Here is a 137,790-nt window from a genome sequence, read left to right on the forward strand (position 1 = left end):
CAATTCTCTGTCGTCTTTTCGGTTTCATCGTCCCAACACTCAGTGGACAGAGTCTCAGTGGATTTTGGAGCATGGGTCGTCCGTTCATTGTCCCAACACTCAGTGGATATAGTCTTAGTGGATTTTGGAGCATGAGTCGTCCGTTCATCGTCCCAACACTCAGTGGATTTTGTCTTTGGATCCTCTGAAGATATTTTGGGGCTCTCATTAGATTCTTTGGAAGGTTCGTCCCAACAGGCTGCTGGATCGTAATGGGGAATATTTTCAGGTATGTCTCCCCAACCCTCCGTCTTCCTCGAGTTATTGGAGGAAGTTGACGACAAAGAAGAAGAAGTAGAAGAGCCCAAAAGTTTAAAGGCGTATGCTCATCCGTATGTTCCATCACTTGGAAACAGGACAGATTATCCCATTTCTGGATGAGGTTATCGTACGCTTTTGGGGACGGATCCTTCTCTAACTGATCGTAGGCCTTATCAAAAGCTTGCAGAGGATTGTCTGCTTCCTCCTGAATCCTCTCCTCTTTCTCCGTTCCGTCTGGATAGACGTGATTGATATGAAAATCTCCTTCCATAATATGCCATCGATAGTTGCGCACTTTGTTTTCGGCACAATGGAAATATTTCATCCTTTGATGATGTCGGGCACATTTTTCCCGATACTTCCAAATGATTCCATCTGGCACATAAATTTCCGTCACGGGTTTTTGATAATCCAAGGCTTTAGCAAAGAATTCAGCTTTCTGGCATCCCACCACATAAATCGTGGAGAAGCTGTGAGTGAGCGATTGGAGAATGCGTCCTAAATGGTTGTAGGGAATATGACCCTCGTTCCAACGAAGTCCGTGCCGGTTTCTTGTCAGCCAGGCATTTGTCTTTTGGTGTTTTTCACTCAGTTGGTGGAAGGGGTGAGGAGGAGTAAACGTCAACGATCCCACGGTCAAAATATCTTTTGTCGCATAGCCCAATTCTTTTAAAACGTAGGTAAATTCACCCTTCTTGTGGTTGTAGGACTGGAAACCCTCTAGATCGAGCACGATAAAGTTTTCTGAACACGCCATGGCGATGAATACGGTGATGTCTTCCACAAACAGGAGCAAAAAAGAGAATCGAAAAGGTATATATGTATAACAGGGAAGATCTAGAAAGGGGGGGGAAACAATAAAACGTTTTAGAATCGTCGTCTTGAAAGAGACATTTTTCTTTTCAAAGGGTTAAAAAGTTTCAAAGGTCTTTTTAAATGAAGTTATGATTATTATCATTATTAAAAAAAACTAAGAATTAAATCGAGTTTATAGATAACCATATTCATAGGACCAAAGGGACTTACCAGCTCAGTTCACGTCTTCTTTTGTTCTCTGAAGAAATCTCGCGGAGGACACACACATTTATACTCGCGCGACATCTGTCGGGATCGCGACCCCATCTAAATGTCAGGGTCATTCCAACCTCTTAAAAGGATCGGAATGAAAGAAACACTTTGATAAAAATTTATTTATGAAAACATATCTGAACATTTTCTCTCCCCACCCCCCGCCTATTTCAAAAAAAAAGTCTTTCTTGGATTGCGTCAAGATTACAAAACAACTCACAGGACTTGTTTATCTCGATCATGTCAGGGTCACCGTTTCACATAAGAAGATGGATGGACCCTGAACTTTAGACATGATAAAAATTAACTCTACCCGCCTTTTGTCTGGGAATAGGGTCTCACCGTTTCTAAACATAGACCAGATCCCATTCTTCGAATTCTATTCTTTAAGAAAGGAGGAGTGATGGTCTATTTTTAGAAAGTGTGAGACAACATTCCCAGACAAAAGGGGGGGTAGAATTAATTTTTATCATGTCTAAGACATGATAAAAATTAATTTTTATCATGTCAAAATTAATCATCAAAAATTAATTTTATCATGTCTAAGACATGATAAAAATTAACAAAAAGTTTTTTTTTTTTTTTTTTTTTTTAAAGGCAGAAAAATTTTTGAGAGAGCTGAGAAAGATTTTTCCTCCCAATCTTTTTCGACGATGAAAAGGGAAAAACTACTGATCCGATCTCCCTACGCTTTAGGGAAAAAAATACTTATGAAATATTCATGTGTTGAAATTGGCTATTCAAATAAGTGACATTTTGTTTCTCATTGGAACTGTTCAACGGCGAGTCCACTCGTCTCATTCTTTGGGGTAGGGGATGAAAGTACAGCGGTTTGTTGAAATCGATGATAGTTTCCTCTTTAGTCGGCGGAACTGTAAATCTATCCCGTCTTAACTCTTCTAATCTCTTTGAAAGTCTTTCCACTTGCTCTGCTAAGGTTTCCTCGGTACTCATGGTCTCTCTTAGTTTAGGGAAGTCTTGACGTATTGGCTAGAGAACAGAGGTTTTTTTTCTCTCTATACATATATCATGTGGGAGCGTGTGATTTATAAATCCTTGTGAAATCTTTCTACGTCTTGTGTAACTTGGAAGATTCGTCTTCTGTAACTTGGAAAATTCGTCTTCTTCTCGTCGATTGGGGTGGAGTTATAGAAAAGAAATGGGATTGGAAAGAAATCAACATATTACAAAAAAAAGGAACTTTTTTTTTCTATTTTTTTTTCTCTAGGGATTTACATACCATTTCATTCATGAACATTCAAGGGTTCTCTCCAAGACCAAATTTTAGAAGAGGACCACAAAGAGTACACTTGAGGATCCTCTTTCAGGTCTAGGTGAGATAAGGGTTGAGACCAATATTCTTGGGTCTCTAAAGCATCCCAACTTAGACATTTATTATTATTATTAGAAAGTTCATCCTCCTCCTCATCGTCGCACGAGTTCTCCTGCGGAGATTCTTCCGCCTCCTCTTCGTCTTCGACAGCTTTGCTCTCGAAGGGGTAACAATGTAATTTCCGGGAAACGTAACTACCCTCCATCAAATGGTATCGAAAATTTCTCACCTTGTTCTCGGCACAATGAATCATCTTTTGGAAATATTGGTGTCGCGTGCATTTCGACTTGTTCCGCCACTCGGTTTTCCCTGGGATGTAAAACTCATAAACGAATCGCTGGCAGAGCTTGCTTAAAAATTCGGCTTTATCGTATCCATTGACGTAGATCACCTCCACATTTTCGGTCAGTATTTTCAGGATTGTAGGAAGATGCTCGTAGGAAAGACGACCCTTGGTCCATTGCAGGCCGTGTCGGTTATTTGTAGTCTGGTTGACCACAGCTTGATTGCGGGACGATAAGTCATCGTAATGGACAGGAGGGAGAAAAATCATGGATCCGCATAAGGTTAAATCGCAAGTGATGTAGCCCAGTTCTTTCAAGATGAAACATATATCTCCCGTCTTTGGATCATAACAGTGAAAGTATTCCATGTCCAGAACAATGTAGGAATCTTTGAGAGGTTTGGCACTCAAAATGTCCATCTTCTTCAATTGAGGAAAAAAGAAAACAAAATTCTATCTCTCTCTCGCTGTGTGTCCTAAAGGAAAAAATGGATATCGTTCTCTCGCCGTCTCCTCTTTTATAGAAAGAGAGAGAGAAGGTTGCACGTGACAGGTCGTATGAATTCTGGGAAAGGTCACATTCGTATATATATTTGTTTTTTGAATAATATCGTGCGTATCTCAATACACATCCATCATAATAATAATAAAGGTCACCTTGGAAAGAAAAAGAAATAAAAAACATGGAACTCGTGCTCGACTTTGAAGGTTTCTACGATTCTCAAGGAGCCTTTATTGTGAAAGAATTGGCTTACGTCACATTGGACGGTACTTCTCGAGGGCTATTTGTTTTTAAACCCCCGTTTCCATGGCAAATGCTCACCGAAAAAGAAAAACGAACCGCTGTGTGGGCGAGTGATTATTATCACGGCTTGTCGTGGTACGAAGGAGAAATTCCGTACTGTTATTTTCCATGGGTGTTAACGATGTTGACGGAACCTTTTTCCATGATTTGGGTGCGAGGAGAAATGAAACGGCAGTTTTTAGAGAAATGGTTGCAAAGATCCATTTATTGCATTTCGGGATCGACGCAAGAGATTCTCAAATACAATGGGATCGAACACATGAATTGTCCTAACCATACAAAAGGTTTTTTCCATTGCGCTCTACAAAAAGCAGTTCGGTATCATTATTATTTAAAGACACAGAGAAGAAATTCGCAAGGTCGATCCTGCACAATTCAATCTTGACAGAACTCATTAAAAAAAATACATATATCATGTTACTTCTTCAACAGCACAGATGGTTCTGAAGCGAAACTTGGAATTTTGAAATAATAGATCAGGGAGAAATCATTCTTAATAAAATGGTAAAGTATCGAATCGGCTGGGAGAAAAAAAATTTCTCAGAGCTGAGATAAAAATTCTCTAATGAAAAAAAAAAATCTTTTGGTTAATTTTTATCATGTCTTTAGACATGATAAAAATTAATGACCCTCCCTTTTTGTCTGGGAAGGATGTCTCACCCTTTCTAAAAATAGACCATGACTCATCCTTTCTCTAATGGCAATCATTCCATGAATGAATCACGATTTGTTTTTCAAAAGAGTGAGACAACATTCCCAGACGAAAAGGGAAGGGGGGTCGTTAATTTTTATCATGTCTAAGACATGATAAAAATTAACAAAAAGTTTTTTTTTTTTTTTGAGTTGTAGAATTTTTCTCAGCTCTGAAAATTTTTTTCCAGCCGACTCGAGACTTTAAACCATTTATATTTACGAATAGTCTTTGGATTATTTATTTATTTTCTTTTAAAAAGAAAAATTCTGAGCTAGACCTATCTATTGGCTTAACATTCTGGTCATAGAAACAGGCCAGAATCTCATTTTATTTTTCGAGGCTAATGCACGGGTTCTCCAATCAAAAGGGTTACTATAAAGGGATTGGTTTGAATGCATTTATCTGCAAATGTTGTAGGATTCTGTTGTTGAGAAGGGGGTATATTATTATTATTATTATTATTATTACTATTACTATTATTATTATTATTATTATTATGATGATGATTTTTTGTCTTCTCAAGACGATCCATAATCCTATTCATTTGCGAGACGGTTAGAAAGTGGGACGTGTAAAAATATTTGGCTCGTTTCATTAACAAAATTTGTGCATCCAAATGTGGAATGTCACGAGCCATCAACACGTTTTCGTCGGATAAAAATTCGTCCCGCATCTTTTGATAACTCCCCACGGTATAATAACCCGCACATTTTGAAAAATCGGAGGCTTTCAGGTAAACGACTCCTTGGATGATATAAAAGGAAAGATCAACATATTTATATTTGAAAGGAATACACGTAGTGAGCTGGGGATGCCTCCTCATGATCCACTTGGACAAAAATACGACTTTGGGGCTCTCCCCTTTTATTTATAGAGAGAAAGAGAGTGTGACCTTCCCTTCCCTCCTCCTCCTCTCTCTCTGCTTCCTCTATCTCTGGACGTCCTTGGATTGGAAAAGGTGACTTTGAAAAAAAAAAGAAGGTCATGGTTGGATAATTTTTTGTTTATTAAATTATCACTTTCACTTCCTCATTCCCACACACATTCATCTTTTTAAGAAAAGAAAAAGAGGTCATGGAGATAAGATTTCTTGGAAAGAAGAGAGAGAGAGAAACAAAAAAAAACAAATAAAACGGACGTCATAGAGCCTCTATGTGTGTCTGTGTGTGTCTATATAGATATATAAAAAGACGAGAGTACTGGGCGAGATCATTTCTTTTCCATTGGGAGCCATGTCGCTATTAGACGTTTTTCCAACTCAACGGATTTCGAACGGGGAGGATTTGAAGACGCTAAAGCAAATCTCCAACTTGAAAATTTTTTTGGCGTGTCATTGTGCGACATTTATTCCGCATTTACCACCTCATCAAGCGATCGTTTCTTTCAACCAAGATGTCGAATCCTCCAACCTGCTCGTTCAGAATATACACAGAAACTTATTCGAATCGCAACAAACGAAAGAGGAATCTCCCTTCTCTTGGAATCGGATGGATCGAGCTTTGAGACGGCCCATTCAAACAGACCGGCGATATACAGATCCACGCACGAGTTTTCGGTGGAAGAATATTTTTCTCACGAAACGATATTTTACGTTTGGAGTGAGAAAGACGGCTGAGGACGAAGTTCATATTGTTCAAACCACAGCCGCTCCTCTCGCCTATTACGAATCATCGTCCCCCAATCTGAAGGAAAGAAGTTTTAAAGTCAGCGACAGGATGAAATATAAGAAATATATTCTAAGACGTTTTCAAAACTATGTCGTTCCCCCGAAAACGCAATATCTCATCGTCACAACCCAGAAGAGTCTCTTTCTCGTCGATCGGTGCTCGTACTCGCTTTGGAAACAATTGAAAGAGGAGATTTCTTTCCAATCGCCGATGATGTTTCAAGAAAAAGAAGAAGAAAACCCTCCGCCACCTTTACCCATCCCTTCCTTAGATGATAAGAGGAGCTGGACCAAACCGTTATTTCCCGAAACAAAATCGACCCGGCAACGGAATGAAATTGAAGTCATCACAATTGAAGATGAGGAGGAAGAAAAAAAATTACCTCTTAAAAAACGGTCGACTTACCGGAACCTACCTGGCGTGCAAGATCCGCTTCAGAATCCAGAAGCTTCTTCTTCTTCTTCTTCCCCGACTTGTTCAAACAGGCAACCTCTTTCGGACTCCTCACAGACAGAACTTCTTCTAGTATCCTCTTCTTCTTCTTCTCCTCCTCCTCCAACCTGTCCCGACATCGTAGAGGTAGAATGTCAGCCGGGTCCACAAGTTCCAACAGGTCCAGAAATCATGGAGGCAGAATCACAGCCGGGTTCACAAGTTCCAACGGGTCCAGAAATCATGGAGGTAGAATTTCAGCCGGGTAAACAAGTTCCAACGGGTCCAGAAATCATGGAGGTAGAATCGCAGCCGGGTCCAGACATCCTAGATCCCTCCACTCATCCCAAAGAGACTCCAAGTGTTTCAAGACAGCCTTGTGAGGATCGAGCCCTTCCCGTATGGAATTATTATATGGACTTACAAAATTTGGTGCAACAGGAAGGAGAAGAAAATAATCATACGGATGGGTGGGTCAAAGACTGTTTAGATCATTTAACCTCGAATGAAATTGAACTGTTATGGAATTGCATTTCTGAAATCACATCGGAAATGGGATAAAAACCAAAACAAAAAAAATTTTTTTAATAACAAATGGGAGGAGGGTCATGATGTCAATTAAAAAAAATATTATATAGAGTCCAATCTTGGTGGTTCACTTCAGTTTTCCAGCATGAGGTGATCCACGTTTCCCGAAATATGGATCCCATTCCAAGAGAGATTGTCTAGAGCCTTCACTTCAGTTCTGTTTTTTTTTTCCTACCAAGAGGAGAGGGTCCCCAAAGGGCTACCCATGTCCAAAGAGAAAAAGTGTAGAGCGTTCATTTCAGTTTTTTTTTTTCAAGTTTAGGGGAGGGAGGTCTCAAAATGACACCCCCCATTTTCAAAGAGAGATAGTGTAGAGCGTTCATTTCTGTTTTTTTCCAAAGTTAGGGAGTTTTCAAATGGCTACCCACTTCAGAGAAAGAGAGAGAGAGAAGGTGTAGAGCGTTCATTTCAGTTTTCCAACATTAGAAGGTCCCAAAATACCTTCTGAATTCAAAGAGAGATCGTGTAGAGCGTTCATTTCCAGTTCTCCAAGATCAGAAGAAGAGGGTCCGCTTTTCCCAAAAGGGCTTTCCGCATTCAGAGACAGCGAAATGCAGACTTCAGTTTTCTCCCTCCCCAAGAATAGAGGGTCCCAAAATGGCTTCCCATTTCAAAGAGAGAGGGAGAGGCGTTCATTTCCATTCTCCAAGATAGGGTCGTCTGCTTTTTCCCAAAATGGCTTCCCAATTCAAAGAGAGAGAGAGAGTAAAAGGGTGTGTAGAGCGGTCATGTTCATTCTCCAAGATAGGGTCGTCAGCTTTTTCTCAAAATGGCATCCCTCCATTCAAAAAGAGATCGTAACCAATTTTTCCAGTTTTTTCCAAGATGGGGGGGAGAAGAAAACCTAGGATGGAATAACACGACACACAGAGAGAAAGAGAAAAAAAAACGCCATCTTGTCATTTTCTGATAGGGTACCGGTGTTCGAATACTTTTGTGACCGACTGTACTGTAATTTTGGAGACGTGTGTTGGTATCTGATGTAGTGTTTGGTAATGGCAAATTATTATTTCCTGCCTGGGAAGTTGACTGAGTGGGTTGAACTGTGAGAACACTTAAGCTGTTTTGGATGGTTGTAAGGTTGACTGGAGGTTTAGTGAATTTTGGTAGTTTAGCTGTTTTCGTTGGTTTTTTGAATCCATCCACATCCATTTCCGTGTCCGAGTTAGCTTCATGTTGTTTGCGTTTGGTGTGTGTTTGTGTGTGTGTGTTGCTTGCATGCGAGAGATAAAAATCTAACTTACCCCTCAGCTGCTTTATCTTCTTCTTCCTATCTTCTATTTGTTTCAGTAGTAAGTCCGTGTGATAATCTCTGTCCGTAACAGGGCGTTGTGCTCTGAGCATCTTGTATGTATCCACTAAAGTGGTCGTTCTTATTTCTAAATGCTGTATCTCCGTTCGAAGGGTGGCTGCTTCCGCGTCAGTGATCATGTTTTGGTGGTCAGTGTCCATATCCGGGGTGTTAAGCTTAGTCGTATCGGGGTCCGAGGCTGAGCTCTTGTCCGGTGGGATGTCATAGTCGAGAATGCCCATGTGTTCCGCTGGCTGTCCTTCCTCAGGAGAGAGAGTCTGCTTAGTACGAGCCATATCGACAAATCACCATTTCGTTAAAACGAGAAAATGTCGTGAGGTATGTGCCGCAGCTTTAATTGTTCGGCCGAAGCAACTTGCGTTAGGGTTGCCGTAATTATTTTTGGCAGCATTGGGATCGACAATAGTTTGGCGAATTTTTACGGTCCTCAAAACGGAATTGTACCGCCAATTCTAACTTATCAAAACATATTGAACTAGCTAGGCATTTGCACATTTTTAATAACTAATTTTCACAGTTCGAGTATATAAACCTCCACCAATATATCCTCTTAACCAAACCGGTCTTTATCGATGCAATCGCCTTTCAATAAGTTGAACCAGTTGGCGAAAAACTCTGTACACTCTCTCTAGCTTTTTTATTTTCCTCAGTAGATTGAATCCAATGCTGAAACTTGTCCTTTGGAGCCAAACCAGAATTGATACTAGTCTGTTGTCGGGACCGGATTCAGAAATGTAAGTATGTATTCACGTGTATATGTATGTATGTGCGTATATGTGTGTTTCTAATACTAATTTTTCACTTCTGTCACGATTATTGTAATATTTGTCACTCCTTTTTATGCTAAGGACATCTGTCGCCGGATGTAGCATTCAGGGGTCAAACTGATGTTTCCAATTGCATTTTGGAAAGCAGGAGGGCGCGAAATCTTCAATTGCGCCCTTGCGCTGGAAACCCTACCAACGTCTCTGCCTATTAGAAAACTGATATGTATTAGAATGACTCCAGAGAACATCCTTGGTGGCGACTATTGGCTTCTTTAAGAATGTATGCGGTATTTTATTATGGAACTACATTTCATATAGCTAGGGAGAATGGAAAAATATGGAGGGAAAAGGATTTAAAGAAAGTATTTTCTTATATTGAACTTCTGATTACTCTTTTAGATATGTTATCTAACAAAACTAGTAAATAGGTAGTAGTAGAATTTCTGTCTCAAAACCTCAGAGATTATATGAGACAAAGACGTCTGGTATTTATACACAGCCTAGATAAAAGCACACTTATCAGATAAACATAAGTTTAAAACAACAGCATAAAATCATAAGAAGTGAAAAAGGGATTAATGCTGAGAAAACAGCTACTTAAAACTCAGGCAATGGGATACACACAAAATAATAATAAAATCAGAAAAGGAGATACATTAAAATATGCATTACTAAAATAAAGATACAACATGAAAACAAGATCAGAATAAATAATAAAAACTCGTCTTTTCAGGGTAACAAGTTGTAATTCGCCTGCTTCCTGATTACAGCCAAGAGACAAGTCACAATTGCATATATACTCTTAAAATAATGATATTCAACTAAAAAGTGACGCACATACAAAACATAATCATAATTTGAACAAACAAGTTCTCTCTCAGGCTTCACAAGGTAACTGTAAGGGACTGGAAAGTGATAAATTCTTAGGCGTATTAACAAGATTTCCTCCTTCTGAGTTTTAGCGCTCTGCGAGTACTCTACTTTAGACTTCACGCTTCTCAGTTAATTCAGAAGCTGATCAGCCCAGTGTTGTAAAACATTTTTATAGCCTCAAAAGTTTCACAACAAATTAATAAAAGTAGAGAGCGGATTGATTCCTCTTACCTTGTACCAGCGCAGCATCAAGCGAGCTAGACCAAACTTCTAGATGGTAATCTTGAAGCCCAGATTTCGAATCCGGGATAGATCATTTCTTATATTTCATGTTTATTGCTCTTAAATAAACCTTATACTATGCATTGCCATCCTAAGGTTTTCTATACTGATGTCACTCATCCACGGATGTTCTCCATGCATTTTAGCAAACAGGAGGGGGCGCGCGAAATCTTCAGTTTTTTTTCGGGTACTGAAATCTCTAGTAATGCGTCTGCTCTTTAAAAAGGTGATATGGATTAGAATGATAGCATTTCTGAGTTTTTCTTATAGCATTAAACAAATGTCCCATTCATAAAAATTTGGAAAAGCGTGAATAAAATTTACCAGATTGTATGAATTTTCTAATTTTTTTGGCAATATAAGAATAGTTAACTTAAAAAAAAAAAAAAAAAAAAAAAACGCTGGTTAGCGTTTTAAAAGTTAAATACAGTTTCACTTTTAACTTGTTGCTAATATATACTCTTCTTCATATAAAGGAAAAAACTGGAGAGAAATATAACATCTGTTGTCAGATTGACATCCAGAATTAAACATAATGGAAGGATGGCTTATTAATTTTTTATATTCTGAAGTTTTATTTTCAAAATATTCTCGAATACAAATTTTTTAAGAACCAAAAATAAAATATACTTACCTTAAATTATAAATGCTTCAACGCTGCCATAATCATCAAATCTTTAAATTGAAAATGATTATCATAATTCCGAGAATATGAATCGATAATATTTTATATGAAGAAACCACGGAAGAAGGCTAATGCGCATGCCTTAAAACAACGCCATCTTGGAAGCTGACTGCGGCAGGGAGGAGTAAATTAATGTAGCGGATGGAAGTTAATGTAAACATTGTTATTTGATGTTTACTATTGACAAAGTATCCACAACACATAGCATTTTAAAATTGTATTCTTCATTTATATATTTGTGGAATTATAAATAAATGTCAGTGAACATTAATATTAGTTCATTGGCATGGTTATAGTCATTGACGTTTTGTAATGTGACTTTTTGCACTGCATTTTTTTGGATCTTTATATATATATAACTGGAGATTTTCTACCAGGTCTACTCACGAAACGGTGGACTAATACATTTATTAAAGGTAAGGAGCCTTACCGTATAGTAACATTATGACACGACATTAGCACTTAATGACCTGTAGTAGTGTCATTGCTAATAATGATGGTTAACATACGTACGATGTTCATTTTTTCTCATGATTAACTGTATATAGTGCCGTAGTCTCTTTCGTAAAATTATATCCTTGTTATTATGCGTTACTTTTGAGTTTTCTTTATTTGAAAGAGAAGGTTAAATGCATTGTTTGCAAATACAGAAATTCTTCAGTCTGTATGATAATTGAAAGGAATTATGTAATTTAGCAGTTTCAAAAACATTTGCTGTCTCACTGTTCTGTTTAATTTTTCTCTTAAGGTATTGAAAAACACCATTAATTTGAAACTGAAATACATTGTTTTTATCTCCTTCTCAGACATACTTTAATTGGATAAATTTATGTTTTTATAAAAAGAGTTTGATTTTTATGCAGGCAATCCTTGTGCTAATTCTACTCTTTTACAACAGAATTTAAATTATTTGCGTGATTATGTGGACTAGTAACGTGAACTTTTGAAGAAGTGTTACATAACATTTAAGTATTAAATGCTGCAATTTGCCATCTTTTACAATCCTTAAGCACAGTTTAAATATTTATATAATACATTAATATTAAATAATATGAAAGCTAATAAAAATGCATTACTGTGTGCTTGAAAAAGTCTCAAAATCATATTTAATACTGATAGCCTTGGTTCAGATGTTATTCATCTGGAATGAAACAATTCTCTGTATGTGTACAACATGAGTCCACTGCACTTAAGTGTACACTGTTCCAAAGTGTGTTCTACAAACATTCACCAAGTGTTCCACAAAAAATACGAAACTGATGTTAGAGAGCAGCAAAATATTTTTTGTGTTTATATATTTAACACAATTTAAAATAATTTTAAAAGAAATTTAGAGAAAACATAAAACAAAGTGAGTGAGTGAAATTGTGCGTATAATAAATTTAAAAGTATAGCATGATATTAGATAGCTTCAGTTGGCAGTGAAATACATGCAGAATGCAATTTTGTTATGTTTTTGTTCTCTGCTTAGAAGAAAAAAAGTGTTTCATTTATGCTTAACTCGCGAGCACGCGCGCCGGATATCTCGTACTCAAGGGCATACTCTTTGTCCCTTATCTCCAAACCCCTTTCTTGGAAATGGGTAAAACCTTTTGTAGCGGAATTCAATGTGACATTCTTGAAGCTGGAAAATCCGTGGAGTGATTCTTTGAATACTTTTCTAGAAATTGTACCGTTTGGGTATGTGACACCCGCGCACCTTCTCGCGTCTCTCAGATTTTCATGCTCACTTTCTTAGTTAGTCAGCATGGCGCGACATCTAAGTTATGATAAAGAAATGGAAAGGTTGAAAAATATGCTAGAAACCATTTCAACAGATGATGAATCGTTTAGCGAAGTGGAGGAAGAATTAATAGATGAAGATCATAATTCATCGACACCGAATTAGTGAATTAGAAAATCAATCAAATTATGAAAGTGTTGTCCTACTATCAATTATGCACAATGATAATAAAATTGATGAAACCACTGGAGTACTAAAAAAGCCGGAGATTATTTCATTTTATAATCTAACCAAAGGAGCAGTAGATGTTGTAGATGAAATGAGAACAGCATATTTATTCTACAGCGAGAGTATCAAAACCAGGACCTATGGTAATTTTCTTGATTTTAAATGTTGTAGCAATTAATGCATGAATAATCTTACTTTCTACAAAAGAACCACCAGCTCAGTTTAGAAACGCGTTCTTTTCTCAAATCATTAGGACTGAAGTTAGTAGAAGATTACTCAGATGAATGGCAGCAATAAATCATGCTCCCTTTGAAACTAAAAGAAAAAATAATTTCACGAGATTGCAGCATAAAAACACCATCTAAAAAGATGAAAAATATTAAAAGAAGATGCGCTGAGTGCCCTAAAAATAAGGACAGAAAGACACGGTTTCTGTGTGAGAAATGTAATATCAGTATTTGTATGGAGCATATGTGTTAAAGCTGTCAGAAATGTGAAAAATTATTGTAAGTTAAGTACTTCATTTATTATATTCTTTAAAAATATCCTAAAGTTCATTGTCTTTTATGTTAATCCACATTTATACTCTTATTTATATCATTAAAGCAATTTAAAACGTGTTATTTGCTTTCGGGTATGACATACCCAGTGCGCCTTCTCGTGTTCGTATTTTTGGCGCATGTGCTTGCGGGTTGATCATGTTAACAGTCTTAGTTTTCATTGGATGTATTACTTCTCTGTTTTATCTTCTTTTTGAACTTGATAAATAAATAAAAATTTAAGGTCCAAGGTTTGAATCCCGCGAACAGGCTGGCTGCAAGGGCATTTTTGTAGTTTCCCCATGTGTAATGTGTATACAAGTCGGTTTCTATTAGAAAGCCCTCCTCGAAGGTATCCCTCAGGCAGATAGTGCTAATGTGCTTTGCTGTAATTTCAGTAAACAAAAAAAAAAAAAAAAAAAAGAAAGAAAGAAACCCAAAACACTTTAGGCAGATAGTGCTAGCGTACTTACTGTAATTTCAGTAAGCCAAACCCCCCTAAAACTCCTTACAATTATGAAATTAAAATAGAGCATAATACTTAAATATTACATGTTTTATGCTCATTTTTTTTGTGCAGTTAATGAAATTTTTTAACATAGTAATAATATGTTAATGAATTAATAATGTTAGTACAATAATAAAATGTTGATAAAATAATGTTAGCTAAATAAGATATATTAATATAATAATAAGTGTAAAATTATTTTAGTTAGCACTCCGCATAAATTAGAGGTATTATATCATTCAAAGTGAAAGCTACAGTGGTTTAGTTGTCATTTTTGAGAATGTCTTAGTTGGTGCTCTTTAAATATTGCCATCCTAAGCAACTGCTTATGTGTGAAGGTTGCCCTGTCTTTATCACTGCTGAAATGTAACGAAATTCTTTCTTAAAACTATAAGTGCATTGTTAAAATTTATACTATAGTTTTCAACATTAAAAAGCATTGAAATATATTTTATGGTTTGTTTTCAAAATCCCTTCAAGATCAGAGTGTGTAATTAATTGGTGCTTTCTGATTATTCACATTTCCATGAAAAGTTACTGATGAGTACTGGTGACTTTGTGCATTTTTGAAAAGCATTTAATTATCTTTATACCTCATAGGTACTTCCCAATAAAAACAATCATTTTAAGAAAAAATATTTTATGAGAAACAAATCTCTATGTAGCTGATTTTTTTAAATTTATCTACAACTGGTGGACACTGTTTAGTGCAATGATGATTAAATATAAAACATGTCAATCCACATATCCTCAAACTCGTGTATGGTACATGCAATGTGTGAATTGGTTGTTGATGCTAGTATATTTGCAAATGTGTTAAAAAGCAGATCTACCAAATGGTGAAACTGAGGGTGAGGATAATCACAAGAATTTATTAGTTAATGATATTATCCATAGCATAAAACACAATAGTTTTAGTTACAAAGTTTAACAGCAGTGCCCAAGCATTAATTGATGTTGTAAAACATATTTCAGGTCTTAAAAATTTTTATATTTTTTGGTGGGTGTATACTTTGCTGTGGAAATGCATCTTCATTGTCTTTTATGAGAATGCAACACATTATCAATTTTTATCCTGCAAAATGTCTTTCATTATGTTACTGTATTTATTATTTACTCATTGTGTGAGTTCAGTTTGTGTTCAATATCATGCTGGCTGCTTCATGTTTTTATTGTTGTCCCCATATGTAATGTCAATATCAGATTGTTGACCTCAGAAGGTTCTTATATTGATATCTTTCTTAAGGCAGATTGCCCTTGCATGGTTTTCTAGTCAGTTAACCAGTCAACTGTTATATCTGTTCATTTCACATTTTCTGTATTTTGTGCTTCATTCATGTAATGAAGCTGAAAATGTTCTATTATGTAACACCGAATTTTTAATGTGCATTGTTTGAATGTGCATCACCAAAGCTTATATCAGATTTTATCTATGAAGCCAATTTTCGAATGAAGGAATAAATCATTACTAAGCGTTGGAAACTAGTAATGGCAAAAAATACAGTAAAATACCTATCGATGTGACACTTGAAAAGTTAAAACATATGAAAATCAAACCATGGAACAAGTTAAAACATAAAACAAACAAAATAGGATAAAAATAGATAAAAATATAAAGTGGAAAATGGTAAATTAGCTGAATTCGAAGTATAATCTGGCTTTTCAAGGGAAATTTCTAATTGAACATCGAATCAAGCTAACTCCATTATGCGTTTCGCCGAAACAGACAATTGAAACTTTTTCGCTACAAAATTTTTAATTAGACAAAGTGTCTTAGAAAATTTATTAGTCTCAATTCTCTGTTTCAATTTCTTGATGCGTCCGCACTAAATAAAACATTAAGGTGTTAAAATATGTAAAAACTATTCCGATTACATCAAAAATCAAGATAAAAATATATAAAAAAAAAAAAAAAAATAGCGGTCTGCTATTAGTCCTAAATATACAATAATTTACGGGCTGGACCTGCAAGCTTGAAGATTTATAACTTTATAAAATTTAGAAATCTGTAATTAAATTTAAATGAAAACAAACACAGTGGGTCTTGCTAAGACCAAGAAAAAGTTGTAGTAAAAGAAACATAAAAAACTGACCTGTGGCGATGCAGAGCTCTCCCTCTTAAAACTAAGTTGAAAAGGGGTTGTAATTCCCTTCTGTGTCCTTCAGCGTCATCCCACTCGTCGTGTGACGTAAGTAGGGGGGAGCAGAGTCTTTGGGCATCAGCCAATACGATTAGACTGTCCATTAGCTGTAACTCGTCTCTAATTTTCGAAGGGGGTCGGAAAACTCGGAAAAACTTGGAAAGATTTCAAAATAGCGTCAGTCAAGTTGTTTGAAGAAAAAATTGTTACTGAAAGTGAAAATGGCTAATTCAGCTAAAACTACTTAACATGGCCACTAAAGTAAAAGGAAAAAACAGTCATTTTGTTAATAAAAAGTCGTAATTCTTCAAGCTAGAGGGCGATCAAGCTACTATGAAAAACGAAAAGGCCCGATTTGTTAATAAAAGTAGTAAAAATGGCCATCAAAGTAATTTAAAACTATTTAAACAATAGTATTAAAAGTATTGTGCCAAAATTTTTTGGAGGAAAGAAAATGTAGTAAGAATTATCTGTACATTTTTACATTAGATTTTCTGAATCAGCCATCCACTTTATACCGTCCCATTGGGCTTTAAGCATAAAATATCACTATCTAAGTCAAAAAATCTAAAAATTGGTAAGGCTAATGCCAGCTTTTTTTAAAGTATTTTTAATTATTTTATGAGGAATTAGGTTACTTTTCAAGATAGTTACGAAGTATAGTATTTCTTCTTGTAGGTGTTTTGCAGTATTGCAGATTCTTTTTATTCTGAGTAGCTGTGAATAAATTGTGTTAAGGATGATTCTTTTCGAAATATTTGAATTCCAGTTGGTTAATTTTAGTGTGGAAAAATTAAATTCTCTTCTTTTGTCATAAACTTTTATAAAATTGTAATCAATAATATGTAAATCAAGGTAGACTACATTATGCAGCTCTGTATTTTGCAGTATATTGTGCAAAAAATTATCTAGGCCAAATTGGTCATATTGTACTAACTAGATTGCTTGTTAATATATATATATGTATACAGTCAAAAGTTGTTAATCTGGACTTGTCGGGACTTCGGCGATTCCGGATTATAGATCAGTAGTATAAATCTGGTAAGATGGCATGCAGAAATTATAAAATTAAAAATATGAAACCGTAATTTATGAAATAAAGAACAATTATGATCTAAAAGATATCAAAATTTGAAAAAAAAAAAAAAAAGCTTAATATTTATTTGTTTACTTTATTAAACATTTCTTTCAATGTAAGTTGTTTCAGTTTCTTCATTTTTTATGTGATAATACATTCTCTTTAATTTTATAAACAGACATAATTTCATGTTCAGTTACAAAGTTCCGCTGTTCAAGTCCTATAATTGCTGTGTCGAGAATACCGATTAATTTGTCAATCGAAATTTTTTCATTTTCAATAACCTCTGTCACTTTTTTCGCTATCGGAAGCGAATTATAATGCTGAGGTATTTGATTTAAATCATATCAAAGACAGAGTACATCGAGATGAAATACTACATTTCATAAGGAATTATAAGCCAAATAAAATAAAAAAATTTGCCCTGAAGATAAGGATAGTGCTGACAGATCAATTTCTAATTCATTGCGCCTGGCGTTAAAGATAAACAAAGTTTAGATAAACAAACGTTAAAGTTTAGATAAACAAAGGATATGCTTTTATCCATTTTTTGCAGCAATTCCACTTTTTGTTTAATGGACTTCGAAACATACTTTCACTTTGTAGATCCTTTACATATTAGTAAATATATATCAGAAATTCTATTTGACATAATCGAAAGTTCAAGCTTACTTTTATAAAATTGCTCTAACAGTCTGCAAAAAATAATAAGCCGAATCCAATTCGAAGATTAAGGAACAACGCAATCTGCAACATTATAGATAATTTTAGCTTAGCTTATACCGTCTGTTATACATTTAATGTGCATTCGTAAATGTATTTTGCACACGCGTATTCGCAGCCGTAAAGGTCTTACACGCATGCGTCGGGACGCATGCGCAGAAAGTTTGTAGCTTTGAGGTCCGGATTATAGATCATTCCAGATTATGGGTGTCCGAATTAACGACTTTTGACTGTATATATATATATATATATATTTAACTAAGCTGTATATTTCTGTCTCAATTAATTCCAATTAAATGTAGTGTTTTTAAATTCCTTTTGTCATCTATGTTCTAAATATATTATCTATAGCGGCATTTCTTTATATATAGGGAAATTTTATGTGTAGGAGATTGCATGCATTAATATAACCTTTTACTTGCTGACTATAAGGTGTAATTTATTTTGCCCCTAGGTACAAGAAATATTTAATTGGTAACTGCGTGATTTATGTCATATGTACACAGCATAGTCTGTAGTAAAATTTTGTTTTAATAACAGCAATAAATATAAAGGTGCATACAAATAAAAAAAATTTTAAGTTTTGCTTGTAAATAGTTGTGCATTGGTTATTTATTTTCATCAGATTTGAAGTTAAATTTGTGGATTTGAATAAAATTTGATGATGATACCTATTTTAGTGTACTATAAATGATTGAATGAGAAGAATATGGAAAAAGTAATATATAGTTAAATGTGCGGTAAAAGTATATTTACGGGTACCCCTTTGCAGAAATTGGCGATTTTTGGCAGAACATTTCTTTGACTTGTTATCTTAGCTTGTATACAAAAATCGCCGCTACGCAAAGCCAAAATAACAAGACAAAGAATTGCACAAACTCGGTATCCATGTACACATCGACCTAATATCACTTATAAAAGCATCAGAGAATTGCACAAACCAGGCATTGCACACTCCATTGACTTTTTCCGTGTCAAAAAGTCAAAGGAGCAGACTACAAAAAAGTATATAACCTCAATAAACTATATTTAAAATCAAACAATGAAATAACATAAAAAAGGAAATTCATCTTTGCACTACACAAAGGAAATAACCACTTACCTTATTTACAAATTAATACGTCCTCAGTCAAACAAAATTCCTTAATAGCATCTAAAAACTTTGTAAAATTATCTGAACTAGAATCTGTGTACTTGCATCAAAATAAGAGTAGAAAATATCCTCCGTAGCGCTGCTCCAACGTTCAACCATACACATTTCTTCTCTACAAACAGGACACAATAATGGCTACTTCATAGCCATTTTATGTCTAAACCACAAAACAAGCAATATGCTTCCTAACCAACACACAGACAAGCCCTTACGAATTCACCGCAATTGTGCAACCGATTGCGTCATAATAGGGTTTCCATAGCATTCAACTACTCAGGCTACCATAAATGAAACAACAACGCGATAATACAAGGGGTACCCTTCTCTCTACTCTAACCAAATGTGCTTTTTATTAACTTTTATTTTGTGTCAGTTTGCTATTCGACAGATTTCAAGAATCTTCAGGTGTTCTAGCATTAAAATGTTTCTTTTACCTATTGATGTTGTTTGTGTATGAGAACTTCATCTTATAGTTAAGAAATTAATTAACTTGACAAAAGATTAGATGAGTTGTTTAGAACAGAAAAGAGAGGGAAAGGACTAACTTTCTTTTAAGTCAGTATTCTTCATTTCTGAGACATCCTTAAAAAATAAATAAATAAAAATAAAAAAATAAAAAAAGCAATATTTACTCAGTCTGTGTTTTTTTTATTAATGAAAGGTTTGGAGAAAAGCATGTTAAAAAAACCTATAAAAACCTGCATTTGATTTTGTGCTATTTGCATTATTTAAATAAAATTTAATAAACTAAAATCTGTTAACTCTTGTTGTTAGTACTTTAAATTTATCTAATTTAACTTTCATGCAGCAAACAAGATAACCACAGTGAAAATGTGTATACATATTTTTACTGTGATTTTCACAAATCGCATTTTCACATTACATACACACCATTCAAGCACATTTATCATGCTGAAATCAGGATACAATAAAACTCTAATCATTGGTTTTATGTTCCTTTTAAAATGTGTAAAAACTTCTCCTTTCCTTGACTTATTTGTGATGTACACATAATTCAGAAATTTGTTTTTATACTTTTTGAAAATATTTGAGTAATGTTTTGTTCATGAAATTTAATGTTTGTAAAGTTTAAAAAAATGCAGCAAACCTTTATATTGTAATGATTATGTTAATTGTGGATAATCTTTATAAATATATGCCTTCTTCAGAATCTGTCTTATCTAAATTGCCTTATTTATCTTATCAAATATATATATGTAAAAATTGGAAAGTATGTTTTATTTCTTTTTTTATTTATTCTTTTCCCTTCATCTGGGAGATGCTCTATCTTTTACAGAAGGGTTTCATTGATAACATAAACTTTAGTACATAAAGTTCAAAGCATTCTTTCACAAAATCCTTTTTAATTTATACACGGCTTTAGTGTAGAATTGGCTGACCCTTTGATTTTGTCCTTCAGCTGCGAGTTGCTGTATCTTTTACAGAAGTGCTTCATTGATAATATACATGCTTATTCTTTAGTACATAAAGTTCAAAAGTATTCCACAAAATCCTTTTTAATTTAGACACGGCTCTAGTGTAAAATTGGGTGCCCCTTCGATTCTTGACAAAAATTCGTTCAGTTTTGGTGATGAAACCTTATTTCTGGTTACTATGATAGTTTTAATTTGTTTTAGCTTCCTGATTTTTTTAAGTGAAAATAGATTGATATGTACATGGACAAAGTAAAGGCAGTGCACAATGCCTAGGTTTGGACAATTCTTTGACTTCTTATTTTGGTTTTGTTTAGCGGCCATCCTGAAATTGTACCTTCCTGGTGCCGATCTTGGCGTCAAAAAAGAATCTAAAAAAAAAAAAAGAGTGGGCACCCAGTTGTAAACTTTAACATTATATACTTATGTATAAAATTATATTAATGAACTCAGATTTAGTTTAATCATTCAGCTTCTAATATGTATCTTCAACTTCTTAATGTTACGTTGCATCTTTTTCAGTTCATGTGACTGGCAATAAATGATATGCTTGTATTATTAGCAAATATAGATCAGATGAAAGAAATGCATTGCTTGTTTCATTATTACAGCAAAAAAAAAAAAAAAAAAAAAAAAAAAAACCTGTTTTTTAAACTAACCTAGGAGTTACCTGGTTTCTGGTGAGTTATATAAATTTTAATACAATGTCTCATTTCACACAGGAATGTAATGAGGAAATGTTGCCCTGTGCATGCTTTCACTGTAAAGTACATTCAGGCAGCAACTGGAAGGTCCATGGTTTAAATTCTGACGAGGGCATTATTGATTATTTTAAGTTTCTTGCTTCAAAAATCTTGCACAGTGCCACCTTGTATAAAATGTAGGCAGTAACTTATGGTCACCTGGATATAATTTGATGGGTCTTGTACCTCTTCTCAGTCGCCCATCATTGGGAAGGAGAATGTTAAGTAATCATTACATTTGCTTGTGTGTATGTTCTTTCATATTATGTGGCTAGCATATCCTTTCAGCATTTATAAGGTCTGTTACTCAAATCGCACTGAAGAGCATAGTTGATTTTTCATGTTTACTTCTTCAAAAATTATAATCGGCTCTTGAAAGATTTTCCTGCTTAAGGAGTCCTTTCCACTAATCTTTGTGGAAGCTTTTCCTTTACTTGTAAAATAAATGTTTTTTCTTCATTTTTTTAAAGAAATTATTTTTGAGTTTACTTATCTCTACACTTTGAACTGCAAATGGAAGTCACCAGTCTTATTACTGGAGTAGTATTACTTCCTTTGCTTTTATTAGTGTTCCTCGACAGACCATATATCAAAATAATTCATTGTTATCATCAAAATAAATAGCTAGGAAAACTAAGTATTGGTTTCATCTTCTCTTGGCTTTCGTTTATAATTTGTAGCATGGAAAAATGAGTTGTTTAGAACAGAAAGGAGAGGGAAAGGACTAACTTTCTTTTAAGTCAGTATTCTTCATTTCTGAGACATCCTTAAAAAATAAATAAATAAAAATTAAAAAATTAAAAAAAAGCAATATTTACTCAGTCTGTGTTTTTTTATTAATGAAAGGTTTGGAGAAAAGCATGTTAAAAAATCTATAAAAACCTGCATTTGATTTTGTGCTATTTGCATTATTTAAATAAAATTTAATAAACTAAAATCTGTTAACTCTTGTTGTTAGTACTTTAAATTTATCTAATTTAACTTTCATGCAGCAAACAAGATAACCACAGTGAAAATGTGTATACATATTTTTACTGTGATTTTCACAAATCGCATTTTCACATTACATACACACCATTCAAGCACATTTATCATGCTGAAATCAGGATACAATAAAACTCTAATCATAGGTTTTATGTTCCTTTTAAAATGTGTAAAAACTTCTCCTTTCCTTGACTTATTTGTGATGTACACATAATTCAGAAATTTGTTTTTATACTTTTTGAAAATATTTGAGTAATGTGGGAAACTAATGTGAAATTAAATGTTTAAAATTAAATTCACACACTTAATGAATAAATAATCCATGAAGGTTTGGTAAAAGAGTATGCTATGCTAATATAGTTTTAAACATCTGAATTTAATCTTTAGTGTTTAATTTGCATTTATATTTTGGATTATTTAAAAAGAGGGGAAAAAACCCCTTACCATAACTAATTACTCTTTCATTAATTTTGTTGGCATACCATAATAAATAGATCATGGAAAACCTAAAAAATATGGCTCCTAGAGATTCTGTAGTGAAAATATAGGCTAAAAATATCAGTACTGTTATTTAATTTTTAAGCTAACAAGAAAATAAGTATAAGAACGTAATTTTTTCTGAGTTAACAAGAATGTAGGCTGTGTATAATGTTTTTGTATTTGAGTTGAAAATTAGGAATTACATAGCATAGAATTTCTTGCATGATAGGTATTAAATGATCTTCCTGGGATCTATATTCTAGGACGTTTATTAAAAACTGTAAATGATTAGTATAATAATGATTTTCTTATTACTATGTTTGTGCTTATGTAGTCTGTAAATACTGCATTCATAGTAGAATTGTAATAAAATTGTGCTAAAGCATTTGTTAAAAAAAATTCTGTAGTTGAAGTTTATGTCTGAGGTAATAAAATCACTGGCTACTATTGTTTTTTGTGACATTGAATGTCAAATCATTATGCTGTGAAGTAATTTTCAGCATGCAAATTGCTTTAAAGGAATGCAGAAAAAGAATGCAATGAATGATTAATTATCTGATAGTGGATTCTTAATTCTGTTTACTATTTTTAATAGCTTCTTCTTTCTTTTTCAGAAATGTAGCACACAAGGTAGCATTCATAATAAAGTTTTTGTGAAAGCTTCTCATCAAAGCCCTTTGCACAAGCTTCCTAGAATATCATTTGTCTATCATGCCATCTTTACCTAGGTAAGATGTTTTCAGTTCAAATGCTAAAACTGATAAAATGTTTATTTTCTTTATCATTCACAAAATATGTTACAATCAGCATCAAACTTTTCCGAATTGATGGTAGAACTAGTTGGCTTTTAAGCCACACCAGTGTATATGAATTTGATTCTTGCATGTTGCTTGATAATATTATGTTGCATTTGCCCTTTGTTGCTAGTTGCATGCTGATATATCACATTATACATCTTGGAAAATAATTCTTGGTGGTTAGATAGAGAAGTGTCTGATTATGTTCATCTGTACCAAATTAGCAAGTATCTGGTGTTCTAAGAGAGACTTTGAAACTAATATTTGCATATTGCTCTGAAGGAATACAGGATAATAATGCAGTTAACTAGAGTAATTGTATATGACATAGTGTGGAAATAATTAAAGGGAAAATAGAATTTCTCTCCCTATATTTCTAGGGGTAAATTAAAGATAAACATAATATATGAAAAGTTAGAAATAAGTTTGGTCTAAACCAGAGTTTCTTAAACTGTGGGTCATCACCCCCATGTGGGTCACGGGACCTGCAGCAGGAGTAACCAAAAATTTTAGCAGTTTTAATATTACTTTAATTTATTATAATATAATTGTATAATTACCTAATATTTTTCACAGTGTATCTGAAAATAAATAAAGATAAAACAGTACAAACAAAGAAAAAACAAAAACATTTAGACTAATTCGTTTTATAATATAAACATTCATTTTGCTTGCTTTGCACATAATGCTGTCATTTCATCTGTTACATACTTAAAATTTTCACATTGTTCTGTGTCTTAAAATTAGAAATTAAAGTTAATGACCTAAGACTGCATTAGTTATGGAGTCCCACAAAATTTTCATAAATATTATGGGGGTCCTGAGGTTGCGAAAAAATCTCGGTGATAAAAAGGGGCCACGGACTGAAAAAAGCTTGAGAAATCCTGGTCTTAACCTATAAAACTTGCACTGAGCTGACATCACCATCTTTTCAAACAATAGACTAGAAAATATTCTGCTTTGCTTTTCTAGTTAGAAACTTTCTTAAAGCCCATATATGCATGTACCTCACAAAAATTAGGTATGTGCACATTAGCTTTTATTTCCTGTTTTACTTATTCAGTGCACAGATATTGAAGCAAAACAGCATACACATAATATTATAAATATACATGAATATAAAATAGAGAGCTTTACATATATTGTTTGTGTTATAAAAATCGTATAACACTCCCGTCTATATTTTTTCATTCAAAAGTAGATATATCATTACTAAATCTGGCTAGTACACAGACAAATAGTCTAATGTATCCATAATATACAAATGTAATAAATACTATTCTTCATGGAATATCTTTGGCAGCAATATCAGGCTGTAAATTAATTACTAATATGCATTTTATTATAAAAACATTACCAGGATGTATACTATTTGCATAAAAAACATAGTATGAAAATAATTTATTGCACATTATCAGAGTTCCATTTTCAATGAAAATTGCATTACATGTAAATGTTGGAATGAACGACTAGTTTCAAGATTTCACTTGATACTGAACTGCATAGAATTAAATTGCATTTCTATGTATCAGGTTTATAAAGTACAACTGATAATTTAAAGTGGAGAAAATGCACACATAAATCCAGTACATGTGAAGGAGGAAGAAATTCATAAATTACAAAATTTAATGTTTGAATAAAGTAAAATTATATATATGTATATTGTCTTTTCCGGATGTAGCACCGGTTACATACTGAGATTTTTTTATTTTCTTCCTGTAGTGATACATTTAGATTTGTTGTGTATAAATCTGTTTCATTGTAGCAGAACAAATGTGAAACAGAGCATTGGAAATTGAAGCTTACAATTATATAATTTACTAATGCTCAAAAATTGAAAATAGATTGATTAATCAGAATATATCTATGCAAAATGTATAAATAAATACATACATTTCTAAAATGACCACTTTTGAAAATAACGAGTATTCTTGAGAACATAAATAAACATCTGTAAAATCTAAGATGGCCTAAGACTAAAACTATCTGGAACCTTGAATTGTCGTCTCAGAGAGGATTGCCTCTGTATATGGAACAGAATGAGATGCCTTGATGCATTTAGCACCCTGCCTTTTTCCTCGTCCTTCATTAAAGACCAAAATAACAAAATTGTGATAACATTTCTAAAAAGATGCTTTGCTGTATTCTCATAAAATCTTGATCATTCGGCACTACTATGATGTAGTGTTTAATGATTTCATATTCAAAACTAGGCAAAATTTTATAACGTTACTTTTAAAGTTTTCTGTACTGTGATGAGATAATTCTTTTAGAATTCATAAACACTAAATTAAAAATATGTTTTATAATATGTTTAATAATAAAGACATGTATTTTAATAATAAGTTTTTTTTTTTTTTTTTAAATTTTCCATCTGTACATATATCACATTTGTTGGAATAACATTTGACTTCACAGTTATGATACGAAATTTCATTGCTCTAGATTGGATGGTTATAAATGTAATTATTATCTTGCTGGTAACCAGGGCCATTAGTAGGCCCTTTTGCTACTCACTACAATATCTGTGGCTCCTACTTCTGCCACGCTCCACCAGTGGCCGAGTGAATAAGACTACAGAAAATTAAGTATTGGAAGTTTGCACTGCTTTGGCTTTGATCCCGGGCAAACGAGCTGGCTGCATAGTTAGTTTCCCCCATGTGTAACATGAATATAAGCCACTTTCCTTCAGAAACTAGGCCCACTATCAGCTGAATGGTTAAATCGCTGAACACTGGTAGTTCCGACGTGGGTTCATATCCTTGCGAACAGGCTGGAAGCATGGGTGTTTTTGTGGTTTTCCCCATATATATGAGCCAGTTTTCCTTGAGCCAGTTTTCCTTAGAAGGTCCTCCACAAAGGCATCCCTTCCCTTAGGCAAATATTTCTAGTGTGCTTTGCCATAATAAACTAAATTAAACCTTCAGAAACTTCCTCCATGAAAGCAGGTAGCACTTATGGCTTTGCCATTTTCAGATAATCTAACCTAAATCTTACACTCAGTTCCTCCCTAAATTCTAGCAGCCGAGCGATGAAGTCGCTGAACACTGAAAGTTCGACTTGGGTTCCAAGCCCCAGTAAACGAGTTGGCTTCATGAGCGATTTCCTTGGTTTTCCAAATTCACCTGCTTTGGTGTAATCAAACATACCAAACTTTCCTAAATTCTAAAAAAATTGGCATTGGGTGAGGCTGCAATGGCTCTAGCACCGTATTCCAGATGATAAATGATAGTTACTAATCAACAAATAAATGTGTGGTGGATACATTTGAATAATCTAAGTAAAAAAAGCTTTTCAAATTTCTTCTACAACCAAACAAACATGTGCGCAGATAATGCAAATAAAGAAAATATTATGGAACAAACAGAGTGCCAATCCCCATCAAGTTTATAATCCATAACATTTTTAATTAGTGGTCGCCATCATTGGGAGTTATAAATATGCTATATTGACAGGAAGGAGAAAATTTCACTTCCTGAGTTAGCCAATTCAGACCTAGTTTTATTTTATTTGTCTTCTGGAATTTAGGATACCAAGTTATGTGACTAACAAAAACCTAGTATCTGTATGAAATTTGAGAAAATCAAAGTTTTGAAGATGGTATATATGCTTATGTGACATATATATTCAGAGATAAAATATACATAAATTGATTGCTGTTATGATCAGTAAATATAATTAAGAGCAATTTACTTATGCGTTTCTCATCTTTACATTCAGATGTATCTTTCATCACAACTAGAGAAAATTTATTACTTTTGATTTTAACTATTTTTCATGTTTTATATGTAGGAGGATATATATTTGTAGAAAGAGATACGTAAATATCAAGTTTGAAAAAATTCAAAATGAATTGTGAGGTAAAGACCACAGAGAGACTGCTTCTGATTGCTTTTCAAATTTTTACCACATTTTACTAATTATATAATCAGATAACATTTCAAGTTAATGGCTTACTGATTGGTAATGAATACTGTATCATGAATTAGGTACAGTGTTAAACTTTGCTGCCATAGGCAATAAATTCTGTTGCCTTCATCCTAAATTCTAAAAAATTTATTCCTTGATGCTTCACTAAATTCTAAAATTTTGCTGTACCCATATTCTGTTGTACCAGCACTGATTTCAAATTTCTCCGATATTTGCTATGTTATCTGAAAATCTGCAATTTCTTGTTGACAGACAGGCAAAAGTAGCTACAGAACAGGTTCCACTGCTCTTGGACGAAGCCTTCTGCTTCACTTCCTGCTGCACGTGCATTTGAAACTTAGCTTTTGAAAGTGAAAAGCAGGGTGACTGATTTTCCCACGACTATGATATGGATTAGGTGGCATTTTTTGGTGTGCTGCAAAAGGTTTTGAAGTACATCTTTTCTGGTTACCCACAAAATGTTTGGGTAACATTCATCTTGAGAATTCATCACCCGCTCATCACCCTTTAGTAATTGGCAGAGATGCTTTTAGGAAGAAGTGAATGATTTAGGAAACACAATGGTTGATATCAATCAACTGTGGATCCGTTAGTTTCAATTGTTCAGTTCAAATGAACCCTTCAAATGCTAAAAAATATCCTTTTGCATAATTGAAAGGATTTCATCTGAGAATACATTTTTTCTGCGTAAAAATGAGTTTTGTAGTATTTTTTTAATATTAAATTTTTTAATATTTTATTTTTGAAAATTTTAATAAATGTTTTAATATTAAATAGTTCCAATTTTAATGACTTGTAGGAAAAAACACGGGCTTTCCGGGAATTTTTTAGTTAACACATTCGCTGCCGATAATGCACTGACGTGCGATTGGCATTATTGCTGAAGAGCCAGTTATGCTTTGGCACGTAGTGTGCTGGTCTGTTTCAGGTGTCAGTCACATACTGGCATGGGAAAAGCTGCATCTAATTATTTATTTTCAATCATTTCATTATTTATTTCAAGTTCAGTCAGCATTACATTTTGAGTTTATATATGCTGGTATTGACGTGAAGTTTGAAGCTAGTTGTAAATCTATGTGGTTCGGAATGAAAACAAAGTTTCATTTCATGCAACGATCATCATACATGAATAACATTCTGAAATATATATTTTGCAGTAATATCATTGCAACTATCATATAATAAATTCATTTGTAATAATGTATATATTTGTTTTTGATGTAGTTTTGTACAAAAATAATACATATTGTTTTATTTATTTTGATTCATTTTTAAGTACCACATGCCAACACGCAATGTGGTACTGCAGAAATAATTTTACTTCTAGTGCAAATCACGTGCTAGTGCATAGTTATAAAAATCTATGCTGGCTTAGCAATCAATGTACTACACATAATAATTTTTTATTACCTCTTTTAAATCATATTTCTTGTAATAAAGAAAGTTTCCTGCATATGTATAAATAAATACATAAATTTTGGTTAAAAATATATTTATGAGTGCCCTATGGCAAAAATTGACGATTTTTGGCAGTACATTGACAACGAGTTTGTGCAGTTCTTTGACTTGCTATTTTGGCTTTGTGCAGTGGCGATTTTGAACCAAAAATCGCTGATACACAAAATCAAAGTAAGAAGTTAAAGAATTGCACAAATCGGTATCCATGTACACATCAGCCTTTTTTCACTTAAAAAAAATATCAGAGAATTGCACAAACTTGGCATTGTATATACCCTTGACTTTGTCCGTGTACTTATAGATAGATCTATTTTCACTTAACCTTTTAACTGTCAAGTTATTTTGATGATTTGGGTGCTCAAATTGTCAATTTTTTTTAATTCCAAAAATGAAATGTTTGCCTTGCAATCAGAAAATCAAAAAAATGCCGCACACTTTGAACTTTAACCTCTATGCTTTGAAACCTTCAGTAAAATACTGCCATCTGTTGAATTGAAGCCGAGACTTCTCACGATATATATTCAGGTATAACAATACGATGCACTCAGAAAAAAACTAGCCTGAGTAATATTCGGGCGTGACATTTTGGAATACCAATGCTGTTCCCAAGATTATTTCGGGCATGACAGTTAAAAGGTTAAAAAGTCAAAGGAACAGTCAGTTCTACACTAGGAACCAAACAAAAAACATATGATCTCAAGCAACTACATTTTAAATCAAACAATGAAATAACATAAAAAAGGAAATTCATCTTAGCACTTTCACAAAGGAAAAATTCACTTACCTTATTTAGAAATTTCCGTGTCTTCAGTCAAACAAAATTCCTTAACAGCATCCAAAAACTTCTCAAAATTATCTGAACTAGAATCTGTATACTGGCGTAGCCACATAAATTTACAAAAATAGGAGTAAAAAATATCCTCCGTAGTGCCGGTATCTTCCGACATTCGATAATATGAATTTTCTTCTTACAGACAGGACACTTATACTTGCTACTAAGTAAACCTTCATTTATACACCAGTCAATTAATGCTTTTTTCCCTTTCATTCCAAATCATACAGAAATTCAAATTAATCTTACCACATTCAGGCAATTTACCATGTAAACCACAAAATGGCCAACATCCAATACACAAACCCACTTACAAATCTTTTTCCATCATTCAAATTCACTGCAATCACGCAACCAGTTACATCATAATAGGGTTTCCATTACATTCAACTAATCAGGTTACTATAAATGAAACAACAACTTGGTGATAAATGAAACAACTTAGTGATAATCCAAGGGGGCAGCCTTAAATATACTCTAACAAAATTTTGTAACATTTCATCCCTAGTTTTTCATTATTTAAAAAAAATCAGAAATTTCTGAAACATGCCAAGAAAGTTACACTGTAGATTTGTCACAAATCTATGGTCAAGTTCCTCTTCCTTAGTAACATTTTACCCAGAGAAGTGTCAATGAGGGCCAAACCATGCGCAAAATTTACACCTGAAAAAAAGTATCATAGTTTTTGCAATAAAGTAAATCACATCTAAAAAAAGGGGGGGCAAGAAGCACAATCACAAATTTTTAACAGAAAATGCGTTTTCAAACAGCTAAAATTGTTTCACAAATTTTCCTGTGGGTATAATACAAATAACAAATGTAACAACAAAATATATTATACCAACAGAGCCTGACTGACTAGAAAGGATGGTGAGAATAATGGAGGAATTGTCTGGGATCAGCTCAGAAAGTACTTTATCGTATAATCTACATCCGGAGGATCATACATTGCACTGTAAAAAGTGTTTCCATATTTTGACAAGATCATTGAAATATTAACTATCTCGTATCCAAGGAGGAAAGTAGGCTAGATTAAAGTGGTCACTTAACATAAATGGCCACTCTACCTCCTTTATGTCTGATTCTATTGCATCTTTAGTTTTTATAGTTCATTATTTTAATACTGTTGCATGAGATTTGCAAAAGTCTGTGTTATTAATGTGATGTCAGTATCATAATCAAGCATAAGTTGATGAAATTCATCCACTTTGACAGGCAGTAAGCATTCCATACCATCATTCTGATTTTATGTACTTTTTTGAGAAGCTTACTCATGATTGGCTTTTGGTGATATTTCTGTTTTAGGTACATTAACTCCTTGCATCTTCATGATATGGGTTGCAAGTTCAGAAATTCCTGAGTTTTTTTATAAATGAAACTACTGTTTGCAAGTCTTGTAGGATTTCCTTTGCTTCCGTAAGTTCATTGATTGGTGATTGTAGTTTACTCAACGATGCAAGGGCTGCAGCATAAAATATGTCCACTGCAAAATGTTCTTGATAAGGCTTCACATGGTCTTTAATTTTTTTTTCTCCTTCGATAGGGACTTCTCACACCCATGGAAGTTCGATGTGCGAGCAGCTGATGCAAGTACGATCCACTTCTTTAGACTTTAGACTACTATATCATTCTGATATGAGAAATGTCCTGCTTCCCATTTTAGACAGTGCACTTGAGAGTGATTAAAGGCCTTGACATATAAACAGCGATTAGGGCCCTTGTGTCTGTAATATTCCTCCATGGAGATTTTAAGGTTTTGCGAGAACCGTTGTTTCATTAGATGGTCTTGGTTCTCCTTCTTGTCCAGCATCATGAGAAAGAGGGAAGGGGAATTTTCTCACTGTTGCCCCTTCTAATCAGCTGCATTATAGTGTTTATGGGATATTCAGTATCAAAGAGATCTTGCATTATTTGTTCTGTGTCCTTTGTGGTGGAAATGCTTCTTATAATCACCTTGACCTTTCTTCTGAGAGCGGGAAGCAGTTGAATTTGCACTTATTTTTTAACGTGGTTATAAGAGTTTTGTAAACGCATGAATCATCCACTTTCAGGATATAATGTTTCTCAGTAATTATCTTTTCACACCTCTCATTTTTGAATATTTTCTTCTTGAAGATCATTGTATGGATGTTCTTCCAGCTGAATCTGGTGTCTTTAATTGTAACAAGAGGAATACAAGCCACTTGTTTGGGGTTGTGGAATCCATCTTGATTTTCTTGGGTAGCATTCTTATCGCTGTTTAGCTTTTCTTGCAGCATCACAAACTTTCATTGTCAGGTTAACAGACTCTTTCCTTAGTCTTTTTGGTTAGTGACCAATACTTTTATCTTCTCTCTTCTCACTGTTGGAATCTGAACTTTCATCGAGTGCCTTATAGCAGCTGTTCATCGTTTGAATTATCTGGGCTGTGGGAGTCATCAGATTTTAGCAGTTTCGTCATCCACAGGTTGCTGTTCAGTGTTACCTGGTTGCTTTGAAGAGCTTGCAGAGTGCAAGCTCATCTGTGGATGCTCATTCTTGCTTCTGCAGGAAATCGTAACGAGCAAGCATTTTAAAGTATTTAAAGAAATCAAAGTCACGTTCTTCAGCAGCCACAAGAGAATCATTGCTTTTGTATATAACTTTCAATTTCATGACCTTTGGAGCAATAAAGTAAAATTGCTCTATAATGCAGACATCAGTAGAAAATTTAATAAAACAGTAAGGGCCGCTAGGCCTTTTTATGGTGCTCCGAACCGAATTTCAAGCACCAACCTCCTATAAGCGCCTTACAATAACGCGAAAAGAAAATTAATCATTGATCAGGAAAAACACAGAGTGAGGGGAACAGCTTTTAAGGTGGAGTGCTTTTAAGGAGGTAGACGTTAGTGCCATGCCCATTAGTCGCATTATGCATTGCATACACTTGACATACAAGTTCAATCTCTGGATGCTACATGAGCTGACTCAAGCAGATAAGCATTTAAGTCTGCACTAATCTGCTCGAATATCAACACAAGGACAAAAGTCTGGACTGGATCATTGCTTGTAATGAAAAGTGTATTTACTTCAACAACATTTGGTGTATTTACTTCAACAACATCTTGTATCTGGGGGGATTTTCATGGTAATATCCACAAAGAGTGTCTGGAAAAAAGTAAAACCCTCGACAGCAGTCCATGTTGACGCTTCCGTCAAGGAATAACATCGAACTGAGTTTGAAAAACTACCAAAACATTGGCAGAAAACCATAGATTTGGGTGGTGATTACCAGCCACACTAAAGATACTACTTTCATGTTTTTTTTCTAACTTTATTGAGAATGTTTTTTTGGAAGAAAACCTTTGTTACGACCAGATATTGACCCCAAAAGATAGCTTGTTTTTCCACCTATTACTTAAGAGTCAATAACTGAAATGGTCAGAGCTGAGGGGAAAAGAACCATAATTAATTTACTGTTGTTAAGTAGTTGTAGGAGTTTCAGTATCGTGCATCAGCCAATGTCTGGTTTAGAACTCCAACTTACCTCAAGAAAGCCTAATTTGTCTTAGTAATATTAACTATAACTTCTGGCGTGGAAAAGGTCAAATATTTCATTTCCAAAACTAAGAATGGAAGAAATAAACTGCAATAAAATAATTTTAAAATTTTATGAATAAATAATTAACAAATTTAAGACATTATGCTATATGTGGCTACAAACCCTCAGAAAGTGCAACAGATATTGCTGCATAACGTTCTGCCTATACCATCGAAGAAATTGGAATTAGAACGTATTTTTCAAAGATGGGTACTTACGTATTATCGCAACCAGTTGGCGCGATTTGTAAGTTTGAGTAAAAAAGTATGAATAGAAAGAAAATGTACATTTATTTAATACAGTTTTTTATATTATTTTGTTTTAAAATATAAAATAGCAATTAAACCCTTTCGGTTTCGAATTTGAATAAGTTGCAGAATTATTTTTTTGGGCGGAAATCTTTTGGCTGTTGCTTTTAGCACTGATTGAAAACCGTCTTCGCCATTAATAGCTTGAGCTTGGCGCCATATAAATTCGATAAGGTATGAGTCAAGATGATGAGGGGCTTTTCCTCTCTGTTTTTTGTTGCGCCATTTGGCTGAGCCCCACATGCGCTCTACATGTTGTGTGTGAACACCCGTGTTGGACAAAGTGTACAAAGTTATATTTGTGATTAACAGTTCCATGCAGAAATCCAGCATTTTCGAACTCACTTGTATTGTATCCTTTCCAGCAATCCGAATAAATGATGCTTCCTTCCTTGATATTTTCGCAAATTTTTTCCATGAGGGTAATGGCGTTTCTGTTAGGTACAGTAACCAAAAAAGTCTCTTTCTTTTCTCGGCAAATTCCGCCGAAAACCCATTGCTGTGGTAGTACACGCTTAGTGTTATTTTTTCTTTTTACAAAACTACGTATAACACGTAGGGTTGTCATAAGTAGGGTCACCAAATTTGGCGATTTATGTGAATTTTGGCCTGGTTGCGTTAATACGTAAGTACCCAAAGATGTATAGAGACTTTACAAGCACCTAGTATATTTATTAATGCATAATATGATTGCATTTATAAATGTGTTGAGTCATCAGGAATTAATTAATTTTTTGTAAGTCAGGAAATTGAAGAAATTCACAATGTCCTCACTGGAATTTGAACTACAGATCTCCCAAATATGCATTGAGCACATGCCCAGTTACATCACAAAGGCATTCAGAAAGGAGGAAGAAAATACCTTATTTACTTCCCCTTTTAAAGGGTGACTGGGGATTAGGGGAACCATTTGTCAAATCCTGGTTGTGATAAATGATTGTTCATCACCTTTTAATTTGGGCATCAATTTCTAGTTTTTGTAGAGTCATTAGGATATTTTTTAAGTAAAGAAACGGCGGAAACCTGTAGTGCCTTCGCCGGAATTTGAACTCTTGAAATGTCGGATATGCTATCGAGCATGCTTTCAGTTACAACACGAAGGCATGTAGAAAGGAGGAGAAAATACCTTTTAGGTATAAATAAGGAAGGCCTTGTATTGATTTTGCTGTAAGATATTATGTCTGTTGTTAACTTTCTTAGCCATTTTCATCTCATGGTTCCAGTTGCTATTGACTAATTAAGCTGTTTTTTCGAAGAGCATTGTATTACAGTTTAAGTCAACCTGTCTGAAGTGACAAATCCTGACCCCTTAATTATGATAAGTCCCCTTCCCTTATCTTACTTGACAAATTATTTTGACACTGAATAAATTTTTTTCAATTTAAACTCTTCGGTAGCTTAATATACACGTTTTAAGACTTCAAAAAAATTTTTTTTTTAAATTTTATATAAATTACTTTATGTCAGTTATTTTCAATAAATATAAACAGTTTTTACTTTTTATTAATCATAGAAGCTTAGCTGAAATATTTAGTATAAATTGTAATGTACTTATTTTGTGCTTATATTTTGTATTAGACCTGGTAGTCTGAAGGATCCTGAAATAGCTGAACTTTTTGATAAAGAAGACCCTGAAAAAATATTCATAGACCTTCGTGAAATTGGCCATGGAAGTTTTGGTGCTGTATATTATGTATGTTATTTTATAGTTCTCTTTTAACTTTTTTATGATCAACATTTTTGTGAGTACAAAGAATTACATACAGTAGACTCTCTATTAGCTGGATAATAAACTAAGTGGTGAAACAGCCCTAGAGGGCCATGCCCTGCAGTGCCCCGATATCTGCTGTCTTCACTGTGGGCCCCAGGATGCATGAGCATATCCTGTTCATTTGGTCATTTTATTGACCCACTTAAAAGAAGGACTGAGTCAACCTTGCCCAGCCCAGGGGTGGGAGGTCGAAACCCCGGACCTGTGATGTTGCTGAGCAACAGGCTAGCCACTGCACCACTGGGCGTTTTAACTCGGTAATTCTGAAGCAATATCCACGGTCAACTCGACCATAGTTGAAAGAATAGGGAAAGGGGAATAATCTAAATAGTATTAATTAACAGAAAAATAACTATTAATAGTTTAAATGCATTTTAAACAGTTTAATTTAGGAACGAAGTTCATTTGATTATATGAATTAATTGTTAATTTAGCGTTGAAATCAAGTTTAGTGTACTTAAATGTAGAATTATTTTTTTGTATCGCTCTTCAGTTTTGATTGGAGCAATAGATTAATGGCTTTCTATTAAGTTTATTTTTGTGATATAGGAAATTATTTTATGCGGCTTATTTAAAAATATTTATGTGTTCGAGCTTATGTACAATTCAATTACATACTGTTGTGGATAAAACAATTTTTAAATATTGTGATGTCATCTATCTGATGCATATCCTTCCCCATTTTGCATTTCCCGTAGAAATTTGTATTCTGATCATGTGTAATATTAACTTTTTATAATTCGACAATAAATGAACTTAACATTTTCTTACACAAAGCCCAGCCAATCTGCAATCCATTTAATATGCTTCTACAGTCATATTCAAGTAGTAGGAAATTGCCATCATTGTGATAAAACATATATATTCATACTCCCAGGTAACTGTATTTTAAATACTATTTTTCTCTAAATATGTGAAGAAACATGCTGCTATTAAAAAAAAAAAAAAAAAAAAAAAAAAAAAAAAAAAAAAAAAAAAAAATTGCTGTTTGGCCTCTAAGGATTATTAATTTTTTGTGTAATTGAATGGATCTAAAGATATAAAATTATGTGTAATTATTCCCTTTTTTATCTCCTTGTATGAAGTAAAGGAAGTATTGTAATCGCGAAAAATTTCAGGTATCGTATTTCAATGAAAATATCCATTTTGACTACTCTCAAATCCATTTGAACAATGTTTTTATGTGAGATCTATACATACAAGTGGAATAAAGGACTCGTTTTTGTTTTTTCCCCGAAATGGGCTCAGAAGAGATTTTTTCATGACATCTGTACATACATATGTATCTCGCATAACTCAAAAAGGAGTAGTCATCAAATATTGAAATTTTGAATATGGAACTGTTATAACATGTAGTTGTGCACCTCCCTTGTTTGTTGCAATCTGCCTCACTAAAATTATGTTGTTTACATTTGAGATTCGTAGTAGAATAGGGAATTAAGTTAATTGGTGCACCAACTTCAGTGTCTTTTTCTCTAGTGTGGCCAAAAGTTTTGTGCATCAAAAATTTTGATTTCTTGCCCTCTAGCTGAACTGTTTGTTTTTGTATACAAACTCTAATTTTAGTTAATTTTTTTTAAATGTATTTGGTGTTTTAGATTTTTCTACATTTTACAATTTTTAATGAATATTGAGTGTTTATGTAGTTTTGCCTTGCCGAAAAGTGAGAACTGAATTGTTTGAATAGAATCTAATGAAATTCAAGGAAATATGTTTAAAATGAAGTGCAGCAAAAAAATGTGTATAATTTAGTAGGCCACGTATGGAAGTCGTGCTGTCCACATCAGATATTTTTTCATGTTAAAGTTTTTTTTTTTCCCTTTATTTCAATTTGCTTGTGCAGTTAGTTTAAAAATTTGAATAATAATACAGTCAAAAGTCTTTAATCCGGACTCATCGGGACTTCGATGATTCCGGATTATCGGTTTTTCCGGATTATAGATCATCACCTTAAATCTGGTAAGATGGCATGCAGAAATTATAAAATTAAAAATATGAAATCGTAATTTATGAAATAAAGAGCAATTATGATCTAAAGGGTATCAAAATTTACAAAAAAAAAAAAAAAAAGCTTAATATTTATTTGTTTACTTTATTAAACATTTCTTTCAATGCACGCATGCGTAAAGCATACATTAGGCATAATCGAAATTAGAAAATTGCAACCAGAAAACTATTTGATGTGTATTCATGATATTTATAATGACGAGGAATTTGATTTAAATCATATCAAACAGGGTACATCGAGATGAAACACTACATTTAGTAAGGAATTATGAGCCGAATAAAATAAAAACATCTGCCCTGAAGATAAGGATAGTGCTGACAGATCAACTTCCAGTTCATTGCGTGCCGCGACGTTTCCCCCCCCCACCCCCGCAGAGCAGCGTGAAATTGATAAACAGATTTCGGAATGGTTAGAAAAACAAAGGATATGCCTTTATCCATTTTTTGCAGCAATTCCACTTTTTGTTTGATGGACATCGCAGATCCTTTTAGATCCTTTGAAGATCCTTTGGCAGCTTAAGAATCAGAAATTCTCTTTGACATAATCAAAAGTTCAAGCTTACTTTTATAAAATTGCTCTAACAGTCTGCAAAAAATAATAAGCCGGATCCAATTTGAAGATTAAGGAACAATGTAATCTGCAACATTAACTGAAATTATAGAATAATTAGATAATTTTAGCTTAGCTTATACCGTCTGTTATACATTAAAAGCGCATGTGTAAACACATGTGTGTTACACTTACGCAAACATGCATGTGTAAACACATTAATGCGTTTACACATGCGCAGAAAGTTTGTAGCTTTGAGGTCCGGATTATTGATCGTTCCAGATTAACAACTTTTGACTGTACATGTAAAAACAATTTTCTGTGAAACATTTTAAGCATTTAACATTATCGTAAATATAGTATGTAACAGATAAATGTTTTTTCTTCCCCCTTTTTGAAATAAACATTTCATGTATAGGCTAATTGAAAGGTTTTGAAACTGATTCTTTTATTTGAAATTGGATGATCCTGCTGGCCCTGCATTTTCTTCTTTAAATTTATATCCCTCATATTGAATTACATTTGATGCAGCATTTTATAAATAGTCCAGAAACTTAAACTGTTTTGTGATATCTTCTATATTACTGTAGGTATGGTATTTTTCACTTCTTCATCTGAAGAAATCTTCTACTCACTGAGTTGCCCTTTCAGTGCTGAAAACATCCAAAAACCATGTCATCAAATCTGAGTTATATGTAAAGTATTTTAGCATTTATAGATTGATTTCAGTGTTGCCAATGCTGTAGCAGCAACATGCAGCCGCACATTATCTTGGCCTAAACCATCTTTTTTTTTTTATCTGATTTGGTCTTTTCTTCCTGATAATTCCATGCAAATGGTTTTTAAAGTCTTTTCTAAAAATCACTGTTTACTCACTGCCAATCGGTATAAAATATTGATATCCATAATATCAATAAATAACCTGCCATAATGTGATTTGATGGTCACTTGCATATTACCACTTTGAAATGCTGGATTGTAGGTAAATATTTCATCACGTAATGCCTACATTCCAAGTATTTTCATGACCACCCTCTTCCTAAGTTTACAATTAAATTCAATCACATCTCTACTGTATAGTCAAAGACATGTCACACACATGTATTATGACAAGCATACTGGGTGCTTAATGGGATTAAATACTGAATGCCTGTCCAACTTCAGATTCAATTCAAATAAGCCAATGTCTAAACCAACTACAGAGTTGTTATGTTTAAAAACAAAAAAAAAAAAAAAAAAAAGAAGATAGAGAGAAATAGAGGCAGTTTCAAAATCTATCAGTTAGCTTTTGTACAATGTCATTTAATGATTATTACTTATATTCTTCTATATACCTTCTTAGGCTAGGAATAATGTTACAAAAGAAGTTGTTGCCATCAAAAAAATGTCCTTTACTGGAAAACAATCTGCAGAGGTAAGAATTAATGACTGATGTTATTTAATCTTAATAAATATTTGATGTTAAAATAAATCAGATCTGATTAAATGTATCTTTATACTTGAGTGTGTCTTGTCTTAATCCCTTTATAACCTGTTTGAGGACTTTTTTAAATATAGATTTCTTTCTCTATCATTTGCTATTCCACTGTTTCTACCTTTAAATGCAATGAATTTTTTTTTTTTCATTCATATGTATCATTTCAGCAGAAATATAATTGTATATGTTGTATGTATAATTTGTGTAGTTTAAACTTTTAATTTTTTTATTTAAAATAACAACATTGAGTTCAATTTCTTTCTTTCCCTTTTAGAACAAATTTTCTTATGTAGGATTTTTTCTGCCTGTTTCTTTGCAGAAATGGCAAGACATAATAAAAGAAGTAAAGTTTCTTCGCCAGTTGAAGCATAGGAATACAATAGATTATAAAGGATGTTATCTAAAAGAGCATACTGCATGGGTTAGTTCTAAAATTGTTTTATGAAACTTTCTGAGTTTTTCCTCTATTTTTCCCTTAAATTTGTTCTGATATTTTGTCATTATTTTTAATTTTAGCTAATAATGGAGTATTGTCTAGGATCTGCTTCAGATATAATTGAAGGTAATTCTCATTAATATTTGATTTTAGACTTAGCAATAATATAATACAAATATTACTGTTCTGAATTATTTATTGTAAACATTTTTGATGAAAATTTCAAGAAAGCCATTTTGTAATGGGTGCATCAGGATTTCTGATCCAAGATTTCCAACTTGCGGGTTTGATAGGTATTGAAAATTTGTAACACCATTTGATATTTATTTTTATAAAGCTAAATATTTGGCTGAAGAAATTGTTAATTAAAGTAATATATTATTTTAAAAAGATTGGATTTAATTATTTCTGGAAAATTTATAATTCAATTGCTGTTTGAAATTTAATTGGCACTTTAAAGTCATTAAAATAATGCCCTTTAGGAAGCTAAATGTGAACCTTTCTTGGTACAGAACATTAAATTATTTAATGTTTTCTTCAGTTCCACCCCTTAGATTCAATTTTAATTTTTTGTGGACCACCTTTTAAAATTTAACAAGCTTTTGTATATATGTAAATGTGCTACAGTTGCCCGTTGGCAACAAGCAAGTTCACAAATTCCATTTTAAAGTAAGTTTCAAGCAGTAGCACTATTATAATTTAATATTCTATCTATGCAGTTTATTATATTGAAGTATTTAACAAACTGAATGTTATGTGAGCAGTACTGTTTTAATGGATGCCATGCAATATTTATAAATTTACCATAATATGTTAAGGGAAAAAGTTTATTTCAGTTAGAATTATAGAAACTCATGTGCAGCTGGTATTGCTTTTCTTAAAAAGATTAGGTGATTTCTTATGCAAGACTTTTTTCAGAAGGTAGCAAATGGTAGAAATTGAATCCCCCCTAAATAACACTGGTATTTTCTTATTATCTGTGGTCACATTTTCTTAGCAACTTTTTTGTTAACAAGAAACATAATTGTCATTATTCATGTTTATTTTTTACTTCCTTGTACGAAGTAAAAACGAAGTATTGTAATCGCAAAAAATTTCAGGCCTTGTATTTCAATGAAAATATCTGTTTTGATCGCTATCAAATGCAATTTAACGATGCTTTTGTGTGACATCTGTACATAAGGACAGAATAAGGGACACTTCTTTCCCCCCAAAATTATAAAACTAATTTAAAATGAATTCTGAAGAGAACTTTTTGTGGCGTCTGTGTGTACGTACGTATTACGTATCTCGCATAACTCAAAAATGAGTAGTCTCAACCTTCTATTTTGGTTGCAAACGGCCGCACCAAAAGTATATTAACATATATATATATATATATATATATCCACTCTGTTACTCAGATCAGTGTACTTAGTTTCTTTATTCTTATGTGTTTGTAAATTGTGCATTTTTTGTTTTAAAAGTGATTAAATTATGTTGTTCTTATCTTCTGGTTAAAGTTTTTAATGACCTTTTGCAATGGCGGACGTGTTTGTTTACATTTGAAACCGCAGAATAGTGGATTTGTTTCCAATCTAGAGAAACTAAGCTTCGCAACAACAAAGGAAATGCCTTCATATATTACTGCAAATTAAATCATGCTTAATCTATTCTGGAACTTACTCGAGGAAATAAGTGCTTAAGATTTACTTTGTAATTTATTTTTAATATAGATATTTTGAGTTTTTATGTGTTTTTGCCTTGTTGCGAAGTGAGAACTGTATTGATTGAATGAAAAATACTGAATCATCTGTGAAAAATTGTTTCTTTTTTTTTTTATTTGTTTAATTTCTTTTTACATCATTTTAGATTTATTGCAGTATTTGAATAGAACATGTGGCAACGATTAGATAATTCTTAAGATGATATAAATTTTGTGCATTCTGAGTTATAAAATGAATGAAATATAAAATATAAGGCTGTGAAGTGAACATAGCACCAGAGTGTCGCTATGGTAAACAAATATAGTGAATTTTAAAGAGTGCATTTATTCTGTTGTGGTTTATGAGCTATCGACGATGTAGATTGAATTCAATCCAATAAGCTTAAATGAAATGCAAGAAAAAAGTGTCTAATTTAATATTACATACAAAATAAATAGTCATGTGGTGTACACATCAGATTTTTTTATTTCCATTACCAAGTAAGCTTTGATGGGCCTTTAAAATTTTATTTTACTGCTTCATTTATTATTATTTTTAATTATTCAGTGGAATGAAACAATTTCTCGTGGATAAATAACACCAGTCAACTGGTGACATACTCAGGGTGGCTGCATTACCTGGAAAAAGTCAGGAAATTTGAAAATTGACTAAAAATTTCAGGGAAAGGTCAGGGAATTTAAATATTTTAGTCAAAATCTGGAAAAGTTAGGAATTTCATACGGCGATTCCCCCCCAAAAAGCGAGTTTTACGCCGCCGTTGAAAGCGATCACTTTCTTGGCGAATTATGTATCGTGTGAGCATCATTCAGTCAGCTGGCATAGAGCCAATTTTCACCACTCCAATCAGAATGTCCAATCAGAAAGGCAAAGCAAGTTTCCAGCAACTTTGGTTTTCAGTAACCTCGAGTATTGAGAGACTCGCCTGCGCACATGCAGTGCATGTTGAACTAAGGAAAATATGTGCGTATACTAGGATTATACCGCAAAATCTTTTTAGCTTCTTTTTGTTAATAAATGCCTTATTTGTCATTTTGCAGTAAAATAATAATAATAAAAAAATAGTAATCAATCACCTAGGCTAACCATATAATATAACTATATTTGTCAAAATATTGTTGACTATTCTAATTAATTTTTAAATAATTATCTTTATTTTAATGTTATTTGTGTCATTTAAAGTTATTAGTAAATAATACTTTCAAATTTCAGGAAATTTTCTGTGGCATAATCCTAAAACTAATTCTAGCAGTATGATGATATACCATCACGAAATGTAATGCACATACTTTTTGCTTATGTATGCTGCTAAATAAATATAAAATACCTGGATTTATTTTAAAATATCATTAAATATATTTCTTTCTTTCATTTAGCCTCAAAATGTCTGCAAAAAAAAAGTAATTCTTTGGGGATAAATATATTACATGTAATTTATAAGTCAATATTATATTTATAAGTTTTTTTTCCCCCTTGCTTAAATATTAAGTTTTACATTTCCAATTTTAAATTGCAGGCACATCAGAAAAAGAAACAAAACCATTGAGACTTTTTTTAGATAATTTAGTTTAATTATTCTATTAATAAATCCTCTTTCAGTCTCAATTGTTTTTGTTTGATGAAACGTGCTAAAGGTTATTAGCTGCATTTGAGATTTAAGACGCTTTTCCTTTGATAAGTCCAGATTAAACCTTGAGTTGAGCTAATTTACCATTTATTGCAATTCTTTCTACATATTTTCTGCGTATTTGAAATGTTTTTTAATTATTTGCTTGCATCATTTTAATATTTAAATTTTTATTTTAAATTTATTAGTTTTCTCTCACACCTTTTCGATTTTGAAGTTATCTCGTTTTGTAATTTTTACATTAAGTTTTTACGCAATAACTTTTACTTCTTTAGTATTGCATTGTTGTTTTTACGTGGTGTAAACTCAGGAACTACAGTATCAAATGTACTTTTAAGCAATCGCTTTTGAACTTTCCTCTTCTTTGAAATTATTTAAAAATTTTGCAGCTCAGTGTGCAAAATTCTTGACCACATAGTATTGAATTCAGTATTTTGTTCGTGTTTTCTTTCTACTTTCATACTTATAAGTCATATTTAATACATATATAAGTCATATGTAATTGGCAAATTTTTGTGTTTCCAATTGGTACCATAATTAATTTACCTCTTAACACAGCAAATGTGCATTATGCAGATATACTGGAATTTTCTTAAAACACTACTGGAAAAGTCATTTCCTGTTTGAGTGACAACTCTGCATATTGAATTTGGTTCTACCGTCGTTTAATAGATGTCATTCCGAAACAGCAGTTCTAAATAAATCATAGTGTGACAAAGAGTACTATTTATTCTACTCTCAAATCATTTCTTTACATGACGACTGGATTTCTGTTGGCAGCCTTTTCTGCTACATTTGCCACACATTTCTGCTGCATTGCCACATTTTCTCACCTAAGCTTAAGGTCATCATGTGTCTATTTAGGCAAATATCTGCCTTCAGAATTATACCGAATTATACCATATTCTGGAGAAATGATTTTAACATCTGACAGATTCTTTAAATTTTACTTAATTCTGTTTGCCATAATTAAATGCTTAGCTGAAAAATTGTAGAAAATCTGGAAAAATAATGTGAAATAAAAAAAAAAAAAAAAAAAAAAAAAACCGAAGCCGTGAGTAGTTTGGGAAACTGAAATAAATGCAGTAGTGCTTAAGGCATTTCTTTTGTAGCCAAGGAAACATGACTGGAGGTATTTGAGAAATATCAAGTCTTCATTGAAGAAGAATGCTCTAAAGGAAATAATCTTATGTTACATATAGAGAAGAAACACCTGAAAACAATATTAAACATCTGAAAAGAGAGGTGGTAGTTGATTTCAAAATTAATGGAAGTGACTAAAAAAAATCGAGTAATATTTTTTTTTTTTTCTTTTGTATTAAGCACTAGTAAGTTTCCTTTTGTATTAAGTATTTCATTTTCCAACAGAAATATGAAGTTAACTAAATTAATTTAAAAGTTAAATTATATACATTCATTGGAAGTTTTATGCTAGCATAAAATTTTTATTATTATGTACTTCTCAAAAATTTTTAAATAGTCAAAATATTTTTTTTTTTTTTTTTTTTTTTTTTTTGTGCTGTCAATATTGTTCTTGAGTTTTAGAAGTTTGTATATTCAAGATATGGTATGTGCAAAATACTATAGGGTGTAATTCAGTATTTACAAAACTTTCAAACAAGTTTGTAAAAATGTATAGGTTCATGGTTTTTTGTGTTATAATTTAAAAATTTTTAACATTAAGCTTTTTCTTAAAAAAAGAAACAGATTTTTCAGATCCAGATGTTTTCTAATCTGATATAATAAATAATGATTCTTTTAATAAATATTTCTAGTGCATAAAAAGCCTCTTAAAGAAGAAGAAATATCTGCAATATGTCAAGATGCTCTTCAAGGTTTAGATTATTTGCATTCCCTTGGCAGAATTCACAGAGATGTGAAAGCTGGTAATATTCTTCTTACTGAAAATGGAACTGTTAAATTAGGTAATATACATTTCTCATTGTTCATTACTGAGAATCCTATAAACTAGTAGATTAAGAATAATACAGTCAAAAGTCTTTAATCCGGACTCGTCGGGACTTCAGCGATTCCAGATTATCGGTTTTTCCGGATTATAGATCATCGGTTTAAATCTGGTAAGATGGCATGCAGAAATTATAAAATTAAAAATATGAAACAGTAATTTATGAAATAAAGAGCAATTATGATCTAAAAGGTATCAAAAGTTACAAGAAAAAGCTTAATATTTATTTGTTTACTTTATTAAACATTTCATTTCTTTCGATGCGCGCATGCGTAAAGCATACATTACGCATAGTTGAAATTAGAAAATTGCAACCAGAAAACTATTTGATGTGTATTCGTGATATTTATAATGACGATGAATTTGATTTAAATCATATCAGAGACGGAGTACATCGAGATGAAATACTACATTTCGTAAGGAATTATATGCCAAATAAAATAAAAACATCTGCCCCGAAGACAAGGATAGTGCTGACAGGTCAATTTCCAGTTCATTGCGTGCCGCGACGTTTCCCTCCCCCCACAGAGCAGCGTGAAATTGATACAGTTAATCCGGACTCGTCGGGACTTCGCCGATTCCGGATTATCGATTTTTCCGGATTATAGATCATCAGTTTAAATCTCAGTTTTTTCATGAGACTTCCTAATTCGTCTCAGTACCTAAATTATGACACATTATCATGTTTTGAAAAAATTGTATGATTTTTTTTAGAGCACTCAAAATTTTATCGCCATTGTTAAATGAATATGATTTATATTTAACAATGGTATTGCCTTTTTATTTAAATCAATTCCTTTTAACATAATCTGTAATTTTGGTTTCATTCAAACAAGTTCAGACGCTTAATCAGAGTTTAAGTTCAGGCAATGCTGTACAGTCAAAAGTTGTTAATCCGGACTCGTCGGGACTTCGGCGATTCCGGATTATCGGTTTTTCCGGATTATAGATCATCACCTTAAATCTGGTAAGATGGCATGCAGAAATTATAAAATTAAAAATATGAAACCGTAATTTATGAAATAAAGAACAATTATGATCTAAAGGGTATCAAAATTTACAAAAAAAAAAAAAAAAAAAAAAAAAAAAAAAAAAAAAAAAGAAGCTTAATATTTATTTGTTTACTTTATTAAACATTTCTCTCAATGTAAGTTGTTTAAGTTGCTTCATTTTATGTGATAATACTTTCTCTTTAATTCTATAAAAAGACAATTTCTTGTTCAGTTACAAAGTTCCGCTGTTCAAGTCCCGTTAATTGCTGTGCCGAGAATACCGACTAACTTGTCAATCGAAATTTTTTTGTTTTCACTAACTTCTCTGTCCCATTCTTCATGTCTTTATCCATTTTTTGCAGCAATTCCACTTTTTGTTTGTTGGATATCGAAACATACTTTCGTTTTGTAGATCCTTTGGAAGTTCCAACATCGGAAATTCTATTTGACATAATCGAAAGTTCAAGTTTACTTTTATAAAATTGCTCTTACAGTCTGCAAAAAATAATAAGCGGGATCCAATTCGAAGATTAAGGAACAACGCAATCATTAACATTAACTGAAATAGAAATTAGATAATTTTAGCTTACACCGTCCGTTATACATTAAACGCGCAGGCGAAAACATATTCTGCACTTGCGCACACGCATATGCGCAGTAGTCAAGGTCTTACGCGCACGCGTAAAACGCCTGTGCGCATGTGCCAACGCGCCGCATGCGCAGAAAGTTTTTAGCTTTGAGGTCCGGATTATAGATCATTCCGGATTATGGGTGTCCGAATTAACGACTTTTGACTGTAAAAAGATTTCGGAACGGTTAGAGAAACAAAGGATATGCCTTTATCCATTTTTTGCAGCAATTCCACTTTTTGTTTGATGGACATCGCAGATCCTTTTAGATCCTTTGTAGATCCTTTGGCAGCTCCAGAATCGAAAACTCTTTTTGACATAATTGAAAGTTCAAGCGTACTTTAATAAAATTGCTCTAAGACTCTTCGAAAAATAATAAGCTGGATCCAATTAGAAGGTTAAGAAACAACGCAATCTGCTACATTAACTCAAATAGATAATTAGATAATTTTAGCTTAGCTTATACCAGCCGTTATACATTAAACGTGCATGCGTAAACATATGCGCACGAGTAAATGTATATGCGCATGCTTACGTATTATGTGTTTACGCATGCACAGAAAGTTTGTAGCTTTGAGGTCCGAGTTATAGATCATTCCGGATTATGGACGTCCGAATTAAAGACTTTTGACTGTATATGTGCTTATCCACTGTTTGTTTTAAGAGCCTTAAAGGCAGATCTTTTCCATGTGTTTTCTTCAGAAATTTTATTTTGCACTTAACTTTAAAACATTTGCTGTTATCTTTAAACTGTCTGATGCATTGTAATATTATGTGAATGAATACAAGTTATATGTAAATATTAACTGAAATAGTCTCACTAATTAGCCAGGTAGCTTTTTATTATCAGTCTGTGAAATTTTTCAACTTTTAAAAAAGCCTACTGATTTGCTGAAAATTAGTTTCTAGTTTATTCATTTTTATTTTTTTAATGAAAGCCCTTTCATTAATTAGCCCCTCCCATCTTGCTTGAATGAATTTTAAATGAGGTTTATCTTAATAGCATATCTAAGAATTTTATTAAATATAAATAAGCATGATTGTCCATACATTTATTCAAGTAAATAGTTACTGATAAATAGGATATTACTTTGGCTGGGATTTCTGTAGTTGAAAAATATGAATTCTTAATAGATGAGCGAATCTACTGAAGCTGACTCATATTAGTACTACTATTTGTAGAAAATGTTATGTTATATCCATGGGAACTATACCATTAGTTAGCCATTTATAAGTAGAGATATGAATTTTTCTTTCTTTTGTTTATTTTTACACTTTTTAAGATTTGTTTGGTAGAACTAAGTTAAAAGCTTTATTAGAAAGAGATGTATTATTAAGAATTTTGAGGTTGTTTACCCTGATGCCCCCTTCCTAAAAGTAGCTTCTTTTTCCTTTCCTCCTTCAGTTTTTATTTTAGTGCAGTGATGTAACTACTTTTTCATTGCAGTTTATTTTTGAAAAGTTTGTTGAACTGGATCATGAATTAGTTAAAAATTGCAGATATTTACATACTAACGCAACCACCTTGGCTCAATTTGGTGATCTTTTTACTGATGAAAATGTAAAAGTAACTTTTCATGTACAAGTTGATGGATTTTGTGAGTTTTTTTTTATACGATCCTGAAACTAAATATTTATCATAAGTTAACAAATACTATCAGCATATGAAAAGCCAACCAATTAGTAACCAATAGTCAACAATTTACAATACAAATTTTAATTTTTGCATAAGAAATATATGACACACTAAAAAACACATTCGCTTCCAAATTTTTTTTGTAATTTTGTTTGTTGTATTTTTTTCTCAAGTACACAACAATCTCGGCTCCATGGAGTATCTACTAAATGCATCCTCTCATTGTTTCCTTTAGAGATTTTATGGCAAAATTGTATATTCCGGCAGAAATTTTACCAAAACTTCTTCCCTTGAAGACAAATTCCACAAACTCATATTTTAAAACTAAGTTTAAGGCAAAAAAATACCACAATTTTGTTTATAAAAATGGTTGGAATTTGAAATGCGGCTTAGTGAATGCATACGGAAATGTGATGTTGCCTGACTGAAGGATTGTTATAAACATGGTGCCTGAAGAATGATTATGCTCATGGTTGGCAGAGTTTGGCACATTCTGAAAATTTGGATTGGCAACTTCTACTAAGGTGGTTGTAATAACATGTAAGTACCAAATTGCAAATATTGAGTTTCTTTAGGCAGAAAGATAAGGTATTGTGTACTGAAATAAATATATGTGATATTCTTTCTTCCATTAAAAATATGAAAAACTTTATTGATAGACATTTTTATATTATTTTTCTTTCCCTTTATTGTTTTACACATTTTCTTTATTTTTAAATGCATTTGTGTATGAAGCAGTATGCAATAAATACATATATGTTTGCAGCTGATTTTGGATCAGCTTCCATGGCATCACCAGCAAATTCTTTTGTTGGTACACCATACTGGATGGCTCCAGAAGTTATTTTAGCTATGGATGAAGGACAGTATGATGGCAAAGTAGACATCTGGTCACTTGGAATTACTTGTATTGAACTGGGTGAGTTCAAATTTTCTGCACATTGAATTTTCTATTTATTTCCTATGTATGCATGATTGCAAACATGCCAAGCTCAAACATCAGGAGATTCTGTTAACAAATCAGAATTTTGCAGTAAGAAAAATTATTTTTTAAATAAAGAAAATTATACAGAATGAAAATTCTTTTAAATAGCAGACTACAAATACTCAAAGTGCAATCTTTAAGTTGTATATGCAATTAGTTAAAAAATACTTATGTCTTCAAAAAATGTTTTTTTATTTGAAATGTTTTATGGAAAGATAATAGTTTTTTAACCTATTTTCATGCAGTTGTTAATAATAGCATTTTTTTTTTTTTTTTCTTTAAGGGAGAAGCAACATACTTTTGCTTATAACATTTCATGCATAGACCTGTTTTTGTTAATAAAATTTTAAAACAAGCTTAAGATAACTAGTGTATGAAGTTGTGTTTCAGAATTTTTCTTATTTAAGTTTCACACAGCTGTTGAATTTGTTTGAGCTTCCTTTTCACTTTTAGAACTCTTTTCAAGAAAGTAGTAAATATTAACAACAAATTCATCTATATGTATCACTTAAAAATACTACAATGTTTTCAGCTGCTAAGTTTAAAAGATGGCAAGTACACTCCATAATTTGCAAATCTAAGTTTTCTTTTTTCAAGACGCCTGCAACATCAATCTTCATGTCTAGTGTAACTGATGCATTATGCACACTAAGAACAAAACAGTTGTTCATAGGTATTCAATTTTTCTTCAAAGTTTTACTGGTTAGCTGTGCTATATAGAAGTTTGTACAGTCAGTCTTTGAAAGTGCTAATACACAAAGCTAAACTCAGTTCGTGAAGCCACAGGTTTAAAAAGGTATAATAATCATTGAGTACAGTTTTGTATTAATATTATTGCTTTCATCTCTAAAACGGCAGAAAGTAGCTGTTTTAACGCAAGCAGCAACCGAAGATTTATTTTTCTTACGCATTTCTTTAATTACTGCAGTTTTTTTAGTTTTGTTTTTTTGTTGTTCTTGCACACGGATATTATCGAGTGATTTTGCTCTCAGGAAATAATTTTCTAATTAAAAATGCAGTGTGATCAGAAGAATTCAGTAGCAGATTATGGTCAAGTAAAAGGCAGAACATAGACATTTTGGATTAATAACCTTTTTTTTTTTTTTTTTTTTTTTTTTAATACTGTGTCTTTTTGTTTTTAAGTATGTACATGATTTAGAACATTGGTCCTTTCACCTTGCAGAATAGAAAACTAGAGTGACACAAGATACACATTGAACATCTGCTAAATTTTGAAATAATACAAAAAAGATCAGCTATGTATGTCTTTCGAAAAGTAGATTAGTATTTTACTTTTTCAATGGACATAACTAAGCTAAAGGATCACAAATTCTTAAGCAACTTCTACAAGCATGTGAATCCCACACCATTTACAGACTCCAGAAAGACAGATGACTGTTTTGATCTTGTTTTGTCCTCATTAAATAATGTGTGTGAAATGCCCATTGAAGAACTGAATCATGATGTTTTGAGGCAGGTCTACTGCCATTTGCCTAGTGTGAGTGGTTGATGAAAAAAGGGGCGGAGATATTAAAAAGGGTAATCAAAAGAAGCAAATGATTTCTAATGAAAAATCAGGGATCTCCTGCCTAATTCAGGTTAACTGGCAAGTCAATTATAATATTATACATCACTGTTATTAATTCAAATTCATTTGGAAAGTTTCTTATTAAATTTTAAAATTTGTATTATGTTAAAAATTCTTTTTTAAAATGATAATTAATTAGTAAAATTAATAAGTTTTCTTTTTTGGATTCTTTTTTGATTTTTATTGTAACTTCTGTTTCTTTTAATGAGCTTTTCTTTAAAAAAAAAAAAAAAAATACTAATCGCCTTGTAAAACTTCCAATAAAATAATTAAAAAAAAAAAAATACCCTTGTAAAACTTCATTACTAGATTATATTATATCTTAATTACAAAATTTCTAATTCTCTTCTTTTTGTATCTCATTGCCAGTCAGATACCGAAAATCCGCGCAATCTCTCAATATTATATCAAATCATTCAGTTTATAGGTTCAGGAAACTGCAATATGGAAAACGAAATACCGAAGAAATGAGAAATACCAAATAATGACATCATAACAGAAGTACTTATCAAATCATTGACATCATGGTAAAAGTAACAATGTGGGGTTGCCATTAAATTACAAGATTTTACTATTGTTCGACAACAACAGCTCTGTACATCCAGAGGCAACCATTTTAACATGTGATATTGCAATGGGCCTTTTTTTTTTTTTACCACTATTACTACATCACTAATCCAACCAATGGGCCATGGAATAATACACAATATTAAATTACACTACAAATCAGAGTTTCTGGGGGGGATTCTTAAGAGACCATTCTATTTCATTTTATGATTATAAAAAATTTCTTCTTCAAAGACTGCATCTATATTTTAACAGAATCATAGAATTCTGTTTGGCAGCATAGCAAATGAGTGGCCATCTTCTCTGTTTATTGAAACTGAAAATGATGGCAGTCAGTTTTTTGGTTTTAGGGTCAGTGCAGCAAAGTTTAAAGCAAGAGAATTGCTTCTGCATTCAAAAGAACAGATGAGGAGGCTTTGCAAGAAGATATCATTGAATGGATGATGTGTCCAGATGAGCCAACCCTGGCATATGACCGATGATGAAATTATTGGCTTTGTTTTGAACTCAACATAGCAAGACAGCAATTCTAACACTGACACAGATAGTGAATTTGATAGGAGTGAAAAATATTTTTTAATAAAGCTTTGGAACATGTGAAAAATACCTAAAATTAATAATAATAATAATAATAATAATAATAAAAATTTATTTTTATCAATGTTCCTTATTTTCATCTTAATGTTTGCATATGTCCTTACTTATTTTGCACTTTTAGTCTAAATATAATGATTTATCTCTTCTGTTCTGAAATCTGCAAACCTCTGATTTTAAGCATTGCAAATTTCTGGTCTTCTACTGTTCCAGTCTTTTGTATATATTTAATACATATTTATTTGTGCATTAAATATAATATACTAAATAAATAGATATGTGTACTTATTTGTTTTAAATTTTAATCAAGCGTTAATAGCCTTTTCAATAATGAGTGGTTTTCTATTTATACTATTTTGCATTAAAAAAGTGATGTAGAAGCAAATAATTTACCATTGGTAGAGCTTTTGAAATTCAGAAATTTTATTTTTTATTTTTAATAGTATAAACTCTAGTTTTATTAGTTGGCAACAATATGTATTTCTTACTGAATGGCAAAATTGCCTTCGAAATAGACTATAAATCTTTAGTTGCAAAGTTTTAATTTTTAGTTAGAAACTTCTGTTCTTTTATTTTATATATATGTATTTGGGAATGTAGCAAATCATGTAACAGTGTTATTATTAAGTTCATGCAGATGGCACTGTTATTATGGTTGCAGTTTATTGTAATTGATCGTAAAACAAAAGATTCAGTCAGCAGTCAGTTCAAATAAATTAGAAAGCTGTTACCTGGTTCTTGATCTGATGAGCTTCTCAGACAGTAATTCAGATATTTTAGGCATTAATCCTTTATTAGCACAATGATGATACATAACACATCTTAGCTGCTCAAAAAACATTGACTAACATTAAAATATCTATAAACTTATCAGCACCAGCTATCGGCTAGAGCAGTCAGGTCCAATCTTTAGTTACCCGAGGGCCAATCAAACATTAGTATAGGAGACTGAGGGCCAGAGACAATAAAGAAAGAAAATGAATTACATATAACTCACTAGTTTAATGTATCACTTTATTTTACAGTCTAGAAATTAGTGTGATGATTAGCACTGCTTTTTTGATACAAGGTTTTCAATGCCCTTTGTAATTTCAGTAAGGCAAAGTTTCAGGCTCGATTCCAATGAAGCACTTTCAGTGCAATTTCTTGTTTTTGATTTAATTTGTTTGAAAGCAGAAAAAGCACTTTCACACACATATGTACTGCCAAACAGTGATAACATTTTCAAAGAGAATTTATGCAATTTGGGAAAAAATTCTGTAGACATCAGCTTACAGAAATATTTAGTGACATCACACTTTTTAATCTGGTAGAATGGATCTGCCTGAAAATCACAAATTTCCATTTGAAGGTCGCAAGGCACCTCATTACTTCAATCTCCATGGGGTTGTTTAACAATTAAATTTTTGTTTTTATGGAGTCAAAATCCTGAAATCTGTCATGGAACTCTTTCTTGATATCAGTAATAGTTTCAGGAAACATACTAAAATTTGTGTCATTTTCTTCTTTCAGCTGCTGACAAAATGGGAAGTGTGTCGTATTATTTGCCTTCAGTGCAATTTGCATTACGTTAAGTTTTCTGCGAAAGCCTTCAGTATGTCCATAAAGCTGGGATATATTTTGTTTTCTGCCTTGTAGTTTCAAGTTAAAGCATTTTGATGGGTTTTTTTTATCTGTCAGAAAAGCAAGATTATTTAAAAAGTGGATTTCTTCCAATTTTTCTTGATACTCATGCCCAGCATTTCCTTTTTTGAGGAAAGCAAGAATTTTATTCCTCAACCCAAAAAACTGTTACAGACAATTTCCAGCACTTAGCCAGGGCACTTGACAGTACAATGAAATGTCATCATACTCAGCATCCAAATTGTCCACAAATGCAATAAATGCTCACTGTCCCTGGGTTTTGCCTCATTAAATTTACAGTATTTGCAACAGTTTTCATTGTCTGAACCTCATAATTTTTTATCATTTAATTAGTATATTTAATATAATTATTTATATTTGTTGTTTATTATTTAAAGCAGTAAGAAGGGTTTTTTTGTTTTTTGTTTTTCCAAATGTTTAACTAACATTTTACTTCCAGTAAAGAAGGGCAAGTGCCAAAAAATTAATAAGAGGGCCGCATGCAGGCCGCGGGTTGGATTACGCTGGGCTAGAGTATGCAGCAGATCATATGACTATTTGCTCTTAGTTGATCATAGTATATGCTTTGTTTTTCGCTGTGATTCATAATTCGATCCCCCTTGCTTGAGAATTAAAACACAAATTTGTACACTTCATTGCTTATTATTGTTATTTTGCTTCACATCACAAAACTGGTTATTAATCATGTTAAAATAATGTGTTAAAAGGAAAATCTTGATACTCATTAGTAGATTTCATAAATGCCTATTTGATATCTTATAATGTATATCAAATATAACTTCAATAATTTTTTTGCAGCTGAAAGAAAACCTCCTTATTTCAATATGAATGCTATGAGTGCCTTGTATCACATAGCCCAGAACGATTCACCATCTTTAGGACCTGGTGAATGGTAAGTTCACAATATATTGTTTTATGTGTTTTTAATTCATATTTCCTTAAAAATAAAAGAAAAATAATAAATAAAAAAACTTCCTCTTCAAAATAAATGCTTTAGAATCTTTTGTTTATAGTAAAAGAGAAGCCAAACTGTTAACACTTGACATTTTACACTGTCACTTAATTGCTCAAGCCACTTAATTAGTTATACCTCCCTAGTAGTGTGTACCTCCCCCTTTTGCTGTGATGATGACTGGCAACATGGTATGATAATAAGGTGAAAGCATTGGGAAGCCTAGTAATCTATATCTGCCATACACCTTCTCATAGCGCATGGAGATTACCCGAAGTGAAGTCTAATGCACTTATAATTTTCTAGCTAGTATTCTAAACATGCTTAACAGACTTGAGATTAGGTAATCTCAAAGGACAGGCGAATACCATCCTGTCTATGAAGTGTTCCATGAACTATTCGACAACATTTCAGGGATGAGAAAATGCATGCATGTGATCTGACAGCATGTCTCTGTATGGTTTTACTGATAAGGGGTGATAACAGTTAGAGCAGGGAACATATGTTCATCCGTGGAAGCAGTTTGTATAGTAGAATACTGCTTTCACTCATTTAATGTCTACCTGCTGGCAAGAAGAATTCTTTTCCTGTGGGTTTTAATGCACTTATATATCTTGTTGATAAGAGGAAACTATTGCTTTATGAGCTTTTATAAATGGATTCATAACCTGTCATTGTCATGTATCAACTACAGTACAAAGCCCATAATCCAGACTCGTCAGAACTTCAGCGATTCTGGATTAAGGGTTTTTCCCAAATTATAGATCATCAATTTAAATCTGGTAAGATGACATGCAGAAATTATACAATTAAAAGTATGAAACCATAATTTATGAAATAAAGAGCAATTATGATCTAAAGGGTATCAAAATTTACAAAAAAAAAAAAAAAAAAAAAAAAAAAGCTTAATATTTATTTGTTTACTTTATTAAACATTTCTTTCAATGTAAGTTGTTTAAGTTGCTTCATTTTTTGTGCTAAACACGCATGCGTAAACATTAAACGTGCAAGCGTAGCATTAAATGCGCATGCGTAAATGCATTACTCGCATGCATAAAGCATACCAAAAGTTTGTATCTTTGAGGTCCAGATTATAGATCATTCTAGATAATGGGCGTCCGGATTACAGACTTTTTACTGTAGTACCTTGATCATGGTTACACAAAAGCTGGCATACAGGCCGAATGCATACCTTTTGATTGCTTAATCTGGCCCATTATGAAATTGTGTGCAATAACATTTTCATCTCTTTCCATCGCAGTATGTAACAAAAATAAAAATGTGTGCAAAGCTATAAATTTATAAAATTGTTTGATTAATTTTTGATGCCGTTTTCTTCATTTTCATTAATTGACTCGTATGCTGGGCTGTTATGATCTCATGTTCACCATCTGAGGTTTATTTAAAGAAATTTCTACCTGTAAGGGGTTACTCCCATAGCTTCCTGGCAAACAATAGGAGGATGCGAAAGATTGTCACACAAGCAACATTGTATTTTGCAATGTCCCTGCCTGCATGGTGCACTAAAAAGTCCTTTTAGGCCCATTGTTAGTATTTGCTCTCTCCTGACCTAGAATCATCAATCCAAGTAATTTTTTTTTTTTTTTTTTCATGCTTCAAGGTTTCAGTGGCATTGTTTCTTTGTCGCTCTTGATCTTTGTGCCTTGTAATGTGCAGTGAGCTGAGGTATTCTGTAGATATGTTCCATTTGCTCACAAACTAATTCAAGAATTAATTCACTTTACTGAGCAAGTGAAAAGTGAGTCATCAAAAAAGAGCAGTAGCAATTTTAGAGTTCACTGACCAAGAACTCTTGCTTCGAGTGTGCGAGGAAAGTTAAAAAGAAGGTTTAAGGGAATCTCAAAACTGCAATTGAAAGTAATCAGTTCAGAGAGTGAGCAGTTTCCTTGTGTCTGTTCTCCCGATCCCACTGCTGATTCGTTTCTTTTTGCTTATCACTCAGCCCATTTCTTGATTCACACCTTGTTCCTGATCTCATTCATCAAAATTATTGTTAGAGAACAGTGAGTCATACAAAAGAACCTTTTTAGTTCAGTGAGTGAATGGTTCTGATTTGATTCTGTAAAAGAGTGTGACTTTGTCCTCTTTTCCTCTAGTGAGAATGATGGTTTGCTTGCTCCATAGTGAGAAGATGGTTTTGAGTAGTATGACTGTTTACACTGTAGTGAACTGGCAAATAATGTGCTGCAATGTAACCCATCTATTTGCTGTTACCATCTGAGCTAGCAAACAGGGAGCCCGTTCCTCTGCACACTGCAAGCCGTGATACTTAACTGTGGCAGCAGTGGTTTTTATCAGAATCCATGTACTTGTGTTAGACTCTTCACACAGTAACGTAGGAAAAGTCTAGCACCTGAAAGACACTAGAGTTGGAAGTATATATACAGATGGAGGACAAAATAATGCAAACACCTGTGAAAACGTATTACTTATTTCACACCTGCAGTGCAGCCGTGCCAACTGCAACATAAGTCTGCCACCTAGTGAGCGTGAAGAGAAAGGTATCAGTCTCTCAACAGCCGTAACCTGCGTTGCATGCTTTGATTGAACTGTCTGTGAGAAGTTGAATGTCCGACCTGTCAAAGAAGAATAATAGTTGGAGCGCGTTTAAGTGGCGCATCGGTTACGGAAATATCAAACCTTGTGGGGTGTGCAAAGAGTACGGTATCAGCCGCTATGACAGCGTACACGAAAGAGGGTAAGACGACATCTTCAAAGCACAACAGTGACCAAAAGTCAAAGCTGGCTGAAAGAGATAGATGGGTCTTAAAGCGCATAGTAGCCCAAAAGCACAAGCAATCGTTATCCGAGATAACATCCGAAATGAACACTCATCTCCAGGACCCTGTTTCAACAAAAACTGTCGAAAGGAAACTTCATGCTGCGAACATTTATAGCAGAGTGGCAATTGGTCAAATGAATTGTCATTCACTCTGTTTCGGACAATCAGACGCGCTTATGTCTGGAGAATCCCCAAAGAAGCGTTTCATCCTGACTGCCTTTTGCCGACTGTGAAGCATGGGGGTGGCGACATTATGATATGGAGTGGTAAAAAACGTGTGCGAATTTCTTTTTGTAATAAGAATAAATAAATATTTAATTTTTCTTATATTAAAAATGCGTAAAAATAAAATAAATAAATAAATATTTGAATCAGATTTTTATGGAAATGATAATATTTTAGCCAGAGAACATCCTTTAAAAAAGGGGAATAACAGAGTGTTATAAATCTAGCACCTTGGCGCAGTCTTGGGCCACTTGTTATTCTGCATGGGAAAATCACATCCAGTCACTATCTAAGTATTCTAGGGAATCATGTCCAGACTGTATTCCCTGAGGAGCGACCGCCTTTTTCAAGACGACAACGCTCCTATCCACACTGCCAGGTGTATTCAAGAATGGTTCGAAGAGCATGATGATGCAATTGAACATCACACTTGGCCCCCTCAGTCTCTGGACTTGAACATTATTGAACATTTATGGGCATATTTGGAGTCCAAACTTCATTCCCAATTTCCACTTCCATCCGGACTTTTGGAATTAGAGACTGCTCTGCAGGAGGAATGGCTTAATATTCCTTTAAATATTGTCCATAACCTTTATGCTTCTATCTCACATCGCATTCAATCTGTACTTCTGTCAAAGGGTGGTCCAACCTCTATTAATAAAGATTTTCCATTATTTCACAGGTGTTCGTATTATTTTGTCCTCCATCTGTATATCTACTTCATACATTTTTTGCCCCACCATTTTGTCACTATCAAATGTGCTGATATCTTGAATATTTTTCATCAGAATTTGAATGTTACTTTGACATATAGTGCGATGTTTGATGAGCTGACAACTGCATGTCTTAACTGTAGTCTTTTTATCAGAAGTATGTGAATAAATATTGCTGGCAGATCAATTTTATCTCTAATTTAGTTGTTCATCAGTATGTTCTTTTGTTTAGCTCTATATCTTCTCAAAGTGTACAAACAGGCTTTTGAATACAAATGTTTATTGACTAATAGCCTGCAGATTCACTTTTTAAGTCTAGTGCTTATTGTCCAATAGCTTATTTATCAGCATTTGAGCCTTTGAGATTTAACCACTAGAGGGCTTTTTCAGTTTTCAGTTTCTGGTAAAGCATCATTTATATTTTATATTATAAACCTCAATCATGTAATTAAATAAAGTATTAAAGTGTAATAAGTAAAATATTTAAATTAGAGTTTTGGATTGAATTGTTAATACTATATGTTAGAAATTATGATACGTGCCATAAACAGAAAGGTGTATAAGGAAAAAATATTAACACGTGTAAATTCTATAAAAGCATTTTTCATTTTCTATTTCTGTGTTCAGTTGTATGAAAAATGTATTTGGGGCATCAGTGTGTATGGACATTAATGATAACATTAATGATGATGTTCATAAGACATCGAGAAGATAAAGTGCTGAACAAAAGAATACACTGATGAACAGTTGATTTAGGGATAAGATGGCCTACTGACAATTTTTATTCATGTAGCTCTGGTGATAAAATGAGTTTTAAGTAATTTTGTTTAAAAATTACTGTTGCTCAATATACATGCTTCTTTCCCATTTTGCAGAAATAGGCATAGGAATTTTGAATTTGTTATAAGAAGTATTTAATTACTGATGCATTCACTTTTTTCATGTTTTATTCTTTAAGAGTGTTGATTGAATATTGACTTTCTGAGGAAGAACAAGAGCAAATTATTGAAATTAGGAACTGAATGGCATTTATAATACCCATATCTGAAAATCTGCAGTTAAGTTTGTAACTATTACACAAATATATGTGATTTATTACTAAGAAGAGAAGTACTAATGGGTTTTACATCTAAAAAAATGTGTGCAAAATTCTTTTTGTAATAAGAATAAATAAACATTTAATTTTTCTTATCTTAAAAATGCATAAAAATAAAATAAATAAATAAATATGTGAATCAGATTTTTATGGAAATGATAATATTTTAGCCAGAGAAAATCCTGTAAAAAAGGGGAATAACAGAGTGTTATAAATCTAGCATCTTTAGAGCCGATTAAAGTTCCTCTCTCCAATAGGAAACATTGTTTGAATATTGTGCAGTCTAATACAGCATACCGTATATGCTTGTGTTATGTTTGTACCCGAACTTTACAGATAAAATTTATGTAAAAAAAGTGCCCCGCACAATGTCCGCACTCTAAAAACTAAAGAATTTCTTGCTTAAAAATCTATTTTTTAATATCACCCTTTTCCCTTCAATCAATAAGCGTCTTTAAAGAAAGAATATGCATTTGTTTTGTCTTTGGTTGGGACTCTTTCCTTGTATTCTAGTGCAGCAGTTATTCATTCATAACATTGGTGCCAGAAATCCACTCGGCAGAGGTGATAATAAGTGAAGGCAGTCCAAACAGGTTTTTACCACACTGGCTTTCAGGAAATACTGTTTTGTAATGAAATTACTTTTCCCCCCCTTCCTCCGTGGAGCATTCGCATATTTCAAGCTTTCTCTTTTCATTCATAGTATCATTTGGAATTCGTGGTAGTTAACGAGTAGTGTGCTTGAAATGGGAAAATACAGCATCTATACAGCGACTTTTAATGTCATAGAATTTGTGCAGGAAAATGGAAAAAGAGCAGCAGCAAGAGTATATAAGGTGGATGAAAAGTGTGTGCGCAATAGGAGCAAAACTTAAAAAGGGAAAGGGGGAAGGGAAGGAGGAAACGTAGAACTATATGCAAATGTGTAGAATGTCAGACATCTCTTCATAAAAGACTGTTCTTTGATATACAAAAATCCAAGTCTGTCTTTATTATATGGAAAAAAAGGCTCTTATTAGAGCCAGTATAAGTTGTAGAAGAGAATGTTTTATGCTATCAAATGCCTGCCAGTGGCTAAGACCAATGAATATTTTGTTACATACTTTGTTCTTACGATTAAGCTGACTTTATTATGTGTTCAGGATTATCTGTGTAACCATAAAACCACATGCATCTGAAGAAAAAAAAAAAAAAGAAAGCAAGCAGTTGTTTGTTTGAAGTTCAAAGGAGATTAAATTAGAAGTGCTAAATAGCATTAATAGGGTCCTTTAGCACTTCTTATTTTCTCTGCTAGTCTGAACGTGTACATGGTATTTTCTATCACTAAGGATGCTGATCCTTACATTTTATTCCTGTGTTTAACCTTTTGAATGACAACCTTTTTTTAGACAATACACACAGGTGATGTAATAACACAACATTTAATAAATTTGAATTGTACAGTAGCTTATTAAATCATTTCTCCTTGTATTTATTTTTATGGGAAGTTTTAAGTTGGAAATGTTTTTGTTTTAGGTCTGATTCCTTTCATCATTTTGTAGAAACATGTTTACAAAAACATCCAACAGATAGACCAACTGCTGCTAGATTATTGCAGGTAAAAATTAAAATCATTTAAAAATATGTATATATATTAAAAAATCTTTAAACCCATTTGGGAATCTGTCAAAATCTGATTCTTTTCAGATTTTGCTCCTTTAAAAAACAATATTTAAAATAAAAGAGGAAAAGTATTATATGTTCATTAGTGTCTAATCATTTCTGGAAATTATGCCACTTTCTTGTATATATGAAAATTTGATATTTTCCCACTGATAATTTAAATTAATTTTGTTAGTTTTGAGTAGGATATGCATGATTTTTCTTTTTATATATTGTTAGTTTGGTACTAAAGTGGAAGGATTTAAATTTTGTTTACAAAGTGTTTCATGTAATAACATCATTGCTTTGTGACTTGTAATGTTTTTTATTAATAATGTTTAATAATCTAACTATTATATGTAATATATTTATATAATTTAATGTTAAGATTCTAAATGTCTTTATAATTTATTCCTCCCCCTACAGCATCCTTTTATAATTAGCCCTAGACCATCCAGAGTAATTATGGACCTTATACAACGTACAAAAGCTGCTGTGCGAGAGCTGGACAATTTAAACTATCGTAAAATGAAAAAAATTTTAATGGTAGATTCTCAAGAAAATGAAGTCAGTACTGGTGAACCGGAAGAAGATAGCACTGTATGTATAAAAATTCTACTTCTAAAATAATGTAGTAAATATGTGCTTTGTCCAAAGAGAAAAAAACGATACTTCTTTGATAGTGTCTCCCAAGATTGAATCGGCAATCAACCGAGACGTGTTGCTAAAATCTGGTTGTGTGTTCGTATATTTTGCCATGTAATTGTATATTAGCACCATTTAGCATTTTCGCTTTCGTAGCATGTTCTTATGTTATTCATTTTTGATGAGGTTTTTAAATTGCCATTTATTTAAAAATATATTCATTGATCTCTTTTTTTGGGGGGGGAGGGGGGTGAATGCGATGTTAACAATCTTTAATTTAGCAAGTAGTGAGGTGGATGCTGTATCTTGTTTTCAAGAAAGAGATGTTTCACCTGACAAACAAATATAGGCAAATGGCCACAACATGAAACTTTATATTAATGGCAAAGCCATTTGGAGGTGCAGTATCAAAAATTGCCTCCATGTTGGAAATTGGTTCAGCGGTTCTAGAATATTGTTCATCACTGCTGTTAGATTTATGTATATTTGGGCAGATGACGTCCATGAAATGGTGTAACAAACAATTTAATACGAGGGGTGATCGAAAAAAAAGTTTACAAGGCAAATGAAAAAGTATTTATTAACAATAGAAGCAAGATACAAATGGGAATCAAGAGACACATCTGGCCTTCACTTTTCCACATAGTCGCCAAACCTGTTTAGGCATTTGTCAGAACGTTCGACCAACTTGTTTATCCCGTCTTGGTAGTAATCAGGGCCCTGCTCATTGAGCCATTTCTCGGCAGCTGTTTTCACTGCATCGCGTGAGGTGAACCGTGTTCTGGATAAGTCTTCAACGCCGGAGAAATTAAATAGTCACTTGGAGCCAAATCGGGGCTGTATGGGGGGTGATTCCAGACCTCTCACTTGAACCTTTGCAGCAATTCCTGAGTCTGGCAAGCTGTATGGGGCCTAGCATTGTCATGTAGAAGAATGATGCCTTTGCTCAGTAATCCAGGCCGTTTGCGTCGGATGGCTTTACGCAATTTCGTTAAGGTGGCACAATAACGATCAGCCTTAATGGTATGGCCACGCTCCAAATTCTCGATTAGGATAACACCAGTCGTATCCCAGAAAACAGTTGCCATCACTTTACTGGCAGAGGGTGTGACCTTAAACTTCTTCGTCATTGGTGATCCAGCGTGTTTCCACTCCATCGTGGCTCTTTTGGATGTGGGGGTGAAGTGATAAAGCCATGTTTCATCACCGGTAATGATGTGATCAATGAAGTGTTGGCCGTCTGAATGGTATCTCTGAAGAAATGTGAGGCTGCACATCATTCGAGTGGCCTTATGCTCCGCGGACAACGCAGCGGGCACAAACTTTGGAATATCGTAACTCATCGGTTACGATACGCTGAGCGTTAGTTACCATGACTCAGGTCCAACTCTGAGGCAATCTCACGCACAGTTACTCATCGATCCCTTTGGATGATTTCTTCAACACATGCCATGTTGATATCCGTCCTTGAAGAACTTAGACAGCTGCTCGCTTCCATATTGCAGTTTTCCACATGCTCCTTGCCCGCTTGATAAGAACAACACCATTTCGCTACTTGTTGTCTACTCATTGCTTTGTGCCCGTATACCTCAACGATTTGTCTGTGAATTTCGGATGCGACCACATTCTTGGCCCATAAGAATCAAATTACAGCTCGCACCTCTATGCAAGACCACTTTTCTAGGCGTCGTGCCATTACTGTCGCTCTTAAGTTTCTGCGTACTGACGCTACTTACTCGTAGAACCGCTGTAGGACAACTAGCGCCATCTGTCAACCACCCTGAGTGGAAATATTTGCTCCACAATTATTACGTTTCAAATGCTTCTGCTTGTAAACTTTTTTTGGATCAACCTACGTATGTGTGAAAGTGTTGCAGTTGACTGAAACAATTACGTCCAATAAAATAATAATAGTTCTTAAAAAATATTCTTAGGAAACAGCATGTAATAAACTGCAAAATTATAGCTGAGATCTTGGCGCAAATGTAAAACTGCCAAATATGTTTGGGGCGTTTCATATTATCATTCTGTTATTTCTGCCACTTCTTTAAAAAGTATTAAAATATTTATAAAAGTGCAATTTGTTAGGCCATTATATTTTTGTTGAAATGCTTTCTTTTAATAGCATAAAAAGCTGTATGCAGAAAATATATTTACTTTTTTTACTTTATGTACCATGTTGTGACATTTTAGTCTTTATATAATCCTTATTTCTACTGCTATCTAAATGCTTTTCATGTTTGCAAATATTTTAAAATCATTGTTGGGGAAACACATAGAAGAATGTCATATTTCATATGATTCAGTATGCATCCATATAAAATGCTGATAATTATAAAGAAAAAGGAATTAGGAAAAGTGCAGTGCATTTGTCAATATGCTCCTTATCCATAGACTATCCAAAGTTACAGAGAGTTCAGACAGAAGAGTCCTTAAGTTGAATTTTAAAAAGATGGGCATTTAGATAATCATGCCCAGTCAAAAGACTAACACCATAGCTACAAGACGAGGAAAATCTGGAGTAACTGGCTTTGAACTAGGGAGACACTCTTAGTCCTTTCCCTTAGCTTTGTTTGATAGTTAGAAGGCAAACCTCCTCTTAAATTCTATTTGAACTAGGAGTTTTGCAGAATTAAAAGTCATATATTTTCTTTTATCTGCTTGCAAATCTGCAATGATATCTCATTATGTTTTGGCAGCCATTTTTACTCTTGAAATTGTCTTTTTGAGTCTCACAATGTTTGATCTTGCCATGCAGTCCTTTTTTTTTACTATCCAATGAAAAAGGCTTGATCGAGTATTTCCAACAATGTGGAGTTTTCCCAAGAAGCAGATGTGAGTAATTATTTTGATTTCATAATAAAAGCAATAGGCAAACAGTTTACACATGAAATAAACACTAATTGACATGAACAATGCCCTTCTACTCTTTTTATAATTAAATTTATTATTCTCATTGTCGTATTTGTTTTTATGAGCAGGTAAAGGGAAAGTGCCAAAAAGCTTTTTTGTTTTAGAAATTTTTTTGTTGCAGGCACAAGAAACAAAATCAGAACACCTACAATTTTATGTACTTCTACATGTTTTTATTTACTTAAGTAAGACTTTTTTAAGGATCTGAAGAATTTCCAGAAAAGGAATATCATGAAATAAATTAATTACAATTTCAACAATTTTCAAATCTCTAGGAAGTAAAATGTATAGTAAACTCATTTGTTATTTGAGTTAGTATTGAGAGTTGCATGCACATTCAAAATATTGTGCATTTAGGCTATGGTAAATATCTTAAAGTTTGAGAAATCAAGAGCTTTAAAACAGATGTGATTACTTTTGGTTTCTTTTCACATCATAGTTTGCTGTAACCAAATACTTTGTTTGCCTCATTTCCAGGTTTTCTGTGTTTGTTTTTTAGTATTTACATGGACCTACAATACTAGGTTTAGTTTTAGACTAGATAGAAAATGGTATATGCCTTAATATTATGCTAATTTTAGTATAGTTTTATTTGCTTAGTATTGTGTTTATATTTGCATATAATTTCATAATAGATTATTCATTAATTTTTGTTTTTTCCCAGGTAATCAATCATTCTTTTCATTTACTAATTTCCAATCGACAGAATTTTTGAAAATTTCATACTTCATATTTTAGCACCTGTCACTCAAATTTCAAATTTTTTTTTTTTTTTTTTTTAATTTCATAGGAAGATGATCAGATGGGAGGGGACAGTAGTAAAAGTAATAGTATCACCAGTACTCATAGCCAACAAAGTGAAAATGTTAGTGCTGGAAGTCAAAGCAGTAGTACAAGTAGTCTTCCACCTGCCTCGGAAACAGATTCCACATATAATTATCCTGCTTCATTCCGTGAACGTGTTGGAGCACGTGTTAGTCCATCGGTATGTAACATTTCACAGATGTCTATTATTAGACTGTATCTTGCTTTTTTTTCTGGAGGGGTATGTTCCCAGAAAACCACCTATATTATCCTCTTTTATGTGTTAAATTTCTTACATCAATGCACATCCTTTAAGTCTCCTGTCATATGGTATTGCCCTTATAACTTAGATTTTGTGTTATTACTGTAGTTATATGAAAATATGAAATTATATGTAGCATTGAATGTTATAAATAGGGAGGTAGATATTCACATAAACTGTATACACATGGTAAAATTTTATTGTTAACTTAGGTATAGTAAGATATTGCTAGTGTTAAATTAATTGGTAAGCAATCTCAAAGCCTCATGTAAATAGGCTTGAGCTAATATTTGCATCCTGGCTGGAAAATGGAAAGTGGCAGTAAGGTATGCTGTAGGTTATAAGGTTATATTTTACATTTACAATGTCTTGTATATATGAATATGATTCTTTGTAATGTTTCGTCATAGTCCTTAAGTTCCTTTCCAAACAAAGTACTGCATAGGCAATAAAACTTCAGGCTTAGTTCCTTATTTATATCTATGCTGATGGTCGAAACTACCATAAATAGCAATTTGAGCAGATCAGAAAATTATTTTTGTTGGTTACAGCTGAATATTAATTCTCTTGCATAAAAGCATCTTATTATTTCATAATTAGGATTTTCAAAAATAGGGATATACTGAAAACAGTCTATGTTTGTGGTGGTTATTACACGATGCATCTTAATTTTAACCTGTTATGAGTAATTTGTCTCCTCAGGTGAAAAATATGCAGAAGTATGTGAAAAATTGTTGTTAAAAACTGTGTTCATCTATGAATTTGAAATGTTTGGAATTTCAGATAGAGTAGCAAACTGTTTGGCAGTATTTATTACAGTGATGCGAAAACGCTTAAGATGAAGTATCGGTTAACATGAAATAATACAATGGTCCTGACAAACTGCTATATATTTTCATGCATATTTTTTTTCTCTTAACATGAAACGAAAATCACTTAACATGAAAAGATTTCCCTTTTGGGAATGAACAAAATACAGAGAACACACCAACCGCGCAGGCAAGATTTAAGAGGGGTGTGAAATGAATGATAGGGGGTTTCACATGTTTTGTAGAAAGGAGGCTAACTTGGCTTTGAAATACCTTCGGAATAACCTTTGACACGAACCAATTTTGTTTATGTAAGGAATCCTACAAACTTCATGCAAACATATCTCATCTCTCATCAGTTGGCGTTGGAATTTGGTGATGAGTTTGGTGACATCGCAGTGCGAGTGAAAATCCGTGAGTTTGGTTTGTGGTTCCCCCCCCCCTATTTTAGAAGAATTATTTTAAGAACACAATGTCAAAAAGCTCAGGGGGAAAGCAAATTGCTATTTCACTTAAAAGGGAGAGGGAGCTTCTTAAGGCTGTTGATGAAAAGCAGAAGCGAAAACAGAAGTTTGTAAATGTTTTGATATTGCTAACTCTACATTATCAAGAATAATTGAAAAAAGAGCAAATTATAGCAATTTGAATGGAGTAAATTTGAGCCAGACCGAAAACGAATGAGAACATCCAAGCATGAGGATTTAGAGATGGCTTTACTTGTTTGGTTCAAACAAGCAACATGTCAGAATACTCCCATATCAGGGCCTTTAATGCTAGAAAGAAGCAATGACCTTGTTAAACAAATGGGTATTACATTTTCTGCAAATCCAGGATGGTTGGAAAAGAAATGGCATAGTACTAAAAATTTTAATTTTAACCTGTTATGAGTAATTTGTCTCCTCAGGTGAAAAATATGCAGAAGTATGTGAAAAATTGTTGTTAAAAACTGTGTTCATCTATGAATTTGAAATGTTTGGAATTTCAGATAGAGTAGCAAACTGTTTGGCAGTATTTATTACAGTGATGCGAAAACGCTTAAGATGAAGTATCGGTTAACATGAAATAATACAATGGTCCTGACAAACTGCTATATATTTTCATGCATATTTTTTTTCTCTTAACATGAAACGAAAATCACTTAACATGAAAAGATTTCCCTTTTGGGAATGAACAAAATACAGAGAACACACCAACCGCGCAGGCAAGATTTAAGAGGGGTGTGAAATGAATGATAGGGGGTTTCACATGTTTTGTAGAAAGGAGGCTAACTTGGCTTTGAAATACCTTCGGAATAACCTTTGACACGAACCAATTTTGTTTATGTAAGGAATCCTACAAACTTCATGCAAACATATCTCATCTCTCATCAGTTGGCATTGGAATTTGGTGATGAGTTTGGTGACATCGCAGTGCGAGTGAAAATCCGTGAGTTTGGTTTGTGGTTCCCCCCCCCCTATTTTAGAAGAATTATTTTAAGAACACAATGTCAAAAAGCTCAGGGGGAAAGCAAATTGCTATTTCACTTAAAAGGGAGAGGGAGCTTCTTAAGGCTGTTGATGAAAAGCAGAAGCGAAAACAGAAGTTTGTAAATGTTTTGATATTGCTAACTCTACATTATCAAGAATAATTGAAAAAAGAGCAAATTATAGCAATTTGAATGGAGTAAATTTGAGCCAGACCGAAAACGAATGAGAACATCCAAGCATGAGGATTTAGAGATGGCTTTACTTGTTTGGTTCAAACAAGCAACATGTCAGAATACTCCCATATCAGGGCCTTTAATGCTAGAAAGAAGCAATGACCTTGTTAAACAAATGGGTATTACATTTTCTGCAAATCCAGGATGGTTGGAAAAGAAATGGCATAGTACTAAAAAATGTTTGCAGCGAAGCTAATCAAATTTTACTTACCATGACAGCAAATTGGTTTTGGTCTACGTTGCCTTCAGTATTTGAAAAATATGAAGTGAAAGATGTTTTCAACGCGGACAAAACTGGGTTATTTTACCACTGCTTACCCAATAAAACTTTATTGTTTAAGGTAAAACTGTCTAAAGAATGGATTACGGGATTGGTAAAATGCAATTATATGGTTCTGAAAAACTACCCTTATTTGTTAATGGTAAAAATTTGAAACCGCTGTGTTTTAAGAACATAAGAACATTACTGGTTGAATATGCAGCAAATAAAAAAGGCATAGATGGTAGCTGCGATATTCACCGATTGGATCATAAAGTTAGACGAGCGATTCTTATGAGAAAAGTAAGGTTGCAAAGATAATTGATAATTGTTCAGCTCACCCCAACACTGTATTGAAAGCTATAAAGCTTATCCTTATGTTTTCACCTCTGAATACAACATGTGTCTTGCAGTCTTTTCATCAAGGGATTGTACAAAACATGAAATCTTTCTACCGGAAGCAATTGCTTTAAAAATCTTTACTTGCAGTTCATGCAAATGAAGATTTCTCAATCAATTTATTAAATGTTTTTCATATGTTGCACTCTGCATGGATTTCAGTGACTCCAAGGACGACTGAAAATTGTTTTTGTCATGCAGGATTCTCAAAAGTATCAGATTCTTTGGTGCCAAAAGAAATGGAGAAGGTGAAACTGAGCTGACTTTTAATGAAATGTTTGAGAACGTTTCTGTATTATTGGACTGTCCTATTGTTTTATTGGAAGAATTTGTTGCGGTAGGTGATGCTAATTTGTGTACAGCCACAATTATGGCAAATACATTCTGGAGTTTGTCCAAAGCTAAAAAAAAATCATTAATGCAGATTCCAATTATTATGAAATTAATAATACAGCTCCTGTTCCCACGTCTTCCAAAATGAGGAACATCATAAAAAGTATGCACAGTTAATTTAGGCGCACATTCCAGTGGTGAAATGAATAACAAAATGGATGACATCGAACAGTTTGTTGAAAATTTGATGCTCAAAAAACAATACAAAGAAAAATATCAGATTATTTTCCAAAAACTCAATAAATGTTTTTTTTTTTAAAAACTTGAAAATTTTTATTAAATTTCATTAAATTCTTGTGGATGCTTTTATTTCGTTGATTTTTATTAAATACATGCGTATATACATATCTGTGTAAATAAAATGTACTCTAATGAACTTCATTTTGTTAAATATATTTTTATTTCAATATCCTTTAACACGCAAAAATATTTCACTGCCCTCAGTTTTGTATTAAATGGTTTTTATTGTTTATATATTGGATCATATTTTCTTGGAGACATTTTTTTTTCTACCAAGAAACACAGTATAAAAAGCAAGCATTAGGAGGAAAAAAAAAGAACAGAGTAGTTCAGAAAATTCTAATTTACATCAGGATGTGTAAAATAAAAAAAAGAACACAAAATTTATGTATTTGCTGTTATATATGTAACCTTATACGAAAAAATGAAACATTAGAATAGTTTTGTGCAAATAATTTTCAGTGACAGATTAATCATGTTGCCATTGTAATTGTTTTGAAATGATTTTCTTCTCTCAAATGTTTATGTCATAGGAACTGTGATAAATATGCATTTAAATACATCCTTGCAGAACCTTGTTGTTTCTTGTTTGCCATTTGGCAAAGCCATATAGTGTGTTGGTGTTCTGAGTATGTGCTTGTGAACTTGTCGTATAGGTTAATGAGTGTATTCAGTACTTTCAACTGTTTGCATTGAATAAATAGTCTGTTTAACAATTCATAAATATTGCTGAGTTTTTGGCCATAGGTTGTGCAAGTTTTTGCTGCTTATTTTCAACCATTTTTGAAAACCACTTGTGTTTTTCATGAAATTCAACCTTCTAGCATTTTTTTTTCCTTCAGTTCGAAAAATCTATCCTCAGCCTCTACAATTTTGTTTTTATCTCCTATCTTAGGATCTCTTTTATTAACAATGGGACAAAGTTTTGGGTTCTATTCAATTTTTTTAACACATTTGAAATTTTGATTTTTAGTTATACATGAATAGAAGCAATGGCAGAAAGCATTCTGCTGCCTTGGAACCAAGTATGAATTGAACCATGCTTCTGTCAACAGCACCTTATGCTGCCCGGCTGTGTATTTTCTTTGATTTTATGGTATAGCTGTATGTTCATAATTTTATTTTAAGGAAGATAGCAAACTTTTTAAAAGCAAGAATGCAAAAACCATAGCAAATTCTGTAAGCTGTCTTGTTTATCATTATTAATCAAATTTTGAATTGTAAATGAAAGGTAGTTAGCAAAACTAATGTGCTTAGTGAGAAAAAATTGCAAATGATTGTTATTGAGATATCCTTTTTAGAGATGGAAAAGCGTTAGAAGTAAGGTTTCTGAAATGTCACTGAAAATGTTTATGAGCAATAATATTTGACCTCTGATAGGTGCTCATTTGGCCTTATAATTCATGGAAATTTAATGAATTTTAGTGAGAAAAATGAAGTATGATCCAATCTAAGGTGTTATTCTTATGAGAAATAAAATAGAATTGAGGCATCATACAGCTACCTAAAGTGGCAGAGCTTTCTGTAGCACAGGAATAGTGAAAGAGGATCTCCTTTCATTCTGTGGACTAATTAGTTTTTTACTTGGAATATTTATTTACTTACGTTATTTTATTTTTCAGTGTATGAACACACCTTATTTTTTAATAATTAATAATTGACAATCAATTTTAAAGCAACTTTCCCTCCATTTTTTCAAATAGTTTACATAAATTGTATGGGGTATGTTATTTTTCAGTGCTTAATTTCATTCTTCTTCCATTTTTAACTTTAAAATTTGATGACTTAGGATGAGTGATAATTAGTGATCATTACAATTTTTAACTTTTACTGCTTCTTTCATTATTATTAAAAAAAAAGGAGAACTTATTGATAACATAATGTAATCAGTTTGTTTCATCAGTATAATGTAATCACTAAACAGATTACAACATGGATGCTTAAAATCTCTTATGGGAACTATTTTTATAGGTCCAAAGATTAGTTTTTAAACATTTGATACCTCCCTCAGTAGTAATAATAATATTTTCAATGAAAACATCTAGTACTGCATGTTACCATTCACAAAGTCAAGGTATTATACATTTTAATGTGATTACATAGAGCAGTTTTCTCATTGAAGTTATTTCTTGCTGTTATAAATAGAACTACTGAAAAGCACTCGCAGGCAATTCTGTAAATAATTACAAAGGTACTTCAATAGCTAAAAAGTAGACTTTTAGAAATTTTAGTAGTTTAGTAGAAATGTTTAGGAAGTCTCTCTCATCTACATGTATGTTAAGCAAAATAAAATTTTGAAGTGCATTGAAAATTATACTTATATCTTTTTTTCAGAAGATATAGAATATGTCATATTATATAGTTTTAGTTGTTTTTCTCTTCCCCCCCCCAAAAAAAATAAATTCATAGACTTTTTTTTAAAGTTTAAACATTTAAAAAAGTTAATAAGTAGAAAGTTTGCATGATTATTATATCACTTTCCAAGACAGTATTACCGAAATAGTATTTTAAATTTCTTTTAAAAGTTAAAAAAGTGAAGATAAAAACTAGTTGAATTTTAAAGGAATCTTTTCACCGTTGTTTCACAATGCTGAAACTTTTGACCTTTTTTCAACTTACTCAGAAATAAGATCTGCTTGTTTATATTTAATTTTATATAGTTAATCATTATTTCAAAAGTGTGTGTTAAATGATAAAAATGTTTGTCGTCTTTTTAATTCCATGTATAAATTTTAATATTGCTCTGAAATATTTGTAAAACTTTATTTTAGAATTCCTCATCTACGAGTCTTAATAGTGCAGATGTTGGAGCTAATAATTTTGCTACTATAAGAACTACGTCCATTGTAACTAGACAGATCAAAGAACATGAGCAAGAAAATCATATGCATGAGCAAATGTCTGGTTACAAGCGAATGAGGCGACAGCATCAGAAAGCTCTCATTCAGGTAAGCTCATTCATTTTATACCCCTTCACCAAATTTTAACATTTGTATTTCAAGATTTAAAAATTAACTTGCATTATATTAGTTTGCCCGTAATAAAACTTTCTTTCTAGTTTACAACATGCATTTTTTATTATTTAAATGATGTATTACTGTAAAAAGACAAAAAAATTTCAATACCTGGTGTCAACTATGAAGAGATGGTAAAGTGCCTCATTTTCTGACTTTTGCCAAATCCTGTTAATAAAGGCCAGCATTTGTCAATACCAGTTGATAAAAGTCAATTTTAGTTGATTTTAATGTTTTTTTAAGAGTATGTGTTGTAATTTTTAATTGTTCTTTAAATTTATAAGATTTAAAATTTTTCAACACTTATTTATTTTTTAATTTTATGCAATTACTCTTTTATATGATATCTGTACTGTTGGGTTTATACTTTTAATAATTTTTTTATTTTAAAACCATGCAAAGGAAATAGGAAATTAATGCATCAATCTATTATAAAGTGAAATTCTGGATTTTTCACCATTAAACTAGTACTTAACAATGATATATGTTTTGGGCATTGATGTTGCTAAATGCATTTATAAAATAAAATACTTTGCCTGAAATCACAGCTTAGTGAAAAAAAAAAAATATATTATTATTATTATTATTATTATTATTTTTTTTTTTTTTTTTTACTTTTAGAGTTTTAGTGGGGTAAATGCTGTGATTTAATTGCAAAACATTGTATATATTGTTCGAGCTTTTGGCAGTAGTAATGAGTATATGTATACTTTCTGCATTTTTATGTTTTATGTCATTTATGTTTTGAGTTATAAATATGATGCAAATTCAAATGAATGGTTCTAAAAAATAAAATTCATTGCGAATTTATGTAAAAAAGTGTTATTATTGTACTATTGTTTAACTTTCATTAGTGGTGTATAGATTTAATGTCTACAGTGCAATATTTGAATTTATGAAGTAATATGCAGTTTGCAAGTTTTTGATCATTTTCTTTTCCATCCCTCCCAAATTAATAGCTTGAAGCAAAATGTAGACAGGAGATGGAAGAACACAAGCAAAAATTAGATAAAGAATATGAAAATTTACTCCAACAATTTAGCAAAGAATTAGAAAAAATTCAGATACGGCATCAACAAGAATTAGAGAGAAAGGTAATGAATGTATAAGGAGGCCATAAGAACTGTAGTTACTCAGAAGTCTGAAAGTTAACTTTTTCTGGCTATTTTAATATAAAATTTTCCTCTCTTTTCAGCTTAAACAGAATTTAGCAAGTGAAAAACGGTTAAGCAAGAACATTACTCAACAGCATGAAGAAGAAGTGAAACGTTACCAAGCACAACAGAAAACAGAGTACAAGTATTTGAAGGATCGCTTAAAGCGAGTAAGTTTGTTAATGCTTTTCTATCTATTATTCTTCAATAACTAAATAGCAAACTTTCTTGTTACAACCAATTGCCAAACTTGACTACCTTTGAAAGAAGCCAGTATTTTTGATAACGTAAACAAATATTGATACTTAGCACTCCCACTCTGAGTTTACTGTTCTCCTAGATATAAAAATCATCTATATCTGTGAGTGGTCATCTTAGGGTTCTTTTTATTTACTATATGATCATATTATTATGCAAAAAATAAGGAAGGGAAAGCCTCGTGTTTTTTAGATAATCCAGAGGCAGAGACCAAAATCTGTCTAAACAGAGGACCTTACCACAACAAAGTGGTTGATCAACACAGTCTTTGTGTTTGTAAATTAAGTCTTTGACTTAATTTGAGCGAATTGTTGGTACTAGGACTTTTTGTAGAAGTCTTTAATCTTTCATGTTCGAAATCAGAACTACAACAATGGCGCCATTTTGATGAGCCTCCCGTGGGACCTGCCTTCATCTCACAGGAAACAAAGACGTAAAAATGCCATACAGGTAGAATAATCAGAGTAGGAAACTAGATTTACAAATACAAATTTAATTAAAGGAGGCCAGTTAGTCTTGCTGTGATCATCTTTTCTACCCATCTAAAAATGCAATAAATTTTTCACTTTATTTAAAAAAAAAAAAAAAAAAAGAATCATAATTTTCTTTGTTACAGTTAATGCTTAGGTGTAATCTTTATACACCCTCTAATATTTCTAAACATTTTGCTGTTGGTAACTACATATAGCAAAGCTATTCAAAGGAAAATGTGTGTTCGTAAAAAGTCTTGTTATTATTGCTAATTGGCTGAGTATGTTATATTTTGCTGTATAAATTTTTAAATTCATTGCTTAATATAATTGGAAAATACTTTTATATTGAAAATAGTTACAGCTAGTTTCTAGATAGATAGGTACTTCATGTGCAGATGTGGCATATCATTATTTAATTACAATTTCAGGAAATGAGCAGTCGGGAGGAAGCTTCACCTCGTCAGAGAGATGATGCAATGCGTAATCATAAAGAGGAAGTTCTCCAGCGACAGACAGCATCCTTACAACGTTTACAGAGGGAACAGGGAGATTCTCATCGACTAGAAATTAGGAAATTTAGGAGACGAAAATTGCTGCAGTTTCATCAGATGGAACAAAATTTACTACGGGATGTATGTAGTCTTAAATAGTAGAATATATGTTTATATCATTTATTTTATCTGTCTTACTAATCTTCTTTTCTTTCTTTCTGCCTTGTATTTTTATTATTCAATTAAGTTTTAAAGCGTTATCATATTCTTCTACTATCAGTTCTTATTATGTTTGTTATTTTTTCATTATTTAGCAATATGTATTTGTTTTTCAAACAGTGATTGAGAAATGAATCCTAATACGAGGGCTATCCAGAAAGTAGATTACGTTTTGGAATAAAAAAATAAACAAAGTATAGGAAACAAATTTTATTATATACAGATGAAAGCCACACTCAAATACTACTTTTCTACATAGTCACCATACAAATTAAGGCATTTATCGTAGCGATGTACGAGCTTGGAAATTCCTTCGTCGAAAAATTCGGCCGCCTGCGCCTTCAACCACTTCGTTACCTCTTCTTGCAGCTGTGCGTCGTCATCAAAACGCTGCATAGCCAGCCACTTCTTCATTGCTGGGAATAGGTGGAAGTCCGCTCGGTGCCAGGTCGGGACTGTGCGGCGGATGAGGAAACAACTCCCACTTAAAAGATTCAAGAACTTTACAAGTGACATTTGCCGTGTGGGGCCGGGCGTTGTTGTGAATCAACAAGATCTTAGAGCTCAACATTCCTCTGCGCTTGTTTTGAATTGCTCTTATGAGTTTTTGGAGAGTTTGGCAATACCTTTGAGAGTTTATTGTAGTGCCTCTTTCCAGGAAGTCCACCAAAATTACACCTTTTCTGTCCCAAAAAACAGTCGCCATCATCTTCCTTGCCGACATTGTTTGCATGCATTTCTTGGGTTTTTGGGGAGAACTTGTGTGCCCCCACTGCATTGATTGCAATTTCGTTTCACAGTTCACATGTTTCACCCATGTTTTGTCACCAGTAACGATGCGATCGAGTAAAGAGTCACCATCCTTATGGTAAGCGTCCAAAAAGTTCAACGCTGCAGCCATTCGCTGATTTTTGTGGTCCTCTGTCAAGATTTTTGGAATCCATCTTGCACAAAACTTGTGGTAACCAAGCTTTTCGCTGATGATTTCGTGCAACAAACTTCGCGAAATTTGTGGAAAACTCAAAGAAAGTTCCGTTATTGTGAAATTTCGATTTTCACGGACTTTAGCATCGACTTTTTCGAGAAGTTCGGCGGTCACTATGCTGGGTCTCCCACTTCGATCTTCGTCGTGAACATTGGTTCGGCCATTTTGAAATCTTATGACCCACTGACGCACTCCACCTTCAGTGATAATGTTGTCCCCATACACTTCACGAAGCTGCCGATAGATTTCTATCGGTTTACAGTTTTTTGCAGTCAGAAACCTTATTACTGAGCGCACCTCGCAGCTCGCGGGATTTTCAATTAACGCAGACATTTCAAACCGTCACAGTATCTGAACGGAGCACAGCACGAACCTCTCACTAGCACGGCTAGATGCAGACTGAGCTGCGCAACGCTCTGACCCCAAGATGGCCGCGCTAGTCCCGCCCCTAGCGGACACAGACGGAAACGTAATCTACTTCCTGGATGGCCCTCGTAATTTGTTATTTTATAATATATAATGATTTTTATAATATCTGATACACCAGAGACTATCATGTAAAAGTCAAATTCTTTGTAATTTCTTTCTCTCCAAATATAAACACAGTTGGAAAAAACATTATTAAAATATGAAATATATATGTACTTAAGATGTTTATCAGGTTATAGCTGTTCGGAATGTGTCATATCCACTTTAATTTTAATAAGGAAGTGAATAAAATTGAAGAATTATAGATATTAGTCATATAATGGCATTATGGTTAGTCAAATTGATTGAAATGTGGGATTTTAAATGAATATTAGCTTTTTTGTATAAATAGAATTTTCATTTATGCAAAATATTTTTCTTCGTCTCTCAGTATTGGCTTATCAAAGCTTGACTGTACTTAGAAAATAAAAGTTTTGGGGTTTAAATAGAATTTTTTACCAATGTTAAATGTTGAGTATATATATTAAAGCATATTTTCTGTAATACTTAATAAAATTACATGACACTCCCCCCCCCAAAAAAAAATCTTTGAATGTTATTTTAGACAAATTATATAGTTTAATGCAGTATATACTGTCTACAGTAACATTTTAAGATTTTCGTTTTAAAATCAGCTATCTGTACAGTACAATATATTAAAATTCATAATTGTTTCAAAATAGAAATATAATTGTAGAAATTTTATTAATTTTCAGAAAGCTGTGTTGATTCAAAAGTGATATTAATGTGAATAATAATAAATAACTAAGATGTTTTAGAAATGCCAGGAAGGAAAATGAGTCAAAGAGATTTCTCAGTTTAACTACAGTGTATCTTATTTTTTGTCTTTCTTACAAATGCTCATTGAAGATTAATTAAGTAAATTTTAATTATTAGAAAATAATGTTCTGATTTATGGGATTTTAAAGTTAAAAACTATGCTCTTACTAGATGCCTTTATTATCATAGGAATTAAATAAAAGACAGGCTCAGCTTGAGCAAGCACATTCAATGTTGCTTCATCATCATGAAATGACGCAAGAATTAGAGTATCGCCAACAGAGGGCTGTTCATCAATTAAGAGAAGAACATGTACGAAAACAACATCAAACAGAACTTGCCAATCAACAAGAATATAATTCTAGGCGAGAACGTGAACTTCGAAAAAAGCATGCCTTAGAAGTAAAACAACAGCCTAAAAGTTTAAAGGTACAATTAAAATGAGTTATTCAGTTGTTTATATATAGCAAATGTCTAGGAATTTATTTTTTTCTTAAATAAAAAAGTTCTGTATTTTATCCCTTTTAGTTTTGTAATCCCAGTGGTGAAGGAATTTTGTTATAAGATGTGTTCTTTCTTGCTTATTGTATTAAAATGTAAATCATGAAATTATCACTCTTTGCTCAAGTTAAACTATGAATACTTGCTATGGAACAGTTTATAACAACCAGAAATATAAGAAATGTTTATGTTCTGTACTAATGAGGTTATAAGTATACTCTGCCCTTCCTTTGTTGTTTCAAAGCAATTCCATTGGACAGAAGACAATACTTAGTTCAAAGTATATTTATCTGGTTTATTGACTTATGGTTAAGGATGATGTCTTAGGGTTAATGTCTGTTCCTTATAATTGTCAAACCTTAAATCACCAAAAAACTTTTTGTTTAAGAGTCTTGAAAATAAAAATGCAAAACCTTTTGATAATCCATGTTAAAAAATCTGATGTGTACACCACATGACTTCCTTGTATGGAATATTAAATTATACGCATTTTTTCTTGCATTTCATTTAAACTTATTGGATTGAATTAAATTTATTTTGTCATTAGTGCATAAACCACAATAGAATAAATGCACTTTTTAAAATTCACTATATTTGTTTCCTATAGCGACACTCTGGCCCTAGGTTCGCTTAACAGTGTTAAATTTTATTCATTTTTTAACTTAGAATACACAAAATTTATATCATCATAAGAATTATCTAATCGTTGCCACATATTCTATTCAAATACTGTAATAAATCTAAAACGATGTATAAAAGAAATTAAGCAAACAACAACAACAAAAAAGAAACATTTTTCACAGATGATTCAGTATTTCTCATTCAGTTAATTCAGTTTTCACTTCACGACAAGGCAAAAATACCTAAAAACTCGAAATATCTGTATTGAAAATTATGAAGTAAGTCTTAAACACTTATTTCCTCGAATAATTTTCAGAATGGATTAAGCATGATTTAATTCACAATAATAAAAGAAGGCATTATCTTTGTTTTTGCAAAGCTTACTTTCATTAGTTTGACAACAAATCTACTATTCTGCTGTTTCAAATGTAAACAAACATTGCCGCCATGGCAAAAGGCTTAGCGGCACTTAAACAACTTTTAAATTGTTAATAATTCTAAAAATATTGCATGCAGATTTACTAAAGGCATAAAAAACCTTAACCAGAAGATAAGAACAACATAATTCAATCATTTTTAAAGAAAAAAGTGCCCAATTTACAAAAAATATATATAAGAATAAAGAAACAAAGTGCCCAATTTACAAAAAATATATATAAGAATAAAGAAACAAAGTGCCCAATTTACAAAAAATATATATAAGAATAAAGAAACTGAGATTACTGAGCCGAGTAATAGAGTGGATATAATATATACATATATTTATACACTTTTGGTGCGACTGATTGCAACCAAAATACGAGGTGCACATCTACATGTTATAGCAATCCTATATACAAAATTTCAATGTTCTGAGGCTACTCAATTTTGAGTTATGTGAGATACGTACATACGCACAGATGCCATGAAAATTTCTCTTCAGAATTCATTTTAAATCAGTTTTATAATTTTTTGGGGGGGAGGAAAAGAGTCTTTTTTTTCTGTCCTTACGTATGAATGTCACCCAAAAATATCGTTAAATTGCATTTGATAGCGGTCAAAATAGATATTTTCATTGAAATCTGATGCTTTTTTTACTTTGTACAAGAAAGTAAAAAAATAAAGAAATGTTTTCTGACATGGGAAACCACGTTGATTAACCAGTTATATTATACCTATTATGTATAATAGACCACACTCTGAATAGGTCTTTTTTTGTTATGGAAAACAAATTTCTGGAAGACTTAGGTAAGTGTGTCAATGATAGCAGGCTCCTGAGTGTAAGCCCCATCCTGAGTGAAATAATATACAGATTGAGCATATAATGTCTTTGTGGCTATCTTTGTGATGTTGCATTAGGGAGAAAAGCCTGAGAGCTAATCTTGTGGCATTCATGAGATGTCTTCTGGAGGCTAAATAAGTCTTGTGAAAAGTCCAAGTGGATGTAACGGTGGTCGAAAAACACCTGTTTCAGGTTGGAGCAAAAAGAATCCTTCACTAATCGGCAATAAGAATAGAAGTATTTTGAAGAGGTCACAGTTTGTCTAAGCAAGAAGGTTCTATATCATTGAATGCTAATCTGCTGAACAGTGTTTAGATGTGGTGGGCAAGGAGAGGTTGAAGGCATGGCCACTGATCATGTGAAAAGCAATGAATTAATCAGAAGGTGGAAAACAGGAGTACAGTTTACAGATTTGAGCAAGTTAGGCACTGGATGATGGGCAGGATTCTTTTAGAATCATACATAATTTTAAGAGTTGGCTGAAAAATAAGGGGATAGGACAATTTTAAAAGATAAAATTAAGAATTAAAAGGATGAGATTACATTTTTCTGGGGTGTGGTGTAAAAGTACTGTGAGTCATATGTGATAAACTACTGATCTCTCATATTTATTAATTTCACTAACAACTTCTAGAAAGATGTACACTTTATCTACTGAAAATGTTAGTGCTTTTAATTTGGGTATGTAGATTGAAAACTTTATTCATTGCTGCAGTTTGATTTTTTTCTAAAGATTTCATTAAGTTCTGTGATATACTTAAAAAATCTTAGAAATTTTGATTCCATTTGGATCAGTTGTATTTTTTAAAGGATTTCTTTTTTTGAGCATCAGTATTTTCGTTATTAGAAACGGTGTTACTTTGGTAGATGGTTGCACGGATTTTGGCCTTTTTTTTTTTTTTTTTTTTCAAGCGATGCGATTTATGGTAAACCCCTTGCTGGACAAGTTATTTATGGTAACCAATACTTTGTTGTCATTTTATTTAAAAAATAATGCTTTTTATTATGCATAAATTCCTTGTTTTAAATATTATTTAAGGCTTCTAAATATTAAAAATCAATTTAATTTTGCATTTTTATTTGAAATAAAAATTTTATTGTTTATGATATTTTGTATGATTTATGTTGTGGATAATGTAATCAATGACATCACCTTCTTTTAAAAGTAATTGGTTTTAATAACTATAAATTCAATCTAATGTTTTAAACATTATTTATGTCTGTTACATATTAAAATACAATTTAATTTTGCATTTTTTAAAATGATTTTATTATGTATGATTATTTAAATCATTTTAATTCTAGGCGTGATGTAAGGATTGGTTACAGAATATTTGTGCATTAAGGAGCTGTAGTCAGGTCCCTGATTTTTTACTGAATATTAGTGCATTAACGAGCTGTAATCAGCTCCCTGATTGGTTACTGAATATTTGTGCATTACTGCACCATTTTAAAATTTTATTATTCATCTCTTCGAATTCCTTAGATTTCATAGGAAATGGATATGTCCCTTTCAAAGATTAATGTTATTATTGGTATGTACCAAGAATTTTGGTATCAGAATAAAAAAATTGTCCTTCGAGACCTTATTATGGCTAACCTGGCTTTCCTCAACAAAGATTTATTTATAAATTGCTACAAGGGTCAGAGGAAATTTATCTTAAATTTTTGGAGGAAACCTCACTAATTGCTTCTTCAATGAAGTGCGAGGAATGTGGATCACAGATGAAGATTGTTAGAAGAGCTGATTCTGTAGCCGTATATGGTATTGTGGTTAGGGTGGAAGAAATAATCGCTTGTAACGGTAAAAATGTATTAGACATTCGTCCTTTTTTACCAGCAATAAACTAATTGATGTGATTTTAGCTCTAGTGTACGAAGCGTTCTTATTTACTTATATTAAAGTATTTGAATTTAAGTAATATTTTAACTCTTTTAAACGTTGGCGCAATGTTTTATTCTATTTCTTTGCTGTATGAAAGTAATAATTTAACCTTACATTAGTATTTTATGCTCATAGTAAATGTATTTATTTACATTTGCCTGCCATCTTAAAAAACAGCATTTTCAACAAAAAATTAATCCATTATTTTTAACGATATTTATTTTTTAAAAGTTTCGAATACTTTACTATGCACAAAATATGTAAAAACAGCGTTTTTCAAGTTTATTTTATTTTAGATCTGTTACTTGATATTTTGCTTGGAAAAATGCTGGATATCCTTTTGCTGAATGATGTTATGTGAATTGTAATGTTTAATTTTATAACTATTTTAAATTGTTAATCATAATAGAGTAAGGAATTAAATTCTTACTGAAAAAAATTTGAAGAGAAACAGACTATTAAAAAATTGATGTACTGTTCTGTATTCTTTTTTATCAAAATTATGTGAATATTAGTCCATTGTGCTGTGTGATTATAAATATTTCTCTGAATAACAATAAATATTTATGAAGTTCTTTTACATAATCTTTACAGCAAAAAGAATTAATGATTCGAAAACAATTTCGTGAGACTTGTAAGATCCAGACCAGGCAATATAAAGCATGGAAGAATCAAATTCTAGCATCCACTCCAAAGGAAGAACAGAAATTAGTAATTAAAAAATTAAAGGAAGAACAGATGAGAAAATTAGCAATTTTAGGTGAACAGTATGAACAAAGTATAGCAGATATGCTTCAAAAACAATCTGTAAGTACTAATTCTCTATTTCTTCTGAAATTTTTGTAATTAATTATACACTGTAGATTGCAGTTGTGTAGGATAAATGTAGTATAGGTAATATATATTGTAATGGAGAAGAACGTGTACTGTAATATACTAGTGCTGTGTAGTAATTTGTTTCTGAATTGCCAGTAGAAGTCGAGACAAATTGGTCCACGTACTTTGAGTCCAGAGGACTGTACCAGTTAATTTTGGTCAGAATTTTAAGGAAGTAGAAACCATATTCACTACTTTCAATGAAAACACTAATATGTTCAGAATTAAAGTTTGTAACAATTATGTGTGGTTCTGTGATTCTGAAAACAATTATATGTGATATTCAGAAATGTGTAATTTAACATCACAATTAAGAAATTAAATCAATGCATTGTAAAAGAAGATGGTCTTTAAGACTGTATTTTAAGTCTTGTTCTGATATAGGGGCTACCACATACATCATTTAACTCATAGAAATATCTCAATGTAGGCTTTTTGCTAACTCCTTTTGTAATTATTTTGAACTCCTTTTCCTTTATTTCCTGGTTGTTTCTTTAAGAATTTAAAATTTCCATATTATTTAATTTCAGCTTAGAGCTAATTTGGGTTTTTAAAATTCACAAATCTTCATTTCTGGGGTCGTCTTTCAATTACTATTCTTCAAACAAAGTTTTTATTATTTTCCTTTTATTGTTAAATCATTTAATTTATATATTATACTATTTTGATGTGTGTAAATGTGTGACATTTTCAGATACGTTTAGATGAATCGCAAGAATTAGAATATCGTCAGTTGAAGGATCAGTTACAGCAAGAGCTAGAACTTTTGACTGCCTTCCAGAGTAAGATCAAAATGCAAGGAGAAGCTCAGCGTAATCGAGAACGTCGAGAACTAGAAGATAGAGTATCTACACGACGTGCACTATTGGAACAGAAAGTATGTTCAGTTTGTATAAATTTTTAATTAGAAAGTAATCTCCTATTTCATATTATTCAAGATTTGATAAATCTGCTTAAAACTAATCTTATTATGTAAAAAAAATAAGCACTTTTGAACTTTCAAATCTAAATTCTATTGTGAAATACCAATAAAGTTTATTCTTTATTTAAGCTTTTAATAATGACAAATTATATGTAGGTTTGACAAAACTGTTTATTATTCAGCTGACTTTCTTTCTCTTAAAAAAATTGTTTATTTTTTAATATTTTATATACATTGCATCCAAAAGTAATGAATGTTAAAAGGAGATTTTTTTTAATTGGAAGTAATAAAATTATAATTTATCTTCAAACTAGGCATTGGGCAGTCAGGTACAACAAATCCAATATTGATTCATACAGTAAAAAAAAGTCTTCATTTGAGATGTTATTCAATTCCCTCATAGCAGTTGCATTGTTATTTTCAGTTGTTCCCATTTTATGTCTTCTTAGCTGAGTTTTGAACTTTTAGGATGAAGGAAATCACAGAGAGACAAGTTAGGACTTTATGGTAGATAGGAAAATGGGGTGATATTTATTTAATTAAAACTTCCCTCACACAAAAATATGCAACTTGACACATAGTCATTGTTTGCTATCACATATTAGCTGTTTCACAACAGCTACACATTGCTTCAAATATTCAATAATCTCTCTAACCTGTTCCTGTATAAATAATATTGATGTAAATTCTTAGCAGATTATATGCACACTGTTGGTTTTCAATGCTCTTTCTTCCTATTATGAATACCATATGTCATGTGATGATTTGAGCTGAAGACAAATAGCATACCCATAACTATTGTTCAAGTTTCCTTCTATGTATTTATGCCTAAGACAGGAAATAAAAGTCACATTTTGCTGACATACAGATTGCTATCTCTTAAAAAAATTCTTATCTCTGTATCTTATTACTTATTACTGTATCTTATTACTGTGTATCTTATTACTGTAGATATAGATTCAACTGAAGAATGGCAAACTGTTTATAGAGTTTTCTGCCCTACTTGCATTAAACCTCATCTCCTTTTTTCTGACTCTTCTTCATGAGAAAAAACTTCTAATTACTTTTGGGGCAGTTTTTTTTTACGTTGTTATGTGCAACCTTTTTTAGCCTTGTCATAAGTTTTATTTTAATAATTTAGATGGAGTTAGAGAAGCAACAATTTCAAGAAGAGCGAGCTGCAAGACAGAAAGAACTTCTTGATCGCCAGGCTGGTGAAATTGAGAAGTTTGATGAAGAGAGTGCTCGTCTGGGCTTTGATGCAATGGCTATAGCAGAAGCTTCTCAGGAACCACTTCCTGCGGACGACATCAGCATCAGTGGTAGCATGTTGAGTCTGGCACATAGTAATAGTGCCAGTTCATTTACTCATACTGCACTCTAGTACATATTAATTTCTTCTGGAAATGCATTTTGAAACATCCACAAATACTTAGGTTATGAAGCAACTCCTCCAAATAATCTGTGGACGAGCATTATAAAAGAAAATTAATTAATAGTGCAACACATGGTGAGAAAGTTTCCCAGCTGTTTATTAATGGATTATCTGGTACGATCTTGTAACTGCTTCCATCTAAAGTCCTCTGTTGTGATATGCTCATAGGAGATTTTACAGCAAAAATGTTGCTTGTATAATTTGAATTAAGAAAGTATTTCATAGTTCTGCAAAAGAAATGGTTTAGAATGTGCATGTGAATTGTATGCTTCTGTGTCTTAAATATTAACTTTTATTTTTGTAAAAATGTTTGCATCTTGTAGTTATCATAAGAATCTCACTTAACAACTTTTTTTTTAAGCGGCAGTCCTCTTTTTGTATTTAAAATATTTCAGTTTAGAGCAAATTAAGCTTTTTTAACTTTGATTGCCTTTATTTAATTATTTTTCAAAATAATTTTTACCATCTAGTCTAAAAGCTTTTCTGTAGAGACCATAGTAATGTGTTAAGTGTTCTGTGTTATTCTGAAGAGTTAGTTCTTTGTATGAAGAGTATTTTGATCATCCAGTTCTACCATGTGTTGTGGACTTAGTGTCATCCTGGCTTCCAGCTTGCTGATGACAAGGCTCAGAATGGTCAGAATTTGTTTGACCATATAATCTAGAGTGTATGTGTGCACAAATAAAGTGCAGTTGGTGTAGTTTTGATCGTTAATATGTGGAAGGTGTGCATACAGTTTGGACCAGATTGTCAGCAATTTAACATACTTTTTCAGTCAGAAGTATGAAGGTATTTGTTTTACACACAATGAGAGGTCTGCTGTAAAATTTTCTCTCCATAAGAGTTTTTATTATAAATTATTAAAAATATACTAGTTTAAAAGAAAATCCAAAGAGAAGTTCAGCTTCAGTTACCCCTTCTTGAAGAAAATGCTTGGGTCTTAGTACACATTCTCATTAGAAATCACATTTTATAGCATTTTCCATGCTTCACTTTCGTGTGCAGTCTGAATGATAGGAATGAAGTCATCAGAGCTGTTGTAAATTTATTTGATGTGCTCACCTTACAAAAGTAATTTACTTCCATCTGTATATAGCACTGTATAAAATTGTCACTGTGAATTGTTTAAATAAAACTGTAGATTATATGTTTTTCTCATTAATAAAGATTGTACAAAATATGATATTTTTACCTTTAGGTTTTATTTGGTATTATTTAAATTAGAAACAAGTTGTTAATTGGTTCTCCTTTAAGTTTTATTTTCATTGTGTAATTTTAGGAGCAATATTAAGAAAACGGGTTTGGTACACCCTGTGCTTTGTTTGCATATAGGTTGTAGATTGTAAAATCTGCAACTGGTCAGTAGTTTGAATGGAATAATTTTAGGAACAGTTTGATGGTCAAAATAGATAAATGATATTTATTGAAGTTTTGTAAAAGAAGTGTACTGCAATAACAATATAAAAATTTAACAAAGATTGCAGTCTCAGTTATTTAAGCATCTTAATAGATAAATTCATAGCACAAATCAATCTGTTTGCTGCATGAAGTCATGTAATCTTAAATCCATTTTTATTTCATAAAATTACAGTATAGAATCTATAACTGACATAATTTTTCTCCTCTAAAATGCATACTGTTATCTACACAGAATTGCAGAGTCCAAAAATTATTTTTTGGCTAATAACAGTTCAGCAAGTTTCATGAAATTTGATATGTATATATGTATAATCATAAGATTAATAAATATATAATAGAAATTTGGAAAAATGTAGTTGTTTTGTCAATTTGATATCATAAGAACTTTTAATACCTAATGTTGGTGTTTACTTAGTAAGGTTGCTATCAGAACATTACCTTTTTGGCCCATTGTGGATTACTATAAAATTTCTGATATGTTAGGAAAACAGCAAATTCCATTACTTAATTCATATGCTATTGAAAATATATTACTTTGTAAAATATAGTAGAATATTAAGTTATAGTCACATATTGTGATGCTAAAAGAGTGTTTATAAAATAAAACATTATTAAAAAAAGCAGAAGGTTATGATTTCATAATCTTTAAAAAAATAAGTATACTGTAGCAATACAAGAAGGGAGAAATAGTTCTTCCTTATATCGGGTTTAAACTCTCTGATTGCATGTCCAGTCTAAATATTTGTAATTTAACATTTTCTGAAGCAGAAAAATTTTAATAATATGTCTCATTTAAAAGTAACAAGAAGTGTTTTTTTCTTTCTTTTTTTTTTTTTTAAATTTTAATCATTTGACACAGTTTCAGTTAATGTGGAATTATCATTTTTATGACAAATGAATTTTATCCAATATTCAAAATAAAATTTCTTGTGCTACAATTAGGAATTGATTGATAATAATTTCAATTTTAGTGATGCCTAAAAGTTTTAGCTTCCAAAAAATTGAAAGATAACAATTGTGTAGGTATCATTTTTTATTCTACATGTCATATTGTTAACTGCAATTATTGCAGATGCTTCCCACCTCATCAATGAGTTTATATATCATGAATTTGTTCCTAAAATGTTACTAGGTTCACTATGCATACCTCTTAATGATGTTTATGAGATAATTATGAATACTATTAAATAAAGAAATGAAATAATACATTTTGAATACAGTATATCACAAATAAACATTTATAACTAAGTAAATAATTACTTTACTATATAATGCATACCTTGGATTGTCATCTTTGAGGCAAGTGTGAATGGGTTGAGGATGAGACTAATAGATCTTTACATGGGTGAAGGTGAATCAACATCTAAGTTGTTGTCTGAAGACTTAATCAGTAAGTAGAGGTTGCAACATTTTTAGTGCAATGTTGAAGCTGCACAAGAGGGTGAGGTGGAAGGAGTTGGCATATTAGATGGGCCAGCAACACTGATTTCTGGTGTGTTATTATTAAAAAAGTAAATGCCTAAACTTGTCTGAATGGGTTTCCTTTTTCTTTTGTCATAAATAAGGCAGCAGCATTGTGTGCCATCATGCATATCAGATTTCATTCTTTGAGAACTGCTGTGGAAGTTCATAAGATGGCAACCGTCTATTCCATTTTATTAGCTGAATATTCCAAAGTTGCCATTATTACATTTTATGAAATTCTCAGTGCATTTTCTGCTGTTGCATCCACAAGATTATAATAAACAATCAATTTAGATAAGTTGAATGTGATTATTTAACTCATCTAAATTTATTGATTAGATGTTGCATGTAAAGCAGCTATTGATGATTGCTGTTTTTCTCATACTTTATTATATATTGTCTACAGAATTCTTTCCATTTGGGAAGTGAGAAAAAGATATTGTACAATATAATTTCTGTTGTTGCTTACAAATTCTTGCCATCGTGATGATAATTTTTAAATACCATTTTTGAAAAATTTCTAGTTCTTAAAGGCAAAGAACTGAAGTAGTGCTTCATTTTTGAATACTTTCTTTCATTGGGGGGAAGAACTTAGGAGGAGAAAAACAAATGATAATCGGAGAGTGCTATGTCTGGAGGAATATGGTGGATGCAGCAGAATTTTCCAGTCAACCTCTGTGATTTTCTAATGAGTCATCAATGCAGCATATGGTTTAGCATTATCATAATGTAGTATGATGTGCTTACTATTGAATACTGCCGACCCTCCCCGAGGGGGAGCAGTTTGTCTTGTCAGAGCTCACAGTATTTCCTAATGATGTTTTCGTAGGTAATCTACTTTTCATCACCAATTATCATCCATTCCAAGAAGGGTTCTTTCAAGTTCTAAGAAAGTAGAGATGAGCATACAATGACTTGATCATGTAAATTGTTCTCACTTAACTCATGAGGCACCCATCTGGAATATTTGTAGACCAATCCTAATTTCTGAATATGGTTCAAAATAGTTTGATGAGCTGAATTAAGCTTTCCCAAAATCTCATATGTTCTCCAAGATAGGATCTTACATTATCATGCTTTTGATAATAACATAATCAATAAAAATGTCACCCTGAACGTGGCTTAACAACAAGGGTGAAATCACTTGCTTCAGATTTTTTGAACCTTCTCCTGTACATTCTATCCAAAATTTCATGTCCACCTGAAACTTTTATGAAATTTGAAAATGCTTCTGTAGCATTTCTACCTTATTCGAACTCGTACAAAATACAGTGTCATAAATTAATTTTATAAGTAGCCATGTTTACATGATCACATCTCACTTAATAATGAAATGAGATACTTTTGTTTCAAATAATTTAGAAGAGCACATATGTATAAATGCAATGATAGAAAGAGACAGCTACACAAATCTCAGATGAACATGTGCATGCATATTGAAACTTGAAATAACAATATTGGACAGAACTTTCCGGTAGACCTTATATTTTGCTGTTTTGGATTTGACTCAGATAAGTACACACATTTAAAATAATAATAATAATAATAATAAACAGTTAGTAATAACTTGTCAAAATTACTAGTTTAATTTGTAGAATGTATCCGTAGCATTGCAGAAAAGGTATTTTCTCTGACTTGCTGAATGGTAGCGATGAAATTTGTATGCATGAATATGTGCATACACTTAAAGAGAAATTGTAAAGATGAAGTGACTATGGTTTGGAAGAATGGGTGGAGAGTTCCACTACATTATTGCCTATCTTGTTTTATGTTTTGATATCATTCTCATGTATCTATTGATTTAACTGCCTTGCTTTTTGTGTGTGTGTGTGTGTGTGTGTGTGAGAGAGAGAGAGAGACAACTGTTCTGCGTCTTATGTCTGATTAGATTTCTGTCAACTAAATCTTTTTTTTATTTATTTATTTATTTATTTTTTATTTTTAATGTTTAGTTTTTTTGCAAGTTTTATTCATAAATGTTGATAGTGAATTGACTTTTTTAATTGCTCTGATTAAAGAGGAGGAAAGTTTTTCCATATGGTTGTAAGTGTATCTTTTAAAAGTGATTTCAGAAATGTAATTTCCGCAAACTGAAGAACTTGCATTGCTAGTTCATCTTTATCATAAAATTCGGTCAATGATTGGAAATATAACTACCATAAACTAAAAGATAACATTGGAGGAATGTTTTAAAAATGGTATATTATTGATAATGCTTTTAGTGTTTTAATTCCGTGACCTTCCATCCAATCAACTTTGTTAATGGACCAATTTTAAGAACAGAACACTTTTAGCAGAGACAGTATCTAAATAAAGTGGTTGTATCACAACCATTTATTAAGAATTCTTATTATTTACTAAGACATCTCAGGCATCCCACATTTTAAAATTAAATATCTTAGTTACTTTTAGCATTTAGAAATGTCAAAACAGGAATATGCATCATTTAAAATATTTTTATTACTTGAAGTTTATGTCTACGACCAATAATAAAAAAAGTAAAGACTGGTAAAAACCCTAATGGGCACTATGTGTATTGCTGTCAAGCCAAAGGAAAACTTCACATTTTGACATATTAATAAATAATGAAATGTGATAATAAGTTGATCAGCATAGTTTATGTCAGGTTAGGAATCAACAATTTTGACACAGAACTTTAATTTCTTAACTTTGGTTTGAAACATGTTCATAATTCTTCACTAATAATTTCAACTAACTCTTCACGTATTATTAAAAAATATTGTGTATTTCTTTATCCTTTTAAGCCTTTTTTTGATGAGATAATAAATAAAAATTCGTAAAATTCAGCTAAGAAACTCAAATAATGTATTCTAGTGTTTTATAGATCCAGTTCATAATACCATTCATTACTGTTGTTCCATCCATCCTATCTTGTAACATTCATCTCACTAGAGGGTGCTGTGACTCCCCTTCCCAAACCAGCAGACTCTGTAAATTACGAGCAGGGCGAGTATCCTGTTTGGCTCCTGCGCCATATTTTGTAATAGCCATCAGTGCTAACAAGAGCATGCAGCTCTGATCCTTATGGCCCTTGTGCCTTTTCATTGATGAATAAACTTTTATAATTGTCTGTAGTCTACTATCTTTTTGATGAATCTCAACTCTCTAACAAACTGTCACAAAATGCAAGTTAATATTACATAAAAATTGTATAGTCTCATTAAATTTTTGAAACATAGTTTGTAGAGAGGTCAGTCAAAAAGTAACATACAATTAACTGTAAGCCTTAGAGAAATTAAATTTCAGAAACAGAAACACCAGTTTCCTTTGGTCCTTATGGAAATGTTCCTCAGTTTATGATCCATTTGCTTTTGCACTGTTGCTGTCTTTGTTTCCATGATATAAATGTATGCTCATTCCATTGACTGTCTTTTGCTCTCGAAATTGAAATGAATGAGCTAGGTTTCATAACATGATAGCTCCCAAAATCATTCTAGGTTGTTTCAAATATTCTAAGATCTATAAATCGACATCAATCACTTTAAAATGTAACTTTTAATGTGTACACTATTTACAGATCATTAATCAAAGCATGGTGGTTCAGTTGACAAATAAATCTATATGCTTTCATTAACGAAAATCAAAATCAAATAGGAACCAAAGTGTTCCTAATCAAATAGTGTGCGAACCATCAGACATCCATCTATCGAACTGCAGGTGGAGAGTCTATGGAAATTCAGAAGGCACGTTGCGTCGCGTTAACAAGCAACGCTAGCGCCATCTATCAATTAATCAAAATAATTTCCACACACTCCCCACCTGAACTCTGTCAAGAGTTCACATTAATCTAACAACAATCAAATTTATACTAATAAGTATTTTAACATATAATTATAAAACAATTGATAAGTATATTAATGATTAGAAAATATATTCAAATTATAATCACTGTACTAAATTCCAAAAAAAAAAAAAGGTATGTTAATCATCAAATATAACTTGACACTCAGTAAATTTAAACTATTCTTTATCTAATCATATGAAATTAAACTAGTAAAATAAACAATTGCATAAAACATATTCAATCATATTCATATTATTAAACAATAAAAAATGTTTTTAAAGTTCTAAAGGATATAATAATTGAACTGGTCGTTTTATTATTGTTCCATCAGCAGTTTTTAGTTCACAAGAACGAACTTTGTTGTCACGACCACGAAAAACATTTATCACTCTACCACAAAAGTTTACACTTGTTGTTGCCTTCGATTAATACAAGATCATCAACTTTTAGATCATCATAAACGTTAGGATTTTTTAATTGATGAGCTGTCCGAAGATCCATCAAATATTGTTTTTTCCATTTAGTCCACAATTGCCTAACCAATAAATCTTGATAAATCTTTCTTTTGGTCAGAGAGGACTTGGTAGAGAAATCTTTAACAATGGAATTAAAGTTGATAGGTAATGTAGAATCTTTGTTTCCAAAAATAAAAAAATTGACTGGCTTCAGAGGCAACGGTTCCTTGTGGTCATTGTACACATATGTCAAAGGACGAGAATTCAAAACAGCTTCCACTTGTGCTAAAACCGTTGACAAATCTTCAAATGTTAGTAAAGCTTTACTGAGAATTTTTCGTAAGCACTCTTTTACTGATTTTATTAATCTCTCGTAGAAGCCTCCCCACCAAGCCCCTCGTTCTATTATAAACTTCCAACTGATTCTTTCATTCGACAGAAAATCTTGGAATTTCTTATTCGACAATTGCCTCTTCTAGATGTGAATCTTTTGAATGCCATCAAGAATCTGTAGAAAGATTCGGTACAAGTTTCAGATGTATGGCTCTAGTGATAGCGCATGCAAATAATGTTACATAGGCTTTTTGACTTCCTTCGATGTTTTTTACATAAATCGGTCCAGCAAAATCGATGCCAGACACGTAGAATGGTGGTGTCTCATTGATTCTGTCTTCTGGAAGTTGAGAAGTGGTCTGGTCAGCAGACTTCAATGAATATCTTTTACAAATAAGACACTTGTTTATTATTTTCTTGATAAATTGACGTCCTTTTGGAATCCAAAAGCGACTTCGAATTTCAGCTAAGGTCTTTGCTACTCCTCCATGCACCATTTTAACATGTGCACTTTCTACTATCAAATTCGTTAGCCAGGAGTCTCTTGAAAGAATTGCCGGATGTTTTTCATCATGTGAAAAACTAGAATGTTCTAATCTTCCACCTGCTCTCAGTATCCCGTTCTGGTCTAAAAATGGGTTAAAAAGATATAAAGATGATTTCTTTTCGACTTTATTCGCTTTCTTCAGAGACTCAATTTCTTTGGTATAAAAACGTTCTTGTTCAGATCGAATCCAATAATTTTTGGCATCTTCTATTTCTTCAGTCGTTAATGGACCTGTCACATGGTTTGTTTTCCTAATTTTACCGATGAATCTCTTTATCCAACCAGTTATTCTCAACAATTTTCTTAAATTACTATATTTTGAGATGTCTATAAGCCTTTCTTCAACTGCTGTGCACACAAATTCATAAATATCATTAATGTTCTTGCGGTATTCTAATTCTTCTTCAATGACAGGTTTCTCTTCATTCTGTCGAGGCCACAATTCAGACGACATTCTAAGCCGTTCTGGTCCTTGAAACCAGACAGGATTGTTTTTCAAATCTGGAAGTTTAGCTCCTCTCGAAGCCAAATCAGCAGGATTACATTTACCGGGGCAATAATGCCAATTTTCTGGGGATATCAAATTTTGTATTTCCTGAATATGATTTTTAACGAAAAGCTTAAATTTCTTTGCGCAGTCCTTTATCCAGAAAAGTGTGATTTTCGAATCAGTCCAGAAAAAACGAGAAAGTTGTAACTTCAAAACTTTAGTGATGCTAGTGCCCAGTTTGGCTGATAAAAGAGCTCCTATTAGTTCCAACCTAGGTAAGGTGAGCGGTTTTAAAGGTGCTACTCTAGTCTTTGAAGCAACAAAAACCGTAAATATTTGTTCATTGCTAGAAATTATATGCAGATACGCTATTGTACCATACGCCTTTTTGCTAGCGTCAGAAAAACAGTGCAGTTCAATCCTTTCCACATCACTATTACCGATTGCAAAAAAATAATATCGTGGAATACCGATTTCGTCCAAATTGGAAACTTCTTTGCACCATGTTTTGCATACAGAACATAAATTTTCTGGTAGTTCATCATCCCAATCTAAAGCAAGTGTCCAAATTTGCTGCAATATGATTTTGTACAAACGGTGATAATAGACCAATAGGATCAAAAATTCGTCCTATTGCTTGTAGGACAAAACATTTAGTATTAACTTGTTTTCATAGAAATGTTATCAAATTTTTTACATCAAAGTAAATTATGTCACTTTGATTGTCCCAAGCGACTCCTAACAATTTCAATGGAGGAATAACAGGAATTTATCCGTGATTTCTTTGCTTAAGAAGGAACGCATACTACCTGAATCCAGTAGAGCTCTAATTAAAACCGACTGCGTAGTTGTTCGAAGTGTTATGCATCAAGTTTGAAGCGAAATAGTTTTAATTTTGTTGCATGAGAATGCTGAAAGAACATGTGAATCTTCTATACTTTTATTTTTTTCATTTCGTTCTTTCTCAGCACGAAAGCATATTGAGCGGTTATGTCGACCTTTGCTCTTGGAGCAGAAGAGATCGCTTCAACAGTGCTTTATGCTGTGGTTTGATTTCAGGCAAAGGTAACATCTGGCATGTTTACATAATAAATTTCTCTTCTCATCAACTGTCAGTGATTCACAGTCTTCAGTAACATGTTTGGATGTATTACAAAACAGAGAGCAATTAGTAGTTTTGTTTTCTTTAACCGGCACCAGCAGCTGGTAAGTGGAATGGGCGATACTTCCATTCCCTCCCTTTTCTTTATAAACACAGGAAGTGATTTCTGATTTATGAGTGGAGAGCAAAAGATGGCTTCTCTCGCGACTTTCCAATTTTAATCAAACAAACTGCAATAATTCGTCAACATTAAAAAAAGATGACGAATCCGTTTTACAGTTGAATTCTAAGGTTATATCAGACGGCAGTGTTTTCATTATGGCTGGAATCAACATATAACTGTATTTATCCGGTGTGACTTCTAATGATTTCAAGCTGCATATTTGAGTTTCTATAGTGTCACAAAGTTTGCGAAGTTTTACGGTGTCACTGGATTTGGTTACTGGGGTAAGATTCAGTAGTTTTTGCATGTGTGAGTTTATAATTATATCTTTCCTGCCAAACTTGTTTTTAAGTATTTCGACAACGTCATCGTAATTTGGTTCCGAAATGCAAAAACCTTCTACCGCGTTTGCAGCATTGCCGCATAAGTACGATTTTAAATAATTAAATTTTTTTATCTTTGTTAAAGATACATTATTGTGGGTTGCTACCTTGAAAGAGTTCCAAAAACTTGTCCACTGGGTATAATCTCAATAGAATTTAGCAATGGTTAACTTTGGCAGACGCGTACATTTATTGCTTTTGATTTTAGAATTAGTTTCATTAAGAGAGTTTTCATTATCCGAATTTGTTACTTTATTTAATTCTTTCAATTTTTTATTTGCTCTGAATTGCCATAACTGAATTTTCTCTTCGTATTCGATACAAGATAGAATTTCTGTTTTAAACTCTTCGGCCTCTGATTTCAAGTCACGCTCTATCTGTGCATCTAATTCACTCAGAGCTTTCGATTTCGTGATTAATTGGTCTAAATTTTCTTCTAATGTACTTGTATCAATTTCTTTTTTATTCGACTCTGATTCGATTTTTTTTAGAATCTTAGACACGGTGGTCCTGATAACTTTTCTTTTCGATTTTAATTTAACAACAGACTCTTCCGCCATAGTTACTCTACAAATTAGAAAATTTAGCCTTACCTTTTGCTGACTTCGCACACTTGCAACGTGCTAAATCCAATTCTTGACGGCCTAATGCACCAGCTGTTTCAAAATATTCTAAGATCTATAAATCGACATCAATCACTTTAAAATGTAACTTTTAATATGTACAATATTTACAGATCATTAATCAAAACATGGTGGTTCAGTTGACAAATAAATCTATATGCTTTCATAATCGAAATCAAATAGGAACCGAAGTGTTCCTAATCAAATAGTGTGCGAACCATCAGACATCCATCTATCGAACTGCCGGTGGAGAGTCTATGGAAATTCAGAAGGCACGTTGCGTCGCGTTAACAAGCAACGTTAGCGCCATCTATCAATTAATCAAAATAATTTCCACATAAGTGAAGAGAAATTTTGGAGATCATCATATGGGTTCTGTCTGATTTGCAGTGTTGGAACCCAACGAGCAAAAATTTTTCTGCATCCCTATCATTAGATGAGCATTAACATAGATCCTTTTGCATATCTCTGTCCTCTATGATCTGCCTTGAATTCCTCAGTGACTGATGCATTTTCATTTGTTGTGATGGTTGAGGATGTACCTGACCATGGCTTCTCTTGGATTTGCAGTCACCACTCAGAAGCCATCAGTACCTATTCTCTTGGATATTGCAGTCACCACTCAGAAGCCATCAGTACCTATTCTCTTGGATATTGCAGTCACCACTCAGAAGCCATCACTACCTATTTCTTTGATTCATTGTATCCCCAACAAGGAATAAAAATTATTTATAGGTTAGGTAATAAGGAATAAATGATTCTACCAATAAAATTTCATCTATGTACTTTTCTTCATTACTGAGCTACAGTGAATTGTGTGTTATTTTTTTAACCATACTTATGTATTGTTAGAAGTGAATATAAAAATTTTGCTACAAATTTTGTTGTAGAGTTCTACCATTAACATAATGTTATATGTTTTTCTAATCTTTATCAATACTAAAAATAACTCCAGAAAACTTTATGTAATAATAAATGGTGCACTGAGCTTTGCATGATCCCTTCACAAGTTGACAGAGTAAGCAAGAGTTCTTGTGGACAAAAGAATGATTCATCTCTTTTAATTTGTTGCACATTTCTTGTTAGTAGCTTTTCAACGGTAGTCTCCAAGACATGGCATTGCTTGTAACTTTTTTTATTTCCACCTTTAAATTCGAGCGCTCCCAAAATTTGTATGCTTGTAGAGACTTTGCTATTATTGTTATGGGATCGTTTTTTTCATTTTCACTTATTTTTTGGATAACTTTCATGATCTCTGTATCACTCAGAAAATCCTTGAAATATTCCATTTTCAATAAAATCTGCAAATTTAGATTAGTAGATTTTAATTGCAATTCTTATTCAAAAACGTTTATATACATTATTTAATTTATTAAAAACTTTATTTTTCAGTTTGCTTTTTATGAAACCAAATTAGTAGATGCTTTAATTCCATTAAAAACATCTTAATGCTATGTAAAGTTTTCTTTTACCTTTTTTCTTCATCTTGTTGTTGCGACTTATCTCACTTGTCTGACAGTAACATCAGAATAAGCCCAAGAAATTCATCATGACAAGGAGTGCAAGATTATGTTTTTAATGGAAGAAAAAGATTTTCATACATAACAATGAATTGTGTTTATCGTATACAATTTTTTTTTTTTTTTTTTTTTACCGTTTGCATTAAGACTTTTTTCAGCTGCCTTACAAATCCTTTCCAATTTGTGTAACAGTTTCTTTTGATATATTTATCAAACACATGTTTCACAGCAGTTTATTTTTAATTGTGAAATTTTGCGTAATGAAAGTAAAATGTGTTAACTATGTAGATAATCATGATTTTGGAGAAGTTTTTTCAAATATCGTCGTTTGTCTTCACTTTTGTTTTTATCTTTTATTTCTGTTAAATACTTCTTTAGAACTCCCTTTTTCGCCCATTGATATACGTTGTTAATATTTTTGCTGATGGGCGTACTATTTCTTTCTCATAATACTTTTGACAATTCATATCTTGGTCATCTTCAGTTTTGCCTTCTTTTTCTGCCTTTTTTTTTTTTTTTTAAATACACCAATCTAAGATCTTCCAAGATTTTTTTCCTTCAGTTATTGATGTTGGTATGTCTACATCTTCTTTAAAATACTTTATATGTGTGTATTTTGTTGTTTTAACTTTTTCTCCTTTATTATTGCTTTTCGTTTCATTTTTAAAATCCTGGCTTATTTGATAAGTTAGTATTTTTTGGGATTCTGATAATGTAAATTAAATGATAGAATAAATGAAAAAATATTTATATAATTTGTTGCAGTAGCAACTGTAGTTTCAAACAGATGAACATGTACAGCATACAGGGTGGTTATAAAAATAAATAAATAAATAAATAAACTTTCCCAATATATGAACCCACAGCTGCTTATCCACTTGATCGAAAAATCGAAATGGAATTTCGGGTAATGTTATTTGAAGGTGTACATTGGAGATTCTGATGATTTAAAACAACAGAGCCCTTATGGTTATAGTGAAAAATTTTCAAAAGGTAACACTCAGTTTTTCCTGCACAAAATGATCAGTGGATTGAAAAACCATATATGACGTTGAAACTATACATGTGTGGTGAAAATTGCCGGTGTAATACATTTGCAAAGAAGATCATTGTAAAGGACTAATGACAATTGATAGGGGGGAAGTACTTTTATTGGAATTACAGGTTTCTAACATGTACGACATTTCAAGACGGAGTCATCTCCCGTAACTTTTCAGTTTCATGGCTACCGCCATCCTGACATAAAATATGAAGTTATATAGATTCCCCGTGCAATGTTACATTCGTCATTGTTAACAATCTCCTGCAAGCAATGTGATAACGTCTACAATCAGAAAAAAAAAAGTATCGCTTTTTCTTTATTGCCTATATTATAACTTCATACAGTCAAAAGTCGTTAATTCGGACACCAATAATCCGGAATGATCTATAATCCGGACCTCAAAGCTAAAAACTTTCTGCGCATGCGCCGCGTTGGCACATGCGCACAAGCGTTTTACGCGTGCGCGTAAGACCTTGACTACTGCGCATATGCGTGTGCGCAAGTGCAGAATACGTTTTCGCCTGCGTGTTTAATGTATAACGGACGGTGTAAGCTAAAATTATCTAATTATCTATTTCAGTTAATGTTAATGATTGCGTTGTTCCTTAATCTTCGAATTGGATCCCGCTTATTATTTTTTGCAGACTGTTAAGAGCAATTTTATAAAAGTAAACTTGAAATTTCGATTATGTCAAATAGAATTTCCGATGCTGGAATTTCCAAAGGATCTACAAGTATGTTTCGATGTCCAACAAATAAAAAGTGGAATTGCTCCAAAAAATGGATAAAGACATGAAGAATGTGACAGAGAGGTTAGTGAAAACGAAAAAATTTCGATTGACAAGTTAGTCGGTATTCTCGGCACAGCAATTAACGGGACTTGAACAGCGGAACTTTGTAACTGAACAAGAAATTATGTCTGTTTATAGAATTAAGGAGAAAGTATTATCATATAAAACGAAGCAACTTAAACAACTTACATTGAAAGAAATGTTTAATAAAGTAAACAAATAAATATTAAGCTTTTTTTTTTGTAAATTTTGATACCCTTTAGATCATAATTGTTCTTTATTTCATAAATTACGGTTTCATATTTTTAATTTTAGAATTTCTGCATGCCATCTTACGAGATTTAAACTGATGATCTGTAATCCGGAATCGCCAAAGTCCCGACGAGTCCGGATTAACGACTTTTGACTGTAGTATATTTTTTAATCACAGTTGTTGATTTAGACTTTTTTTTAAGAATTTCTATTTAATTATTTGAATTGTAGTTCTTCGAACTAGTTATTTTAAAAATTTCTGTTTATTCATTAAATGTATTTGTTAGATTTGATTTGCTTTATTTCAGTAGCATTTCTTTTGAAAGAATACTTTGCCACACCTTTGGAAACTGCATTCAGTATTAGATGAGAAAATACCATAAAGCATGTTTAATACATCTTTCAGTGGGCCATTAAGAAATAATATATAAATGAGAAAATTAGTACATATCTTCTATATTTCAATTTAGAATGGTATGCGTACAAACAGTTTTCCATGGTTTTATAACTGTGCTGCTGTTTACACAATTATATCATCCTACATTTAGTTTGTTGAAACATATCTATATTTCTGAATAAGTTCAAATTTTAAATTTTTTAAATCACAAAATATCAAATAGCATGATATAAAAAAGACGAATGTTTATGTCTTCCCCCCCAAGAAAACCTTAATGTCTTAATAATTTTCTTGAGGCATTCAGCAGGCATATTAACTGCTGTCTGTTTTCTCTCGGGCTGGAATACATTTAATACTTAATTGTCTTTCTTTGGAAGGAATGTGTGGGGCTATTGCCGAAGCCTTAGGAGTTTAATTGCATTCCCGGTTAAGAACTGGTTATGAGAAGGGAGGAAGTGTTTTCCCAATAATCTTGGGGAAAAAAAATTGAATTTTGACTGAGCTTATTGAGATATAACTTAGTTCACGTGTATGCTTTATTTTGACAGATATGGTTAAAAAAAGTAACAGTCCTTTCAAAACTGATGAATTCTATTCTCTAAGTAAGCATCATGATCAATCATTTAAGTAAATAAGTTGTAATGTTGTAAATTCATGAATTTTGCACTTAAAGGTTAAAAACTTAAAACTTTATTTAATTAAAGCATAATGAGTATTTCATTAACCACTTCTGCTACGACTAAACTTCACAGTTGTTGTGCCATGCGCTACAATATAACAAGTGGTAAAGTGTCTCATTTACGCCGCTCTGCGTCTGCGAGTGCAGTCCAGAACTGTAACTCGAGAAACAAACAATCTCGTTGTTAGGTGACGTGTGTACCACGTTATTTTCATTTTTGCGATAAATGCCTATCGACGGTGTTCACGTCGCTCACGGTTTGAGACAAAAGCATCTCGACGTGTGTGGCACGTCTTTTTAGCGCAAGTGGTTAATTTAATAATTTAATTGGAAATTTGGTTCTATGGGGGATATGCAAAAAGTTATATTTCGTTATTATAAATGTCTTTCTCACTACGCATAAGCTGTTTTCATAAAATTATATGCCCCCCTTTTTTTAGAATTCTTTTAATATAATGCATGTAGCATCTAATTAAAAGTTAGGGTGAAAATGTGCTTTAGCCCACTGCTTGGCGATTTTCAGTAGTAAAATCTCAGAATACGTTGCATAAACAAAGTTGCTAAGGCAGAGCTAAGTGACGTCCATAAATGGGTGGAACTAAAATTGTGACGTCACAATGTATTCTCCATGGTATTCTCCCATGGCCTTGAAGCGAAATCAGTTTCGGAAGGTCACGTGATCAAAATAGTCGATCTTTTTCTCTTCACTATGATCGCGAAGTTTGACTTGTCAAAAATAGTAGTTTTCTCTTAAGAGCGTTTAATACCCCTTTCTCATGTCGATTTTTAATAACAGATGGCGCTACGAACGTTGAGCGATAAAGACTCAAATCTGTAAGACTACCTACAGCCTGGTTACTATGGCAACGAAGCTTCCCTTCCACTGTACTCGTTTGGCGGTAAAGTGAGTAAGCCATAAAACACTTCCCCTCAGTTGAACAAAAGACCTGCTGTCATTTCTTCCATCTGTGACTCAGACTGCAGGGTATGTTTTGAACAGGAATAGAACTTTTTCACTTTTGTGTTGAATGAAAGATATCTGTGAGATACGTGCAGCAGTCCCTATTTCTTTTCGCAAAATTTGTTCATCACGCTTTTCAATGTTGCGTAATGTTTCATAATTTGCCGTTATTCTGCGGAAGAAAACAGTTTTTAAAAATACTAGATTTTTAAGCATTTCGGTAATTTCATCGCGATATAAAAATTATATATAAATGATTTTATACTTGATGATATGTGTATACATATATAGCATGCACATAATATTCCATTTACTCATCCATCCATAATATTTCATAAATTACCATCCATAATATTCCATAAATATGTGTTAGCACTTTCCAGAGCTTTATATATATTTTTTACTTGTATTATAAAATCGTATAACACTCCTAACTATTATTTTTTTACTTCAAAAGTGGATAAATCATTATGAAATTTTTCTAGTACACGGAGAAATGGTCTATGTATCCATACACATAAACGTAGTAAAAGATACTATTCTTGATTGAATATCTTTGGCAGCAATATCAAGATGCAACGAAAATTCGAAATCAATTAATAACATGCATTTTATTACAAAAACACTAGCAGGACGTATTATTTGCACAAAAAACTTAGTGTGGAAATAATTTGCGGCACATTATCTGAGATCCGCTTTGAATAAAAACTACATAAAGTTTTATAATGAACAATCAGTTTCAAGATTTCACTTGATACTGAAATGCATAAAATCAAATTGCGTTTCTATTTTTCAGGTTTATAAAATACAGCTGATAATTGAAGGGGTAATGTACAAGTTGATAATACATGATAAGGGGGAAGAAATTCCTAAATTACAAAATTGAATATTATATTTTAGTAAAGTAAAATGATACATATTATAGATACATCCTAAAAAACGATAATATATATATATATATATATATATTGTATATCGTTGTATATCGTATATATATATATATTAAATATTTATATGTATATGTACTCTTTTCCGGATGCAACTGTAATTACGTACTGAGCTGGTTTATCATCTTCCTGTAGCGATGCATTTGAATTTGCTGTGTATGAATTTGTTTCATTGAACAGGAACAAATAGGAAACAGAATATTGAAAATTGAATTTGTTTTGAGCATTAGTAATTTATATATGTTAGATTGACTAAAAAGAGTATATTCATGCATAACGTATAAATAAGCGAAGTGAATACTTTTTGGCAATCACCTTTCTAGGATGATCATTTTTGAAAATAACCAGTACTGTTGATAACATAAACACCGGTACGATCTATCTGCCTAAGGGAAAGGATGCCTTCGTGGAAGACTTTCTAAGGGGAATTGACTCCTATACACGTTACACAGGGTAAAACCACGAAAGCGCAGCCAGTCGGACCGAGCTACTGGTGTTCAGCTACTTTACTGCTTCGTGCCTCATTTCAAAGCGGATTCGCTATATATGAAACAGAGCAATGTGCTGTTACCGTATTTAGCAGCCTGCCTTTTTCCTTGACCTACCATAAAAAAATAAAATAGCAAAATTATAACAGCGTTTCTAAAAAGATGCTTTGCTATATTCTCATTAAATCTTTATCATTCTGCGCTACTAAAAACGAAGTACGATTATTTCAAATTCAAAATTTTATAACATTACTTTACAGAAAGTGATCTCATGTCTTCTAAAAATGAAATCCCACATCTGTTTCTATCCAAGCGCTTACTTTCTAGACAAAGTAATTTCAGTGTGACGTACGTTCAGTTTTATCTAACTTTGAACGAGGAAAAAAAAAAAAAAAAAAAACTTTGTACATAACAGGCAAAGATATTAACAGCACATAAATTTACTCAATTATATTGGATTACCAGAGGAGAAAAAAATAATCCGATGAGATAATTCTCTGAAAATTCATAAACGCTAAATTAAGAATAAATTTTATAAAATGTTTGCTAATGAATACATGTATTTGCATAGTAAGTTTCCTTTTTTAAAAATTTTTCCATCTTTACCACGTTTATCGGAGTGTCGTATTTAACTTCACAATTATACTCCGAAATTTCATTGCTGTAGATTGGATGATTACCAATATATAATCCTTCTAGTAACCAGGGCCAGTATTAGAGGTTTTTGCTGCTCAATACAATATCTGTGGCTCTTATTTCTGCCACGCGCCGCCAGTGGCTGAGTGGTTAAGAATATTGATTACTGGATGTTAAACCTGGTTTCGGTTCGATCCCAGGCGAACCAGCTGGCTGCATGGTTTGTTTTCCTGTTGTGCAATATGAATACGAGCCAGTTTCCTTCAGCAATTAGGCTCACCCGCGCCCGAGTGGTTAAATCGCTAAACACTGGTAGTTCCGACCTGGGTTCGAATCAAGGCGAACGGGCTGGCTACATGGGCGTTTTCATAATCTTCCCCGTGTGTAACGTGTATGGGGAGCTTTGCTATAAACTAAACTAAGCCTTCAGAAACTTCCTCCACGAAGGCATCTGCTATCTGCCACCTCGTGGCTTTGCTATATTCAAAGAGCCTAACCCAATTCTAGCACTCAGTTCCTCTCTAAATTCTAGCGGGCGAGCGCTAAAGTCGCCTATTACTGGTAGTTCAACCTCGGCACATTATCTGAGTTCAGCTTTGAATGAAAACAACATAAAGTGTTATAATGAACGATTAGTTTAAAAATTTCACTTGATACTGAAATGCATAAAATCAAATTGCGTTTCTACATATCAGATTTATAAAGTACAGCTGATAATTGTAAGAATATCAGGTTCATAAAGTACAGTTGATAAATACATGAAAAGTGGGAAGGAATTCATAAATTACAGAATTTAATGGTTGTAACGAAAATTTTAAGCACGAACGTTCTTCATAAAGTTATGAAAAAAAAAAAAAAAAAAGTAGTCAGTACCTTTAGTGCGGGTAGTAATCACTACCAAAAATCTATGCTTTTCTGCCAATGTTTTGGTAGTTTTTCAAAACCTTCGGCCCGGAAACTTGGTGGCCCGAGTCCAAACACAGGTCAACCTCATTTCGGACGTCTTGTGCAGAAGTGAAGATAGGACCAGCAAGATGTAGCTGCAAGTATGAAAAAAAAGGTAGAAGTCCGAACGTGCGATGTCGGAGTTATATGGTGGGTATGGTGAAAGATCCCTTTTGAGTCCGTACAGAGGCCAGCCGGTGAATGCAGACACGTATGGTATTATGTTGATGGAACGTTACCTTTCTGCGCCGGAACTCAATTCGACTCTTTTCCTTGATAGCAGCGTCAACATGCACTAGCATCTCGTTGTATCCTTTACTGTCAAGGGTTTTACCTTTTTCCATATACTATTTGTGATTAATACCACGGCAATCCCACCAAATACAAAAGAATGATCTTTTTGTTAGTCAAATTACGCTTTACGATGCTGCCGACGGACTCACGGGCGCAGATTAACTAAATTTTTGGCCTATGTTGTTGAAATAAATTTATTTTTCAGCACAAGTGACTATCTAGTCCAGAACTTTAACTTTGCGTTGATATTCGAGAAGAATAGTACAGGCTCGAACACGTCTGACCTTATCTGCTTGAGTCAGCTCATGCGGCGCACAGCTGACGTTTATGTGATGCATAGTGCGACTAATGGAGAGATTCATTTTTATGGATCTCACTACGGCAATCTCACCAGATCCAAAGCATGATCTTTTCGTTAGTCAAATTACGCTTTGCGACGCTGCCGACAGGCTCACCGGGCGCAGACCAGCTCTCTTTTCGACCTGTATTGTTTGTGTAAACTTGTCTAACTTTGAACGAAAAAAAAAACTATGTATATAACACGCAAAGACATTACAGAACATAAATTTACTCAATTTTATTGGATTACCTGAGGAGGAAAAAATACTCAGATAACTCTCTTAGAATTCTTAAACGCTAAATTAAGAATAAATTTTATAAAATGTTTACTAATAAATACAAATATTGTAAATAATAAATTTTTCCATCTCTACATATACCACGTTTATCGGAGTGTCGCATTTGACTTTACAATTAAGCTCCGAAATTTCCTTGTAGATTGGATGATTACCAATATACTTACAAACCTACTAGTAACCAGGGCCACTATTAGGGATTTTTGCTACTCACTACATTATCTGTGGCTCCTACCCACACGCCACCAGTGGCCGACTACTGAATACTGGAAGTTCGAACTGGTTTGGGTTCGATGCCAGACGAATCAGCTGGTTGCATTGTTTGTTTTCACCGTGTGTAACATGAATACAAGCCAGTTCCCTTCAGCAATTAGGCCCTCCCGCGGTAGAGGAATTAAATCGCTGAACACTGGTAGTTCCGACTTGGATTCGAATCAAGGCTAACGGGCCGGCTGCATGGACGTTTTCATAATTTTCTCCATGTGTAACGTGTATGGGGAGCCAATTTCTCTAAGAACGTTCAACATGAAGGCATCCTACTGTGGTTTGCCATAATAACCTAATCTAAGCCTTCAGAAAATTCCTCCACGAAGGCCTGCCATCTTAAGAAGGTAACCCTCGTGGCTTTGCTACATTCAAAGAGCCTAACGCAATTCTAACAATCAGTTCCTCCCTAAATTCTAGCAAGCGAGCCGCCGAACACTGGTAGTTCATCCGGAGTTCAAGCCTCTATGAACGAGTTGGATGCATGACCGATTTTGGTGTTTTCCAAATTCACCTGCTTTGGCGTAATCAAACTCTATAATTCTAAACAAACTGGCGTTCGGTTCGGCTCCAACGGCTCTAGCACCACGTTCCAAATTATAATTACAGTTCAACAAATAAATGTCTGGCGTATACATTCGAATAATCTAAGTAAAAAAAAAAGGGGACTTTTTAATTTCTTCCACAACCTAGCATGCATGCACATAAAGCGAATAAAGAAAAACTTATGGAGTGCAATAGGCTTCTAATCCATAACATATTTAGTTAGTGATCGCCATCATTGGGAGCTATAAATATGCTATATTGACGGGAAGGAGAAAATGTTACTTCCTGAGTGAACTAATTCAGAACTAGTGTTATTTCATCTGTCATCTCAAATTTAGGATGCCAAGTTACGTGACTAACAAAAACCTAGTATTTATATGAAGCTTGATAAAAATCAAAGTTTTGAAGACGGTATATGTGATCACGTTCGGTTGATTACCATTATGATCAGCAAATAACAACAGCAATTTACTGATGTCTTTCTTATCTTTATATTCAGATGTAGTAACTAGAGAAAATTTATTAATTACTTTTATTATTTTTGATACTTTATACGTACGAAAACACATACTTGTAGGAAGAGAGACTTAAATATAAGTAAAATTAATAAACGTGAGTAGATCGCATGACTTGCATTAAATTTTTCATAGTGTAATATTTTCACAGGTGGTAAAATGCATATCTTGAATAATTTTAAAACAATTATACTTTGTTTATGTAACTAAAAATATCATTGAGAATCACCACATACTAACTTTATTTCTGCAATTTTAATAAAAATGGAATCCATTTATGTAATCTAAATCAAATTTGTTCCCAAAATAATATAAAATCCACAAAACGGGGAAAATACAATAGATTTATGAATGTAAATTTTATTTAGATTTTCTTAATACTAAAATAAATATTAAGGGCAGAATATTTTGTAAAAATCCATGCCGCTACCATCGCATCAGCTATATAAATTTTTAGAAGGCAAATATCCATAGTCATTTCTCATCACTTCATTCACTAAGAAAACACGGAAATGAATTAAAAATTTCTAGAATGCTAGAAAGTTTGTGTATAAACTTACATGCATGTTATGCTATAAATAAATCTTTTAAGAAAATTTTGAAAAGTTAAATGCTAATTACATTCATAAAAAAGGACATCCTTCTATTTGTGCCAGCTCCAATTTCATGCTATATCACTTTTTCCAAACCACCTAAGAGGTAAGTGATTAGGCTCGTTTTTTTTTTCAAGTGGTGCCCCCAAATTACAGGCCTATTCCACTATCAAAAATAGATTCATAAAATTTGAAGCTGTACCATATACACGCATCCTACACCTTACATAATTTATGCAGAAGCATACATAAAAATAAACAGTTGTGACTTTTGAGAAGTTTGATGATGAAATTATAATATTGCATGTAAAACAAAGCTTCTTTTCACTTTCTAATAATTATCAGTGATTCATAAAAATGCTTTATACAAATTACGGGTTTTTTAATTTACTTAAATGTCGCGGAATTTTCCTTAACCATTCAGCTTTTCTTTTAGGTGATTTAGGTAAAGAGTAAGTAGTGACATTCTCGTTTTTGTCGTAATTGGATTTGCAACTAAATACACTGCAGTGTCGAGGCATTCTGTATTCAAATATGTTATTAGAAAGACGTAATCAAAATAAAGAATTCCTAATGTAGTATACCAAACAAATATTCCAATTAATACTACTCAAAATATTAAAACTAGAGTAAATATATTCGATGCTAAAACGAAACACTTGGATAGGCTTGAGAAGAGCTACAAGTTTTCCCAAACAAATCTAAAAATTAAAATGATATAAACCGAAATATAGTTAAAACTATTATTTACCATTGCATAAAGCTTAAGTTATTTAAAATAACTTAGAATAGCAAAATAATCCACTTACATAACACTATTGGCATAATATATATCCAAAAAATTGACGACCACGGATTCGCAATCACATACTACCACAAAAACACATCGACCATCTGAATAACGTGATTTTTGCGCTTCAAGGCCATTATAGAGTTGGCTTTAGTATTCTCCATGGACCTTATCAGAGATTGACTAACCCAGTGGGCGGGGCGCGTGTCACCGACATGTCGGCAAGAAAGAGTAGGGACGATCTGGTTTACTTTAACACTGAAACCTATGGCGTTTGTATCACATAACTCTTTTTAATTATTACATGTGATACGTTGTATAGTGATGAGATTATGAAAGCCATAGTTTTTTCCAAATAGGATGGCTCTAGATACTGTCGTTTTTGTCACAGTGCAAGAAACATATATGTATTCACACAAATTCTTCAATATTTTATTTCTTTACATATAATACGGGGCGATAATATTGGTTTGGTTTGCAAGGAGACACGGACACATATAGTAAAACAGCGCAAAATGCCGCTTCGAAACCAACAACCTTTCTAGGCTACCGCCGCTTTGGGCTAATAAATTAAATTTACAGTAAAGAAAAAAAATCTTACGCCAATCTAAAAATAAATTAAAAAAAATAATCATTATAAAATACAAGCAAAATTAATTATTACAGTTAAATACAATTTTAATATCAGAATTAAATGTATAAAAATTTTTAAGGAGTCAAAAGTGTTTATTACTATGATGTATTATGAAATATAATTGAAATAAAAACCCTTTATAGAAATTGTGCTATAATACTCATCTATAATTTTAAAAAAGCAGAACAATTTAGAATTTTAAACAAAACTATCAAGAATTCGTTTTTAAATATTTTAGTATTTTTTACTTACTTACACCAATAAAAAGGATAAAAATTGCTTGTTTGAAATTTTCTATTAGACCACATTTAAAATATTATTTTCTAAAAGAAGTAGTTACAAATTAGAAGTAGTTTTTAGCATAGGAAAAGCTAAAAATATATCCAGCTCTGAAAGCATGCAATAGCTTTGTAATTATTTGGAACGTTAATTATGCTTGATAAATATGCTAAATTTTTAAAAATCAATCTCAATTTTAAAAATAAAAATATGTAGAAATTCTAATTTGTCAAATGCGGCGCTACAACCAGCTTTTTCTTGACAATTATACACGCTGCAATAGGCAACCAATGTTAAATTTCTGCAAGTCGTCCCTACTCCTCCGGATGTGATCTGTGATCAAGGTGACAGCCGGCAACGCCTCAGACGAGGGAGAAAACCCGTTTGGGTTAGTCTATTTCTTATAAGGTCCATGGTATTCTCTATAGATATAGAAATAAGTATAATAAATTCTTTATATTCTAAGTTATAATAATTCAGTAAGTGAATTGTATCAGTTATTAAAACGGTAAACAACGTCGCAGTCTCTCATATTTGTACAGTGTCTCACAAAAGTGATGGGACACTTGTGCTTTACAAAAGGAGTTTGTAGTAAAATAAATTAAGAAAACGTGTAAAAATTATTTGTGGGTGTGTTTCATACTTAAATTTAGTAACAATTATTACATAACATACATTTTCTCAAAATATTAAAATATTAATTTAATAAAAATATAATTGTTTAGAACGGAGCAAAAAATGGCTCACATAAGTGATGGGACACTTATTTTTCCATCAAATATTTATCCAAAAATTTTACTTTTTAAAAGGTTTTAATATTTTGTTGGATTTCCTTTTACTTTTAAAACATGATTTAATCTTCTTGGAATGGATTCGACTAATTTTTTTTTTTTTGTGATTTCTGGATGATTTTACCTCATTCTTCTTGAAGCACCGATTTTAATTGTTGTTTTGAAGAAATGGTGTATTTGCGAATTCTTGATTCCAATTCTTGTCAAATATTCTCTATGGAATTTAAGTTTGGAGATTGTGGTGGTGTTTTTATTATTTCAGGTTAGTGATACAGCAGCCAGAGTCTAACATTCAAAGCAATGTGCTGGGGTCATTGTCCTGGTAGAATTTAAAATCGTTATGAAGGTTCAATTTTCGTGCTGAAGATTTCAAATTTTGATTTAAAATGTCAATATACTTGTACCGATCCATTATACTGTCAATAAAAACAAGATTACCAACTCCAGCGGACGACATACACCCCCATACCATAACTCCTCCTCCACCATGTTTTACTGTTGGCACCAAGTTCTGTTTATGAAATTCTTCCCTGGGTTTTCTCCACACCAAGATTCTACCGTCAGAACCAAATATATTAAATTTACTCTCATTAGCAAATATAACTTCATTCCAGTAATCAGAATTCTTATTTATGTTGGATTTTACGAAAGCCAGTCTGAGTTTTCTATCCTTTTCACTTACGAAGAATTTTTTCCCGGCTGCTCTACCGTGATATCCAGCAGATCGAATTACTCTTCTAATTGTCTCAGGATTAACAATTACTCCATATAATGCTTGTAAATCAGCAGCAATTTTAGGAGCACTCATTCTTGGATTTTTTTTTAATATTTCGAACGATAATTCGCTTTATTCCATTGCATAGCTTTGATGGTCGGTTTCTTTTATCCTGAATCATATGATTCTTTTTATATCGTTTAATGATCTTGAAAACTGTTGAATGACTCAAGTTAACTGTTTCAGCAGTTTTTCTTATAGATTTTCCACGTTCAATATGCAAATTAATAACTAATTTTCGAACTTAAGGCATAGTTTCTTTTCGTTTAGCATTCATGGCTGCACAGAGCTAAAAAACACAAAAATTCCAAAACAAACTGGAGAGAAATACTGCATACGATTTTATAAATTATTGCCAATTGCTTTTGAGTAAAAATAAAAACCCCAAAAAATATTTTTATTGTAGTACGTAGTACTATCTAATGGTGTCCCATCACTTATGTGAGCCATTTTTTGCTCCGTTCTAAACAATTGTATTTTTATTAAATTAATATTTTAATATTTTGAAAAAATGTATGTTATGTAATAATTGTTACTAAATTTAAGTATGAAACACACCCACAAAAAATGTTTACATGTTTTTTTAATTTATTTTATTACAGTTTCCTTTTATAAAGCACAAATGTCCCATCACTTTTGCGAGACACTGTATTTCATACAGCTTCAATATTTTCAAAGATTTTAGAATTTATACAAATAAAAAAAGATTTTTATTATTAAATTTATTGCGGCAATTATATCAGAATGTTGCAAATTATTGCGTGTCTTTTAAATAAAATAGTATATACCCCAATTTACGTTAAATCTATTAATATAAGGGCTTAATAAATTTCAAGACTTACCCCCCGCCCTTTGATTTTTTTTTTTTTTTTATGCTGGATTATATTCCAGATAGCTACTAGAAAAATACTAACTTCTTTTGTGAATGATTCAACGTAAAATAAATCATACACATGATGTTGATTTTTTTTGGGGGGGGGTTATATTGACATAATATTAGTTACATTTTTAGTTTAAAAGGATAATCATTTAAAGAACAATATCCGAATACAGCCGATTCAAAAACTACCCAAAATCGAGTTCAAGTTCTAAAAAAAAAGTGCTGGTTCTACCGTTTTCGTCTGGTTTCTCTCTGTTGCCAATACGCTCGAATCAAAAACTATTTCCCTCTTTTTTTTTTTTTTTTTTTTCTTTTACCGGAGTAGTTGCTAACAAATTAAAATTCATATTATCGGACATTTTAATTTATCACTTTTACAAATTACCTTGTTGCTACGTAACGACCCAATCCCTTAGGTACTAGTAAGTAGACAATCTTCTTTATTTTCTAAAAATTTTAAACTTTACATTAATAAAAAAATAATAAATATTTTTATTACAGATCAACATCATACACAGCTTTCATATCACTGTTTCTTAAATTCTTAAATCACGTCATATTCTATAGTCTTACTAAAATTCAATACATTCTACAAATAAAAAAATCTAATTTCTCACAATGAAAGAAAATAAACACTACAAATTTGAAACACTAAGCAATGCTTCACACACACACATATTATCAATGAACTCATATTATCAAGTCCAATTGCGATAGCAAATACTACGTATTAAAATTAAAATAAAAAGTTATTTATACGGTCAAATTTTGCTACTATTGAGTAGATCGTCGGATTATCGATATTTTTCGGAAAGCATTATCAACATATCAAAAACAAACAATTAAAAATACAAGAAAAAAGATGTCTAAAGTATAACTTGCAGTTAAAACAACAATGCAAATTTAAAATACACAAACGAATCATTAAACATTGCATATAAAATACGTTACATTACAGCTCGGTATAACATACAGCTTCGCTTTGTTCATGTGCACAACGATCTGTATTCGCTCAAAAAACTTCAAAGAATTGCAAAAACTTGGTGTCAATGTACACATCCATCTATTTTCACTAAAAAAAATCAGAGAATTGCACAAACTTGGCATTGCGCATTGCCTTGGCTTTGTCCATCTGAAAGTCGATTTATTTTGACTTAGAAAACATTACAGAATTCCACAAACTTGGCATTGCGCACTAAATTGGCTTTTCCCATGTACACATCCATTTATTTTCACTAAAAAAATCAGAGAATAGCACAAAAACTTGGCATTACTTACTGCCTTGGCTTTGTCCATGTGCAAGTCGATCTATTTTTACTTAGAAAACATTAGAGAATTGCACAAACTTGGCACTGCGTGCTACATTGGCTTTGCCCATGTACACATCGATCTATTTTCACTTGAAAAAACATCCCAGAGTTGCACAAATTCGGCATTGCGCACGACATTCGCTTTGTCCATGTACAAGTAGATCTATTTTCACTTAAAAAAACATCAGAGAATTGCACAAACTCGGCATTGCCCACCACATTGGCTTTGCTCATGTACACATCAATCTATTTTCACTTAAAAAAATCAGAGAATTGCACAAACTCGGCATTGCGCACTGCATTGGCTTTACCCATATACACATCGATCTATTTTCACTTAGAAAAACATCAGACAATTGCACAAACTCGGTATCGCGCACAACCTGGGCATTGCGCACTGCATTGGCTTTACTATTTGCGAACTTTGTTATGCACTTATGAGCTTTAGTATTAAATACTATTCTTTAGTTACTCACTATTAATCGTTATTAAAGTATCTCAGTATCATTCATTTACTTACCTATTCAAATTTGCAATGTTCTGCATTCGAGTATTTAATTATTTATCTTATAATCCTATATATTATGTAAGCGCATATTATGAAACGCATATATTATGTAATATATAAATAACGTGTGGCTGCTAGGACCTATTTAATGTTTATAATATTCTGTGTGCACAGCTACTAATGAGTATATTTGTGCGGATAGTAAGTTATATAATTTGTTCATTGAGCAAAACAGTAATAATGTTGATGCAATGTATATTTTTTTTAATGCTATGTGTAATTTTTAGTGCTATGTATGTGGGAAATCATACCGTCCAATGCTGAATGAGAATTGCCCGTTATGACGTCATCAGTATAGCATCACCCAGCGCAGTAAGAATCATCCCAGACAGCGCTGAGACCTGGTCGAGAGTGGATGGCAGACGTGAGCAGACGGCTCACACGTCTTCAAGAGTTTATGAACTTTAATTGCGCTTTCGATGTTATGCCTTTACATCATTATGTTAATCCTGCATACCGTTAACTTCATCTTTATATACTTTTCTTTATATACTTTTATTTCTTTCTATTAAATAAACCATTTAAATATTACTTCGTGCTCTCATGCTGTGAATCAAGTCAAATTCTACAAAAAAATATGGCGACCAACCGTGCGGCCTCGAATTCCAAAATGTGCGAGTAGTAGAACTGTGCTTTGAACTGTGAACTGAGTGAACTGTTGTCACAAGTTATTCGATTTATTGGATTACTCGTATAAAGTGTGGATTACCCAATTGACGACGATCATCTGTCGGGTGAGTACAAAACTTTCTTTCCAATATGAAGTTAGTAGAAATTCCAGAATTGGAAGCAGCTTTAAAGAACAGTAAAAGTTCTGAAATCAAAAGTTTGCATAAGCTTATTTTTAATACTGATGGAGACCGAAATAACCGGAAACGATTACGTGAATTTTCTGGCTTTATTTTTAAACCAGATTCCGAAGAATTTAATAAGAAAATAGATACAGTGCAGAATAGTTTTACTTTGAATGAGTTAATTAAAATTTGCAATGTACTGTGCATAAATTCAGAAGGTTTAAAGACGGAAGTCGTAACCCGAATTGTCTCTTACCTATGTGATTTATCTGTATTATTTGAAAATATTTTGCATGAAGAAAATAGTGATATTGAAGATGAAACTATTAATAAAATTTCTGAAGTAATGCTTGATGATAATCAAAGAGACAATCCTGGTTTTAATGAGTCTCAAGTAAACAACAGTATGCAGCTTCCAATTCAAGATCATTTTAAACCTCATCTTAGTTTTTCTGATATTGAAAGTATTGTTAATCCTTTTTCTGGTAATGCATATGAAAATGTTGATAAATGGATTGATGAATTTGAAGATGTTATAAATTCTTTGAAATTAAGTGATTTGCATAAATTAGTTTTTGCTAAAAGATCATTAAAAGGTAAAGCGAAACTATTTATTCAGAGTGAACCTAAAGTTAATGACTGGTGTAAGTTAAAAAAGCTTTTGAAATCTGAATATGGTAAAGCTTTTAATTCTGCTGAGTTGCATGAAATGTTATGTAAACGTAAATTAATGCCTAATGAATCTTTAGATGAGTATTTTTTGAAAATGAAAGAAATGTGTTCGCGAGGTAACATTGAAGATGCTTCATTAATTAAATATGTTATTGATGGTATTCCCGATTCTGTGGTTAGGAAAACTATACTGTATGGTTGCGAAACAATATCTGAATTTAAACAAAGGCTTAAAATTTATGATAAGATGAGATCGGACAATGATAAGTTTAAAAATCCGAAACCGAAAGTAGACACTCAAGTTAAAGATAGAAGTAAGCTTTCGTCATCAAACCGAAATCAATCTAACGTTAATAAGGTCAAATGTTTTAATTGCCAGGAATTAGGGCATTATTCTAAGCATTGTGTAAACAAATCAAAGGGTATAAAATGTAAGAAGTTCGGGCATTATTCAACGAACTGTCCAGAGCAGACCCCCGAGACACAACAAGCAGCTTTATTACAACGAATTTGTGACAAGGATAGAATTAGGAAGACTAGAAATAAATAATCATTTAGTTAATAGTTTAGTTGACACTGGTTCAGATGTAACGATATGCAGCGTAGAGTTACACAAGCAGATTGGTTCTCCTAATTTAAATTGTAGCGATATCACATTAAACGGAATTGAATCAAAGCAAACGTACCCCATCGGCTTTTTCATTTCTGATATTTCAATTGATGGGTTTTCACTTCGTACGAAAATTTATGTTGTTAAGTCATTATGTAATCAAATTGTATTAGGTTTGGATGTATTGAGTCAGTTTAACTTCTCTTTTACGGAGAATGGCCTTCAAATAATTTCTCATCGGAATAAAAGTAATGGTAACTTGATAACTGCTGAGTCATCTCGAAATTCTAACGTGCGTTGCGTTATGGGAAATTTGAATATTGCTATCTCATTGAAGAATGCTTATGATCCTTCGCGATTGTCTGGCGTCTCTGTTAATGTAAACAAAAGTCCCGAAAGCGGAAGTAGCTCGACGTTTAATTACCTTTCACATCTGGTGAATGCTATTTCTGTCAACGAGATTGATTTATCGCATATTTCGAATGCAGAACATAAAGAAAGACTGTGTAATTTAATTAATTCGTACCAACCACGGAAAAATAGACAATCTGACTTCAAGATGCAAATAAATTTATGCGATGATATTCCTGTCTGTCAAAATAGAAGATACATGTCTTTCGCGGAACAAAAAATTGTTGACGATCAAATTAAGGAATGGTTGAAAGAGGGCATAATAAAGCCTAGCAATTCTAATTATTCGGCGCCTATTGTTTTGTGTAACAAGCGTAATAATTCGAAACGTTTATGCGTGGACTATCGGAAATTAAATAAGAAGATTATTAAAGACAAATTTCCACTACCTTTAATTCCGGAAGTACTTGATCGCTTAGAACAGTCCAAAGTCTTCACGACACTAGATTTGAAAAATGGCTTTTTCCATGTAGACATAGACGAAAATTGCACCAAATATACCGCTTTTGTAACACATAATGGTATCTACGAATTTCTTAAAGCTCCTTTTGGTTTATGTATTAGTCCAAATGTTTTTCAAAGGTACATTTATTCAGTATTTCGTGACTTGCTAAATGAAGGTGTACTAATTATTTATATGGATGATATAGTCATACCGGCTAATGATGAAGTTGAATGTTTAGACAAATTAGAAAGAGTACTCAAAACTGCTTCGGAGTATGGATTACAACTAAATTTCAAAAAGTGCCAATTCTCAAAACGTAAAATTGAATTTTTGGGACATGTAATTGAAAACGGAACTATTCGACCATCACCTTCCAAAACTGTTGCTGTTCGAAACTTTCCACAACCGCGTAACTGTAAGCAACTACAAAGCTTTTTAGGACTAACGGGGTATTTTCGTAAATTCATTCCTCAGTATGCTAAAATAGCTAAACCTCTTAGTGACTTACTTAGAAAAGGTATTGGTTTTAAGTTCGATTCCGAACAACAGGAAGCTTTTTGCAGATTAAAAGAAATTCTCTCTCAGGCACCTGTTCTACACATATTTAGGCAAGGATATCCATTAGAACTTCATACTGATGCTAGTAGTCAAGGCTTTGGTGCGGTATTACTCCAATTGTCTGATGATGGTAATTATCACCCAATCCAGTATATGAGTAAGAAGACTTCACCGCAGCAAGAGAAACTCTGTAGTTACGAATTAGAAGCCCTTGCAGTAATAGAAGCTCTGAAGAAATTTCGAAACTATTTGTTAGGGACTAAATTCAAAATTGTAACTGATTGTAGCGCTTTTCAGAAAACTTTAGATAAGAAAGATTTAACTCCTAAAATTGCAAGATGGGCAATGTTCATTGAAGAATTCGATTACGAAATTGTACATCGTTCAGGAAGCCAAATGAAACATGCTGATGCTTTAAGTAGAAATGCTCTAATTTTAACATCATACACATCCGATGTAACTGAGAAGATTCGGTTAGTACAACAACAGAACGAAGATGAACATGTGAAATTGATAAAGAATTTAGTTGAGAAGGGAGAAGAAAATGGATTCTTCGTGAGAAATGATATTTTGTACAAATTTGAAAATGGTAAAGATCTTCTACTAGTGCCAGAATCCTTACAGAATGAAATCATACAGAAGGTACATAAAAAAGGTCACTTTGCTGTAGATAAAACTGTAGAGCAAGAATTCTATATTCCCAGACTGAAATGTAAAGTTGAAAAAGTAATTGCTAACTGTATAGAATGTATACTGTACAACAGGAAGCAAGGAAAAGCAGAAGGATTTCTTCATCCTGTACCAAAAGAAAACGTTCCTTTGAGTACGTATCATATCGACTTTATTGGACCTCTTCCATCGACGAACAAGAGATACCAACACATTCTAACTGTTGTCGACGCTTTTACGAAATTTACTTGGTTCTATCCAGTGAAATCACCAACTACACAAGAAGTTATTTCAAAATTGTAGCAACAACAGACTGTATTTGGAAATCCAGCCAGAATCATTTCAGATCGAGGTAGTGCCTTTACATCGAAAGAATTTTCAGCTTATTGTACTGAAGAAGGAATAGAACATGTCAAAATTACTACCGGTATTCCAAGAGGTAACGGACAAATTGAGCGAATTCATAGAATTTTGATTCCTGTTTTGTCAAAATTATCACATGAAGATTCAACGAAATGGTTTAAATATGTTTCAGATGTTCAGAGAATAATCAACAGTACAACTACGAGAAGTACGAAATATTCACCGTTTGAGCTTCTCATAGGCACGAAAATGAAGAATAAAGAAGATTTGAGAATTAGTGAAATATTGAATGAAGAATATTTAAAGCAATTGATGCAAGAACGCGATGAGATGAGAGAAGATGCTAAAAACAACATTTTGAAGATACAAGAAGAGAATCGAAAACAATTCAACAAGAAACGTAAGAAACCGAAACTATACAAGATTGGCGACTTGGTAGCCATTCAGAGAACTCAATATGGTACTGGTTTGAAACTACGACCTAAGTTTCATGGACCGTATAAAATCATAGCTGTTCGATTAAATGATAGATATGAAGTCGAGAAAGTAGGATGCCATGACGGACCAAATTTGACATCTACTGCGGCTGACCATATGAAGCCATGGTCAAATTGATTTAATGCTTGTATCAGCTCAAAACCTAAGGACCTGATACTCTCTTTCTTTCTTTTTTTTTTATTATCTTTGCAGGTACATGATAGTGATGTCCATTCAACAGACATCGAGGACGATGCCTCTTCAGGCTGGCCGAAGCTGTGGGAAATCATACCGTCCAATGCTGAATGAGAATTGCCCGTTATGACGTCATCAGTATAGCATCACCCAGCGCAGTAAGAATCATCCCAGACAGCGCTGAGACCTGGTCGAGAGTGGATGGCAGACGTGAGCAGACGGCTCACACGTCTTCAAGAGTTTATGAACTTTAATTGCGCTTTCGATGTTATGCCTTTACATCATTATGTTAATCCTGCATACCGTTAACTTCATCTTTATATACTTTTCTTTATATACTTTTATTTCTTTCTATTAAATAAACCATTTAAATATTACTTCGTGCTCTCATGCTGTGAATCAAGTCAAATTCTACATGTATAATCTTCATGCTATGTATGTAATCTTCATGCTATGTATATCATCATGCTATGTATGTATGTATGTATGTATGTACAGTATGTCTTTAGTATGTGACAGGGACAGATACGCAGCATAGATTAAGCCAAGTTCACCAATAACGATTTGTAGTGAAGTCCGGACACCTTACTAACTCAATGTACTAAATTTCATGCAGTGCTCTTAACCCATTACTGCCGATGGAACATTACACAATCAGAGCAATTGTAATTACACGCTCGTATGAATAATACTCAGCTCAGTACAGCACTTACATCTTTTCATGGAGCAGACAACGTCTGCAAAGGTGCCATTGTAACAACCATTACTGTGAATCGGTAACTTCTGACTTAGACTCAATAAATGCCGCTGGTTTGCGGGGCTCGCCCTGGCAGTGGCGGAAGTAGATAGTAGATAATTTCTACAGGTCAGGCACTATTCCGATTGGTTATACCTGAGGCCGGAAGCCTGGTCTGTAGTGCTCTGCCCATGTACACATCGATCTATTTTCACTTCAAAAAACATCCCAGAATTGCACAAACTCGGCATTGCGCACCACATTCGCTTTGTACAAGTAGATCTATTTTCACTTAAAAAAATCATAGAATTGCACAAACTCGGCATTGCGCACTGCATTGGCTTTACCCATATACACATCGATCTATTTTCACTTAGAAAAACATCAGAGAATTGCATAAACTCGGTATCGCGCACAACCTGGGCATTGCGCACTGCATTGGCTTTGCCCATGTACACATCGATCTATTTTCACTTAAAAAACATCAGAGAATTGCACAACCTCAACTTTTCCAATCTTCTAGGATCGAGCAAAAAGAAATACAAAATATTAAAAATAAGCAATTTTAAAACGAACCATACAAGAAAATTTTTTCACTTACCCTTTTCAAGAAAAATGTAAAATCTTTTTGAGGGGTTTTATATATGTATATTGAATTTATATCAGGGGGAAACCTTTTTGGATCCCCCCCTCATCTTTAAATAAATTTACTAACGTTTTATACTCCGCTTCCGTAATATATGCAAAAAAAAAAAAGGCAAAAACTCACAGGGGGAAAAATACTCGATTAAAAAAAGAACCACCACATAAGAACATTCAAACCGCAACAAAATTAACTGCTCAAATTAACAAATAAAAATTAAAGCTTTCAGATTTTACATTACGCCCAAAGGGGCGTTTTTTTAACGTTTTGTGTGTTACCTTTCTTTATCAAATATAATGTTCTTTACACTTAAACCATAAAATTCCGTTCAACAGCAATATCGCAAAATAATTTTAAAATGAACATGTATTTAGAATTTCCAATACACAGTTTTGCACGTAATTTTTTTTCCCCCCACGTACTGTGTTGCCGTTGTTCGCTTTGAAATCTTTGAGTTTGTTTATCAAAAATTCGTTCAAATTTTACAAAATATCAATCAGATAATAAAAAACATTCCAAATTCCAAGTTTGGGCTTCCAGATGCCCATATTAGTTTGGAAACGTATGTTATTCAAAATTTAATGGCTCTAGGTACCGTTGTTTTATCACAATGCGAGAAACATTTATGCAGATTTTTCAATATTTAATTTCTTTAAATATAACACAGGGCGATAACATCTAGTGGCAACAGAATAACAACACAGCTTCGAAACATCGGGTTAGCCATGTTGGCGCGTTTATTGCCCATTTAAAAACAATCGCCAAGCAATGGGCTAAACTGCATTTCAACCAAAGTTAGAGTTAATATTTAAGAAAGTAATCCAATAGAGACATTTTTAGGGCACAAGTAAACTACACTGCTGGCCATTAAAATTGCAACACCAGGAAGGAATGATCTAATGATCGTCAAAATCACATGAAAGGAAGAAGAAGTTGGGATATGCAAGTGATTCGTATTTCAGCGCATTTAGACGACGCAGGAGGGAGAAACGACATCTGAAGCACTGCATAAAAAAGTTGTATTGTGGATTTCTCATTCGGAAAGCGCCTTGTAAGGTCGGAGTTTTCTCAGAATGTCGTATTATATCTCAAATAATAATAATACGAAAGGCTTACCAGCAAGTGTCGGAATGTGATACAGGCAGAGGAGCTTTGCTTATCGAGAGTGTGGATTATCGTTTTGTGATATCGTCCGTCGCACTGGTAAACATCCAAACGCTGTCATGCGACTATGGAATTCCTGAGTTGCTGAGGGTCATATTGAACGGCATGCAGGCTCTCAACGCCCTCCCATGAGACATATTGTGTGTCCGAGAGGACAGACATATTGTGAGGTCAGCCCTGCAAAACCGTACAGCCACAAAACGGACAATTAGTCAGGAAATGGGCATGTTTGCAGCACGCCTAGTATCCGCTCGTACGGTTGTGTCAACGTTTGCAGCTGCGGGGAATATCAACACGGCGACCAATTACTTCGTCTTTCCTTGACAATTCAGGATAGAGAGAGACAGCGATTCTGGTGCGCCGATCAACAAAGGTGGATAAAGAAGTGGCACAACGGTCGTCTTTTCAGACGAGTCCCGATTCTTCGTGCAGCATTCTGATGGCCATATATGTATCTGGACCAAGGACCAAGGCGTTTGGATTACGGAGTACCTTTGCAATTAATTGCAATCATTGCAAAGGTACTCCGTAATCCAAACATCGTTCAAAGAAATGAATTAAGGTGGTCTACTACAGCAGCATTACAATACTAAAAATTTGTTTACACGCAGAATCGCTAATTAAGAAACTATGTTGCGTGAAATTTGGCAGAAATATAAAGCAATAGGTCAGTTTTCGAATCACAATGTTAGAATCAGGTTTGAAATGAAATTTACTTAAATATTATATTTTAAAAAAATTAGTTTGAAATACGTAATTTTAATGTGTAGTTTGGAAAGCCATCAATAGATGGCGCTACGAGTTAAAATTTAGCTTTGTAATCTTATTTCTGCAAAAATTCACGAAGTAATTGATTTTGATATCAGTTATAAATCATATTTTTTTCTAAATAATATTTAGAAGCGTTTCATATATTCCTTTATACACAGTTTTCACTAAACAGTGTCAGCTGTCAGCGGAATGACGTTTACGGCAACCCTATTGCATTGCTATTCCGCACTCGTTTTGTTTACATTTATTTGTACTGTGGTCAGTTAGCAAAAAAATATGCGAAAATATCAAGGACGACAGAAAAAATCCAGAATTCAGCGAAAACGTCGAGCTCAAGAAAAAAATATGAAATTAAATTCCCGAGATGTGGAAGATTCCGAACAAGCGGATGTTTTCGAAAGGTGAGAAATAATTTATTCTTTATATCGACTACCTCGCGTTTATGATTTCGTAGTAAGTTAATTCCGAAGTAAAATATGCGTATTTTTTATTGAAGGTCAGAAATTATTGATACAACTGCATCTGTGTCAAAGGAGAATCATTGCCCGGATGATTTTTTTACAAAGTAAGGTTTTTTTTTTTTTGTATGTGTTTGTGTGTGTGTGTGTATGAGGGGATGCTAATAATTGTTCAATTCTTTTATAACAATTTATTCCTCCATTCACACTAAATTGTTGGGAAATATTGAAAGGGTAAATTCCAATTCACAAGGAATTGCTGAAATAATTGAATCTTTTCAAAAGTATGAACATGTTCTTGCGATCTAAATTGAATTCACCATCATTACATGGTATTATTGGAAATTTTATAGTCATATGTTTGCGACGAAATGTTTTGTCAGTTACCTATGGTATATTTTTACAGGTGTATGCACATTTCATTCATGTGCTCGCTGTTCAACTTGCTTTTTTTTATTATGTCATTTGCTTGGATGTTAAAACTTTCTTTTAGCGTTGGAACATTTTATGATCATTTAGTAAAATTTATATATAAATATATATTATTGCTTGTTTATTTATGGTTCTGTGTATTTGTCATGCATGCATGTTGTGAAGTGTAGTTTTTGAAAAATATGTCACAAATGGTAAATTCCACCAAAAGCTGAATTGAATTGATATTGGGATGCAGGTAATTAGAAAATATCTGCCGTGTATTTTGAGCGTAAACCATACTAGTGCCAAGAATGGGACCAATACGCTCAGGCTTGCTTAGCCTTTTTGCCATTGTCCAAATTGAATTATCTCTAGTAGAAAGGGAGTGAATGCTTTCTCTGTATAACAATAAAATATCTGTCTGATCAAAAATCTACCAATAAGAAACTTTTCATATGTTATGTGACAGACTTTCTGCAAACAGAAGTCCTCAGCTCTGTTCTTGTACATGTTTTTTAATTTTGGTTCAGATGTGTACTTCTCAAAGGAATTCTCATAGGAAGATTGTCTGAACATTTAAAAACTATATTCTGCTTTTAGGGGCCTAATATTTTAGGCCCCTAAAATTAATATTGAAATTTCTAAAATGTTGAAAAATATGTCATCTGGATTCTGTGCAAAAAAATATAATCCCTTTTTCATTTCTGCATTTGCAATTCCTGCATTTTCTTTATTCCTACATTTTTTAATTGGAAGGAATTTCATTCACAGAGCTCTCTAATTTATTCTTACAAATCATGTAGTAATGTACCAATTTAGATAGATATAAATAACACATTTTGTAATTTTTCTAAACTGTGGTTATACAGCATGATATAATAGCTACACAAGGTATGGCGAAACAGTATACAGCAATATCTGTCGCACTGTCTGAGATGGGTGGTAGTCATACATAGCTTAATGCTTAAATTTGTTATGTGTTATTTATTTATTCATGTTTTTTTTTTAATTATGTTATAGCAGTTTATTTCTTTCATTCTTAGGTCTGGAAGTGAAAAATTTGACTTTTCTACGCCAGAAGTTACAGCTAATGTTCCTAAGACAAACCAGGCTTTCTTGAGGTAAGTTGGTTTATTTCTAAAATAGATATTAGCTGTGCATGATATTGAAACTCTTATAGTTACTTAATTATGGTTAATTAATTATGTATTAATTTAGAAGTCAAGCAATCAAAATCAGCGTTATATTTTCAAATAGTGAATATTTCAAAATATGATGCTGATTTTTGTTGCTTGACTTCTAAATTAATACTTGGTCGGCGTGTTATTGTATCTTAATTAAACTAATTATGGCTCTTTTCTTCTCAGTTCTGATCTGGACATTTCAGTTATTGACTCTGACGTAGAAGGTAGAAATACAAGCTCTCTTTTGAGGTAAATATGTATTTCTCTATGCCAAAATTAAAATGTCATCATTTATGTTTTTCTTTTATGGTGTTACATTATGTTGTTTACATACTGATAGCTATTAAAACTGTTAAGTATAATATTGTAGCTATCAAAAAGAGGGGGGATGAATTTGATTTGTACCAAATTTGGACGTTTTGCATGAAAGAACTTGAAAATAAAAGATTTTTTTTTTAAAATATATTCATTGCAATCAGTGAAATTTTCAGACGCGACACTGAAGCAAATGAAAATATTTTGGGGTTCGATTCTTTTGATCGGAGCCTCATCAATAAGCCTACTATCTTTTTTAAATATTGCTTCTTTTTCATTGTTTTCATGATGTTTTATTTTCCCTTCATGAAAGAGATTTTTAATAATTTAAATTTTGTTAATAAAATATAACAAAATGAAATCTGTGATTATGTGGCTATTATTTTTTCCATATATATTTATTTGAGGAAAGCCAAAAATTTTATCATTTTACAGAATTTTAAAGAAAAATATAAGGATAAAATTTTTTAAATAATTCTGATTACTACCTTTGCTTTCCTCTCGTAATGTGCCTCAAGTTAGAGCAATTAGAAAATAAATTTAAGTCATGTGATCTTTTTTTCCAAGTTTTTTTTTTTTAGGCTTAGGAGTATAAATTGCTTATCCCCACAAGACATTGCATCTTCTTAGTATGCTATCCTAAGGCTCCGTTCAGATGATGGTATAAATGTCATAGACACATAATCATAGGCATAAAATGTGGGAGTTCCATTCACACCTGCGAGAGAGGGTCTAAGCCATAGCCAATTAGAGAAGCTAAATTTGTGCATGCATGTATGTGTCTACAGCTTTCTCTCTCAATAGGTTTCATGTATATGCTCTGATTGGCCGACTCTTATATCAAGTCGACACAAAGTTGAAAACTTCAAGCTTAATGCCCAAACTAGTTTTTGTGACATAGCAAGGTCTGACTACGAAACGTTGTTAGTTGGGAATTATGACATTTATACAACGGCTTGAATAGAGCCTTAGAAAGCCATTTGGTAACTGAGGTATCCACCATGAAAGAGTTATTCTTGCCCCTCTGAATTCAGTGTTTACTGGAACACGAACATTTTATACTCAGGTGTAGAGGCTCTTCATGTGAAACCTCCGGCACACAAAGTACTGACTAATATTGCACGAGCAAATGACACTGCGAGCATGGAAGCAGCAGTTGTGAAGATGACTCATCTTCTTGTAGTAATATACTGATAATCCAGTGTATTATTATTGTTAATTTATTTAAAACTGACATTTATATAGATCTGTGGTATTTATAAGGCAGTTTATCAATAGCAGGTAGCATCTTGCCTCTTTGCTTTGATCAGGGCCTGTGCAACCAGTGGTAGTCAAAATTTTTAGAATTTAGAGAATAGTGCATAGCAGAATTTTATAATTTAGCAGAGGGCACTGAGCAGCAGAATTTAGAGGCAAAAAAAATGTTCAGAACTTACGAAGACATCAGCCAGCAGAATTTAGGATATGCAGAGATTGCACTAAGTGGCAATAGTGCCATATGTTACATTTGCTATCTGCATTATTAATTTGTGAAACAATTTCAGCTGTTTGAAAATGCATTTTTCTGTTAGAAATTTGTATTTCTTGCAATTTCTTTTTTTTTGGGGGTGGTATGTGATGTACTCTGTTGTCGAGTATATGGTGTTAAAAATAATTTATCATATTTTTTTTTTTCAGGTGTAAATTTTGTGCATGATTTGGCTTTCATTGAGACGTCTCTGGGTAAGGAGTTACTAAGGAAGAGAAACTTACATGCAGGTTGAAGCATGCTGTGTCAAATGTATAAGCAATATAAAAGATGCTGTATATTAGTATAAGTTTGAATAACCATAATAAAAAAATTTCTTGAAAATTGTGTTTTTCTGCGAGTTATTAAAATTGGAAATAATTAATTACAATATTTATGAAAATTTTCGAAAATAAAAATACAAGTAGTATTTAAAAAGTACTGCAAAACTTATTTTTAAGTAGAAAAATTATTCTCAGATGAAATCCTTTCGATTATGCAAAAGGACTTTTTTAGTATTTGAAAGGTTCATTTGAACCCAACAACTGAAACTAACATATCTCCAGTTCATTGATACCAACCATTTTTGAAATGCTTTTAGAAAGTAGTGGGTTCATTGATACCAACCATTTTGTTAGTATCAATGAACCCACTACTTTCTAAAAGCATTTCTGTCAATTACTAAGGGCTAATGAACAGGTGTTGAATTCTCAAGATGAATGTTGCCGAAACAGAAAAAAGTGTACTTCAGAACATTTTGCAATAGCTCAAAGTCACGGACCTGATCTATACTGTAGTCAGGGAGAAATTATTCCCCTTCCTTTTCTTTCAAAAGCTGAGCTTCCAAACGCACAACGGGAAGCCGTTGCTAAAAGCTGTGGAACCAGTTTTATAGCAACTTGTGAGCTGTTTTTCAGATAACACAGTAAATCTCGGGGAGGGGGGATTTGAAATCATGATCACTGCCAGTACGGCAGAATTTAGGTACAGCAAAATTGTAAAATTCAGCGAAGCATCAAGCAATAAAATTTTAGAATTTTGGGGGAAGGGCACTTGACAACAGAATTTATTGCGTACAAAGTCAGCAAAATGCATAGCGCCGGACCTGATTCATGATACAGCAGTATTCATTACCAATAGCAAACTTGTTTGAGGATAAGCTCGAAAAAATGTTTTCTAGTTGTTACCTAAAATCGGTAAACAATAATCTTTGAAAGATTATTCGATTATATCGTTACTAATATGGTAAAAATTTGAAAAGCAATCAGAAGCCGTATCTCTAGGGTCTTCACGTCACGATTTATTTTTATTTGTTCGAATATGATATTTAAGTCTCTCTTCCTACAAGTATGTGTTTTCGTACGTATAAAGTATCAAAAATAATAAAAGTAATTAATAAATTTTCTCTAGTTACTACATCTGAATATAAAGATAAGAAAGACATCAGTAAATTGCTGTTGTTATTTGCTGATCATAATGGTAATCAACCGAACGTGATCACATATACCGTCTTCAAAACTTTGATTTTTATCAAGCTTCATATAAATACTAGGTTTTTGTTAGTCACGTAACTTGGCATCCTAAATTTGAGATGACAGATGAAATAACACTAGTTCTGAATTAGTTCACTCAGGAAGTAACATTTTCTCCTTCCCGTCAATATAGCATATTTATAGCTCCCAATGATGGCGATCACTAACTAAATATGTTATGGATTAGAAGCCTATTGCACTCCATAAGTTTTTCTTTATTCGCTTTATGTGCATGCATGCTAGGTTGTGGAAGAAATTAAAAAGCCCCCTTTTTTTTTACTTAGATTATTCGAATGTATACGCCAGACATTTATTTGTTGAACTGTAATTATAATTTGGAACGTGGTGCTAGAGCCGTTGGAGCCGAACCGAACGCCAGTTTGTTTAGAATTATAGAGTTTGATTACGCCAAAGCAGGTGAATTTGGAAAACACCAAAATCGGTCATGCATCCAACTCGTTCATAGAGGCTTGAACTCCGGATGAACTACCAGTGTTCGGCGGCTCGCTTGCTAGAATTTAGGGAGGAACTGATTGTTAGAATTGCGTTAGGCTCTTTGAATGTAGCAAAGCCACGAGGGTTACCTTCTTAAGATGGCAGGCCTTCGTGGAAGAATTTTCTGAAGGCTTAGATTAGGTTATTATGGCAAACCACAGTAGGATGCCTTCATGTTGAACGTTCTTAGAGAAATTGGCTCCCCATACACGTTACACATGGAGAAAATTATGAAAACGTCCATGCAGCCGGCCCGTTAGCCTTGATTCGAATCCAAGTCGGAACTACCAGTGTTCAGCGATTTAATTCCTCTACCGCGGGAGGGCCTAATTGCTGAAGGGAACTGGCTTGTATTCATGTTACACACGGTGAAAACAAACAATGCAACCAGCTGATTCGTCTGGCATCGAACCCAAACCAGTTCGAACTTCCAGTATTCAGTAGTCGGCCACTGGTGGCGTGTGGGTAGGAGCCACAGATAATGTAGTGAGTAGCAAAAATCCCTAATAGTGGCCCTGGTTACTAGTAGGTTTGTAAGTATATTGGTAATCATCCAATCTACAAGGAAATTTCGGAGCTTAATTGTAAAGTCAAATGCGACACTCCGATAAACGTGGTATATGTAGAGATGGAAAAATTTATTATTTACAATATTTGTATTTATTAGTAAACATTTTATAAAATTTATTCTTAATTTAGCGTTTAAGAATTCTAAGAGAGTTATCTGAGTATTTTTTCCTCCTCAGGTAATCCAATAAAATTGAGTAAATTTATGTTCTGTAATGTCTTTGCGTGTTATATACATAGTTTTTTTTTTCGTTCAAAGTTAGACAAGTTTACACAAACAATACAGGTCGAAAAGAGAGCTGGTCTGCGCCCGGTGAGCCTGTCGGCAGCGTCGCAAAGCGTAATTTGACTAACGAAAAGATCATGCTTTGGATCTGGTGAGATTGCCGTAGTGAGATCCATAAAAATGAATCTCTCCATTAGTCGCACTATGCATCACATAAACGTCAGCTGTGCGCCGCATGAGCTGACTCAAGCAGATAAGGTCAGACGTGTTCGAGCCTGTACTATTCTTCTCGAATATCAACGCAAAGTTAAAGTTCTGGACTAGATAGTCACTTGTGCTGAAAAATAAATTTATTTCAACAACATAGGCCAAAAATTTAGTTAATCTGCGCCCGTGAGTCCGTCGGCAGCATCGTAAAGCGTAATTTGACTAACAAAAAGATCATTCTTTTGTATTTGGTGGGATTGCCGTGGTATTAATCACAAATAGTATATGGAAAAAGGTAAAACCCTTGACAGTAAAGGATACAACGAGATGCTAGTGCATGTTGACGCTGCTATCAAGGAAAAGAGTCGAATTGAGTTCCGGCGCAGAAAGGTAACGTTCCATCAACATAATACCATACGTGTCTGCATTCACCGGCTGGCCTCTGTACGGACTCAAAAGGGATCTTTCACCATACCCACCATATAACTCCGACATCGCACGTTCGGACTTCTACCTTTTTTTTCATACTTGCAGCTACATCTTGCTGGTCCTATCTTCACTTCTGCACAAGACGTCCGAAATGAGGTTGACCTGTGTTTGGACTCGGGCCACCAAGTTTCCGGGCCGAAGGTTTTGAAAAACTACCAAAACATTGGCAGAAAAGCATAGATTTTTGGTAGTGATTACTACCCGCACTAAAGGTACTGACTACTTTTTTTTTTTTTTTTTTCATAACTTTATGAAGAACGTTCGTGCTTAAAATTTTCGTTACAACCATTAAATTCTGTAATTTATGAATTCCTTCCCACTTTTCATGTATTTATCAACTGTACTTTATGAACCTGATATTCTTACAATTATCAGCTGTACTTTATAAATCTGATATGTAGAAACGCAATTTGATTTTATGCATTTCAGTATCAAGTGAAATTTTTAAACTAATCGTTCATTATAACACTTTATGTTGTTTTCATTCAAAGCTGAACTCAGATAATGTGCCGAGGTTGAACTACCAGTAATAGGCGACTTTAGCGCTCGCCCGCTAGAATTTAGAGAGGAACTGAGTGCTAGAATTGGGTTAGGCTCTTTGAATATAGCAAAGCCACGAGGTGGCAGATAGCAGATGCCTTCGTGGAGGAAGTTTCTGAAGGCTTAGTTTAGTTTATAGCAAAGCTCCCCATACACGTTACACACGGGGAAGATTATGAAAACGCCCATGTAGCCAGCCCGTTCGCCTTGATTCGAACCCAGGTCGGAACTACCAGTGTTTAGCGATTTAACCACTCGGGCGCGGGTGAGCCTAATTGCTGAAGGAAACTGGCTCGTATTCATATTGCACAACAGGAAAACAAACCATGCAGCCAGCTGGTTCGCCTGGGATCGAACCGAAACCAGGTTTAACATCCAGTAATCAATATTCTTAACCACTCAGCCACTGGCGGCGCGTGGCAGAAATAAGAGCCACAGATATTGTATTGAGCAGCAAAAACCTCTAATACTGGCCCTGGTTACTAGAAGGATTATATATTGGTAATCATCCAATCTACAGCAATGAAATTTCGGAGTATAATTGTGAAGTTAAATACGACACTCCGATAAACGTGGTAAAGATGGAAAAATTTTTAAAAAAGGAAACTTACTATGCAAATACATGTATTCATTAGCAAACATTTTATAAAATTTATTCTTAATTTAGCGTTTATGAATTTTCAGAGAATTATCTCATCGGATTATTTTTTTCTCCTCTGGTAATCCAATATAATTGAGTAAATTTATGTGCTGTTAATATCTTTGCCTGTTATGTACAAAGTTTTTTTTTTTTTTTTTTTCCTCGTTCAAAGTTAGATAAAACTGAACGTACGTCACACTGAAATTACTTTGTCTAGAAAGTAAGCGCTTGGATAGAAACAGATGTGGGATTTCATTTTTAGAAGACATGAGATCACTTTCTGTAAAGTAATGTTATAAAATTTTGAATTTGAAATAATCGTACTTCGTTTTTAGTAGCGCAGAATGATAAAGATTTAATGAGAATATAGCAAAGCATCTTTTTAGAAACGCTGTTATAATTTTGCTATTTTATTTTTTTATGGTAGGTCAAGGAAAAAGGCAGGCTGCTAAATACGGTAACAGCACATTGCTCTGTTTCATATATAGCGAATCCGCTTTGAAATGAGGCACGAAGCAGTAAAGTAGCTGAACACCAGTAGCTCGGTCCGACTGGCTGCGCTTTCGTGGTTTTACCCTGTGTAACGTGTATAGGAGTCAATTCCCCTTAGAAAGTCTTCCACGAAGGCATCCTTTCCCTTAGGCAGATAGATCGTACCGGTGTTTATGTTATCAACAGTACTGGTTATTTTCAAAAATGATCATCCTAGAAAGGTGATTGCCAAAAAGTATTCACTTCGCTTATTTATACGTTATGCATGAATATACTCTTTTTAGTCAATCTAACATATATAAATTACTAATGCTCAAAACAAATTCAATTTTCAATATTCTGTTTCCTATTTGTTCCTGTTCAATGAAACAAATTCATACACAGCAAATCCAAATGCATCGCTACAGGAAGATGATAAACCAGCTCAGTACGTAATTACAGTTGCATCCGGAAAAGAGTACATATACATATAAATATTTAATATATATATATATATATACATATAAATATTTAATATATATATATATATATATATATATATACATATAAATATTTAATATATATATATATATACGATATACAACGATATACAATATATATATATATAAATATTATCGTTTTTTAGGATGTATCTATAATATGTATCATTTTACTTTACTAAAATATAATATTCAATTTTGTAATTTAGGAATTTCTTCCCCCTTATCATGTATTATCAACTTGTACATTACTCCTTCAATTATCAGCTGTATTTTATAAACCTGAAAAATAGAAACGCAATTTGATTTTATGCATTTCAGTATCAAGTGAAATCTTGAAACTGATTGTTCATTATAAAACTTTATGTAGTTTTTATTCAAAGCGGATCTCAGATAATGTGCCGCAAATTATTTCCACACTAAGTTTTTTGTGCAAATAATACGTCCTGCTAGTGTTTTTGTAATAAAATGCATGTTATTAATTGATTTCGAATTTTCGTTGCATCTTGATATTGCTGCCAAAGATATTCAATCAAGAATAGTATCTTTTACTACGTTTATGTGTATGGATACATAGACCATTTCTCCGTGTACTAGAAAAATTTCATAATGATTTATCCACTTTTGAAGTAAAAAAATAATAGTTAGGAGTGTTATACGATTTTATAATACAAGTAAAAAATATATATAAAGCTCTGGAAAGTGCTAACACATATTTATGGAATATTATGGATGGTAATTTATGAAATATTATTGATGGATGAGTAAATGGAATATTATGTGCATGCTATATATGTATACACATATCATCAAGTATAAAATCATTTATATATAATTTTTATATCGCGATGAAATTACCGAAATGCTTAAAAATCTAGTATTTTTAAAAACTGTTTTCTTCCGCAGAATAACGGCAAATTATGAAACATTACGCAACATTGAAAAGCGTGATGAACAAATTTTGCGAAAAGAAATAGGGACTGCTGCACGTATCTCACAGATATCTTTCATTCAACACAAAAGTGAAAAAGTTCTATTCCTGTTCAAAACATACCCTGCAGTCTGAGTCACAGATGGAAGAAATGACAGCAGGTCTTTTGTTCAACTGAGGGGAAGTGTTTTATGGCTTACTCACTTTCCCGTCAAACGAGTACAGTGGAAGGGAAGCTTCGTTGCCATAGTAACCAGGCTGTAGGTAGTCTTACAGATTTGAGTCTTTATCGCTCAACGTTCGTAGCGCCATCTGTTATTAAAAATCGACATGAGAAAGGGGTATTAAACGCTCTTAAATAAGAGAGAAGCAGTCGCTAAAGTTGATGAAAGAGCAGATAAGCTAAAGTCAGGAATCACTAAGAGTCCTCGTGTTAGGACATAGGAGGAGAGTAAAAGAGTTTATCACAATTGAAGGCGTTTAGCCCCCCGTCGTGAGTCAACTTTTTGCATTCAGTAACAAAAGAGAAGGCAACCGGCACGCGAAGAGCGTGGATGGTTGCCATGGAGACAAAACGGCTGATGGCGTGAGGCGCAGTTGAAGGTGAACCGGTCCTCTGGAAAGGTAAGGTATTGAATCCGAAATCACCCCATATGCGGTCAGGTCGTAAATTTAGAACCCCTTTTTTCACGGGGGGGGGATAATCTTGCTCCTGGTCTTGAGAAAATGTGGGGGTCGTTTAAACATCTAACTTCTCTACATACAATTTTTACTGTATACAGAGGAAAATACAAATGGAATTTGTCGAAGGAATGCAGTTTTGTACAATGAAAATGTATTAGTGAACTATAAACTGTAAGGCAAATAACATCTTTTTTTAAAGTAGTAGTAGAAAGACAGATATATGTTACATCAATGAATTGATAGTAAATATTGAATTTTTCATTTTGAATGCTATGTTACGTGTATGCGAAGTAGCTGAGTATCTGAGCAAATAGTCTTAACCCAAATGGCTTTCAACCTTTTCACGTCTAAGGACTGTTTTTCAATTACATTGTGGTCGCTGCTTTCTGGTTAATTTTCTAATGACATATAAACATTAAATTGTTTTTAATTTGAGACTTATGAATAAAATAACGCAAACTAGACTGCAGAAAATTCTTCAGAATGAAGTTAATACTGAAAAACACATTTATCCTATTATCCAATTTTATCCTACAACAAAGCTTTTAAAAAGTGTGGAATTAGCAGTGTACTAGGTAGAAATAAGGATGACATTGTGTTTTAGAAAAGTGGCAAATCTAGTAACAGTGACAACCTAAGTGAAAATAATTATGATTTTAGCAACAGTGACGACGAATTTCTGGGATTCTAAGAAACGCTGATGTATTTGCTAATTTTTTAATGCAACAGTTCCGTTTTCGTTGTATAAAGTGTTATCATTAAAATAGGTACTTAATTCTTTTCTGTCTAAGTATTTTTCCCAAGTTTTAACCTGATAAATCACTGCGGGTCTTACAGGCCAGGAAATTGAGGTATAGTATAAATCGCCCTTCGTTTCGTATCAGTGCCGACGATTTCGATGAAAAAGGGTACCTTTTTAAAAACGAACTTCTTAACGAAGAAAAGCCTTTTATGTACAGCATAATGTCAAAAATACCGTCAAATTAAACAGTAATCTTGACTTTAATGCCTTTGTATGCATTTCTTGAATTGATTAATAAATGTAAATTTGTAATTTAAAAAAATGTATAATATTTTATTTAGTTGCATGCTAGTTACTTGTGTTATTGCTTCGTTTCTGGTATAGACCCCCCTCCCAGAAAAAAGCGTTTTGCTCCTCGATCGCAAAAATTTCTCGATTTTCCATTACTTAACCAGTGGAATTTCCTAGCCCCCCCCAATAAAATTACAGCTCTTCTACAACAACTGAGTAAAATATTTGCAGCTATCTACACATAAATTGAATGTTTATTTAAAAATAAAATATTTCCTAATTTTTATATCCCTTTTCTAGTTTATATGAAATTTCAAAATTTAACGATATCAACGATATCAGTTTATCAGGTCCAATGTTCCGTCTTACTTTCTTTGGGAACATGTACAGACCTGACTCGGAACAGGGAGCTTACTAAAGCTATGTTCAATAAATGTGGGAAGTAGAGAAGATGCACAGGAAGGGTATACGAAACCCTTTATTTTTCACTCTTTACAATAATTTCCGTACTTCGGAATACAGAGACCAACTACTTGTGGTCTGAACGTAAGAATATAAAAATACTAAATAAACTCTAACTTAAATTTGGAATAACCAACTACTTGTGGTCTGAACGTAAGAATATAAAAATACTAAATAAACTCTAACTTAAATTTGGAATAATAAACAAGGGTCTACGGGGAAGATTGGCCGGATATTAACAGGAAGCCGTATGTAGTACAGAGAACTGTGAACACTACAATACGTTTAAAATTATCAAGAGGATTAAACCTCTGGCCTGGAAGGCAACCAGCAACTGAGTAAAACTTCTAAGGTAAGCGGCCTGCTTCGACTAACTCCTTCCTCTCTCTCGCTTGGCAAAAAGCCACAACTTAAGTACTTGGCGTTCGCCAACAAATTTGCATAAATAAGTTAAAGCTTTTAATTCTGGTCGGAAGTAGAAAATAAGAAGTGATAGTAAAGATTTAAAATAAAATAAACGTTAGTAAAACTTAAGATCCTTACATACTTCCCGCCAGAGTTAATTAGTTTGAAACTGAGGTCTAAAACGACCTTGTTGAAAACTTTTAGCTCTAGAATCTAACGCGAGGCCAATCTTTTACAAACATTTCTCACTAGAAACTAGAAATTAAAAAAAAAAAAAAAAAAAAAAAAAAAAAAAAATTGTTTTTACAATAGCAGCTCCATGGACACCCAATTTTTCATCTGTACTGCATCTAAACAGGAGCTTTTATTCAAATCTGGTTCCTTCCAGAGATCTGGAAGGAAAACTAGTTTAATGAAATGTTACACAATGAAATGGCAAGTAACATGCATATTTATATTTCTCTTAACATTCTTATTTCATTGATGACTATTTTAATTATCTCTCCCCGTGCTCTCTGACATGTGTTGTAAAAGAACACCAAACACGAATGTGTTTATGTATACGTGTTCAACACTGCCTCCTACAATCAGAACACTAACGTGTTAAAATTCAACATGACCAGACCTCGTAACACACCCTATCTTCAACTCTAAACCCTGAGGTACTATTCTGAAAGTGGCTAACTCTGAAGTGTAGCGTCAGAGAGCCTAACTACATTCATTCAACCTTTAACACATATTCACCATAATTTGGTCTTTTTACAGTCACACGAATAAAAAACATTTTTTGGCATTACTTTCACTTTTACCATATCACAGTATTTCTTAACATTTAAAATAACAGTTCACATTGTATATAAGAACATATTAACATGCCGTTAATTTTACGCATTTTAAAACATACATTAGTAGTACATTGTTAACTTCTATTCTTTTCAAAGCAAGTGCCAATTCTTCTACATTGAAATACTACATTTCAAAAAGTCTTTCAGACTAAAACTTCTTTCTTGCCAGAATGTTTCTAAATAAAATTTATACAATAACTTTTACAATATTTAAGTATTTACACATTCCTATTATACATCAACTTTAGTTTTACGCGCGAGTAATTGAAAAACATAATACCAAAATCGGTAACAACTCATTTCTCGCCTTTTTGGCGATAAAGGTAGACCTCACATGAGGTAAAACTTCTTGAAATCTGCCACTTGCAGTAAGAATGAAAGATTAACTTAAGATTGCAAAGTAACATAAAGTTTTACTTATCTTTGTGATATTCGGACATTCTTTTTTCTGCCCAGTCCTGGAAGGTAGCGAAGATTAGCGTTTGGTTTATCCTCCTTCTTGTGCGGACTCGCCCTTCAATTCCTTCCTCTAGAAGCTTTCTTTTTCCTCCAGTTCGGTCACCCTTGAATACCTTCTTTTTCGTCTCTGCCTGTGGTCTTGGCCGTTTAATGGTAGCTGGTGTTGCCAGAACCGGGACACTTCTTTCGCGTTCCTGCTTGGACCTCGTTGCTGGCCGTTCAAATTGTCCTTGTAACTTTTCCTCCGCCGGTGGTGGTCCTTCCGCAGTTCGGCGACATTTGCTGCGGAGAGTCCTGTCCGATGAGTTGATCTTCCGTTTGGGAGCCGGGTTATAGTTGCCGTTATTTCTCCTGGCCTTATTTGCATTCGTCGTACTTCTCCCTTCTTCATTCTGGGGGTGTTCGTGAGGTCTCTTTTCTGGACGGTGGAACGGCTTCTTTTTCTTGTTACCTTCAATTTTCCAGCGGGGAAACTTTCTTTTCAGTTGCTCCTGCCTCCTAATGGCTTGTCCTTGTGCTTGACGTTGTTCCACCTCTGGAGCTTGTGCCTGCCGTGTCTGCCGTGCCGGATCCTGCAAAAGATCTTTGAAAATTTGCATTTTATTACGATCATAGTAGGGTTTTTTTAATCAATGTTTGCGGAGCAGGTTTCACCATTTCTGGCTTTTAACACCACTACAGCGTGAGTTATTTTTTCTATGACATATGGTCCTTCAAATCGTGGAAAAAATTTGGCAGTTTTATCTTCTGGTGCTGAAGAAAGTGAATGCTTAATTTTTAACACTTCATCCCCTACTTTATAAGTTACACCCCGTCGTTTCAAATCATAATAAAGCTTCTGTTTTCTTTGTGCTACTTCAGTATTCTTTTTTGCTTCTTTAATTAATTTTTCTATATCACCCATTTTAAATTCTGGGGCTCTTTGTTGCACATAAAATAATTTATCTAACGGAGTTATAATCTTTCTGCCTAAAAATAACTCAGCAGGAGTTTTGCCCGTTGTATCATGTTTTGCGGTCCTAAGGGCGAAAGCAAATTCATTGACGTAGTTATCCCAGCTTTTATGAAAATTTTTAACATAACTACGGATAATTTTCACTATATTTCTATTGACCCGTTCCGCTATATTTGATTGCGGCCGATACGGGACCATTTTTAAATGACGTATGCCCAGTTTTTGGCACATGTCTTCAAATACATTACTTACAAATTGAGGACCATTATCCGATATAACTTTTAGGGGCGCCCCGTATTTTAAAATATATTTATTTAAAATAGAATCAGTAACTAATTTCGCGGAGGCTCGTTTTAAGGGAACAATTTCGGTCCACTTACTAAAATGATCAACCATAACAAGGAGATAGCGACTTTTATTTAACTGACTTTTTGGGAAAGGGCCCAATAAATCGATGCCAATTATTTCATTTGGAAATTCGGATTTAATACTATTTAGAAACCCGGCCGGGCGGAAATTAATATAATTAACTGCTTGACATGTTGGGCAGGACTGGACATACGCCCTTGTTAA

The 137,790-nt window shown here is 32.9% G+C and overlaps 2 protein-coding genes across 3 annotated transcripts; both read left to right on the plus strand.

The window, feature by feature from the left end:
• Positions 1-11,172: 11,172 nt before the first annotated feature.
• Tao (Serine/threonine-protein kinase Tao) lies at positions 11,173-86,844 on the plus strand. Of its 2 annotated transcripts, none has more exons than XM_035362061.2 (20): positions 11,173-11,505; positions 23,437-23,550; positions 35,285-35,399; positions 39,377-39,448; positions 39,831-39,932; positions 40,028-40,073; positions 45,053-45,202; positions 49,267-49,419; positions 54,677-54,770; positions 61,183-61,264; positions 61,735-61,908; positions 65,657-65,851; positions 72,503-72,679; positions 73,705-73,839; positions 73,941-74,069; positions 75,059-75,262; positions 77,763-78,002; positions 82,436-82,648; positions 83,412-83,594; positions 84,781-86,844. In XM_035362061.2, the coding sequence occupies exons 2-20, from the start codon at positions 23,534-23,536 to the stop codon at positions 85,021-85,023; spliced, it is 2,724 nt and encodes a 907-aa protein (XP_035217952.1). In that variant the 5' UTR covers positions 11,173-11,505; positions 23,437-23,533; the 3' UTR covers positions 85,024-86,844. The 2 variants fall into 2 exon arrangements, with proteins under 2 accessions (XP_035217952.1, XP_035217951.1); XM_035362060.2 differs by having other exon boundaries at positions 11,177-11,505; positions 39,786-39,932.
• Positions 86,845-121,739: 34,895 nt separating this feature from the next.
• Positions 121,740-126,102, plus strand: LOC146997732 (uncharacterized). The gene is made up of 5 exons (XM_085814278.1): positions 121,740-122,299; positions 122,395-122,463; positions 123,814-123,891; positions 124,138-124,203; positions 125,947-126,102. The coding sequence occupies exons 1-5, from the start codon at positions 122,175-122,177 to the stop codon at positions 125,963-125,965; spliced, it is 357 nt and encodes a 118-aa protein (XP_085670404.1). The 5' UTR covers positions 121,740-122,174; the 3' UTR covers positions 125,966-126,102.
• The last annotated feature ends 11,688 nt before the right edge of the window (positions 126,103-137,790 follow it).

Source organism: Stegodyphus dumicola, chromosome 4 (genome assembly GCF_044657685.1).
Source record: "Stegodyphus dumicola isolate Sdum_Otavi_A_Nest chromosome 4, ASM4465768v1".
In the NCBI taxonomy this organism is placed as follows: domain Eukaryota; kingdom Metazoa; phylum Arthropoda; class Arachnida; order Araneae; family Eresidae; genus Stegodyphus; species Stegodyphus dumicola.

Excerpts from the sequence above, each read along its gene's own strand:
- Tao (XM_035362060.2), top strand. Across the intron at positions 40,074-45,052 it reads TGCTTCAGATATAATTGAAG|TGCATAAAAAGCCTCTTAAA; the intron begins GTAATTCTCATT and ends AAATATTTCTAG. Across the intron at positions 74,070-75,058 it reads TGAAGGATCGCTTAAAGCGA|GAAATGAGCAGTCGGGAGGA; the intron begins GTAAGTTTGTTA and ends TTACAATTTCAG.
- LOC146997732 (XM_085814278.1), top strand. The coding sequence starts at position 122,175 with ATGCGAAAATATCAAGGACGACAGAAAAAATCCAGAATTCAGCGAAAA. Across the intron at positions 122,464-123,813 it reads CCGGATGATTTTTTTACAAA|GTCTGGAAGTGAAAAATTTG; the intron begins GTAAGGTTTTTT and ends TTTCATTCTTAG. Across the intron at positions 123,892-124,137 it reads ACAAACCAGGCTTTCTTGAG|TTCTGATCTGGACATTTCAG; the intron begins GTAAGTTGGTTT and ends TTTTCTTCTCAG.